General features: G+C 52.7%; 1 protein-coding gene and 3 non-coding genes across 4 annotated transcripts; 3 read left to right on the top strand and 1 right to left on the bottom strand.

Annotated features, from left to right (window-relative positions):
• The first annotated feature begins 49,727 nt into the window (after positions 1 to 49,727).
• Positions 49,728 to 98,335, top strand: foxp3b (forkhead box P3b). The gene is made up of 12 exons (XM_059957624.1): positions 49,728 to 49,746; positions 56,108 to 56,244; positions 56,687 to 56,792; positions 57,694 to 57,889; positions 64,345 to 64,436; positions 66,247 to 66,334; positions 75,376 to 75,459; positions 78,486 to 78,582; positions 85,027 to 85,103; positions 91,413 to 91,514; positions 93,307 to 93,428; positions 98,125 to 98,335. The coding sequence occupies exons 7-12, from the start codon at positions 75,406 to 75,408 to the stop codon at positions 98,165 to 98,167; spliced, it is 495 nt and encodes a 164-aa protein (XP_059813607.1). The 5' UTR covers positions 49,728 to 49,746; positions 56,108 to 56,244; positions 56,687 to 56,792; positions 57,694 to 57,889; positions 64,345 to 64,436; positions 66,247 to 66,334; positions 75,376 to 75,405; the 3' UTR covers positions 98,168 to 98,335.
• A 16,136-nt stretch (positions 98,336 to 114,471) lies between these two features.
• On the bottom strand, positions 114,472 to 114,542 carry trnag-gcc (transfer RNA glycine (anticodon GCC)). The gene has a single exon. It is a non-coding gene; the product is annotated as a tRNA-Gly (tRNA).
• A 7,968-nt stretch (positions 114,543 to 122,510) lies between these two features.
• Positions 122,511 to 122,581, top strand: trnag-gcc (transfer RNA glycine (anticodon GCC)). Its single transcript has one exon. It is a non-coding gene; the product is annotated as a tRNA-Gly (tRNA).
• An 18,180-nt stretch (positions 122,582 to 140,761) lies between these two features.
• trnag-gcc (transfer RNA glycine (anticodon GCC)) lies at positions 140,762 to 140,832 on the top strand. Its single transcript has one exon. It is a non-coding gene; the product is annotated as a tRNA-Gly (tRNA).
• The last annotated feature ends 3,347 nt before the right edge of the window (positions 140,833 to 144,179 follow it).

Genomic DNA, 144,179 nt, shown 5'->3' with positions numbered 1-144,179 from the left:
TGGACCGAGGGAGAAAGGGAAGGAGAGGTGGGTGCTGGGCTGATAGGTGATTGGCGGAAGAGGTAAAGGACTGACGACGGAGAGACTGGACCGAGGGAGAAAGGGAAGGAGAGAGGGGTGCTGCGCTTAGAGGTGATTGGTGGAAGAGATAAAGGACTGAAGACGGAGAGACTGGTCCGAGGGAGAAAGGGAAGGAGAGGGGGCTGATGGGCTGAGAGGTGATAGGTAGAAGAGATAAAGGACTGAATACGGGGAGACTGGACAGAGGGAGGAAGGGAAGGAGAGGGGGGCGATGGGCGGAGGTGAGATTGGTGGAAGAGATAAAGAACTGATGATGGAGAGACTGGACCGAGAGAGAAAGGGAAGGAGCGGGGGTTGAGGGGCTTAGAGGTTATCGGTGGAAGAGACAAAGGACTGACGACGGAGAGACTGGACAGAGGGAGGAAGGGAAGGAGAGGGGGTGATGTGCTGAGGGGCGATAGGTGAAAAAGATAAAGGACTGAAGACAGAGAGACTGGACCAAGTGAGATATGGAAGGAGAGTGGGGTGATGGGATGGGAGGTGACAGGTGGAAGTGATAAAGGACTGAAGAAGGAGAGACTGGACCGAGGGAGCAAGGGAAGGAGAGCGCGGTGATGGGATGAGAGGTGATTGGTGGGAGAGATAAAGGACAGTAGACGGAGAGACTGGTCCGAAGGAGAAACGGAAGGAGAGGGGGTGATGGGTTGAGAGGTGATAGGTGGAAGAGACAAAGGACTGACGATGGAGAGACTGGACCGAGGGAGCAAGGGAAGGAGAGGGGGGGTGCTGGCCTGAGAGGTGATAGGTGGAAGAGATAAAGGACTGAAGACGGGGAGACTGGACCGAGGGAGAAAGGGAAGGAGAGGGGGGGTGCTGGCCTGAGAGGTGATAGGTGGAAGAGATAAAAGACTGAGAACGGGGAGACTGGACCGAGGGAGAAAGGGAAGGAGAGTGGCTGATGGGCTGAGAGGTGAATGTTGGAAGAGATAAAGGACTGAAGAAGGAGAGACTGGTCCGAGGGAGGAAGGGAAGGAGAGGGGGCTGATGGGCTCAGAGGTGATAGGTAGAAGAGATAAAGGACTGAAGACGGGGAGACTGGACCGAGGGAGAAAGGGAAGGAGAGGGGGTGATGGGCGGAGGGGTAATTGGTGGAAGAGATAAAGGACTGAAGACAGAGAGACTGGACCAAGTGAGATATGGAAGGAGAGTGGGGTGATGGGATGGGAGGTGATAGGTGGAAAGGACGGAAGAAGGAGAGACTGGACCGAGGGAGCAAGAGAAGGAGAGTGGGTGATGGGATGAGAGGTGATTGGCGGAAGAGATAAAGGACAGTAGACGGAGAGACTGGTCGGAAGGAGAAAGGGAAGGAGAGGGGGTGATGGGTTGAGAGGTGATAGGTGGAAGAGATAAAGGACTGAAAACGGAGAGACTGCACCGAGGGAGAATGGGAAGGAGAGGTGGGTGCTGGGCTGATAGGTGATTGGTGGAAGAGATAAAGGACTGAAGACGGTGAGACTGCACCGAGGGAGAAAGGGAAGGAGAGGGGGTGATGGTCTGAGAGGTGATTGGTGGAAAAGATAAAAGATTGAAGAAGTAGAGACTGGACCGAGGGAGAAAGGGAAGGAGAGTGGGGTGATGGGCTGAGAGGCGACAGTTGGAAGAGATAAAGGACTGAAGAAGGAGCGACTGGACCGAGGGAGAAAGGAAAGGAGAGTGGGTGATGGGCTGAGAGGTGATAGGTAGAAAAGATAAAAGATTGAAGAAGGAGAGACTGGATCGAGGGAGAAAGGGAAGGAGAGGGGGTGCTGGGCTGAGAGGTGATAGGTGGAAGAGATAAAGGACTGAAGAAGGAGAGACTGGACCGAGGGAGAAATGGAAGGAGTGGGGGGTGATGAGCTGAGAGGTGATTGGTGGAAGAGATAAAGGACTGAAGACGGAGAGACTGGACTGAGGGAGAAAGGGAAGGAGAGGGGGGTGATGGGCTGCGAGGTGATAGGTGGAAGAGATAAAGGACTGAAGACGGAGAGACTGGACTGAGGGAGAAAGGGAAGGAGATGGGGGTGATGGGCTGTGATAGGTAGAAGAGATAAAGGACTGAAGACGGGGAGACTGGACCGAGGGAGAAAGGGAAGGAGAGGGGGTGATGGGCGGAGGGGTAATTGGTGGAAGAGATAAAGGACTGAAGACAGAGAGACTGGATCAAGTGAAATATGGAAGTAGAGTGGGGTGATGGGATGGGAGGTGATTGGCGGAAGAGATAAAGGACAGTAGACGGAGAGACTGGTCGGAAGGAGAAAGGGAAGGAGAGGGGGTGATGGGCTGGGAGGTGATAGGTGGAAGATATAAAGGACTGAAGAAGGAGAGACTGGACCGAGGGAGCAAGGGAAGGAGAGCGCGGTGATGGGATGAGAGGTGATTGGTAGAAGAGATAAAGGACTGACGACGGAGAGACTGGACAGAGGGAGGAAGGGAAGGAGAGGGGGTGATGGGATGAGAGGTGATAGGCAGAAAAGATAAAGGTCTGAAGAAGGGGAGACTGGACAGAGGCAGGAAGGGAAGGAGAGGGGGGCGATGGGCGGAGGTGTGACAGCTGGAAGAGATAAAGAACTGATAATGGAGAGACTGGACCGAGGGAGAAAGGGAAGGAGAGGGGGTGCTGGGCTGAGAGGTGATAGGTGGAAGAGATAAAGAACTAATGATGGTGAGACTGGACCGAGGGAGAAAGGGAAGGAGAGGGGGGTGATGGGATGGGAGGTGATAGGTGGAAGAGATAAAGAACTAACGATGGTGAGACTGGACCGAGGGAGAAAGGGAAGGAGAGGTGGGTGGCAGGCTGAAAGATGATAGGTGGAAGAGATAATGGACTGAAGGAGGGGAGACTGGACCGAGGCAGAAAGGGAAGGAGAGGGGGGTGATGGGCTGAGAGGTGAAAGGTGGAAAAGATAAAAGATTGAAGAAGGAGAGTCTGGACCGAGGGAGAAAGGAAAGGAGAGTGGGGTGATGGGCTGAGAGGCGAGAGGTGGAAGAGATAAAGGACTGAAGACGGAGAGACTGGTCCGAAGGAGAAAGGGAAGGAGAGGGGGTGATGGGTTGAGAGATGATAGGTGGAAGAGATAAAGGACTGAAGACGGAGAGACTGGACCGAGGGAGAAAGGGTAGGAGAGGGGGTGATGGGCTGAGAGGTGACAGGTGGAAGAGATACAGGACAGTAGACGGGAAGACTGGACCGAGGGAGAAAGGGAAGGAGAGGGGGTGCTGGGCTGAGAGGTGATAGGTGGAAGAGATAAAGGACTGAAGAAGGAGAGACTGGACCGAGGGAGAAATGGAGGGAGAGGGTCGTGATGGGCTGAGAGGTGATAGGTGGAAGAGACAAAGGACTGACGACGGAGAGACTGGACCGAGGGAGAAAGGGAAGGAGAGGTGGGTGCTGGGCTGATAGGTGATTGGTGGAAGAGGTAAAGGACTGACGACGGAGAGACTGGACCGAGGGAGAAAGGGAAGGAGAGGGGGTGCTGGGCTGAGAGGTGATAGGTGGAAGAGATAAAGGACTGAAGAAGGAGAGACTGGACCGAGGGAGAAAGGGAAGGAGAGGTGGGTGCTGGGCTGATAGGTGATAGGTGGAAGAGATAAAGGACTGAAGAAGGAGAGACTGGACCGAGGGAGAAAGGGAGGGAGAGGGTCGTGATGGGCTGAGAGGTGATAGGTGGAAGAGACAAAGGACTGACGACGGAGAGACTGGACCGAGGGAGAAAGGGAAGGAGAGGTGGGTGCTGGGCTGATAGGTGATTGGTGGAAGAGGTAAAGGACTGACGACGGAGAGACTGGACCGAGGGAGAAAGGGAAGGAGAGGGGGTGCTGGGCTGAGAGGTGATAGGTGGAAGAGATAAAGGACTGAAGAAGGAGAGACTGGACCGAGGGAGAAAGGGAAGGAGAGGTGGGTGCTGGGCTGATAGGTGATAGGTGGAAGAGATAAAGGACTGAAGAAGGAGAGACTGGACCGAGGGAGAAAGGGAGGGAGAGGGTCGTGATGGGCTGAGAGGTGATAGGTGGAAGAGACAAAGGACTGACGACGGAGAGACTGGACCGAGGGAGAAAGGGAAGGAGAGGGGGCTGATGGGCTGAGAGGTGATAGGTAGAAGAGATAAAGGACTGAAGACGGGGAGACTGGACAGAGGGAGGAAGGGAAGGAGAGGGGGGCGATGGGCGGAGGTGAGATTGGTGGAAGAGATAAAGAACTGATGATGGAGAGACTGGACCGAGAGAGAAAGGGAAGGAGCTGGGGTTGAGGGGCTTAGAGGTTATCGGTGGAAGAGACAAAGGACTGACGACGGAGAGACTGGACAGAGGGAGGAAGGGAAGGAGAGGGGGTGATGTGCTGAGGGGCGATAGGTGAAAAAGATAAAGGACTGAAGACAGAGAGACTGGACCAAGTGAGATATGGAAGGAGAGTGGGGTGATGGGATGGGAGGTGACAGGTGGAAGTGATAAAGGACTGAAGAAGGAGAGACTGGACCGAGGGAGCAAGGGAAGGAGAGCGCGGTGATGGGATGAGAGGTGATTGGTGGGAGAGATAAAGGACAGTAGACGGAGAGACTGGTCCGAAGGAGAAACGGAAGGAGAGGGGGTGATGGGTTGAGAGGTGATAGGTGGAAGTGATAAAGGACTGAAGAAGGAGAGACTGGATCGAGGGAGAAAGGGAAGGAGAGGTGGGTGCTGGGCTGATAGGTGATTGGTGGAAGAGGTAAAGGACTGACGACGGAGAGACTGGACCGAGGGAGAAAGGGAAGGAGAGGGGGTGCTGGGCTGAGAGGTGATAGGTGGAAGAGATAAAGGACTGAAGAAGGAGAGACTGGACCGAGGGAGAAATGGAGGGAGAGGGTCGTGATGGGCTGAGAGGTGATAGGTGGAAGAGACAAAGGACTGACGATGGAGAGACAGGACCGAGGGAGAAAGGGAAGGAGAGGTGGGTGCTGGGCTGATAGGTGATTGGCGGAAGAGGTAAAGGACTGACGACGGAGAGACTGGACCGAGGGAGAAAGGGAAGGAGAGAGGGGTGCTGCGCTTAGAGGTGATTGGTGGAAGAGATAAAGGACTGAAGACGGAGAGACTGGTCCGAGGGAGAAAGGGAAGGAGAGGGGGCTGATGGGCTGAGAGGTGATAGGTAGAAGAGATAAAGGACTGAAGACGGGGAGACTGGACAGAGGGAGGAAGGGAAGGAGAGGGGGGCGATGGGCGGAGGTGAGATTGGTGGAAGAGATAAAGAACTGATGATGGAGAGACTGGACCGAGGGAGAAAGGGAAGGAGCTGGGGTTGAGGGGCTTAGAGGTTATCGGTGGAAGAGACAAAGGACTGACGACGGAGAGACTGGACAGAGGGAGGAAGGGAAGGAGAGGGGGTGATGTGCTGAGGGGCGATAGGTGAAAAAGATAAAGGACTGAAGACAGAGAGACTGGACCAAGTGAGATATGGAAGGAGAGTGGGGTGATGGGATGGGAGGTGACAGGTGGAAGTGATAAAGGACTGAAGAAGGAGAGACTGGACCGAGGGAGCAAGGGAAGGAGAGCGCGGTGATGGGATGAGAGGTGATTGGTGGGAGAGATAAAGGACTGAAGAAGGAGAGACTGGATCGAGGGAGAAAGGGAAGGAGAGGGGGTGATGGGCTGCGAGGTGATAGGTGGACGAGACAAAGGACTGACGATGGAGAGACTGGACCGAGGGAGCAAGGGAAGGAGAGGGTGGGTGCTGGCCTGAGAGGTGATAGGTGGAAGAGATAAAGGACTGAAGACGGGGAGACTGGACCGAGGGAGAAAGGGAAGGAGAGCGGCTGATGGGCTGAGATGTGAATGGTAGAAGAGATAAAGGACTGAAGACGGGGAGACTGGACCGAGGGAGAAAGGGAAGGAGAGGGGGTGATGGGCTGAGAGGCGACAGTTGGAAGAGATAAAGGACTGAAGAAGGAGCGACTGGACCGAGGGAGAAAGGAAAGGAGAGTGGGTGATGGGCTGAGAGGTGATAGGTAGAAAAGATAAAAGATTGAAGAAGGAGAGACTGGATCGAGGGAGAAAGGGAAGGAGAGGGGGTGCTGGGCTGAGAGGTGATAGGTGGAAGAGATAAAGGACTGAAGAAGGAGAGACTGGACCGAGGGAGAAATGGAAGGAGTGGGGGGTGATGAGCTGAGAGGTGATTGGTGGAAGAGATAAAGGACTGAAGACGGAGAGACTGGACTGAGGGAGAAAGGGAAGGAGAGGGGGGTGATGGGCTGCGAGGTGATAGGTGGAAGAGATAAAGGACTGAAGACGGAGAGACTGGACTGAGGGAGAAAGGGAAGGAGATGGGGGTGATGGGCTGTGATAGGTAGAAGAGATAAAGGACTGAAGACGGGGAGACTGGACCGAGGGAGAAAGGGAAGGAGAGGGGGTGATGGGCGGAGGGGTAATTGGTGGAAGAGATAAAGGACTGAAGACAGAGAGACTGGATCAAGTGAAATATGGAAGTAGAGTGGGGTGATGGGATGGGAGGTGATTGGCGGAAGAGATAAAGGACAGTAGACGGAGAGACTGGTCGGAAGGAGAAAGGGAAGGAGAGGGGGTGATGGGCTGGGAGGTGATAGGTGGAAGATATAAAGGACTGAAGAAGGAGAGACTGGACCGAGGGAGCAAGGGAAGGAGAGCGCGGTGATGGGATGAGAGGTGATTGGTAGAAGAGATAAAGGACTGACGACGGAGAGACTGGACAGAGGGAGGAAGGGAAGGAGAGGGGGTGATGGGATGAGAGGTGATAGGCAGAAAAGATAAAGGTCTGAAGAAGGGGAGACTGGACAGAGGCAGGAAGGGAAGGAGAGGGGGGCGATGGGCGGAGGTGTGACAGCTGGAAGAGATAAAGAACTGATAATGGAGAGACTGGACCGAGGGAGAAAGGGAAGGAGAGGGGGTGCTGGGCTGAGAGGTGATAGGTGGAAGAGATAAAGAACTAATGATGGTGAGACTGGACCGAGGGAGAAAGGGAAGGAGAGGGGGGTGATGGGATGGGAGGTGATAGGTGGAAGAGATAAAGAACTAACGATGGTGAGACTGGACCGAGGGAGAAAGGGAAGGAGAGGTGGGTGGCAGGCTGAAAGATGATAGGTGGAAGAGATAATGGACTGAAGGAGGGGAGACTGGACCGAGGCAGAAAGGGAAGGAGAGGGGGGTGATGGGCTGAGAGGTGAAAGGTGGAAAAGATAAAAGATTGAAGAAGGAGAGTCTGGACCGAGGGAGAAAGGAAAGGAGAGTGGGGTGATGGGCTGAGAGGCGAGAGGTGGAAGAGATAAAGGACTGAAGACGGAGAGACTGGTCCGAAGGAGAAAGGGAAGGAGAGGGGGTGATGGGTTGAGAGATGATAGGTGGAAGAGATAAAGGACTGAAGACGGAGAGACTGGACCGAGGGAGAAAGGGTAGGAGAGGGGGTGATGGGCTGAGAGGTGACAGGTGGAAGAGATACAGGACAGTAGACGGGAAGACTGGACCGAGGGAGAAAGGGAAGGAGAGGGGGTGCTGGGCTGAGAGGTGATAGGTGGAAGAGATAAAGGACTGAAGAAGGAGAGACTGGACCGAGGGAGAAATGGAGGGAGAGGGTCGTGATGGGCTGAGAGGTGATAGGTGGAAGAGACAAAGGACTGACGACGGAGAGACTGGACCGAGGGAGAAAGGGAAGGAGAGGTGGGTGCTGGGCTGATAGGTGATTGGTGGAAGAGGTAAAGGACTGACGACGGAGAGACTGGACCGAGGGAGAAAGGGAAGGAGAGGGGGTGCTGGGCTGAGAGGTGATAGGTGGAAGAGATAAAGGACTGAAGAAGGAGAGACTGGACCGAGGGAGAAAGGGAAGGAGAGGTGGGTGCTGGGCTGATACGTGATAGGTGGAAGAGATAAAGGACTGAAGAAGGAGAGACTGGACCGAGGGAGAAAGGGAGGGAGAGGGTCGTGATGGGCTGAGAGGTGATAGGTGGAAGAGACAAAGGACTGACGACGGAGAGACTGGACCGAGGGAGAAAGGGAAGGAGAGGTGGGTGCTGGGCTGATAGGTGATTGGTGGAAGAGGTAAAGGACTGACGACGGAGAGACTGGACCGAGGGAGAAAGGGAAGGAGAGGGGGTGCTGGGCTGAGAGGTGATAGGTGGAAGAGATAAAGGACTGAAGAAGGAGAGACTGGACCGAGGGAGAAAGGGAAGGAGAGGTGGGTGCTGGGCTGATAGGTGATAGGTGGAAGAGATAAAGGACTGAAGAAGGAGAGACTGGACCGAGGGAGAAAGGGAGGGAGAGGGTCGTGATGGGCTGAGAGGTGATAGGTGGAAGAGACAAAGGACTGACGACGGAGAGACTGGACCGAGGGAGAAAGGGAAGGAGAGGGGGCTGATGGGCTGAGAGGTGATAGGTAGAAGAGATAAAGGACTGAAGACGGGGAGACTGGACAGAGGGAGGAAGGGAAGGAGAGGGGGGCGATGGGCGGAGGTGAGATTGGTGGAAGAGATAAAGAACTGATGATGGAGAGACTGGACCGAGAGAGAAAGGGAAGGAGCTGGGGTTGAGGGGCTTAGAGGTTATCGGTGGAAGAGACAAAGGACTGACGACGGAGAGACTGGACAGAGGGAGGAAGGGAAGGAGAGGGGGTGATGTGCTGAGGGGCGATAGGTGAAAAAGATAAAGGACTGAAGACAGAGAGACTGGACCAAGTGAGATATGGAAGGAGAGTGGGGTGATGGGATGGGAGGTGACAGGTGGAAGTGATAAAGGACTGAAGAAGGAGAGACTGGACCGAGGGAGCAAGGGAAGGAGAGCGCGGTGATGGGATGAGAGGTGATTGGTGGGAGAGATAAAGGACAGTAGACGGAGAGACTGGTCCGAAGGAGAAACGGAAGGAGAGGGGGTGATGGGTTGAGAGGTGATAGGTGGAAGTGATAAAGGACTGAAGAAGGAGAGACTGGATCGAGGGAGAAAGGGAAGGAGAGGTGGGTGCTGGGCTGATAGGTGATTGGTGGAAGAGGTAAAGGACTGACGACGGAGAGACTGGACCGAGGGAGAAAGGGAAGGAGAGGGGGTGCTGGGCTGAGAGGTGATAGGTGGAAGAGATAAAGGACTGAAGAAGGAGAGACTGGACCGAGGGAGAAATGGAGGGAGAGGGTCGTGATGGGCTGAGAGGTGATAGGTGGAAGAGACAAAGGACTGACGATGGAGAGACAGGACCGAGGGAGAAAGGGAAGGAGAGGTGGGTGCTGGGCTGATAGGTGATTGGCGGAAGAGGTAAAGGACTGACGACGGAGAGACTGGACCGAGGGAGAAAGGGAAGGAGAGAGGGGTGCTGCGCTTAGAGGTGATTGGTGGAAGAGATAAAGGACTGAAGACGGAGAGACTGGTCCGAGGGAGAAAGGGAAGGAGAGGGGGCTGATGGGCTGAGAGGTGATAGGTAGAAGAGATAAAGGACTGAAGACGGGGAGACTGGACAGAGGGAGGAAGGGAAGGAGAGGGGGGCGATGGGCGGAGGTGAGATTGGTGGAAGAGATAAAGAACTGATGATGGAGAGACTGGACCGAGGGAGAAAGGGAAGGAGCTGGGGTTGAGGGGCTTAGAGGTTATCGGTGGAAGAGACAAAGGACTGACGACGGAGAGACTGGACAGAGGGAGGAAGGGAAGGAGAGGGGGTGATGTGCTGAGGGGCGATAGGTGAAAAAGATAAAGGACTGAAGACAGAGAGACTGGACCAAGTGAGATATGGAAGGAGAGTGGGGTGATGGGATGGGAGGTGACAGGTGGAAGTGATAAAGGACTGAAGAAGGAGAGACTGGACCGAGGGAGCAAGGGAAGGAGAGCGCGGTGATGGGATGAGAGGTGATTGGTGGGAGAGATAAAGGACTGAAGAAGGAGAGACTGGATCGAGGGAGAAAGGGAAGGAGAGGGGGTGATGGGCTGCGAGGTGATAGGTGGACGAGACAAAGGACTGACGATGGAGAGACTGGACCGAGGGAGCAAGGGAAGGAGAGGGTGGGTGCTGGCCTGAGAGGTGATAGGTGGAAGAGATAAAGGACTGAAGACGGGGAGACTGGACCGAGGGAGAAAGGGAAGGAGAGCGGCTGATGGGCTGAGATGTGAATGGTAGAAGAGATAAAGGACTGAAGACGGGGAGACTGGACCGAGGGAGAAAGGGAAGGAGAGGGGGTGATGGGCTGAGAGGTGAATGTTGGAAGAGATAAAGTACTGAAGAAGGAGAGACTGGTCCGAGGGAGGAAGGGAAGGAGAGGGGGCTGATGGGCTCAGAGGTGATAGGTAGAAGAGATAAAGGACTGAAGACGGGGAGACTGGACCGAGGGAGAAAGGGAAGGAGAGGGGGTGATGGGCGGAGGGGTAATTGGTGGAAGAGATAAAGGACTGAAGACAGAGAGACTGGACCAAGTGAGATATGGAAGGAGAGTGGGGTGATGGGATGGGAGGTGATAGGTGGAAAGGACGGAAGAAGGAGAGACTGGACCGAGGGAGCAAGAGAAGGAGAGTGGGTGATGGGATGAGAGGTGATTGGCGGAAGAGATAAAGGACAGTAGACGGAGAGACTGGTCGGAAGGAGAAAGGGAAGGAGAGGGGGTGATGGGTTGAGAGGTGATAGGTGGAAGAGATAAAGGACTGAAAACAGAGAGACTGCACCGAGGGAGAATGGGAAGGAGAGGTGGGTGCTGGGCTGATAGGTGATTGGTGGAAGAGATAAAGGACTGAAGACGGTGAGACTGCACCGAGGGAGAAAGGGAAGGAGAGGGGGTGATGGTCTGAGAGGTGATTGGTGGAAAAGATAAAAGATTGAAGAAGTAGAGACTGGACCGAGGGAGAAAGGGAAGGAGAGGGGGTGATGGGCTGAGAGGTGATAGGTGGAAGAGATAAAGGACTGAAGAAGGGGAGACTGGACAGAGGCAGGAAGGGAAGGAGAGGGGGGCGATAGGCGGAGGTGTGATAGGTGGAAGAGATAAAGAACTGATGATGGAGAGACTGGACCGAGAGAGAAAGGGAAGCAGAGGGGGTTGAGGGGCTTAGAGGTGATCGGTTGAAGAGACAAAGGACTGATGACGGAGAGACTGGACAGAGGGAGGAAGGGAAGGAGAGGGGGGTGATGGGATGAGAGGTGATAGGTGGAAGAGATAAAGGACTGAAGACGGAGAGACTGGTCCGAAGGAGAAAGGGAAGGAGAGGGGGTGATGGGTTGACAGATGATAGGTGGAAGATATAAAGGACTGAAGACGGAGAGACTGGACCGAGGGAGAAAGGGAAGGAGAGCAGGTGATGAGCTGAGAGGTGATTGGTGGAAGAGATAATGGACTGAAGACGGAGAGACTGGACTGAGGGAGAAAGGGAAGGAGAGGGGGGTGATGGGCTGCGAGGTGATAGGTGGAAGAGACAAAGGACTGAAGAAGGGGAGACTGGACAGAGGGAGGAAGGGAAGGAGACGGGGGTGATGGGCTGAGAGGTGATAGGTAGAAGAGATAAAGGACTGAAGACGGGGAGACTGGACCGAAGGAGAGGGGGTGATGGGCGGAGGGGTAATTGGTGGAAGAGATAAAGGACTGAAGACAGAGAGACTGGACCAAGTGAGATATGGAAGTAGAGTGGGGTGATGGGATGGGAGGTGATTGGCGGAAGAGATAAAGGACAGTAGACGGGGAGACTGGACCGAGGGAGAAAGGGAAGGAGAGGGGGTGATGGGCGGAGGGGTAATTGGTGAAAGAGATAAAGGACTGAAGACAGAGAGACTGGACCAAGTGAGATATGGAAGGAAAGGGGGGCGATGTGCGGAGGTGTGATAGGTGGAAGAGATAAAGAACTGATGATGGAGAGACTGGACCGAGAGAGAAAGGGAAGGAGCTGGGGTTGAGGGGCTTAGAGGTGATCGGTGGAAGAGACAAAGGACTGACGACGGAGAGACTGGACAGAGGGAGGAAGGGAAGGAGAGGGGGTGATGTGCTGAGGGGCGATAGGTGAAAAAGATAAAGGACTGAAGACAGAGAGACTGGACCAAGTGAGATATGGAAGGAGAGTGGGGTGATGGGATGGGAGGTGATAGGTGGAAGTGATAAAGGACTGAAGAAGGAGAGACTGGACCGAGGGAGCAAGGGAAGGAGAGCGCGGTGATGGGATGAGAGGTGATTGGCGGGAGAGATAAAGGACAGTAGACAGAGAGACTGGTCCGAAGGAGAAAGGGAAGGAGAGGGGGTGATGGGTTGAGAGGTGATAGGTGGAAGAGATAAAGGACTGAAGAAGGAGAGACTGGACCAAGGGAGAAAGGGAAGGAGAGGGGGTGATGGGCTGCGAGGTGATAGGTGGAAGAGACAAAGGACTGACGACGGAGAGACTGGACCGAGGGAGCAAGGGAAGGAGAGGGGGGTGCTGGCCTGAGAGGTGATAGGTGGAAGAGATAAAGGACTGAAGACGGGGAGAATGGACCGAGGGAGATAGGGAAGGAGAGGGGGGGTGCTGGCCTGAGAGGTGATAGGTGGAAGAGATAAAGGACTGAAGACGGGGAGACTGGAGCGAGGGAGAAAGGGAAGGAGAGCGGCTGATGGGCTGAGAGGTGAATGGTGGAAGAGATAAAGGACTGAAGAAGGAGAGACTGGACCGAGGGAGAAAGGAAAGGAGGGGGGGGGTGATGGGATGAGAGGTGATAGGTGGAAGAGATAAAGGACTGAAGACGGAGAGACTGGTCCGAAGGAGAAAGGGAAGGAGAGGGGGTGATGTGTTGACAGATGATAGGTGGAAGATATAAAGGACTGAAGACGGAGAGACTGGACCGAGGGAGAAAGGGAAGGAGAGGGGGGTGATGGGCTGAGAGGTGATAGGTGGAAGAGATAAAGGTCTGAAGACGGGGAGACTGGACTGAGGGAGAAAGGGAAGGAGAGGGGGGTGCTGGGCTGAGAGGTGATAGGTAGAAGAGCTAAAGGACTGAAGACAGAGAGTCTGGACCAAGTGAGATATGGAAGGAGAGTGGGGTGATGGGATGGGAGGTGATAGGTGGAAGAAATAAAGGACTGAAGAAGGAGAGACTGGACCGAGGGAGCAAGGGAAGGAGAGCGCGGTGATGGGATGAGAGGTGATTGGCGGAAGAGATAAAGGACTGAAGAAGGAGAGACTGGACAGAGGGAGAAAGGAAAGGAGAGTGGGTGACGGGCTGAGAGGTGATAGGTGGAAAAGATAAAAGATTGAAGAAGTAGAGACTGGACCGAGGGAGAAAGGGAAGGAGAGGGGGTGATGGGCTGAGAGGTGATAGGTGGAAGAGATAAAGGACTGAAGACGGGGAGACTGCACAGAGGCAGGAAGGGAAGGAAAGGGGGGCGATGGGCGGAGGTGTGATAGGTGGAATAGATAAAGAACTGATGATGGAGAGACTGGACCGAGAGAGAAAGGGAAGGATCGGGGGTTGAGGGGCTTAGAGGTGATCGGTGGAAGAGACAAAGGACTGACGACGGAGAGACTGGACAGAGGGAGGAAGGGAAGGAGAGGGGGTGATGTGCTGAGGGGCGATAGGTGAAAAAGATAAAGGACTGAAGACAGAGACTGGACCGAGGCAGTCAGGGAAGGAGAGGTGGGTGCTGGGCTGATAGGTGATTGGTGGAAGAGATAAAGGACTGAAGAAGGGGAGACTGGACCGAGGCAGAAAGGGAAGGAGAGGGGTTGATGGGCTGAGAGGTGATAAGTGGAAGAGACAAAGGACTGACGACGGAGAGACTGGACCGAGGGAGAAAGGGAAGGAGAGGGGGGTGATGGGCTGAGAGGTGATAGGTGGAAGAGATAAAGGTCTGAAGACGGGGAGACTGCACTGAGGGAGAAAGGGAAGGAGAGGGGGGTGCTGGGCTGAGAGGTGATAGGTAGAAGAGCTAAAGGACTGAAGACGGGGAGACTGGACCGAGGGAGAAAGGGAAGGAGAGGGGTGTGCTGGGCTGAGAGGTGATAGGTAGAAGAGATAAAGGACTGAAGACGGGGAGACTGGACCGAGGGAGAATGGGAAGGAGAGGGGAGTGCTGGGCTGAGAGGTGATCGGTGGAAGAGATAAAGGACTGAAGAAGGAGAGACTGGACCGAGGGAGCAAGGGAAGGAGAGCAGGTGATGGGCTGAGAGGTGATTGGTGGAAGAGATAAAGGACTGAAGAAGGAGAGACTGGACCGAGGGAGAAAGGGAAGGAGTGGGGGTGATGGGCGGAGGTGTGATTGTTGGAAGAGATAAAGGACTGAAGACAGAGAGACTGGACTAAGTGAGATATTGAAGGAGAGGGGGGTGTTGGGATGGGAGGTGATAGGTGGAACAGATAAAGGATTGAAGAAGGAGAGACTGGACCGAGGGAGAAAGGGAAGGAGAGGGGGGTGCTGGGCTGAGAGGTGATAGGTGGAAGAGATAAAGGACTGAAGACGGAGAGACTGGACCGAGGGAGAAAGGGAAGGAGAGGGGGTGATGGACTGCGAGGTGATAGGTGGAAGAGATAAAGGACTGAAGACGGAGAGACTGGACCGAGGGAGAAAGGGAAGGAGAGGGGGTGATGGGCTGCGAGGTGATAGGTGGAAGAGACAAAGGACTGAAGACGGGGAGACTGGACCGAGGGAGAAAGGGAAGGAGAGCGGCTGATGGGCTGAGAGGTGAATGGTAGAAGAGATAAAGGACTGAAGACGGGGAGACTGGACCGAGGGAGAAAGGGAAGGAGAGGGGGTGATGGGCAGAGGAGTAATTGGTGGAAGAGATAAAGGACTGAAGACAGAGAGACTGGACTAAGTGAGATATTGAAGGAGAGGGGGGTGTTTGGATGGGAGGTGATAGGTGGAAGAAATAAAGGACTGAAGAAGGAGCGACTGGACCGAGGGAGCAAGGGAAGGATAGCGCGGTGATGGGATGAGAGGTGATTGGCGGAAGAGATAAAGGACTGAAGAAGGAGAGACTGGACCGAGGGAGAAAGGGAAGGAGAGGGGGGTGCTGGGCTGCGAGGTGATAGGTGGAAGAGATAAAGGACTGAAGACGGGGAGACTGGAGCGAGGGAGAAAGGGAAGGAGAGCGGCTGATGGGCTGAGAGGTGAATGGTGGAAGAGATAAAGGACTGAAGAAGGAGAGACTGGACCGAGGGAGAAAGGAAAGGAGGGGGGGGTGATGGGATGAGAGGTGATAGGTGGAAGAGATAAAGGACTGAAGACGGAGAGACTGGTCCGAAGGAGAAAGGGAAGGAGAGGGGGTGATGTGTTGACAGATGATAGGTGGAAGATATAAAGGACTGAAGACGGAGAGACTGGACCGAGGGAGAAAGGGAAGGAGAGGGGGGTGATGGGCTGAGAGGTGATAGGTGGAAGAGATAAAGGTCTGAAGACGGGGAGACTGGACTGAGGGAGAAAGGGAAGGAGAGGGGGGTGCTGGGCTGAGAGGTGATAGGTAGAAGAGCTAAAGGACTGAAGACAGAGAGTCTGGACCAAGTGAGATATGGAAGGAGAGTGGGGTGATGGGATGGGAGGTGATAGGTGGAAGAAATAAAGGACTGAAGAAGGAGAGACTGGACCGAGGGAGCAAGGGAAGGAGAGCGCGGTGATGGGATGAGAGGTGATTGGCGGAAGAGATAAAGGACTGAAGAAGGAGAGACTGGACAGAGGGAGAAAGGAAAGGAGAGTGGGTGACGGGCTGAGAGGTGATAGGTGGAAAAGATAAAAGATTGAAGAAGTAGAGACTGGACCGAGGGAGAAAGGGAAGGAGAGGGGGTGATGGGCTGAGAGGTGATAGGTGGAAGAGATAAAGGACTGAAGACGGGGAGACTGCACAGAGGCAGGAAGGGAAGGAAAGGGGGGCGATGGGCGGAGGTGTGATAGGTGGAATAGATAAAGAACTGATGATGGAGAGACTGGACCGAGAGAGAAAGGGAAGGATCGGGGGTTGAGGGGCTTAGAGGTGATCGGTGGAAGAGACAAAGGACTGACGACGGAGAGACTGGACAGAGGGAGGAAGGGAAGGAGAGGGGGTGATGTGCTGAGGGGCGATAGGTGAAAAAGATAAAGGACTGAAGACAGAGACTGGACCGAGGCAGTCAGGGAAGGAGAGGTGGGTGCTGGGCTGATAGGTGATTGGTGGAAGAGATAAAGGACTGAAGAAGGGGAGACTGGACCGAGGCAGAAAGGGAAGGAGAGGGGTTGATGGGCTGAGAGGTGATAAGTGGAAGAGACAAAGGACTGACGACGGAGAGACTGGACCGAGGGAGAAAGGGAAGGAGAGGGGGGTGATGGGCTGAGAGGTGATAGGTGGAAGAGATAAAGGTCTGAAGACGGGGAGACTGCACTGAGGGAGAAAGGGAAGGAGAGGGGGGTGCTGGGCTGAGAGGTGATAGGTAGAAGAGCTAAAGGACTGAAGACGGGGAGACTGCACTGAGGGAGAAAGGGAAGGAGAGGGGGGTGCTGGGCTGAGAGGTGATAGGTAGAAGAGCTAAAGGACTGAAGACGGGGAGACTGGACCGAGGGAGAAAGGGAAGGAGAGGGGTGTGCTGGGCTGAGAGGTGATAGGTAGAAGAGATAAAGGACTGAAGACGGGGAGACTGGACCGAGGGAGAATGGGAAGGAGAGGGGAGTGCTGGGCTGAGAGGTGATCGGTGGAAGAGATAAAGGACTGAAGAAGGAGAGACTGGACCGAGGGAGCAAGGGAAGGAGAGCAGGTGATGGGCTGAGAGGTGATTGGTGGAAGAGATAAAGGACTGAAGAAGGAGAGACAGGACCGAGGGAGAAAGGGAAGGAGTGGGGGTGATGGGCGGAGGTGTGATTGTTGGAAGAGATAAAGGACTGAAGACAGAGAGACTGGACTAAGTGAGATATTGAAGGAGAGGGGGGTGTTGGGATGGGAGGTGATAGGTGGAACAGATAAAGGATTGAAGAAGGAGAGACTGGACCGAGGGAGAAAGGGAAGGAGAGGGGGGTGCTGGGCTGAGAGGTGATAGGTGGAAGAGATAAAGGACTGAAGACGGAGAGACTGGACCGAGGGAGAAAGGGAAGGAGAGGGGGTGATGGACTGCGAGGTGATAGGTGGAAGAGATAAAGGACTGAAGACGGAGAGACTGGACCGAGGGAGAAAGGGAAGGAGAGGGGGTGATGGGCTGCGAGGTGATAGGTGGAAGAGACAAAGGACTGACGATGGAGAGACTGGACCGAGGGAGAAAGGGAAGGAGAGGGGTGGTGCTGGCCTGAGAGGTGATAGGTGGAAGAGATAAAGGACTGAAGACGGGGAGACTGGACCGAGGGAGAAAGGGAAGGAGAGCGGCTGATGGGCTGAGAGGTGAATGGTAGAAGAGATAAAGGACTGAAGACGGGGAGACTGGACCGAGGGAGAAAGGGAAGGAGAGGGGGTGATGGGCAGAGGGGTAATTGGTGGAAGAGATAAAGGACTGAAGACAGAGAGACTGGACTAAGTGAGATATTGAAGGAGAGGGGGGTGTTTGGATGGGAGGTGATAGGTGGAAGAAATAAAGGACTGAAGAAGGAGCGACTGGACCGAGGGAGCAAGGGAAGGATAGCGCGGTGATGGGATGAGAGGTGATTGGCGGAAGAGATAAAGGACTGAAGAAGGAGAGACTGGACCGAGGGAGAAAGGGAAGGAGAGGGGGTGATGGGCTGCGAGGTGATAGGTGGAAGAGACAAAGGACTGAAGACAGAGAGACTGGACTAAGTGAGATATTGAAGGAGAGGGGGGTGTTGGGATGGGAGGTGATAGGTGGAACAGATAAAGGATTGAAGAAGGAGAGACTGGACCGAGGGAGAAAGGGAAGGAGAGGGGGGTGCTGGGCTGAGAGGTGATAGGTGGAAGAGATAAAGGACTGAAGACGGAGAGACTGGACCGAGGGAGAAAGGGAAGGAGAGGGGGGTGATGGGCTGAGAGGTGATAGGTGGAAGAGATAAAGGTCTGAAGACGGGGAGACTGGACTGAGGGAGAAAGGGAAGGAGAGGGGGGTGCTGGGCTGAGAGGTGATAGGTAGAAGAGCTAAAGGACTGAAGACAGAGAGTCTGGACCAAGTGAGATATGGAAGGAGAGTGGGGTGATGGGATGGGAGGTGATAGGTGGAAGAAATAAAGGACTGAAGAAGGAGAGACTGGACCGAGGGAGCAAGGGAAGGAGAGCGCGGTGATGGGATGAGAGGTGATTGGCGGAAGAGATAAAGGACTGAAGAAGGAGAGACTGGACAGAGGGAGAAAGGAAAGGAGAGTGGGTGACGGGCTGAGAGGTGATAGGTGGAAAAGATAAAAGATTGAAGAAGTAGAGACTGGACCGAGGGAGAAAGGGAAGGAGAGGGGGTGATGGGCTGAGAGGTGATAGGTGGAAGAGATAAAGGACTGAAGACGGGGAGACTGCACAGAGGCAGGAAGGGAAGGAAAGGGGGGCGATGGGCGGAGGTGTGATAGGTGGAATAGATAAAGAACTGATGATGGAGAGACTGGACCGAGAGAGAAAGGGAAGGATCGGGGGTTGAGGGGCTTAGAGGTGATCGGTGGAAGAGACAAAGGACTGACGACGGAGAGACTGGACAGAGGGAGGAAGGGAAGGAGAGGGGGTGATGTGCTGAGGGGCGATAGGTGAAAAAGATAAAGGACTGAAGACAGAGACTGGACCGAGGCAGTCAGGGAAGGAGAGGTGGGTGCTGGGCTGATAGGTGATTGGTGGAAGAGATAAAGGACTGAAGAAGGGGAGACTGGACCGAGGCAGAAAGGGAAGGAGAGGGGTTGATGGGCTGAGAGGTGATAAGTGGAAGAGACAAAGGACTGACGACGGAGAGACTGGACCGAGGGAGAAAGGGAAGGAGAGGGGGGTGATGGGCTGAGAGGTGATAGGTGGAAGAGATAAAGGTCTGAAGACGGGGAGACTGCACTGAGGGAGAAAGGGAAGGAGAGGGGGGTGCTGGGCTGAGAGGTGATAGGTAGAAGAGCTAAAGGACTGAAGACGGGGAGACTGCACTGAGGGAGAAAGGGAAGGAGAGGGGGGTGCTGGGCTGAGAGGTGATAGGTAGAAGAGCTAAAGGACTGAAGACGGGGAGACTGGACCGAGGGAGAAAGGGAAGGAGAGGGGTGTGCTGGGCTGAGAGGTGATAGGTAGAAGAGATAAAGGACTGAAGACGGGGAGACTGGACCGAGGGAGAATGGGAAGGAGAGGGGAGTGCTGGGCTGAGAGGTGATCGGTGGAAGAGATAAAGGACTGAAGAAGGAGAGACTGGACCGAGGGAGCAAGGGAAGGAGAGCAGGTGATGGGCTGAGAGGTGATTGGTGGAAGAGATAAAGGACTGAAGAAGGAGAGACAGGACCGAGGGAGAAAGGGAAGGAGAGGGGGTGATGGGCGGAGGTGTGATTGTTGGAAGAGATAAAGGACTGAAGACAGAGAGACTGGACTAAGTGAGATATTGAAGGAGAGGGGGGTGTTGGGATGGGAGGTGATAGGTGGAACAGATAAAGGATTGAAGAAGGAGAGACTGGACCGAGGGAGAAAGGGAAGGAGAGGGGGGTGCTGGGCTGAGAGGTGATAGGTGGAAGAGATAAAGGACTGAAGACGGAGAGACTGGACCGAGGGAGAAAGGGAAGGAGAGGGGGTGATGGACTGCGAGGTGATAGGTGGAAGAGATAAAGGACTGAAGACGGAGAGACTGGACCGAGGGAGAAAGGGAAGGAGAGGGGGTGATGGGCTGCGAGGTGATAGGTGGAAGAGACAAAGGACTGACGATGGAGAGACTGGACCGAGGGAGAAAGGGAAGGAGAGGGGTGGTGCTGGCCTGAGAGGTGATAGGTGGAAGAGATAAAGGACTGAAGACGGGGAGACTGGACCGAGGGAGAAAGGGAAGGAGAGCGGCTGATGGGCTGAGAGGTGAATGGTAGAAGAGATAAAGGACTGAAGACGGGGAGACTGGACCGAGGGAGAAAGGGAAGGAGAGGGGGTGATGGACAGAGGGGTAATTGGTGGAAGAGATAAAGGACTGAAGACAGAGAGACTGGACTAAGTGAGATATTGAAGGAGAGGGGGGTGTTTGGATGGGAGGTGATAGGTGGAAGAAATAAAGGACTGAAGAAGGAGCGACTGGACCGAGGGAGCAAGGGAAGGATAGCGCGGTGATGGGATGAGAGGTGATTGGCGGAAGAGATAAAGGACTGAAGAAGGAGAGACTGGACCGAGGGAGAAAGGGAAGGAGAGGGGGTGATGGGCTGCGAGGTGATAGGTGGAAGAGACAAAGGACTGATGACGGAGAGACTGGACCGAGGGAGAAAGGGAAGGAGAGGGGGGGTGCTGGCCTGAGAGGTGATAGGTGGAAGAGATAAAGGACTGAAGACGGGGAGACTGGACCGAGGGAGAAAGGGAAGGAGAGCGGCTGATGGGCTGAGAGGTGAATGGTAGAAGAGATAAAGGACTGAAGACGGGGAGACTGGACCGAGGGAGAAAGGGAAGGAGAGGGGGTGATGGGCGGAGGGGTAATTGGTGGAAGAGATAAAGGTCTGAAGACAGAGAGACTGGACCGAGGGAGAAAGGGAAGGAGATGGGGTGATGGGCGGAGGGGTGATTGGTGGAAGAGATAATGGACTGAAGACAGAGAGACTGGACTAAGTGAGATATTGAAGGAGAGGGGTTGATGGGCTGAGAGGTGAATGGTGGAAGAAATAAAGGACTGAAGAAGGAGAGACTGGACCGAGGGAGCAAGGGAAGGAGAGCGCGGTGATGGGATGAGAGGTGATTGGCGGAAGAGATAAAGGACTGAAGAAGGAGAGACTGGACCGAGGGAGCAAGGGAAGGAAAGCGCGGTGATGGGATGAGAGGTGATTGGCGGGAGAGATAAAGGACAGTAGAAGGAGAGACTGGACCGAGGGAGAAAGGAAAGGAGAGTGGGTGATGGGCTGAGAGGTGATAGGTGGAAAAGATAAAAGATTGAAGAAGGAGAGACTGGACCGAGGGAGAAAGGGAAGGAGAGGGGTTGATGGGCTGAGAGGTGATAGGTGGAAGAGATAAAGGACTGAAGATGGAGAGACTGGACCGACGGAGAAAGGGAAGGAGAGGGGGGTGATGGGCTGAGAGGTGATTGGTAGAAGAGATAAAGGACTGGACGGAGAGACAGGACAGAGGGAGAAAGGGAAGGAGAGGGGGTGATGGGATGAGAGGTGATAGGTGGAAGAGATAAAGGACTGAAGACGGGGAGACTGGACCGAGGGAGAAAGGGAAGGAGAGCGGCTGATGGGCTGAGAGGTGAATGGTAGAAGAGATAAAGGACTGAAGACGGGGAGACTGGACCGAGGGAGAAAGGGAAGGAGAGGGGGTGATGGGCGGAGGGGTAATTGGTGGAAGAGATAAAGGACTGAAGACAGAGAGACTGGACTAAGTGTGATATTGAAGGAGAGGGGGGTGTTTGGATGGGAGGTGATAGGTGGAAGAAATAAAGGACTGAAGAAGGAGAGACTGGACGGAGGGAGCAAGGGAAGGAGAGCGCGGTGATGGGATGAGAGGTGATTGGCGGAAGAGATAAAGGACTGAAGACGGAGAGACTGGACCGAGGGAGAAAGGGAAGGAGAGCGGCTGATGGGCTGAGAGGTGAATGGTAGAAGAGATAAAGGACTGAAGACGGGGAGACTGGACCGAGGGAGAAAGGGAAGGAGAGGGGGTGATGGGTGGAGGGGTAATTGGTGGAAGAGATAAAGGACTGAAGACAGAGAGACTGGACTAAGTGAGATATTGAAGGAGAGGGTGGTGTTTGGATGGGAGGTGATAGGTGGAAGTGATAAAGGACTGAAGAAGGAGAGACTGGACCGAGGGAGCAAGGGAAGGAGAGCGCGGTGATGGGATGAGAGGTGATTGGCGGAAGAGATAAAGGACTGAAGACGGAGATACTGCACCGAGGGAGAAAGGGAAGGAGAGGTGGGTGCTGGGCTGAGAGGTGATTGGTGGAAGAGATAATGGACTGAAGAAGGAGAGACTGGACCGAGGGAGAAAGGGAAGGAGAGGGGGTGATGGGCGGAGGGGTGATTGGTGGAAGAGATAAAGGACGGAAGACAGAGAGACTGGACTAAGTGAGATATTGAAGGAGAGGGGGGTGTTGGGATGGGAGGTGATAGGTGGAACAGATAAAGGACTGAAGACGGAGAGACTGGACCGAGGGAGAAAGGGAAGGAGAGGGAGTGCTGGGCTGAGAGGTGATCGGTGGAAGAGATAAAGGACTGAAGAAGGAGAGACTGGACCGAGGGAGCAAGGGAAGGAGAGCAGGTGATGGGCTGAGAGGTGATTGGTGGAAGAGATAATGGATTGAAGAAGGAGAGACTGGACCGAGGGAGAAAGGGAAGGAGAGGGGGGTGCTGGGCTGCGAGGTGGTAGGTGGAAGAGATAAAGGACTGAAGAAGGGGAGACTGGACAGAGGGAGAAAGGGAAGGAGAGCAGCTGATGGGCTGAGAGGTGAATGGTAGAAGAGATAAAGGACTGAAGACGGGGAGACTGGACCGAGGGAGAAAGGGAAGGAGAGGGGTTGATGGGCGGAGGGGTAATTGGTGGAAGAGATAAAGGTCTGAAGACAGAGAGACTGGACCGAGGGAGAAAGGGAAGGAGAGGGGGTGATGGGCGGAGGGGTGATTGGTGGAAGAGATAATGGACTGAAGACAGAGAGACTGGACTAAGTGAGATATTGAAGGAGAGAGGGGTGATGGGCTGAGAGGTGAATGGTGGAAGATATAAAGGACTGAAGAAGGAGAGACTGGACCGAGGGAGCAAGGGAAGGAGAGCGCGGAGATGGGATGAGAGGTGATTGGCGGAAGAGATAAAGGACAGTAGACGGAGAGACTGGTCGGAAGGAGAAAGGGAAGGAGAGGGGGTGATGGGCTGGGATGTGATTGGTGGAAGAGATAAAGGACTGAAGAAGGGGAGACTGGACCGAGGCAGAAAGGGAAGGAGAGGGGGGTGATGGGCTGGGAGGTGATTGGTGGAAGAGATAAAGGACTGAAGAAGGGGAGACTGGACCGAGGCAGAAAGGGAAGGAGAGGGGGTGATGGGCTGAGAGGTGATAAGTGGAAGAGACAAAGGACTGACGACGGAGAGACTGGACCGAGGGAGAAAGGGAAGGAGAGGGGGTGATGGTCTGAGAGGTGATAGGTGGAAGAGATAAAGGACTGAAGAAGGAGAGACTGGACCGAGGGAGCAAGGGAAGGAGAGCGCGGTGATGGGATGAGAGGTGATTGGCGGTAGATATAAAGGACTGAAGAAGGAGAGACTGGACCGAGGGAGCAAGGGAAGGAGAGCAGGTGATGGGCTGAGAGGTGATTGGTGGAAGAGATAAAGGACTGAAGAAGGAGAGACAGGACCGAGGGAGAAAGGGAAGGAGTGGGGGTGATGGGCGGAGGTGTGATTGTTGGAAGAGATAAAGGACTGAAGACAGAGAGACTGGACTAAGTGAGATATTGAAGGAGAGGGGGGTGTTGGGATGGGAGGTGATAGGTGGAACAGATAAAGGATTGAAGAAGGAGAGACTGGACCGAGGGAGAAAGGGAAGGAGAGGGGGGTGCTGGGCTGAGAGGTGATAGGTGGAAGAGATAAAGGACTGAAGACGGAGAGACTGGACCGAGGGAGAAAGGGAAGGAGAGGGGGTGATGGACTGCGAGGTGATAGGTGGAAGAGATAAAGGACTGAAGACGGAGAGACTGGACCGAGGGAGAAAGGGAAGGAGAGGGGGTGATGGGCTGCGAGGTGATAGGTGGAAGAGACAAAGGACTGACGATGGAGAGACTGGACCGAGGGAGAAAGGGAAGGAGAGGGGTGGTGCTGGCCTGAGAGGTGATAGGTGGAAGAGATAAAGGACTGAAGACGGGGAGACTGGACCGAGGGAGAAAGGGAAGGAGAGCGGCTGATGGGCTGAGAGGTGAATGGTAGAAGAGATAAAGGACTGAAGACGGGGAGACTGGACCGAGGGAGAAAGGGAAGGAGAGGGGGTGATGGGCAGAGGGGTAATTGGTGGAAGAGATAAAGGACTGAAGACAGAGAGACTGGACTAAGTGAGATATTGAAGGAGAGGGGGGTGTTTGGATGGGAGGTGATAGGTGGAAGAAATAAAGGACTGAAGAAGGAGCGACTGGACCGAGGGAGCAAGGGAAGGATAGCGCGGTGATGGGATGAGAGGTGATTGGCGGAAGAGATAAAGGACTGAAGAAGGAGAGACTGGACCGAGGGAGAAAGGGAAGGAGAGGGGGTGATGGGCTGCGAGGTGATAGGTGGAAGAGACAAAGGACTGAAGACAGAGAGACTGGACTAAGTGAGATATTGAAGGAGAGGGGGGTGTTGGGATGGGAGGTGATAGGTGGAACAGATAAAGGATTGAAGAAGGAGAGACTGGACCGAGGGAGAAAGGGAAGGAGAGGGGGGTGCTGGGCTGAGAGGTGATAGGTGGAAGAGATAAAGGACTGAAGACGGAGAGACTGGACCGAGGGAGAAAGGGAAGGAGAGGGGGGTGATGGGCTGAGAGGTGATAGGTGGAAGAGATAAAGGTCTGAAGACGGGGAGACTGGACTGAGGGAGAAAGGGAAGGAGAGGGGGGTGCTGGGCTGAGAGGTGATAGGTAGAAGAGCTAAAGGACTGAAGACAGAGAGTCTGGACCAAGTGAGATATGGAAGGAGAGTGGGGTGATGGGATGGGAGGTGATAGGTGGAAGAAATAAAGGACTGAAGAAGGAGAGACTGGACCGAGGGAGCAAGGGAAGGAGAGCGCGGTGATGGGATGAGAGGTGATTGGCGGAAGAGATAAAGGACTGAAGAAGGAGAGACTGGACAGAGGGAGAAAGGAAAGGAGAGTGGGTGACGGGCTGAGAGGTGATAGGTGGAAAAGATAAAAGATTGAAGAAGTAGAGACTGGACCGAGGGAGAAAGGGAAGGAGAGGGGGTGATGGGCTGAGAGGTGATAGGTGGAAGAGATAAAGGACTGAAGACGGGGAGACTGCACAGAGGCAGGAAGGGAAGGAAAGGGGGGCGATGGGCGGAGGTGTGATAGGTGGAATAGATAAAGAACTGATGATGGAGAGACTGGACCGAGAGAGAAAGGGAAGGATCGGGGGTTGAGGGGCTTAGAGGTGATCGGTGGAAGAGACAAAGGACTGACGACGGAGAGACTGGACAGAGGGAGGAAGGGAAGGAGAGGGGGTGATGTGCTGAGGGGCGATAGGTGAAAAAGATAAAGGACTGAAGACAGAGACTGGACCGAGGCAGTCAGGGAAGGAGAGGTGGGTGCTGGGCTGATAGGTGATTGGTGGAAGAGATAAAGGACTGAAGAAGGGGAGACTGGACCGAGGCAGAAAGGGAAGGAGAGGGGTTGATGGGCTGAGAGGTGATAAGTGGAAGAGACAAAGGACTGACGACGGAGAGACTGGACCGAGGGAGAAAGGGAAGGAGAGGGGGGTGATGGGCTGAGAGGTGATAGGTGGAAGAGATAAAGGTCTGAAGACGGGGAGACTGCACTGAGGGAGAAAGGGAAGGAGAGGGGGGTGCTGGGCTGAGAGGTGATAGGTAGAAGAGCTAAAGGACTGAAGACGGGGAGACTGCACTGAGGGAGAAAGGGAAGGAGAGGGGGGTGCTGGGCTGAGAGGTGATAGGTAGAAGAGCTAAAGGACTGAAGACGGGGAGACTGGACCGAGGGAGAAAGGGAAGGAGAGGGGTGTGCTGGGCTGAGAGGTGATAGGTAGAAGAGATAAAGGACTGAAGACGGGGAGACTGGACCGAGGGAGAATGGGAAGGAGAGGGGAGTGCTGGGCTGAGAGGTGATCGGTGGAAGAGATAAAGGACTGAAGAAGGAGAGACTGGACCGAGGGAGCAAGGGAAGGAGAGCAGGTGATGGGCTGAGAGGTGATTGGTGGAAGAGATAAAGGACTGAAGAAGGAGAGACAGGACCGAGGGAGAAAGGGAAGGAGAGGGGGTGATGGGCGGAGGTGTGATTGTTGGAAGAGATAAAGGACTGAAGACAGAGAGACTGGACTAAGTGAGATATTGAAGGAGAGGGGGGTGTTGGGATGGGAGGTGATAGGTGGAACAGATAAAGGATTGAAGAAGGAGAGACTGGACCGAGGGAGAAAGGGAAGGAGAGGGGGGTGCTGGGCTGAGAGGTGATAGGTGGAAGAGATAAAGGACTGAAGACGGAGAGACTGGACCGAGGGAGAAAGGGAAGGAGAGGGGGTGATGGACTGCGAGGTGATAGGTGGAAGAGATAAAGGACTGAAGACGGAGAGACTGGACCGAGGGAGAAAGGGAAGGAGAGGGGGTGATGGGCTGCGAGGTGATAGGTGGAAGAGACAAAGGACTGACGATGGAGAGACTGGACCGAGGGAGAAAGGGAAGGAGAGGGGTGGTGCTGGCCTGAGAGGTGATAGGTGGAAGAGATAAAGGACTGAAGACGGGGAGACTGGACCGAGGGAGAAAGGGAAGGAGAGCGGCTGATGGGCTGAGAGGTGAATGGTAGAAGAGATAAAGGACTGAAGACGGGGAGACTGGACCGAGGGAGAAAGGGAAGGAGAGGGGGTGATGGACAGAGGGGTAATTGGTGGAAGAGATAAAGGACTGAAGACAGAGAGACTGGACTAAGTGAGATATTGAAGGAGAGGGGGGTGTTTGGATGGGAGGTGATAGGTGGAAGAAATAAAGGACTGAAGAAGGAGCGACTGGACCGAGGGAGCAAGGGAAGGATAGCGCGGTGATGGGATGAGAGGTGATTGGCGGAAGAGATAAAGGACTGAAGAAGGAGAGACTGGACCGAGGGAGAAAGGGAAGGAGAGGGGGTGATGGGCTGCGAGGTGATAGGTGGAAGAGACAAAGGACTGATGACGGAGAGACTGGACCGAGGGAGAAAGGGAAGGAGAGGGGGGGTGCTGGCCTGAGAGGTGATAGGTGGAAGAGATAAAGGACTGAAGACGGGGAGACTGGACCGAGGGAGAAAGGGAAGGAGAGCGGCTGATGGGCTGAGAGGTGAATGGTAGAAGAGATAAAGGACTGAAGACGGGGAGACTGGACCGAGGGAGAAAGGGAAGGAGAGGGGGTGATGGGCGGAGGGGTAATTGGTGGAAGAGATAAAGGTCTGAAGACAGAGAGACTGGACCGAGGGAGAAAGGGAAGGAGATGGGGTGATGGGCGGAGGGGTGATTGGTGGAAGAGATAATGGACTGAAGACAGAGAGACTGGACTAAGTGAGATATTGAAGGAGAGGGGTTGATGGGCTGAGAGGTGAATGGTGGAAGAAATAAAGGACTGAAGAAGGAGAGACTGGACCGAGGGAGCAAGGGAAGGAGAGCGCGGTGATGGGATGAGAGGTGATTGGCGGAAGAGATAAAGGACTGAAGAAGGAGAGACTGGACCGAGGGAGCAAGGGAAGGAAAGCGCGGTGATGGGATGAGAGGTGATTGGCGGGAGAGATAAAGGACAGTAGAAGGAGAGACTGGACCGAGGGAGAAAGGAAAGGAGAGTGGGTGATGGGCTGAGAGGTGATAGTTGGAAAAGATAAAAGATTGAAGAAGGAGAGACTGGACCGAGGGAGAAAGGGAAGGAGAGGGGTTGATGGGCTGAGAGGTGATAGGTGGAAGAGATAAAGGACTGAAGATGGAGAGACTGGACCGACGGAGAAAGGGAAGGAGAGGGGGGTGATGGGCTGAGAGGTGATTGGTAGAAGAGATAAAGGACAGCACACGGAGAGACTGGACCGAGGGAGAAAGGGAAGGAGAGGGGGGTGCTGGGCTGAGAGGTGATAGGTAGAAGAGATAAAGGACTGGACGGAGAGACAGGACAGAGGGAGAAAGGGAAGGAGAGGGGGTGATGGGATGAGAGGTGATAGGTGGAAGAGATAAAGGACTGAAGACGGGGAGACTGGACCGAGGGAGAAAGGGAAGGAGAGCGGCTGATGGGATGAGAGGTGATTGGCGGAAGAGATAAAGGACTGAAGACGGAGAGACTGGACCGAGGGAGAAAGGGAAGGAGAGCGGCTGATGGGCTGAGAGGTGAATGGTAGAAGAGATAAAGGACTGAAGACGGGGAGACTGGACCGAGGGAGAAAGGGAAGGAGAGGGGGTGATGGGTGGAGGGGTAATTGGTGGAAGAGATAAAGGACTGAAGACAGAGAGACTGGACTAAGTGAGATATTGAAGGAGAGGGTGGTGTTTGGATGGGAGGTGATAGGTGGAAGTGATAAAGGACTGAAGAAGGAGAGACTGGACCGAGGGAGCAAGGGAAGGAGAGCGCGGTGATGGGATGAGAGGTGATTGGCGGAAGAGATAAAGGACTGAAGACGGAGATACTGCACCGAGGGAGAAAGGGAAGGAGAGGTGGGTGCTGGGCTGAGAGGTGATTGGTGGAAGAGATAATGGACTGAAGAAGGAGAGACTGGACCGAGGGAGAAAGGGAAGGAGAGGGGGTGATGGGCGGAGGGGTGATTGGTGGAAGAGATAAAGGACGGAAGACAGAGAGACTGGACTAAGTGAGATATTGAAGGAGAGGGGGGTGTTGGGATGGGAGGTGATAGGTGGAACAGATAAAGGACTGAAGACGGAGAGACTGGACCGAGGGAGAAAGGGAAGGAGAGGGAGTGCTGGGCTGAGAGGTGATCGGTGGAAGAGATAAAGGACTGAAGAAGGAGAGACTGGACCGAGGGAGCAAGGGAAGGAGAGCAGGTGATGGGCTGAGAGGTGATTGGTGGAAGAGATAATGGATTGAAGAAGGAGAGACTGGACCGAGGGAGAAAGGGAAGGAGAGGGGGGTGCTGGGCTGCGAGGTGGTAGGTGGAAGAGATAAAGGACTGAAGAAGGGGAGACTGGACAGAGGGAGAAAGGGAAGGAGAGCAGCTGATGGGCTGAGAGGTGAATGGTAGAAGAGATAAAGGACTGAAGACGGGGAGACTGGACCGAGGGAGAAAGGGAAGGAGAGGGGTTGATGGGCGGAGGGGTAATTGGTGGAAGAGATAAAGGTCTGAAGACAGAGAGACTGGACCGAGGGAGAAAGGGAAGGAGAGGGGGTGATGGGCGGAGGGGTGATTGGTGGAAGAGATAATGGACTGAAGACAGAGAGACTGGACTAAGTGAGATATTGAAGGAGAGAGGGGTGATGGGCTGAGAGGTGAATGGTGGAAGATATAAAGGACTGAAGAAGGAGAGACTGGACCGAGGGAGCAAGGGAAGGAGAGCGCGGAGATGGGATGAGAGGTGATTGGCGGAAGAGATAAAGGACAGTAGACGGAGAGACTGGTCGGAAGGAGAAAGGGAAGGAGAGGGGGTGATGGGCTGGGATGTGATTGGTGGAAGAGATAAAGGACTGAAGAAGGGGAGACTGGACCGAGGCAGAAAGGGAAGGAGAGGGGGGTGATGGGCTGGGAGGTGATTGGTGGAAGAGATAAAGGACTGAAGAAGGGGAGACTGGACCGAGGCAGAAAGGGAAGGAGAGGGGGTGATGGGCTGAGAGGTGATAAGTGGAAGAGACAAAGGACTGACGACGGAGAGACTGGACCGAGGGAGAAAGGGAAGGAGAGGGGGTGATGGTCTGAGAGGTGATAGGTGGAAGAGATAAAGGACTGAAGAAGGAGAGACTGGACCGAGGGAGCAAGGGAAGGAGAGCGCGGTGATGGGATGAGAGGTGATTGGCGGTAGATATAAAGGACTGTAGAAGGAGAGACTGGACCGAGGGAGAAAGGAAAGGAGAGTGGGTGATGGGCTGAGAGGTGATTGGTGGAAAAGATAAAAGATTGAAGAAGGAGAGACTGGACCGAGGGAGAAAGGGAAGGAGAGGGGGTGATGGGCTGAGAGGTGATAGGTGGAAGAGATAAAGGACTGAAGACGGGGAGACTGGACCGAGGGAGAAAAGGAAGGAGAGGGGGGTGCTGGGCTGAGAGGTGATAGGTGGAAGAGATAAAGGACAGTACACGGAGAGACTGGACCGAGGGAGAAAGGGAAGGAGAGGGGGGTGCTGGGCTGAGAGGTGATAGGTAGAAGAGATAAAGGACTGGACGGAGAGACTGGACAGAGGGAGAAAGGGAAGGAGAGGGGGTGATGGGATGAGAGGTGATAGGTGGAAAAGATAAAGGTCTGAAGAAGGGGAGGCTGGACAGAGGCAGGAAGGGAAGGAAAGGGGGGCGATGGGCGGAGGTGTGATAGGTGGAAGAGATAAAGAACTGATGATGGAGAGACTGGACCGAGAGAGAAAGGGAAGGAGCGGGGGTTGAGGGGCTTAGAGGTGATCGGTGGAAGAGACAAAGGACTGACGACGGAGGCACTGGACAGAGGGAGGAAGGGAAGGAGAGGGGGTGATGTGCTGAGGGGCGATAGGTGAAGAAGATAAAGGACTGAAGACAGAGAGACTGGACCGAGGGAGCAAGGGAAGGAGAGCGCGGTGATGGGATGAGAGGTGATTGGCGGGAGAGATAAAGGACAGTAGACGGAGAGACTGGTCCGAAGGAGAAAGGGAAGGAGAGGGGCTGATGGGTTGAGAGGTGATAGGTGGAAGAGATAAAGGACTGAAGACGGAGAGTGTTGACCGAGGGAGAAAGGGAAGGAGAGGGGGTGCTGGGCTGAGAGGTGATAGGTGGAAGAGATAAAGGACAGAAGACGGAGAGTGTGGACCGAGGGAGAAAGGGAAGGAGAGGGGGTGCTGGGCTGAGAGGTGATAGGTGGAAGAGATTAAGGACTGAAGACGGAGAGACTGGACTGAGGGAGAAAGGGAAGGAGAGCGGGTGATGGGCTGAGAGGTGATAAGTGGAAGAGACAAAGGACTGACGACGGAGAGACTGGACCGAGGGAGAAAGGGAAGGAGAGGGGGTGATGGGCGGAGGGGTGATTGGTGGAAGAGATAAAGGACTGAAGACAGAGAGACTGGACCAAGTGAGATATTGAAGGAGAGGGGGGTGTTGGGATGGGAGGTGATAGTTGGAACAGATAAAGGACTGAAGAAGGAGAGACTGGACCGAGGGAGAAAGGGAAGGAGAGGGGGTGATGGGCTGAGAGGTGATAGGTCGAAGAGATTAAGGACTGAAGACGGAGAGACTGGACCGAGGGAGAAATGGAAGGAGAGGGGGTGATGGGCTGAGAGGTGATAGGTGGAAGAGATTAAGGACTGAAGACGGAGAGACTGGACCGAGGGAGAAAGGGAAGGAGAGGGGGTGCTGGGCTGAGAGGTGATAGGTGGAAGAGATTAAGGACTGAAGACGGAGAGACTGGACCGAGGGAGAAAGGGAAGGAGAGGGGGTGATGGGCTGAGAGGTGATAAGTGGAAGAGACAAAGGACTGACGACGGAGAGACTGGACCGAGGGAGAAAGAGAAGGAGAGGGAGGTGATGGGCTGAGAGGTGATTGGTGGAAGAGATAAAGGACTGAAGACGGGGAGACTGGACCGAGGGAGAAAGGGAAGGAGAGGGGGGTGCTGGGATGGCAGGTGATAGGCGGAAGAGATAAAGGACTGAAGACGGTGAGACTGGACCGAGGGAGAAAGTGAAGGAGAGGGGGGTGTTGGGATGGGAGGTGATAGGTGGAAGAGATAAACAACTAATGATGGAGAGACTGGACCGAGGGAGAAAGGGAAGGAGAGGTGGGTGATAGGCTGAAAGATGATAGGTGGAAGAGATAATGGACTGAAGAAGGGGAGACTGGACCGAGGCAGAAAGGGAAAGAGAGGGGGGTGATGGCCTGAGGGGTGATAGGTGGAAGAGATAAAGAACTGAAGATGGAGAGACTGGACCGAGAGAGGAAGGGAAGGAGAGTGGGGTGATGGGCTGAGAGGCGAGAGGTGGAAGAGATAAAGGACTGAAGACGGGGAGACTGGACCGAGGGAGAAAGGGAAGGAGAGGGGGGGTGCTGGCCTGAGAGGTGATAGGTGGAAGAGATAAAGGTCTGAAGAAGGAGAGACTGCACTGAGGGAGAACGGAAAGGAGAGGGGGGTGCTGGGCTGAGATGTGATAGGTGGAAGAGATAAAGGACTGAAGACGGAGAGACTGGACCGAGGGAGAAAGGGAAGGAGAGGGGGTGATGGGCTGAGAGGTGATAGGTGGAAGAGATAAAGGACTGAAGACGGGGAGACTGGACCGAGGGAGAAAAGGAAGGAGAGGGGGGTGCTGGGCTGAGAGGTGATAGGTGGAAGAGATAAAGGACAGTACACGGAGAGACTGGACCGAGGGAGAAAGGGAAGGAGAGGGGGGTGCTGGGCTGAGAGGTGATAGGTAGAAGAGATAAAGGACTGGACGGAGAGACTGGACAGAGGGAGAAAGGGAAGGAGAGGGGGTGATGGGATGAGAGGTGATAGGTGGAAAAGATAAAGGTCTGAAGAAGGGGAGGCTGGACAGAGGCAGGAAGGGAAGGAAAGGGGGGCGATGGGCGGAGGTGTGATAGGTGGAAGAGATAAAGAACTGATGATGGAGAGACTGGACCGAGAGAGAAAGGGAAGGAGCGGGGGTTGAGGGGCTTAGAGGTGATCGGTGGAAGAGACAAAGGACTGACGACGGAGGCACTGGACAGAGGGAGGAAGGGAAGGAGAGGGGGTGATGTGCTGAGGGGCGATAGGTGAAGAAGATAAAGGACTGAAGACAGAGAGACTGGACCGAGGGAGCAAGGGAAGGAGAGCGCGGTGATGGGATGAGAGGTGATTGGCGGGAGAGATAAAGGACAGTAGACGGAGAGACTGGTCCGAAGGAGAAAGGGAAGGAGAGGGGCTGATGGGTTGAGAGGTGATAGGTGGAAGAGATAAAGGACTGAAGACGGAGAGTGTTGACCGAGGGAGAAAGGGAAGGAGAGGGGGTGCTGGGCTGAGAGGTGATAGGTGGAAGAGATAAAGGACAGAAGACGGAGAGTGTGGACCGAGGGAGAAAGGGAAGGAGAGGGGGTGCTGGGCTGAGAGGTGATAGGTGGAAGAGATTAAGGACTGAAGACGGAGAGACTGGACTGAGGGAGAAAGGGAAGGAGAGCGGGTGATGGGCTGAGAGGTGATAAGTGGAAGAGACAAAGGACTGACGACGGAGAGACTGGACCGAGGGAGAAAGGGAAGGAGAGGGGGTGATGGGCGGAGGGGTGATTGGTGGAAGAGATAAAGGACTGAAGACAGAGAGACTGGACCAAGTGAGATATTGAAGGAGAGGGGGGTGTTGGGATGGGAGGTGATAGTTGGAACAGATAAAGGACTGAAGAAGGAGAGACTGGACCGAGGGAGAAAGGGAAGGAGAGGGGGTGATGGGCTGAGAGGTGATAGGTCGAAGAGATTAAGGACTGAAGACGGAGAGACTGGACCGAGGGAGAAATGGAAGGAGAGGGGGTGATGGGCTGAGAGGTGATAGGTGGAAGAGATTAAGGACTGAAGACGGAGAGACTGGACCGAGGGAGAAAGGGAAGGAGAGGGGGTGCTGGGCTGAGAGGTGATAGGTGGAAGAGATTAAGGACTGAAGACGGAGAGACTGGACCGAGGGAGAAAGGGAAGGAGAGGGGGTGATGGGCTGAGAGGTGATAAGTGGAAGAGACAAAGGACTGACGACGGAGAGACTGGACCGAGGGAGAAAGAGAAGGAGAGGGAGGTGATGGGCTGAGAGGTGATTGGTGGAAGAGATAAAGGACTGAAGACGGGGAGACTGGACCGAGGGAGAAAGGGAAGGAGAGGGGGGTGCTGGGATGGCAGGTGATAGGCGGAAGAGATAAAGGACTGAAGACGGTGAGACTGGACCGAGGGAGAAAGTGAAGGAGAGGGGGGTGTTGGGATGGGAGGTGATAGGTGGAAGAGATAAACAACTAATGATGGAGAGACTGGACCGAGGGAGAAAGGGAAGGAGAGGTGGGTGATAGGCTGAAAGATGATAGGTGGAAGAGATAATGGACTGAAGAAGGGGAGACTGGACCGAGGCAGAAAGGGAAAGAGAGGGGGGTGATGGCCTGAGGGGTGATAGGTGGAAGAGATAAAGAACTGAAGATGGAGAGACTGGACCGAGAGAGGAAGGGAAGGAGAGTGGGGTGATGGGCTGAGAGGCGAGAGGTGGAAGAGATAAAGGACTGAAGACGGGGAGACTGGACCGAGGGAGAAAGGGAAGGAGAGGGGGGGTGCTGGCCTGAGAGGTGATAGGTGGAAGAGATAAAGGTCTGAAGAAGGAGAGACTGCACTGAGGGAGAACGGAAAGGAGAGGGGGGTGCTGGGCTGAGATGTGATAGGTGGAAGAGATAAAGGACTGAAGACGGAGAGACTGGACCGAGGGAGAAAGTGAAGGAGAGGGGGTGATGGGCTGAGAGGTGATTGGTGGAAGAGATAAAGAACTGATGATGGAGAGACTGGACCGAGAGAGAAAGGGAAGGATCGGGGGTGATGGGCGGAGGGGTGGTTGGTGGAAGAGATACTGAAGACAGAGAGACTGGACTAAGTGAGATATTGAAGGAGAGGTGGGTGTTGGGATGGGAGGTGATAGGTGGAACAGATAAAGGATTGAAGAAGGAGAGACTGGACCGAGGGAGAAAGGGAAGGAGAGGGGGGTGCTGGGCTGAGTGGTGATAGGTGGAAGAGATAAAGGTCTGAAGACGGAGAGACTGGACCGAGGGAGAAAGGGAAGGATAGGGGGTGATGGGCTGAGAGGTGATAAGTGGAAGAGACAAAGGACTGACGACGGAGAGACTGGACCGAGGGAGTCAGGGAAGGAGAGGTGGGTGCTGGGCTGATAGGTGATTGGTGGAAGAGATAAAGGACTGAAGAAGGGGAGACTGGACCGAGGCAGAAAGGGAAGGAGAGGGCGTGATGGGCTGAGAGGTGATAAGTGGAAGAGACAAAGGACTGAAGACGGGGAGACTGGACCGAGGGAGAAAGGGAAGGAGAGGGGGTGATGGGCTGAGTGGTGATAGGTGGAAGAGATAAAGGACTGAAGACGGGGAGACTGGACTAAGTGAGATATGGAAGGAGAGTGGGGTGATGGGATGGGAGGTGACAGGTGGAAGAGATAAAGGACTGAAGACGGAGAGACTGGACCGAGGGAGAAAGGGAAGGAGAGGGGGGTGCTGGGATGAGAGGTGATCGGTGGAAGAGATAAAGGACTGAAGAAGGAGAGACTGGACCGAGGGAGCAAGGGAAGGAGAGCGGGTGATGGGCTGAGAGGTGATTGGTGGAAGAGATAAAGGACTGAAGAAGGAGAGACTGGACAGAGGGAGAAAGGGAAGGAGAGGGGTGTGATGTGCTGAGAGGTGATAGGTTGAAGAAATAAAGGACTGCAGACGGAGAGACTGGACCGAGGGAGAAAGGGATGGGGGTGATGCGATGAGAGGTGATAGGTAGAAGAGATAAAGGACTGAAGAAGGAGAGACTGGGAACAGAGGCTGGGAGGGGAAGGGTGGATCCAGGGGAGGGGAAGGGGAGTGGGAACAGAGGCTGGGTGGGGATGGGCGGATCCAGGGGAGGGGGAGAGGGAACAGAGGCTGGGAGGGGACGGGTGGATCCAGGGGAAGGGGAGAGGGAATCGAGACTGGGAGGGGATGGGTGGATCCTGGAGAGGGGGAGTGGGGAGTGAACAGAGGCTGGGAGGGGATGGGTGGATCCAGGGGAGGGGGAGAGGGAACAGAGGCTGGGAGGGGATGGGTGGATCCAGGGGAGGGGGAGAGGGAACCGAGGCTGGGAGGGGATGGGTGGATCCAGGAGAGGGGGAGTGGGGAGAGTGAACAGAGGCTGGGAGGGGACGGGTGGATCCAGGTGAGGGGGAGAGGGAACAGAGGCTGGCAGGGGATGGGTGGATCCAGGGGAGGGGGAGAGGGAACAGAGGCTGGGAGGAGATGGGTGGATCCAGGGGAGGGGGACGGGCAGGTGGATAGAGGAGGGTGAGGGTGTGAGAACAGAGGCTGAATGGTGAAGGGGGGGTGTCACGGTCCGGTAGGAGGGGAAGTTGGGCCAGGGAAATAAGGGAGGGAGGGAAGAGGAGATGTGTTTCCCCCCCCCCCACCACTGTGGGAGGAGTGGGTGTGCAGATGGAGGGGAGGAGGAAGGGTAGGAGGCATGTTACTCACCGAGTTTCTCTGACATGTCCTGTGATGCTCCATGCTGCGGTGGCTGAATTCTCCCACGTCTGCAGTCACTCCAACTACTGACTTCCAACCACTGCCTGTCGTGGAAGGTGTGGCACAGCAAGGGTTAAGATAACGTGCCCCCAGAATAATCTGCCCTCTTGTTCAAAATGAAACAAAAGACATGAGATAAAGATGCTAATGAAGGTTTGAGAAACACACATTGACTTAAGGTCCCGTTATTACTTTTAAACCAGCTTGGGTAACTTCACTAAGCTCAACTCTGAATTGACTCCACAACCTCTAGACTCACTCTCAACTGGTCTATAACTCATAAACACAAGAAATTCTGCCTCTGCTCCCCCACCCCCATGATCTTTTAACCTAGTCTAAGGTCAATGTCCCTTCCACATTGCTCACCAGTCCTTGTATCATCCATGTCCCTCTGTCTCTACCACCATCCCTGACAGCACTTTCCATAGACCCACCACTCCGTGTAAAAAACGTACCACAGGCTGTATGTCAATCTTTCTAAGTCCCCAGGTGCCAAGTTACTGCGGGAAGATCATCAGGTCTTTGCTGATGATCTTTGCATCGTCACTGATCACAGGAGGAGTAACAGATGATTGGATGATGGCAAATGTTATTACCTTGCCTGCTATGTCAGGGCTGGGTGTGTCTGCACCTGTCACCCCCTGCCCTGGCACACCTCTGCCACCTGTCCCACACTTGCCATTGGGCTAGCACGTCCTTCCTCAGGCAGGTGGCCCAAAAGCCCACGCTAATGATAGACAAGACCCCTCTGCCAATACCAAGTGCTGAAAGAAGCAGCATTGAATCCACGCGTCACAGAATCATAGAAAGTTCAGTACGGAACAGGCCCTTCAGCCCATCTAGTCCATGCCAAACCAATTAAACTGCTTACTTCCATTGATCTGCAACTCAGGCCAGAGCCCTCCATACCAATGTCAGAATCAGTTTTATCGGGGAGTAGGGATAACCCTGGGGAATATAGACTAGTGACTCTTGTTACTGGGCAAATTATTGAAGAATATTCTTGAGAATCAGGATTTATAAGCATTTGGAGAAGGGTAGTCAGTATGGCTATGTGAAGAGCAGGTCATGCCTCACGTGAATGATTACTTTGAGGATGTAACAAAGCACATTGATGAAGTTAGAGCAGTGCACTTGGCTATATGAATTTTAGTGAGGCATTTGATAAGATTCCCCGTGGCAGGCTCATACAAAAAATCCAGTGAAACTTGGATACAGAATCAGCTTTCCCCAAGAGGCAGAGGGTAGTAGGCCATAAACAGAGGAGCAGAATAGGCTACTTCACCCATCAAGTCTGCTCTGCCATTCCATAATAACTGGCTGAGTTATTATCCCTCTCAACCCCTTTCTCCTACCTTCTCCCTGTACCCTTTGACACGCTGACTAATCAAGAACCTATCAACTTCTGCTTTAAATATACCCAATGACTTGGCCTCCATGGCTGCCTGTGGCAATGAATTCCACAGATTCACCACCCTCTGGCTAAAGAAATCCCTCCTCATGTCTGTTCGAAAGGGACGACCGCAAGCTGTGCCATCTGGTCCTAGACTCACCCAGTTGGAGCAGAGATTTTAGAGCAGTTCAGTGATGGGAAATGGACTGCTCTCTGTGTCAAAGTAAATAAAGTGCAATTGGAAAATGAGTATCATCTGTCAGAGTCCAATTGATTGGTGTTGACACCTCTCAGACTCTATTCCCACTCCCCTTCATACAGCAACTTCAGATTCCATCTCCTCTTCCCAGAGGGTCCTGACCGGGTGACGCCAAGATTGGACAGCAAGGAAGAGCTTGCAGTGAGATCTGGACCAGCTGAAAAGTGGCAGATGAATTTAATGTAGACAAGTGTGAGGTGTCGGACCAAGCTAGATCTAACACAGTTGACAGGAGGGCACTGAGGAGTGCCGCACAACAAGAGGATCAGGGAAGACAGGTCCATAATTCATTGAAAGTGGTGGCACAAATAAAGAGAGCAGTCATAGATCACGGTACTGGGCACAGAAGTTGTACAAGATGTTGGTGAGGCCTAATTTGGAGTAATGTGTGCCGTTTTCATCACCTACCTACAGGAAAGATGTAAATAAGGTTGAAAGAGTAGAGAAAATTTACAAGGATATTGCCTGGACTGGAGGACCTGTTAATAAGGAAGGGTTGAATAGGATAGGACTTGAATGGAAGAGATTTGATTATAAAATTGATTCAAAATTATAAGGGGGAGAGATAGATAGATAGATAGATGCAAGCAGGAGGATGAGTGGAACTACAACTAGAGGATATGAGTTAAGGGTGCAAGTTGAAAGGTTTAAGGGGAACCTGAGAGGAAACTTCTTCACTCAGAGGGTCATCAGAGTGTGGAATGAGCTACCAGTGCAAGTGAACTCAATTTCAATGTTTAAGAAAAGTTTGGATAGGTACATTGATGGAGGGGTATGGAGGGCTCTGGCCTGAGTTGCAAATCGATGAAAGTAGGCAGTTTAATTGGTTTGGCATGGACTAGATGGGCTGAAGGGCCTGTTCTGTACTGTACTTTCTATGATTCTGTGACGCGTGGATTCAATGCTACTTCTTTCAGCACTTGGTATTGGCAGAGGGGTCTTGTCTATCATTAGCGTGGGCTTTTGGGCCACCTGCCTGAGGAAGGACGTGCTAGCCCAATGGCAAGTGTGGGATAGGTGGCAGAGGTGTGCCAGGGCAGACACTCCCAGCCCTGACATACCAGGCAAGGTAATCTGATTCCAAACAATTGGATTATTGATGTCTCTCTGATGCTTCCGACTCCTTCTCCTCTCCTGTCCTATTCCCACTCTCAGTCCACAATAGAGACCAATATCAGAATCAGTTTTATCATCACTCACATGTCATGAAAGTTGTCTTTTCTGTGGCAGTACAGTGCAATACATAAAATTACTACAGTGTTGTGCAAAAGTCATAAGCTTTACACTGTGCTGTATATAGTGTATCTGCCTCAGACGTTTGCACAATACTGTAACAATACTGTTCCTTTTCTTTCTGGCATACTCAACAAATCCATAAGAATAGAATAGAATGAAATGTTTAACTTAGGAGGGGGGGTTTGTTGTCTCTTGGCTTGTATTTGGAGAAGTTCAGAAAGATTGGGGAGGAGGATCTCAATTAAAACTTATGGAATCTGTAAGGCTGGGAAAGAGTGGATGTGGAGAGGATATTTACATCAGCAGAAGAGTCTACGATCTAAAGTCGCAGTCTCAGAATAACTTCAGTACCGAGATAGGGAGAAATTTCTTTAGCCAGAGTGTGATGAACTTGTGGAATTCGTTGTCACAGACAGCCGTGGAGCACAAGTCATTGGATATATCTAAGGCAGATATCATTAAGTTACAGCCCTGCCAGAAGGTTTTTAATTATAACTTGACATTTCTTCCTCAGACCAGCTGGGTATTTCCAGTGCCCTCAGATGTACAGAACATAGAACAGTCCCTTCAGCCCACAGTCTCGTCTGTCTGCTCTGATCCATATGTCTCCATTCCCTGCTCAATTAAGTGCCTAACAGCTTTTTAAACACCATAATCTCCCACACATCCCTTTTAAATTCTCCCCCCACCCCACTCTGATACTTGACATTTTCACACAGGGAAAAAGATACTCTATCCATGCTTCTCACAATTTATAAACTTCTATCAGATCTCCCCTCAGCCTCTGGTGATCCAGAGAAAACAACCAAAATTTGACCAATCTCTCTTTATAGCTCATAGCAGCATCCTGGTGAGCCTCTTCTGCACCCACTCCAAAGCCCCCACACTCTTCCTGTAATGGGGCGGCCAGAACTGCACTCAACGCTCTTAAGTGTGGTTGCAACATTACTTCCTGACTTTCATACTCTGTGCCACAACCAATGAAGATAAACACACTCACCACTGAGTAAAAAACTTACCCAACAACTCCACTGCACCTCAAACCTGTGTCCCTGATCAATGCCTCTCATCATCTTGTACACCTCTATCAGGTCACCTCTCATCCTCCGTCGCTCCAAGGAGAAAAGGCCGAGTTCACTCACCCTATTCTTATAAGGCATGCTCCCCAATCCAGGCAACTTCCTTGTAAATCTCCTCTGCACCCTTTCTATGGTTTCCACATCCTTCCTATAGTGAGGTGACCAGAACTGAGCACAGTACTCCAAGTGGGGTCTGACCAGGATCCTATGTAGCTGCAACATTACCTCTCGGCTCCTAAATTCAATTCCACGATTGATGAAGGCCAATACACCTTCTTAACCACAGAGTGAACCTGCGCAGCTGCTTTGAGCATCCTATGGACTCGGACCCCAAGATCCTTCTGATCCTCCACACTGCCAAGAGTTTTACCATTAATGCTATATTCTGCCATCATATTTAACCTACCAAAATGAACCACCTCACACTTACCTGGGTTGAATTCCATCTGCTACTTTTCAGCCCAGTTTTGCATCCTATCGATGTCCCGCTGTAACCTCCGACAGCCCTCCACACTATCCACAACACCTCCAACCTTTGTGTCATCAGCAAATTTACTAACCCATCCCTCCACTTCCTCATCCAGGTCATTTATAAATATCACAAACAGTAGGGGACCCAGAACAGATCCCTGAGGCACTCCACTGGTCACTGACCTCCATGCAGAATACGACCCGTCTACAACCAATCTTTGCCTTCTGTGGGCAAGCCAGTTCTGGATCCACAAAGCAATGTCCCCTTGGATCCCATGCCTTCTTACTTTCTCAATAAGCCTTGCATGGGGTACCTTATCAAATGCCTTGCTGAAATCCATATACACTACATAGAACACTACAACACAGTACAGTACAGGCCCTTCAGCCCTCCATTATGTGCCGACCCATATAATCCTTAAAAAAAGTACTGAGCCCACACTACCCCATAACCGTCCATTTTTCTTTCATCCATGTGCCTGTCCAAGAAGCTCTTAAATACCCCTAATGTTTTAGCCTCCTACTACATCTACTGGTCTTCCTTTATCAATGTGTTTAGTCACATCCTCAAAAATGTCCAGCTCCAAAATTTACCTCAGGGTTTATTCCTGAAGCCTTCCCCATGAGAAGGTACAGCCAAAAGGCAGCAGAAGTTCGAGATCAGAGTTTTCCTTCTCCAAGATGAGCTGCCAACCACAGAGACGAGCCCCATCTATCTGAAGCAACTGGCTTTAAGGTGCCAGTAACCCATCCTTGTCCCTTCTCTTGATAGTAGAAATGGTCACACAGCCTTAGTAGCTAGGCCAAGCATGAAGGCTAGGAGCTGGACTTGGTTGTCAGAGTCTATTTGAGACACATGTCATTGGGAGTATTTCATAGGTAATGGGGCTTATCCTCAGTACCCGCAGCTCTGCCCCCAAGCTGTAAACGACCTAGAACTTTCAAACTGAATTGCAAAACTCCAGGGTGTGGTGTTGTAGAATAGACCTTGGAGTACAAATGGAGTCACAGATAGACAGGGTAGTGAAGAAGGCTTTTGGAATGCAGGGCAATGAGTATGTTAAAAGATGGGAGGTCTTGGTATAGGATGCTGGTGAGGCCACATGTGTTCAGTTATGGTCGCCCCGATATAGAAAAGATGTAATTAAACTGGAAAGAGTGCAGAGGAGAGTTACAACAAATTTGTCAGGACTTGAGGGATTGAGTTAAACAGAGACGCTATTCCCTGGATGTTACAGAGGTGTATAAAATCACGATGGCTGACATTACAGGGGTTGAGTCAGATACAATAGCAACTCTGAAATGACATCTAAATGTGCACGTGGATAGGGAAGGTTTAGATAGATATGAGCCAACCCCTGCCAAAGAGGACAAGCATGGATGGGGCACCATGGACCAGCTGGGCTGAAGGGCCATCTTCTGAGCTGTATCTCTCTATGACTTTTCCCCCTCCCGCAGCACATCCCTCCCTTTTCACCATCCCACCTGCACTGTAGCTCCTTTCTCACTGCCCATTCCACAGCATGGAGCTCCCTCATCACAAGCCCTCCTACAGCATGATGCTTCCTCATTGCCCCTCCTGCAGAGTGGTGCCCCCTCCTCACAGCCCCTCCCAGTGCGGTGGGTGTTCCCTCCTCACCGCCCCTCCCAGTGCGGTGGGTGCCCCCTCCTCACCGCCCCTCCCCCAGTGTGGTGGGTGCCCCCTCCTCACCGCCCCTCCCCCAGTGTGGTGGGTGTTCCCTCCTCACCGCCCCTCCCCCAGTGTGGTGGGTGTTCCCTCCTCACCGCCCCTCCCCCAGTGTGGTGGGTGTTCCCTCCTCACCGCCCCTCCCCCAGTGTGGTGGGTGCCCCCCCTCCTCACCGCCCCTCCCAGTGTGGTGGGTGCCCCCTCCTCACCGCCCCTCCCCCAGTGTGGTGGGTGCCCCCTCCTCACCGCCCCTCCCACAGTGCGGTGGGTGCCCCCCTCCTCACCGCCCCTCCCACAGTGTGGTGGGTGTTCCCTCCTCACCGCCCCTCCCACAGTGTGGTGGGTGCCCCCTCCTCACCGCCCCTCCCACAGTGTGGTGGGTGCCCCCCTCCTCACCGCACCTCCCACAGTGTGGTGGGTGTTCCCTCCTCACCGCCCCTCCCCCAGTGCGGTGGGTGCTCCCCTCCTCACCGCCCCTCCCCCAGTGTGGTGGGTGTTCCCTCCTCACCACCCCTCCCCCAGTGTGGTGGGTGTTCCCTCCTCACCGCCCCTCCCACAGTGCGGTGGGTGCCCCCCTCCTCACCGCCCCTCCCAGTGTGGTGGGTGTTCCCTCCTCACCGCCCCTCCCAGTGTGGTGGGTGCTCCCTCCTCACCGCCCCTCCCACAGTGTGGTGGGTGCCCCCTCCTCACAGCCCCTCCCACAGTGTGGTGGGTGCCCCCTCCTCACAGCCCCTCCCACAGTGTGGTGGGTGCTCCCTCCTCACCGCCCCTCCCACAGTGTGGTGGGTGCCCCCTCCTCACCGCCCCTCCCCCAGTGTGGTGGGTGTTCCCTCCTCACCGCCCCTCCCACAGTGTGGTGGGTGCCCCCTCCTCACCGCCCCTCCCCCAGTGTGGTGGGTGCCCCCTCCTCACCGCCCCTCCCCCAGTGTGGTGGGTGTTCCCTCCTCACCGCCCCTCCCACAGTGTGGTGGGTGCCCCCTCCTCACCGCCCCTCCCAGTGTGGTGGGTGTTCCCTCCTCACCGCCCCTCCCCCAGTGTGGTGGGTGTTCCCTCCTCACCGCCCCTCCCAGTGTGGTGGGTGTTCCCTCCTCACCGCCCCTCCCCCAGTGTGGTGGGTGTTCCCTCCTCACCGCCCCTCCCCCAGTGTGGTGGGTGCCCCCTCCTCACCGCCCCTCCCACAGTGTGGTGGGTGTTCCCTCCTCACCGCCCCTCCCCCAGTGTGGTGGGTGTTCCCTCCTCACCGCCCCTCCCCCAGTGTGGTGGGTGTTCCCTCCTCACCGCCCCTCCCCCAGTGTGGTGGGTGTTCCCTCCTCACCACCCCTCCCCCAGTGTGGTGGGTGCCCCCTCCTCACCGCCCCTCCCACAGTGTGGTGGGTGTTGCCTCCTCACCGCCCCTCCCCCAGTGTGGTGGGTGCCCCCCTCCTCACCGCCCCTCCCCCAGTGTGGTGGGTGTTCCCTCCTCACCGCCCCTCCCCCAGTGTGGTGGGTGTTCCCTCCTCACCGCCCCTCCCCCAGTGTGGTGGGTGTTCCCTCCTCACCACCCCTCCCCCAGTGTGGTGGGTGTTCCCTCCTCACCGCCCCTCCCCCAGTGTGGTGGGTGTCCCCTCCTCACCGCCCCTCCCACAGTGTGGTGGGTGCCCCCTCCTCACCGCCCCTCCCCCAGTGTGGTGGGTGCCCCCTCCTCACCGCCCCTCCCACAGTGTGGTGGGTGTTCCCTCCTCACCGCCCCTCCCACAGTGTGGTGGGTGCTCCCTCCTCACCGCCCCTCCCCCAGTGTGGTGGGTGCCCCCTCCTCACCGCCCCTCCCCCAGTGTGGTGGGTGCTCCCTCCTCACCGCCCCTCCCCCAGTGTGGTGGGTGCCCCCTCCTCACCGCCCCTCCCACAGTGTGGTGGGTGTTCCCTCCTCACCGCCCCTCCCAGTGTGGTGGGTGCCCCCCTCCTCACCGCCCCTCCCCCAGTGTGGTGGGTGTCCCCTCCTCACCGCCCCTCCCACAGTGCGGTGGGTGTTCCCTCCTCACCGCCCCTCCCACAGTGTGGTGGGTGTTCCCTCCTCACCGCCCCTCCCCCAGTGTGGTGGGTGCCCCCTCCTCACCGCCCCTCCCCCAGTGTGGTGGGTGCCCCCTCCTCACCGCCCCTCCCCCAGTGTGGTGGGTGTCCCCTCCTCACCGCCCCTCCCACAGTGCGGTGGGTGTTCCCTCCTCACCGCCCCTCCCACAGTGTGGTGGGTGTTCCCTCCTCACCACCCCTCCCCCAGTGTGGTGGGTGTTCCCTCCTCACCGCCCCTCCCACAGTGTGGTGGGTGCCCCCTCCTCACCGCCCCCTCCCACAGTGTGGTGGGTGTTCCCTCCTCACCGCCCCTCCCCCAGTGTGGTGGGTGTTCCCTCCTCACCACCCCTCCCAGTGTGGTGGGTGTTCCCTCCTCACAGCCCCTCCCCCAGTGTGGTGGGTGTTCCCTCCTCACCGCCCCTCCCCCAGTGTGGTGGGTGTTCCCTCCTCACCGCCCCTCCCACAGTGTGGTGGGTGTTCCCTCCTCACCGCCCCTCCCCCAGTGTGGTGGGTGTTCCCTCCTCACCGCCCCTCCCCCAGTGTGGTGGGTGTTCCCTCCTCACCGCCCCTCCCACAGTGCGGTGGGTGCCCCCCTCCTCACAGCCCCTCCAATAGTGCGGTGGGTGTTCCCTCCTCACCGCCCCTCCCCCAGTGTGGTGGGTGCCCCCTCCTCACCGCCCCTCCCCCAGTGTGGTGGGTGTTCCCTCCTCACCGCCCCTCCCACAGTGTGGTGGGTGTTCCCTCCTCACCGCCCCTCCCACAGTGTGGTGGGTGTTCCCTCCTCACCGCCCCTCCCAGTGTGGTGGGTGCTCCTTCCTCACCGCCCCTCCCACAGTGTGGTGGGTGCCCCCTCCTCACCGCCCCTCCCCCAGTGTGGTGGGTGTTCCCTCCTCACCGCCCCTCCCCCAGTGTGGTGGGTGCCCCCTCCTCACCGCCCCTCCCCCAGTGTGGTGGGTGTTCCCTCCTCACCGCCCCTCCCCCAGTGTGGTGGGTGCCCCCCTCCTCACCGCCCCTCCCACAGTGCGGTGGGTGCCCCCCTCCTCACCGCCCCTCCCCCAGTGTGGTGGGTGTTCCCTCCTCACCGCCCCTCCCAGTGCGGTGGGTGCCCCCCTCCTCACCGCCCCTCCCCCAGTGTGGTGGGTGTTCCCTCCTCACCGCCCCTCCCACAGTGTGGTGGGTGTTCCCTCCTCACCGCCCCTCCCCCAGTGTGGTGGGTGCTCCCTCCTCACCGCCCCCCCCCCCCAGTGTGGTGGGTGCTCCTTCCTCACCGCCCCTCCCAGTGCGGTGGGTGCCCCCCTCCTCACCGCCCCTCCCACAGTGCGGTGGGTGCCCCCTCCTCACCGCCCCTACCGGTGCAGTGGGTGCCCCCTCCTCACTGCCCCTCTCACAGCACTCCCTCCTCCTGCAGCAGATGCTCCCTCCTCAGTGCCTCCCCCGCTGTACACGGGGTACAGTGCGGCCTGCTCAGTTACTGCACAACAAGCAGATTTCTCAGAAGTTCTGGGGGGTGTCCTTTTTTGTGAAAATGTCGGGCGAATTCTCGTTGTGCAGTCAGCCAGGAAACCAACCAGCTCTGCTCTGACCTTTTACCTTGCAAATACCAGTCACATTTCACATGTACAACTCTGACTTGTATGTCAACCTATTTGTTTTTCTTCTTCATTTCAACTGCCGTTTCTTGGTGGAGCAATGCAGGCAGATTCTCTTGGGGCAAGTTGGGCAGCTGGAGCTCTCAGGCCTGAGGCCTACCTGAGCCATTTAAGGGATTGGACCTTTCATGGCTCATTGTGGCCTCCCTCCCCTCACTGTCCTGTTGCCCCATTTGTTCCCGTGACTCCACAACCTTTCCAAGTTTGGTCACATAAAACATGCAGAACAGGGACATGTCCATCAGCCCAAAATAATTTGACTAGTCGTTAAATGTCTGACTAAACTAATCCCTTCTGCCCACGTAATGTCCATACCCCTCCATTCTCTGTATATCCATCTTAAACATCTGTCTTATCTGCCTGCACCACCAGCCTTGGCATCACCATTCTCTGAGTAAAAAAAATCATTTCACGCAACTCTTTTCAACTTATCCCCTTAAATGCATGCCCTCTGGTACTAGACAATTTGAGTCTGATGGAAAAAATTATGCCTCTCTGCCATCAGACTTCTGAATGGTCCATGAAACTTTCAACACTATTATTCCTTTTTAACACTTTATTTATTAGTAATTTTTATGTATCACACTGTGTTGCAAAACAATAAATCATGATAATCATCCTGATTCTGATAATGTTTTTAAAAAATTCCTTCGGGTCTCCCCTCAGCCTCCCCTGCTCCAGGGAAAACAACACCTGTGTTTTCTCTTTTAGCTCATGCCCTCTAATCCAGAGGGGTGGCAAGATGGAGACACATCTCTGCCAAAGGAGCTGTAAAGTGCTCCTTCCCTCAGCTAGCCTGCAGCTCACTCTTAGACAAGGTTAGCCCCCGATCTGGGTCACAAGAGGCTGTGGGTGCAGGCAGTGGATGGTCGGATGAGCAGCTAGTGCAGATCACAAGTCCTGGTTATGTGACCACTGACAATCTCTGAAGAGTATTGATAATGACTTGGGTAAAAACTCTGCCCAGAAGAAGGCAAAGGCAAACTACTTCTGTTAAAAAATTGGCCAAGAACAATCATGGTCATGGCCATGTCATAAGGCATAACACTTAATGAACAAACCCTCTCCAAAGTCTCTTCACCCTTCCTGTAATGGGCTGAATGCAATACACTCAGCCTAACCTGAGTGTTATCTGCAGTCCCCCCTGATCCCTGTACCAACTCTCTGTATCAGCGGGTTCCTGGTCTCCTCACCCCTGACATTTGATGGGGCCCCGGGCACGCAGGATGAGAAAGGTTTGAGGATGCAGATGGAACCTTGGCCTAAGTGATTGGTAGGGATAGTCTAAGGGTTTCATGGAGCTGGGTCCCTTATTTTACAGCAGCAGGTGGTGAAGCCTCTCGGGGAGGTGGAGGTGACACTTGCCCTCTCAGAGGATGAACAAACCCTTGAGGGTTAGAAGGTGAGAGTGAGGCAGATTCTTTTAGATGGGAGGTGGACTGGAAGGGTTGGGCCATGAACTGTCCAGCTCACCTCCCCACTTGCTGGGTGAGTGTGGCAGCCAGTCCATCACCTCACAGCTCCTGTCATAGTGGCTGCAGTGTGCCCCCACCACAGCCACTCATCTCAAAGGTGTGTGAGAGAGAAAGAATTTGTGTGATTGAGTGTACATGAGTTAATCAGTGAGCGTTTGTACGAGTTCATGAGTACAAGTGGTGAGAAACGGCCTGAGCAATGTGTGTGTGTGCATGGGTTAATATGGGAATTAGTGTACACGCGCGTGGGGAATGTGTGTGAATTCACCGGATCATGCATTCATGTACGTGTGAGCACATGGATCTGTGTGTGAGAATAAACTCGTAGGTAAATGGGTGTGTGTGTAAGCACTAGCATCTCAGTGTTTGTACACGTGCATTTTGTGTGAATGAGTGTGAGAGCAACACACACAAAAAGCTGGAGCAGGTCAGGCAGCATCCATGGAATCAAGTAAATAGACTACATTTCTGGCATAGACCCTTCTTCGGCACTGGAAAGGAAAGGGGAAGATGCCAGAATAAAAATAATGAGGAGAAGGGAAGCAGGATAGCTGGAAGGTGATAGGTGAAGCCAGGTGGGTGGGAAAGGTAAAGGGCTGCAGAGGGAGGAATCTGATAGGCGAGGAGAGTGGACAATGGGAGAAAGGGATGGAAAAGGGGACCCGGGGTGAGGTGTAGCCAGGTGAGAAAAGGTAAGAGACCAGAGTGGGTAATAGAAAAAGATGTGAGGGGGAGGGGATACTTTTTTAACAGGACGAAGAAACCAATATCCATGGGTTTGTAGCTACCCAGATAAGGAGTGGCCTTATCTTATGTGAGAGCTTTCAAAGCACATTGACAAAAGCAACAAGTTCTAAAACAATTCAATCCGCCAAAAACCCACAAAGTTCTCTACAGAGAACTGTTTTTTTACCTCACAGAAATGTTAGAATGAAAGGTCATCTGCGGTTGGGGACTTTATGTCTTGTTTCATAAATTCACTATATAAAGGGTTTTAAAGAAACCTCTCTGATATTCGAGGGGGACACAAGGTGTTGAGCAGGAGACTGGAGAGATCCCAGGTACTGGTCGATTACTTGCCTGAGCTGAGCTTGAGGACCCAATGTTCAGACTTTGGTGATTGGGGACAATCAGCAGAAGGCTGAATTTATTGATTAGCAATTGGCTGAAGATGTGGGGTGAATCCTGGACAGCAAATACTGATCAGGGTAACAGCGGCTGCAGAAGGTGGGTTGATATCGAGGGCTTCGAGCTGCTAACCGGATCTCATGGTTCTGTCCGAGTTTAATAATTACTCAGCAGAGTTTCAATGTGTTCTGGGAGCAGGGTGCAGTGGAATGAGGTGCCACTCTGAGAAGGGCTAGCCTTGATTTTCCTGTCAGCTGGAGATGCTGAGTGGCGGCTGCCTCTGCGTGGTAGGGATGGAACTTCTCTCGTTAGTACTGGAGGGGTCATTGAGGTGGTTCACAGAGATGGGACACGCTAAGGGCAGCCAGCAATTTAGGGGTAAGTGGGACATTTGGGAGGTGGTGAATTGTGAGGGGAGGGGTCAAAGAAACTAGAACACAAGAGAGGGGTATTGAGGCTGGGATTGATCAGGATGTTGAGAAACCACAATGGGTGCACTGTGCACAATTCTGGCTCGTGTGCGTAAGCGCAAGTGAGTGTGAGAGCGTGTGTGACAGTGAATGTGTGTGTGCACGCGTATGGTGGTAATCAGATGCTTGGAAACGGAAGGTAGAAACTTAGTGGCTCCATTCTAGGGTCGAGAGGGAGAATTCCATGGGAGGAGAGCAAGGGGAACTTGCCTCATCCTCACCCTGAGTTCGAACACTCTCACTGTGAGAGGATGGCAAAGCCTTGGATCACGTTGGCTATCATTGGACTCGGTGATGATTGTGCCATTCCTATGTTAATAGAGGGTGCAGTGGACTGTGGTTGCTCAGGGTGAAGTGACAAAATACGCTGCACCCCCAGCACAAATCCCCCCCATAACTCTTGCTGGATCACGGAAGCACGGCACGCCCTCCCAGTGGAGCGGGAACTTCCCAGCAGTGGAGGGGTGGGAGTTTCCTCCGATGGCGCGGAAATCCCCAGCGGTGTACCTGCGGTGGGGGCGAAGCCGTAGAACGCTTTTACGTGGCTCCCCCCCCCCCCACAACCCCCAACAGCAGCGGCTCGTCATGGAACGATGGGTGACGTCGTTGCTGGCTGTACCTCTAGCATGGCCGGGCTGCTGACGTGGAGGGAGGGAGGTAGTGGGAAATTTCGCTCTCCGCCCTGTGTTCTGAGAAGGTGACGGTGATGGTGGGGGGGGGGGAATGCGTCAGTCATCAGGGCACCGCCTCCCTTTCTCAGCTGTCTTAAGGGCCGATAGGCCCCTGCTCTGCCTGAGTCCCAGCTGCGGAGAGCAAGACGTGAGTACCCAATGATCTAATGATCCTGAAGAGAGGGGAGGGGGAACCTGGCTCCTCAGCAAAGAGGTGCTGACTAATTCTTAGGGGTGAGGACATTTTATTTCCCCTTTGAGCACACCCTTAATCTTCTGAAGGAGGGTGTTTTTGCTCCCTGTGGCTGGAAGGGCTAATCAATTCCCAAGGTGGTCCCTGGGAATCAGAATTCAGCTTCTGAGAGGGGATGGGGAGACCTCTGTACACACAAGGAAGGGACTGGGTGGTCTTCCTCTGACTCCCCATCAGGTTTCTGTCCCCAATGTATCTCAAGAGACTGGAGAGGAATTTGTGTTTTTTCTCACCTTCGCCCGCATCACAGAAGCCCACGGTCTGCAGCAATGGGTGAGCAGTGGTCAAAATATAGACAGTTCACACCCCCCCCCCCCGCCACTGATTCCCTGTGGGAGAGGGCACAGTCACTCCAGGTTCCGGTGCCTGCAGTCAGGATGGGGACTGTGGGCTGCAGCTGCAGGAAGGGACCTGATGGACATCTGATCCCCCACCTACCCGATGGAGTGTGAGGGTTCTTAAAGAGTATGGAGTATCTGCCTCAGAGAGGTGGAGGCAGGGAGGGAGGCCATCTGAGGCACACTGAAGTGGGGGTTGCAACTCTGCGGCAGGAGCAGCTTCAGCTATGTCAATGTCAGCAACCCGAGGGCACTGAACAGGCTCGTACTCCTCCCACACCTCTGAACAAAAACACCAGACATAGGAGAAACGCCACACAAAATGCAACATACAACTGAGTGATGGAATGGTTTAGAGGGAACTGCTCTCTCTGTCTGATTCCGGAGTGTGTGATGGGACGGTGTGGAGGGAGATTCACTCTGTGAAAACCCTTGGCATGTGTGATGGGACAGTGTGGAGGGAGTTTCACTCTGTGTCTGACCCCGGGAGTGTGTGATGGGACGGTGTGGAGGGAGTTCCACCCTGTGTCTGACCCCGGGAGTGTGTGATGGGACGGTGTGGAGGGAGATTCACTCTGTTCTGACCCCGGGAGTGTGTGATGGGACGGTGTGGAGGGAGATTCACTCTGTGTCTGACCCCGGGAGTGTGTGATGGGACGGTGTGGAGGGAGTTTCACTCTGTGTCTGACCCCGGGAGTGTGTCATGGGACAGTGTGGAGGGAGATTCACTCTGTGTCTGACCCCGGGAGTGTGTGATGGGACGGTGTGGAGGGAGATTCACTCTGTGAAAACCCTTGGCATGTGTGATGGGACAGTGTGGAGGGAGTTTCACTCTGTGTCTGACCCCGGGAGTGTGTGATGGGACGGTGTGGAGGGAGATTCACTCTGTGTCTGACCCCGGGAGTGTGTGATGGGACGGTGTGGAGGGAGATTCACTCTGTGTCTGACCCCGGGAGTGTGTGATGGGACGGTGTGGAGGGAGATTCACTCTGTGTCTGATTCTGGGAGTTGTGTGATGGGGCCATGCAGAGGGAGCTTCACGCTATGTGTAATGAGATGGCGCAAAAGTAGCTTCACTCCCTGTGGGACGATGCAAGGGAGCTTCTCTCTGTACCTGACCCTGTTTAATTGCTGCCCCACTGGCGAGTGTGGTTGAAAGTGATGTGTGTGTGCTGACTGCCTGTGCCTTAGCCATGTGTGTGATGGACTCCTGAACCCCTGCGGAGAATCTGGGTCAGGGTCAGGGTCAGGGTCCAGGGTCTTGGGTCTCTGTTCCTGCAGGCAAGAGGCAGAACATTCCACTCTCTCTGTGAATGGGTTTGTGTGGGCTATGCCAGTCCTATAGGGCGAGCGGCACACCTGAAAGCTGGGGCATTCCCCATCAGCCCAGTGGAAATCACCTCCCTCTACCACGGCATCAGGGAGTCACAATGTGACACCCACTCCCTCGCCTGCAACAATGGCCCCCACTCTTCCTTCCACCACCACACGCACCAGACTCCAGAAACAGTGAAACTCTCACCTAAATGATATCAGTCCAAACAGGCTCCTCATAGGTCCATTCACCACTCGGCTTCAATGGAATCTGCTATTGTTCGGCTCCACTCCAGTGGGTATTGGCTATTTCTCCCGTCAGCCGAGAACCAAAAAAAATCTACTGTTTGCTCTTCAGTTCTAATCTGCATTCATATTTAAACCCCTTGTGTGCTTCATAGGACTGATTAGAGAGAGCTTCTAACCTACGGTCCCTCTAAGCTGTGCACGTGCACACACGTTTTTCAACCAGCACAAAGGAAATTAACGTGTGCACAAAAGGTTACCTAAAATAATGTAGTAATTAATAATGATAGTTATTGAAAATAGTCTTTTAGCTAAATGTTTCTGTTAACTAGTTAGTGGGTTTTTCAAATACCACAATGCACGTCACTAATTTACGTCACCTTGCCTTTCCTGTGGCAGCCATCTTTGGCGGGCAGTCTTCATATCATAAAGATTACAAAGATCTGTTTCAAATCCTGTAGGTAGCTTACTAAGTTTTTATTGAAAAAGATCAGTCAAATCAAGTCAAGTCACTTTTTACTGTCATTTTGGCCATAACTGCTGGTACAGTACATTGTAAAAATGAGACGTCTTTCAGGACCATGGTGTTACATGACACAGTACAAAAACTAGACTGAGCTATGTAAAAAACACAAAAAAAAAACTTCACTAGACTACAGACCTACCCAGGACTGCATAAAGTCCACAAAACTGTGCAGGCATTACAATAAATAATAAACAAGACAATAGGGCAGTAAGGTGTCAGTCCAGGCTCTGGGTATTGAGGAGTCTGATGGCTTGGGGGAAGAAACCGTTATATAGTCTGGTCGTGAGAGCCCGAATGCTTCGGTGCCTTTTCCCAGACGGCAGGAAGGAGATGAGTTTGTATGAGGGGTGCGTGGGGTCCTTCGTAATGCTGTTTGCTCTGCGGATGCAGCGTGTAGTGTAAATGTCCGTGATAGCAGGAAGAGAAACCCCGATGATCTTCTCAGCTGACCTCACTATCCGCTGCAGGGTCTTGCGATCCGAGACGGTACAATTTCCGAACCAGGCAGTGATGCAGCTGCTCAGGATGCTCTCTATACAACCCCTGTAGAATGTGATGAGGATGGGGGATGGGAGATGGATTTTCCTCAGCTAAATACAGTCACAAGAAATTGATAAACATCACATACAAAGTAGCTTTACAGGTTTTAAGTAATGTCTTTGATGAACTGGGGTGCACTGTGCAAGATTCAGCAAAAGAGTGGCCTGACACCGATTGATTCATTTCCTTTTGCGCGAGGGAAAATTAACAAGAAAGCAGTATCTGGGAGACAGTGTTTCGAGGAGTGACAAAGTTAAAGTTCTGCTACGCCAACAACATGAAGAAAACATCACAGCAGATATAAGTTGGCTGTTGACTTTTATCGTCTTTGTGTTCATTTAGAAGAAAGGTATCCTGAAGATGAGGTACAAGAATGGTCAGCTTTTGATTTCTCCGCAATTGCAGATTGTGAATTCACATTTGGCAATAAACAAGCCTTATGTCTAAAATATGATTATCTAACTGAAAATACTGTAATATTTTGACAGTTTAATGATTTAAAATTTTCCGTGCAAGAAAAAATTAAATCCAAACTGATTTCAAACTTTGCTCAAATGGTGGCATTTGTACTTCAAGACAAACAGTTTTGCGACCTTGCACAGTTGCGTCTAGTGCAGACTGTGAGCGAGGTTTTAGCCTAATGAATCAACTCAAAAACAACCTGAGAAACCATTTAGGTGAATGTCATTTGGATATGTTAATGAGAATCAAAAGCTGTCAATTGAATGGAAATTCTATTAGTCTAGATAGAGTTTAAAAAGAATGGGTAAATGCCAAAAACAGGAGAGAGAGAAAAATAACTGTGACTTAAATATGTAAGTTATTTTGTTGTTATCTGTACAGTTTTATGTCAAATATTTTGTAAACCTACAGAAACTGTGCCATGTGTGCAATCAGAGAGTACATACTTTTGTCACAGGAAAAACATTTGCACAAAAGATTTTTGTGCACATTGACTACTAAAACTTAGAGGGAACATTGCTTCGAACTAACCCTAGGAGTGTGTGATGGGACGGTGTGGAGGGAGATTCACTCTGTGTCTGACCCCGGGAGTGTGTGATGGGACGGTGTGGGTGGAGATTCACTCTGTGTCTGACCCCGGGAGTGTGTGATGGGACGGTGTGGGTGGAGATTCACTCTGTGTCTGACCACAGGAGTGTGTGATGGGACGGTGTGGGTGGAGATTCACTCTGTGTCTGACCCCGGGAGTGTGTGATGGGACAGTATGGAGGGAGTTTCACTCTGTGTCTGACCCCGGGAGTGTGTGATGGGACTGTATGGAGGGAGATTCACTCTGTGTCTGACCCCGGGAGTGTGTGATGGGACGGTGTGGGTGGAGATTCACTCTGTGTCTGACCCCGGGAGTGTGTGATGGGACAGTATGGAGGGAGTTTCACTCTGTGTCTGACCCCGGGAGTGTGTGATGGGACTGTGTGGAGGGAGCTTCACTCTGTATCTGACCCCGGGAGTGTGTGATGGGACGGTGTGGAGGGAGCTTCACTCTGTGTCTGACCCCGGGAGTGTGTGATGGGACAGTGTGGAGGGAGATTCACTCTGTGTCTGACCCCGGGAGTGTGTGATGGGACAGTGTGGAGGGAGTTTCACTCTGTGTCTGACCCCGGGAGTGTGTGATGGGACGGTGTGGAGGGAGATTCACTCTGTGTCTGACCCCGGGAGTGAGTGATGGGACAGTGTGGGGGGAGATTCACTCTGTGTCTGACCCCGGGAGTGTGTGAAGGGACGGTGTGGAGGGAGCTTCACTCTGTATCTGACCCCGGGAGTGTGTGATGGGACGGTGTGGAGGGAGATTCACTCTGCGTCTGACCCCGGGAGTGAGTGATGGGACGGTGTGGAGGGAGAGTCACTCTGTGTCTGACCCCGGGAGTGTGTGATGGGACGGTGTGGAGGGAGCTTCACTCTGCGTCTGACCCCGGGAGTGTGTGATGGGACAGTACGGAAGGAGCTTCAATTTGTGTCCAACACTTGCAGGGTGTTTTTGTGGGTTCTTTGTTGGCAGCCCAATTTCCTGTTTTTGGGAAGTTCAAATACGCTGCATTTCTGAATAATAATCCATGGCTTCAGGGCCGGAGTAGGTCAAAGAGATTGAGAGGGGTGATCACAGAGATGGTGAGGGATGTAGGAGGCAAGGGGGAGTTTACAGAAGAGGGATGATCTGTATAGGCCAGAGGGGGATCACAGAAACGGGATGGTGTGTCGGGGCCATAGGGAGTTACAGCGACGAGGGATGCAGTGGCTGGAGAGACTTATAGAGATGGGAAGGGGTGTGTGGCTGGAGGCAGCTACAGGGACAGGGAGTGGTGTAGCAGCCAGAGGGGGTTACAGAGATGGATTGGGATGTTGTGGAGGGAGGGTGTCACAGAAATGGGAAGTTGTGTAGCAACCAGATGGGGTTACAACGACATGGAGGGGTCTAGTGGACGGAGGAGGTTACAGAGACACATCAAGATGTTGTGAAGGGAGGGATGTAGAGACAAGATTAGGTTACGGGAATGGATTGGGATGTTCTGTAGTGAAGGTGTCACAGAGATGGGGAGGGGTTTACAAAATCAGGGAGAACTGTTATGAGTTACAGAGGATTACAGAGGAGGAGGAGGGCTGGAGGAGGGCTCAGTGAGTGCCAGTAAAAAAGGTGAAGTAGGGAGAGTGTAGGTAATGGGTATGGAAATTAGTGTTTTGGGTCAGGTCTGATGGAGAGTGGATTCAGAACTGGCTCTGATTTCAGAGAACAGGAAACACTTTGTAAATCGCAATTTCCCACCCAGCCACAAGATGACTTGATGTGTCCTAGCTTTGCTTGCCTGCTCTGATTACTATCCTCAGAGCTTCACCTTCAATGCTGGTCACCTTGGGTTATAGGGAAGTGAAAAGGGAGAGGAGTGCACACATGCGAAGGTGCAAGCCTGCGTGGCTTGTCCGGGGGTGGGGGGGGCAGCCTGACTTCTCTGGTTGTGTGAGGGGAGCAGAGGGAGAGAAAGCTGTGTGCGTGCACACACACGCGAACTTACATACGTGCAAAAACACAGATGCGCACACAGGCGTGACACTGAGATCCGTACATAGTGAATCAGACACACACATCCACCCAAGCAAATGCACAACAACACATGCAGGTATGCACACAATCCTGGTCAGCCAGACACTGACACACACAGTCAACCACACATACACATATGACAGAAAAATGCTCTAACACCCACGAGCAGTTAGTGTGATGGGTATACTGTGGTATTGGGGTCCTCGTTATCCACGTCACCTGGTTTGTGTTCCTCAGTCCGCAGTGTCTCTGGCCCCAGGACTGTTATAGACACCATGACAGGATCAGAGGAGCGGAGCACAGCAGTGGAGAGCGAGATCCAATCCCACACCCTCAGGGATACCACAGCCTCGCTGCCTCCCACACAGATACAGGTAGGTGGGTACCCCAACCCCGCCCTGGATTGGATGACAGACTGGGGAGGGATGCATTCAGTGATCCAAGGTCTTGTTTAATATTTGAAGAGAAATTAAAAGGATTTATTCCACTCACTGCGTTCACAGCCACAGACATCCTCCCCATACCCCAAATTCCTCCACCCTTCCCAATTCTTGTCCCACTCCCCTCCCTCCCCAATCTCATTCTTGCCTTACCCTTCCTCCACCCTTTCACCCCACGGGCATCCTTCCCTTTGCCTGCCCTCTCCCCTCACACTCAGGGCAATGGGTGGGGGGAAGGAATTGTGCCCAAGGACAGTTAGGGGTTATGGGTGAAGGTGAGTGAGGGTATGCGGGAGGAATGGGAGTGGGATATGAGAGTGAGAGAATGGGTGTAGGATGACAGGGGCAGACACTATCTTTAATCCTCTCTCTGCAGGAGTCAGCTTCCTCGGCTCCTCTGCCCCAGCACAGCCCCCTACAACGAGGTCTACTCGTACTGAAGACCACGCCCTTGGCCCTCACACACCACCTGATGCCCCCAGGTAGGTAGAGTAAAGGGGAGGGTGAGGGGTCTTCACCATCACTGCCCCTTGCTCATGGGGGAGGGGGCTCAGCGAATTGATCCTTCCTCCCCCCATTCACCCTCCCCTCCAACTTCAATCCCTCTCTTCTTGCCCCTCGTCTTTCTGAACCTCCCTCCCCAATGCTCCTCCTATATCTCTCTGCTTGCCTCCCTGTCTCCTTTGCTCCCTCGCTCCTGAACTCGCGACCTTCCAATAATCTCTCCCCTCCTTCTCAGTATTTTCTACTCTCCCCCACCCCTCCTTCACTGTATCTTCTAGTCTCCCCCTCCCCTCCTCCTCTATTGAGTCTCCCCCTCACAACCCTCATTTCCCCCCCTCTGTATCTTCTAGCCCTCCCTCCCCGCCCATCTCTCCCTTCCACTCCCTCTCCGTACCACCGATACTTCTTGCCTTCTGTACATTCCCTCTTCCCTCACCACCCTCTCTCCCCTCACCACCCTCTCTCCCCTCACCACCCTCTCTCCCCTCACCACCCTCTCTCTACTCCCCTCTCCCTCTTCTCACTGCCTCACCAACTCACTTTCTTCTCCAATGCTCCCTCATTCTCGTTTTCCTTCCTCTTCCTCTCTACCCCGTTCCCTCCTCACTCTCTCCCCACCCATCAATGCCTCCTTTCCTCTCACCCTTCCGTACATTCCCTCCCAATCTCTCCCCTTTACTCCTTTCCTCTCCAGACATCTCATACCCTCCTTCCCCTCTTCTTCACATTCTCTCACCACCCCCTCCCTCTCTCCCTTCTTCCCTATTTCCCTCTCTGTCTCTCCCCCTTCCACCCACACCCCTCTACCCCCTGCAACTCCCCGTGTGCTCTTGCACCGCTTCCCCACGCCAGAGCTGACTACTGTCTGTGTAACTACAGGAGCTGCCTTCCCCGGTACAGCGTGGTTTCCCCAAGAGATGGAATCCCTGAGCTCTGAGCCGGCCACCTACCCATCAGGGCACCTCCTCGGTGGCTCAGCAGCACCAGCTGCCCCCTCTACCCAGGCACCCGCCCTTGTTTTCTGCTGTAGCTCTGTGCCTACCAGTGGGTCCAGCCCAAACTCTGTCATAGAACGGTGAGTGTGTGTAGATGCTGAGGTTGGGTGGGGGGGGGGGGGGGGGCAATGTGTTGGAACAGTGACAGAGGGGGAGCTCGGGGTGTGACATGAGCAAAGGCGTGTACAGTCATGTGGGCAATAGAGGGGGGCATATCGTTGGCTGGACGGGGAGGCACATACCGCACATGGGCGGGTGGGAGCATACTGTCACGCGGACAGGGGGTGCGTATACCCTCTCACAGAAGAAAGGTGTACCAAAAGGAGGTGGGGAGTCATATAGTCACACAGACGGAGGGTTGTACGGTCCCACGGGCAGAGGGATTTACGCTCCCACTTATGTATGGGGGCATACCATCACACGGACCGGGGGGAAGGGGGAGGTGTATGGGAGAGTTGTACTGTCACACGGCCGTGTGGGGGGTGTGCACCTAACACAGACAGAGGGGCGTACAGTCACACCGACGGGGGGAAGGAAGGGGCGTACAGTCACACCGACGGGGGGAGGGGCACACAGTCACAACGACGGGGGGGGGAAGGGGCGCACAGTCACACCGACGGGGGGAGGGGCACACAGTCACACCGACGGGGGGAGGGAAGGGGCACACAGTCACAACGACGGGAGGGGGAAGGGGCGTACAGTCACACCGACGGGGGGAAGGAAGGGGCGTACAGTCACACCGACGGGGGGAGGGGCACACAGTCACAACGACGGGAGGGGGAAGGGGCGTACAGTCACACCGACGGGGGGAGGGGCACACAGTCACACCGACGGGGGGAGGGGCACACAGTCACACCGACGGGGGGAGGGGCACACAGTCACAACGACGGGAGGGGGAAGGGGCGTACAGTCACACCGACGGGGGGAGGGAAGGGGCGTACAGTCACACCGACGGGGGGAGGGGCGCACAGTCACACCGACGGGGGGAGGGAAGGGGCACACAGTCACACCGACGGGGGGAGGGAAGGGGTGCACAGTCACACCGACGGGGGGAGGGAAGGGGTGCACAGTCACACCGACGGGGGGAGGAAGGGGTGCACAGTCACACCGACGGGGGGAGGGAAGGGGCGCACAGTCACACTGACGGGGGGAGGGAAGGGGCGCACAGTCACACCGACGGGGGGAGGAAGGGGCGCACAGTCACACCGACGGGGGGAGGGGGAGGGGCACACAGTCACACCGACGGGGGAAGGGGCACACAGTCACACCGACGGGGGGAAGGAAGGGGCACACAGTCACACCGACGGGGGGAGGGAAGGGGCGTACAGTCACACCGACGGGGGGGGGAAGGGACACACAGTCACACCGACGGGGGGAGGGAAGGGGCACACAGTCACACCGACGGGGGGAGGGAAGGGGCGCACAGTCACACCGACGGGGGAAGGGGTGCACAGTCACACCGACGGGGGGAGGGAAGGGGCGCACAGTCACACTGACGGGGGGAGGGAAGGGGCGCACAGTCACACTGACGGGGGGAGGGAAGGGGCGCACAGTCACACCGACGGGGGGAGGAAGGGGCGCACAGTCACACCGACGGGGGGAGGGGGAGGGGCACACAGTCACACCGACGGGGGAAGGGGCACACAGTCACACCGACGGGGGGAAGGAAGGGGCACACAGTCACACCGACGGGGGGAGGGAAGGGGCGTACAGTCACACTGACAGGGGGAGGGAAGGGGCACACAGTCACACCGACGGGGAAGGGGCACACAGTCACACCGACGGGGGGAAGGAAGGGGCACACAGTCACACCGACGGGGGGAGGGAAGGGGCGTACAGTCACACTGACAGGGGGAGGGAAGGGGCACACAGTCACACCGACGGGGAAGGAAGGGGCACACAGTCACACCGACGGGGGGAGGGAAGGGGCACACAGTCACACCGACGGGGGAAGGGAAGGGGCGTACAGTCACACCGACGGGGGGAGGGAAGGGGCGTACAGTCACACCGACGGGGGGAGGGAAGGGGCGTACAGTCACACCGACGGGGGGAGGGAAGGGGCGTACAGTCACACCGACGGGGGGGGGAAGGGGCACACAGTCACACCGACAGGGGGAGGGAAGGGGCACACAGTCACACCGACGGGGGGGGGAAGGGGCACACAGTCACACCGACAGGGGGAGGGAAGGGGCACACAGTCACACCGACGGGGGGAGGAAAGGAGCACACAGTCACACCGACAGGGGAAGGAAGGGGTGCACAGTCACACCGACGGGGGAAGGAAGGGGCACACAGTCACACCGACGGGGAAGGAAGGGGCGCACAGTCACACCGACAGGGGGAGGGAAGGGGCACACAGTCACACCGACGGGGGGAAGGGGCACACAGTCACACCGACAGGGGAAGGAAGGGGCGCACAGTCACACCGACGGGGGGAAGGGGCACACAGTCACACCGACAGGGGAAGGAAGGTGTGCACACAGTCACACCGACGGGGGGAGGGAAGGGGCGCACAGTCACACCGACAGGGGGAGGGAAGGGGTGCACAGTCACACCGACAGGGGGAGGGAAGGGGTGCACAGTCACACCGACAGGGGGAGGGAAGGGGCACACAGTCACACCGACGGGGGGAGGGAAGGGGCACACAGTCACACCGACGGGGGGAGGGAAGGGGCGCACAGTCACACCGACGGGGGGAGGAAGGGGCGCACAGTCACACCGACGGGGGGAGGGGGAGGGGCACACAGTCACACCGACGGGGGAAGGGGCACACAGTCACACCGACGGGGGGAAGGAAGGGGCACACAGTCACACCGACGGGGGGAGGGAAGGGGCGTACAGTCACACTGACAGGGGGAGGGAAGGGGCACACAGTCACACCGACGGGGAAGGAAGGGGCGTACAGTCACACCGACGGGGGGAGGGGCGCACAGTCACACCGACGGGGGGAGGGAAGGGGCACACAGTCACACCGACGGGGGGAAGGAAGGGGCACACAGTCACACCGACGGGGGGAGGGAAGGGGCGCACAGTCACACCGACGGGGGGAGGGAAGGGGCGTACAGTCACACCGACGGGGGGAGGAAGGGGCACACAGTCACACCGACAGGGGAAGGAAGGGGCGCACAGTCACACCGACGGGGGGAAGGGGCACACAGTCACACCGACAGGGGAAGGAAGGTGTGCACACAGTCACACCGACGGGGGGAGGGAAGGGGCGCACAGTCACACCGACAGGGGGAGGGAAGGGGCACACAGTCACACCGACGGGGGGGGGAAGGGGCACACAGTCACACCGACAGGGGGAGGGAAGGGGCACACAGTCACACCGACGGGGGGAAGGGGCGCACAGTCACACCGACAGGGGGAGGGAAGGGGCACACAGTCACACCGACGGGGGGAGGGAAGGGGCACACAGTCACACCGACAGGGGGAGGGAAGGGGCACACAGTCACACCGACAGGGGGAGGGAAGGGGCACACAGTCACACCGACGGGGGGAGGGAAGGGGCGCACAGTCACACCGACGGGGGGAGGGAAGGGGCGCACAGTCACACCGACGGGGGGAGGGAAGGGGCACACAGTCACACCGACGGGGGGAGGGAAGGGGCACACAGTCACACCGACGGGGGGAGGGAAGGGGCGTACAGTCACACTGACAGGGGGAGGGAAGGGGCACACAGTCACACCGACAGGGGGAGGGAAGGGGCACACAGTCACACCGACGGGGGGAGGGAAGGGGCACACAGTCACACCGACGGGGGGAGGGAAGGGGCACACAGTCACACCGACGGGGGGAGGGAAGGGGCACACAGTCACACCGACGGGGGGAGGGAAGGGGCGTACAGTCACACTGACAGGGGGAGGGAAGGGGCACACAGTCACACCGACGGGGAAGGAAGGGGCACACAGTCACACCGACGGGGGGAGGGAAGGGGCACACAGTCACACCGACGGGGGAAGGGAAGGGGCACACAGTCACACCGACGGGGGGAGGGAAGGGGCGTACAGTCACACCGACGGGGGGGGGAAGGGGCACACAGTCACACCGACGGGGGGAGGGAAGGGGCACACAGTCACACCGACAGGGGGAGGGAAGGGGCACACAGTCACACCGACGGGGGGGGGGAAGGGGCACACAGTCACACCGACAGGGGGAGGGAAGGGGCACACAGTCACACCGACGGGGGGAGGAAAGGAGCACACAGTCACACCGACAGGGGAAGGAAGGGGTGCACAGTCACACCGACGGGGGAAGGAAGGGGCACACAGTCACACCGACGGGGAAGGAAGGGGCGCACAGTCACACCGACAGGGGGAGGGAAGGGGCACACAGTCACACCGACGGGGGGAGGGAAGGGGCACACAGTCACACTGACGGGGAAGGAAGGGGCGCACAGTCACACCGACGGGGAAGGAAGGGGCACACAGTCACACCGACAGGGGGAGGGAAGGGGCACACAGTCACACCGACGGGGAAGGAAGGGGCACACAGTCACACCGACGGGGGGAAGGAAGGGGCACACAGTCACAGCGACGGGGGGAGGGAAGGGGCACACAGTCACACTGACAGGGGAAGGAAGGGGCACACAGTCACACCGACGGGGGGAAGGAAGGGGCACACAGTCACACCGACGGGGGGAGGGAAGGGGCACACAGTCACACCGACGGGGGGAAGGAAGGGGCGTACAGTCACACTGACAGGGGGAGGGAAGGGGCACACAGTCACACCGACAGGGGGAGGGAAGGGGCGCACAGTCACACCGACAGGGGGAGGGAAGGGGCACACAGTCACACCGACGGGGAAGGAAGGGGCACACAATCACACCGACGGGGGGAGGGAAGGGGCACACAATCACACCGACGGGGGGAGGAAGGGGCGTACAGTCACACCGATGGGGGGGGGGGAAGGGGCGCACAGTCACACCGACAGGGGAAGGAAGGGGCACACAGTCACACCGACAGGGGAAGGAAGGGGCACACAATCACACCGACGGGGGGAAGGAAGGGGCACACAGTCACACCGACGGGGGGAGGGAAGGGGCACACAGTCACACCGACGGGGGGAAGGAAGGGGCGTACAGTCACACCGACGGGGGGAGGGAAGGGGCACACAGTCACACCGACGGGGGGAGGGAAGGGGCACACAGTCACACCGACGGGGGGGAGGGGCGCACAGTCACACCGACGGGGGGAAGGAAGGGGCGCACAGTCACACCGACGGGGGGAGGGAAGGGGCACACAGTCACACCGACGGGGGGAAGGAAGGGGCGTACAGTCACACCGACGGGGGGAGGGAAGGGGCACACAGTCACACCGACGGGGGGAGGGAAGGGGCACACAGTCACACCGACGGGGGGGAGGGGCGCACAGTCACACCGACAGGGGAAGGAAGGGGCACACAATCACACCGACGGGGAAGGAAGGGGCACACAGTCACACCGACGGGGGGAAGGAAGGGGCGCACAGTCACACCGACGGGGGGAGGGAAGGGGCACACAGTCACACCGACGGGGGGGGGAAGGGACACACAGTCACACCGACGGGGGGAGGGAAGGGGCACACAGTCACACCGACGGGGGGAAGGAAGGGGCGTACAGTCACACCGACGGGGGGAGGGAAGGGGCACACAGTCACACCGACGGGGGGAGGGAAGGGGCACACAGTCACACCGACGGGGGGGAGGGGCGTACAGTCACACCGTCGGGGCGAGGGAAGGGGCACACTGTCACACCGACGGGGCAGGGAAGGGGCGTACAGTCACACCGACGGGGGGGGGAAGGGGCACACAGTCACACCGACGGGTGGGAGGGGCACACAGTCACACCGACGGGGGGAGGGAAGGGGCACACAGTCACACCGACGGGGGGGAGGGGCGTACAGTCACACCGACGGGGCGGGGAAGGGGCGTACAGTCACACCAATGGGGGGGGCGCAGTCACACTGACGGGGGGAGGAAAGGGGTGCACAGTCACACCGACGGGGGGGGAGCGGTGCACAGTCACATTGATGGGGTGGTGTACTGTTACACTGGCAGGGGGGCACACAGTCACTCCTGCAGGGGAGGCGTATAGTCACATCAGTGGGGGTGTACAGTCACATTGATTGGGGGGGGTGGAGCGTACAGTCACACCGAAGAGGGAGGGGGCATATAGTCACACTGAGGGGTGGGCACACAGTCACACCGACAGGGAGGCATACACCAATGGTGGGGTGTACAGGCACACAGGCGCGGGTGCGTACAGTCACACTGATGGGTGGTATAGTCACATTGAGGGGGGTCATACAGTCACATTGACGGGGGACGCAGAGTCACACCAGTGGGGAGGAGGCATAGTCACACTGGTTGGGGGGGAGCGTACAGTCACACTGACCGGGGGGGGGGGGGGAGGGGTGATGCATACAGTCACATGGACAGAAGTTTTTGTAGGCTGACACAGACGGAGGTGGGAGGGGTTTTGGACAGAGCACAGAAGAGAGGCTTGAGGAGACTGCAGCCGCCTTGCCCATTAACAGCTCCTTCTACAACTCCCCAGGGACGCCAGGCTGCCGAACCCCTTGTTTGCCATGGTTTCTGCAAGTGGCCGGGATGTGAACAGGTCTTCAAGCAGTATGAACTCTTCCTGAAGTAAGCTACCACTGCCTTCCCCTACTTTGTCACTCGGCTCTGCTGTCCGGGGACGGGGGTGATGAGGGGAGGGGATCAGCAGTGGCAACTCTCCCGAAGTAAGCTACCACAGCCTTCTCCTCCGTCTCTCATGTTCTGCTGTCCTGAGACAGGGGCTGAACCAAGAAGGGTGAAGGGAGCAGTACAATTTCTACTGTAGTAATTTCCCGCCATCTTGCACTCCATCGTCCCTCAGGCCCTGCTGTCCTGGGACAGGGGCCTTACCCAGTGGTGGGGACAAACTCTTCCTTCCACTCCATCGTCCCTCGGGCCCTGCTGTCCTGGGACAGGGGCTTACCCAGTGGTGGGGACAAACTCTTCCTTGCACTCCATCGTCCCTCGGGCCCTGCTGTCCTGGGACAGGGGCTGACCCAGTGGTGGGGACAAACTCTTCCTTCCAACTCCATCGTCCCTCGGGCCCTGCTGTCCTGGGACAGGGGCTTACCCAGTGGTGGGGACAAACTCTCCTTGCACTCCATCGTCCCTCGGGCCCTGCTGTCCTGGGACAGGGGCTTACCCAGTGGTGGGGACAAACTCTTCCTTCCACTCCATCGTCCCTCGGGCCCTGCTGTCCTGGGACAGGGGCTTACCCAGTGGTGGGGACAAACTCTTCCTTGCACTCCATCGTCCCTCGGGCCCTGCTGTCCTGGGACAGGGGCTTACCCAGTGGGGGGACAAACGCTTCCTTGCACTCCATCGTCCCTCGGGCCCTGCTGTCCTGGGACAGGGGCTTACCCAGTGGTGGGGACAAACTCTTCCTTCCACTCCATCGTCCCTCGGGCCCTGCTGTCCTGGGACAGGGGCTTACACAGTGGTGGGGACAAACTCTTCCTTGCACTCCATCGTCCCTCGGGCCCTGCTGTCCTGGGACAGGGGCTTACCCAGTGGGGGGACAAACGCTTCCTTGCACTCCATCGTCCCTCGGGCCCTGCTGTCCTGGGACAGGGGCTTACCCAGTGGTGGGGACAAACGCTTCCTTGCACTCCATCGTCCCTCGGGCCCTGCTGTCCTGGGACAGGGGCTTACCCAGTGGGGGGACAAACGCTTCCTTGCACTCCATCGTCCCTCGGGCCCTGCTGTCCTGGGACAGGGGCTTACCCAGTGGGGGGACAAACGCTTCCTTGCACTCCATCGTCCCTCGGGCCCTGCTGTCCTGGGACAGGGGCTTACACAGTGGTGGGGACAAACTCTTCCTTGCACTCCATCGTCCCTCGGGCCCTGCTGTCCTGGGACAGGGGCTTACCCAGTGGTGGGGACAAACTCTTCCTTGCACTCCATCGTCCCTCGGGTTCTGCAGTACTAGAATGGTGGGGAGGGGGGAACCTGTCCCAGGAGTGGGGAGCAGTCAGATATGACAGGCCATATCTTAAAGCCACTAGGTTGGGACAGGGGAGTGTGGGATGGGTGAGGGGCATATGTGCAGCAGAACACTAAGATACAGGGTTTGATGGGGTGGTGGGAGAAGGGAGGATTTGGGGCTGTTCCCCCTCACCTTGCTCCTCACACCAGCCCCAGCCCGTCTCATCTCTCCATGTTGCTCTCCTCGTGCTCCACCCCTCCATCTCTCACCTTCCCTAAAGACTCATCACTCCATCCATCACCCTCCCCACCCACTCATCCCTTTCTCTCCCCTCATCTCTCAAACTCCCCCCATCCCTTCAGTCCCTCTTCTCCCTCACCTTCCCCTTACATATCTTTCTTTTCATCATCCCTTGCCCAGGCACAGATGGGCTCCTGGTCTGATGACACCCGGTCTTTACTCTTCCTTCAGGCACCTTGATGACGTACACAGTTTGGGCGACAGGAGTACGGCGCAGTGTCTGATCCAGAGGGAGAGGGTGGATCAACTTCAGCGAGAGGTGTGTGCACCAGGACAAGGGTGGTGGCAGGGCGCAGACAGTGAGTGGCTGGCCAAGAGGATTGGTGGAGCAAATTCCTTTGTAGTGCAGTGATCAAAGTATTTTGACTTATAAAGGCCTATGTGCCAAAAGCTTCCTTTACGACCTATCTGTGACAACACTTCCAATGAGTTATGGACCTGTATTTTCAGATCCCTCTGTTCTTCCACACTCCTCAGTGTCCTACTGTCCAACTACCCTAGTTAGTCCTCCCAAAGAGCAACACCTCACACTTAATTATATTAAACCCCATCTGGCAAATTTTCAGCCCATTTTCCAGCTTTGATAGTCTTCCTGATCCAGTTTATGACATTATCATCCAGACAGTTGATATCGATGACAAACAAGAACAGGCTCGGCCCTGATTCATGCAGCACACAGGCCTCCAGTCAGAGAGGCAACCATCTACTACCAATCACTAGCTTCAACCGTGAAGCCAAAGTCTAATCCAATTCACCTCATCTTGAATATCAAGTGAATGAACCTTCTTGACCATGCAGGACCTTGTCAAAGTCCACGCTAATGTCCATGTAGACAACATCTCCTGCCTTGCCTTTGTCAGCTTTCCAGGTAACTTCCTCAAAAAATTCTGCAAGACTGGTTAGACACAATTTACCACAGACATTACTGAGGTGGCTGCAGGATGGGCTGGACTGGCAGTTCAGTATCCCAGGGTTTAAGAGTTCAGTATCCCAGGGTTTAAGAGTGGGAGGGATTAAAGGGGAAGGGGTGGCATTACTAGTCAGGGAAAATGTCACAGCAGTGCTCAGTCAGGACAGATTGGAGAATTCGACTACTGGAACTGAGAAATAAGAAAGGTATGACCACATTAATAGGGCTATTAAACCCAAATGTCCTAGGGATTTAGAGGAACAAATTTGTAAATAGATCACAGACTGCTGCAAGAAACATAACATTGTTAAAGTAGGTGATTTTAACTTTCCACATATTGACTGGGACTCCTGCACTGTAAAAGAACTAGATAGGATAGAGTTTGTCAAACGTGTTCAGGTAAGTTTCTTTCATCAGTACGTAGAAGTTCCAATGAAAGAGTGTGCGATACTTGATCTACTGTTAGGGAATGAAACAGGGCAGGTGACAGAAGTTTGTGTAGGGGATCACTTTGCATCCAGTGACCACAATGCCATTTGTTTCAAAGTAAATATGCAAAGAGGTAGTTCTGGTCCGCGGGTTGAGATTCTACATTGGTGAAAAGTGTGGATTGAGACAGTCTGTTTTCTGGCAAAGGTGTACTTGAAAAGTGGGAGGCCCTCAGCTTGAAAGTACAAAGCTAGTGTGGGCCCGTCAGAATAAAAGGTAAAGGTAACAAGAGTAGGGAACTTCGGTTTTCGAGAAATATTGAGCCCCTAGTTAAGTGAAAAAAAGTGCATAGCAGGTACAGGAAAGAAGGAATAAATGAAATGCTTATTGAGTACAAAAAATGCAAGAGAACCTTTAAAAAAGAAATTAGGAAGACTAAAAGAAGGCATGAAGTTCTCTAGCAGACAAAGTGAAAGAGAATCCACAGTCATGCTAAAAGCTAAAGGATTGCTAGGGACAAAATTGGTCCTCTAGAAGATCAGAATGGTATTCCATGTGTGGAGCCAAAAGAGATGGGGGAGATCTTAAATGCATCCTTTACATCTGTATTTACTCGGGAGATGGATACAGAGTCTATAAAAGGGAGGCGAAGCAGTATCAATTTCATCGACCTTCTACAGATTACAGAGGAAGAGGTGTTTTCTACCTTGAGGCAAATCAGGATGGACAAATCCCCCAGGGTCTAAGAAGGTGTTCCCTCACACCCTCTGGGAGGCAAGTGCAGAAATTGCTGGGACCATAGCAGAGATATTTAGAACATCCTTAGCGACAGGAGAGGTACCAAAGGATTGGAGGATAGCCAATGTTGTTCCACTGTTTAAGAAAGGCTTAAACAGAAACCAGGAAATTATAGGCCAGTGAGCCTGACATCAGTGTGGGAAAGTTATTGGAAGGTATTCTAAGGGACCAAATTTATAAGTATTTGAGTAAATATGGACTGATTAAGGATAGTCAGCATGGCTTTGTGCATGATAGGTCACATCTAACCAATCTTTTTTGAGGAAGTTACCAGGAAAGTGGATATGGCAAGGCACGGTATGTTGTCTACATGGACCCTAAGAAGGCATTTGATGAGGTCCCGCGTGGCAGGCTGATCAAAAAGGTTCATTTGCTTGCCATTCAGGATCAGGCATTGGCTTTGTGGAAAAAGCCAGAGAGCGGTAGCAGAGGGTTGCCTCTCTGATAGTGATGTGCTGAAGGGATCAGTGCTGAGTCCTCTATTGTTTGCCATCTATATCAATGATCCGGATGATAATGCGGTTAAGTGGATCAGCAAATTTTCAGATGACACCAAGATTGGGGGTTGCAGTAGAGAGTGAGGAAGGCTTGCAGAGGGATCTGTATCAGATGAAAAAATGGGCTGAAAAATGGAAGATGGAATATTGTAGGTTTTGCACTTCGGTAGGACCAACCAGGGTAGGTCTTACACAGTGAACAGTCTAAGCAGTGTGGTAGAACAAAGGGATCTGAGAACAGAGGTACGTAATTCGCTGAAAGAGGCGTCACACGTTGATACATTTATAAAGAAAACTTTTAGCACATTGGCCTTCATAATTCAATATATCGAGTACAGGAGATGGGATGTTACGTTGATGTTGTACAAGACATTGGTCAGCCTAATTTGGAGCAGTTTTAGTCACCTACCTACAGGAAAGATGTAAATAATGTTGAAAGAGTGCAGAGAAAATTTACAAGGATGTTGCTGGGTTTGGAGGACCTGTGTTATACGGAAAGATTTAACAGATTACGACTGTATTCTTTAGAATATAGATGAGATTTGATAGAGGTATACAAAACTATAGGGGTATAGATACACACTTTTTCTACTGAGGTTGGGTGGGACTACAACCAGAGATCATGGCTTAAGGGTGAAAGATGAAATGTTTGAGGGGAACATGAGGGGAAATTTCTTAAGAGTGTTGAGAGTGTGGGAAATGAGCTGCCAGCATAAGTGGTCCATAGGAGTGTGATTAAGAAAAGTTTGGATAGGTACCTGGATAGTAGGGATATGGAAGGCTATAGTGCAGGTGCAGGTCATTGGGAGTAGGCAAGTTAAATGGTTTTGGCATGGACAAGATGGGCCAAAGGGCCTATTTCTGTGCTGTATTTCTCTAGGACATATAGCCATATAGATTAGCCTTAATCAGTCCCTGTCTATCCATATACAGTGGCATGCAAAAGTTTGGGCACCCCAGTCAAAATTTCTGTTACTGTGAATAGTTAAATGAGTAGAAGATGAACTGATCTCCAAAAGTCATAAAGTTAAAGATGAAACACTCTTTTCAATATTTTAAGCAAGATTAGTGTATTATTTTTATTTTGTACAATTTTAGAGTTTAAAAAAAGGAAAGGAGCACCATGCAAAAGTTTGGGCACCCCAAGAGATTTGAGTTCTCAGATAACTTTTACCAAGATCTCAGAGCTTAATTAGCTTGTTAGGGCAATGGTTTGTTCACAGTCATCATTAGGAAAGGTCAGTTGATGCAAATTTCAAACTCTGACTCCTCAAACCTTATCCCAACAATCAGCAGCCATAGGTTCCTCTAAGCAGCTGCCTAGAACTCTGAAAATTAAAATAAATGATGCCCACAAAGCAGGAGAAGGCTGTAAGAAGATATCAAAGCGTTTTCTGGTAGCCGTTTCCTCGGTTTGTAATGGAATTAAGAAATGGCAGTTAACAGGAACGGTGGAGGTCAAGTTGAGGTCTGGAAGACCAAGCAAACTTTTCAAGAGAACTGCTCGTAGGATTGCTAGAAAGGCAAATCAAAATCCCCATTTGACTGCAAAAGACCTTCAGGAAGATTTAGCAGACTCTGGAGTGGTGGTGCACTGTTCCACTGTGCAGTGACACCTTCATGGAAGAGTCATCAGAAGAAAACCTTTTCTGTGTGCTCACCACAAAATTCAGCGTCAGAAGTTTGCAAAGGAACATCTAAACAAGCCTGATGCATTTTGGAAACAAGTCCTTTGGACTGATGAAGTTAAAATAGAACTTTTTGGCTGCAATGAGCAAAGGTATGTTTGGAAATAAAAAGGGTGAAGAATTTCATGAAAAATACACCTCTCCATCTGTTAAGCACAGGGGATGGATCGATCATGCTCTGTTGCAGCCAGTGGCATGGGGAACATTTCACAGGTAGAAGGAAGAATGAATTCAATTAAATACCAGCAAATTCTGGAAGCAAACATCACACCGTCTGTAAAAAAGCTGAAGATGGAAAGAGGATGGCTTCCACAATGGGATAATGATCCTAAACACTCCTCAAAATCCACAATGGACTACCTCAAGAGGCACAAGCTGAAGGTTTTGCCATGGCCCTCACAGTCCCCTAACCTAAACATCATCAAAAATCTGTAGATAGACCTCAAGAGAGCAGTGTATGCAAGACAGCCCAAGAATCTCACAGAACTAGAAGCCTTTTACAAGGAAGAGTGGGCAAAAATCCCCCAAATAAGAACTTAAAGACTCTTAGCTGGCTACAGAAAGCGTTTACAAGCTGTGATACTTGCCAAAGGGGATGTTACTAAGTACTGACCATGCAGGGTGCCCAAACTTTTGCTTCGGGCCCTTTAACTTTTTTGTTATTTTGAAACTGTAAAAGATAGAAATAAAAAAGTAATCTTGCTTAAAATATTACATAAATGTGTTATCTTTAACTTTATGCCTTTTGCAAAACAGGTCATCTTTTACTCACGTAGCTAATCACAGTAACAGAAATTTTGACCAGCGGTGCCCAAACTTTTGCATGTCATGGAATATCTGGTCCCTCAGAATTGCCTTCCAAAACCTTTCCCACTACCGATGTCAGACTCACCAGCCTACAATTTGCTGGCTAATACTTAGAGCCTTTCTTAAACGATGGAAAACCTTAGGTAACCCCCAATCATCTGGCAGCTCACCCATGGCTAAGGATGCTTTAAATATCTCTGCTTGGGCCCCAGCAATTTCTGCATTAGCCTCCCACAGGGTCCAAGGAAACACATTGCTAGGGTCTGGGGATTTATCCACCCTAATTTGCCTCAAGACAGCAAACACCTCCTCCTCTGTAATCTGTGTAGGGTCCCTGAACTTACTGCTGCATTGCCTCACATCTATAGACTGTGTGTCCGTCTCCGGAGTAATCACAGATGTAAAAATACCATTTACGATCTCTCCCAACTCTTTTAGCTCCACAAAAGATAACCACTCTGATCTTCCAGCGGACCAATTTTGTCCCTTGCTCTCGATGTATCTGTAGAATTGCTTCACCTTGTCTGCTAAGGCAACCTCATGCCCTCCTGATTTCTTTCTTAAGTATTTTCTTGCATTTCCTACACTCAAGTACCTCATTTGTTTCTACCTGCCTTTACCTGCTATGCACCTCCTTCTGTTTCTTAACCAAAGCCTCAATATCTCTCAAAAACAAAACAGATTTCCTAAGCCTGTTATGCTTGCCTTTTATTCTGACAGGAACACAGAAACTCTGTGCTCCCAAAATTTCATTTTTGAAAGCCTCCCACTTACCAAATCAACTTGCTCCAGCCCACACTTGCTGGGACCTTTCTGCTACCATCAAAATTACCCTTTCTCCAATCTTAAGGACAGAACTACCCTTTTCCATAATGAACTTGGAACTAATGGTATTATTATCTTGTCTGTTATTCTCTCAAAGAATTCCAATCGATTTGACAAGCAAGATTTCCCCTTAAGGAAACCACAGTGACTTTGGCTTATTTCATCAAGTGCCTCCAAGTATTCCAGAACCTCATCCTTGATAACGAACTCCACCATCTTAACAGCCACTGAAGTCAGGCTACCTGAACTATAATTTCCCATCTTTTGCCTCCCTCCTATCTTAAAGATTGGAGTGACATTTCCTAGTCTTCCACAGCCTTTCCAGAGTCTAGTAATACTTGAAAGATCACCACCCATGCCCCACAATCTCTTAAGCTACCTCTTTCAGAACCCTGGTTCACGAGATTTATCGACAAATCTTCAGGCATTTCAGCTTCTCAAGCACTTCTACCTGATAATAGCAAATACTCTAATTTCTGCAAAAACATTCTTGAATTTTTGGCATACTGCTGATGTCCTCTACAGTTAAAAATTACATATTGCTTATTAAATTCATCCACATTTCTTTGTCCTCCTTCATTACCTTTCCAGCCTCATTTTCCAGCAGTCTGATATCCACTCGTCTCTTTTGCTCTTTATATATCTGAAAAAAACCTCTTTTATATTAGTTACTAGCTTCCCTTCATAGTTCATCTTTTCTCTCCTTCATACTTTTTCAGTTGACTTCTGTTGGTTTTTAAAAGCTACCCAATCCTCAAAATTCCCACTAATTTTTGCTATATTATATGCCCTCTCTTTTTTACGCTGGCTTCAACTTTCACTGTCAGCCACAGTTGCCTCATTTTCTCTTTGGAATACTACTTATTTGGGATGAATCTATCCTGCGCCTTCCAAATTACTTCCAGAATCTCCAGCCATTGTTATTCTGCCGTCAGCCCTATTAGTGGCCCTTTCCAATCAACTTCGGCCATTTCCTCTCTCATGCCTCTGCAATTCCCTTTACTCCACTGTAATACTGATACATCTGACTTTATCTTTTCCCTCTCAAACTGTAAGGTGAATTCTATCACATTATGATCACTGCCTCCTAAGGTTCCTTTACCTTCAGCTCCCTAACTGCAAAACACCTAATCCTTTTCCCTTCTGGGCTCAAATGCAAGTTGCTCTAAAAAGTCATTTCATAGGCATTCTTCTCTTGGAATCCAACACCAATCTGCTTTTCCCAATCTACCTGCATACTGCAATCCCCCAAGACTATCATAATATTGCCTATCTATTTCCCGTTGTAATGTGTAGCCCACATCCTGGCCACTGTTTGCAGGCTTGTCAATTACCACCCATCAAGGTCTTTTTACCCTTGCAGTTTAACTCTACCCCCAAGGACTCTATAAATTCCAATCCTACGTAACCTCTTTCTAAAGAGGGAGTGGTGGGATGGGAGAGGAATGAGGGAAGGATGGGAGAGGGAGGACGGAAGGATGGGAGAGGAAGGAGGGAAGGATGGGAGAGGGAGGATGGAAGGATGGGAGAGGGAGGAGGGAAGGATGGGAGAGGGAGGAGGGAAGGATGGGAGAGGGAGGATGGGAGAGGGAGGATGGAAGGATGGGAGAGGGAGGAGGGAAGGATGGGAGAGGAAGGAGGGAAGGATGGGAGGATGGAAGGATGGGAGAGGGAGGAGGGAAGGATGGGAGAGGGAGGATGGAAGGATGGGAGAGGGAGGAGGGAAGGATGGGAGAGGGAGGATGGAAGGATGGGAGAGGGAGGAGGGAAGGATGGGAGAGGGAGGATGGAAGGATGGGAGAGGGAGGAGGGAAGGATGGGAGAGGGAGGATGGAAGGATGGGAGAGGGAGGATGGGAGAGGGAGGATGGAAGGATGGGAGAGGGAGGAGGGAAGGATGGGAGAGGGAGGAGGGAAGGATGGGAGAGGGAGGATGGGAGAGGGAGGAGGGAAGGATGGGAGAGGGAGGAGGGAAGGATGGGAGAGGGAGGAGGGAAGGATGGGAGAGGGAGGATGGAAGGATGGGAGAGGGAGGATGGAAGGATGGGAGAGGGAGGATGGAAGGATGGGAGAGGGAGGAGGGAAGGATGGGAGAGGGAGGATGGAAGGATGGGAGAGGGAGGAGGGAAGGATGGGAGAGGGAGGACGGAAGGATGGGAGAGGGAGGACGGAAGGATGGGAGAGGAAGGAGGGAAGGATGGGAGAGGGAGGATGGAAGGATGGGAGAGGGAGGATGGAAGGATGGGAGAGGGAGGAGGGAAGGATGGGAGAGGGAGGAGGGAAGGATGGGAGAGGGAGGATGGAAGGATGGGAGAGGGAGGAGAGAAGGATGGGAGAGGGAGGAGGGAAGGATGGGAGAGGGAGGATGGAAGGATGGGAGAGGGAGGATGGAAGGATGGGAGAGGGAGGATGGGAGAGGGAGGATGGAAGGATGGGAGAGGAGGGAAGGATGGGAGAGGGAGGATGGAAGGATGGGAGAGGGAGGAGGGAAGGATGGGAGAGGGAGGAGGGAAGGATGGGAGAGGGAGGAGGGAAGGATGGGAGAGGGAGGAGGGAAGGATGGGAGAGGGAGGATGGGAGAGGGAGGATGGAAGGATGGGAGAGGGAGGAGGGAAGGATGGGAGAGGGAGGATGGAAGGATGGGAGAGGGAGGAGGGAAGGATGGGAGAGGGAGGAGGGAAGGATGGGAGAGGGAGGATGGAAGGATGGGAGAGGGAGGAGGGAAGGATGGGAGAGGGAGGATGGAAGGATGGGAGAGGGAGGAGGGAAGGATGGGAGAGGGAGGATGGATGGGAGAGGAAGGATGGGAGAGGGAGGAGGGAAGGATGGGAGAGGGAGGAGGGAAGGATGGGAGAGGGAGGATGGAAGGATGGGAGAGGGAGGATGGAAGGATGGGAGAGGGAGGAGGGAAGGATGGGAGAGGGGGGATGGAAGGATGGGAGAGGGAGGAGAGAAGGATGGAAGTAGGGGAAGACTGAGATTATAAGGCAGGAAAGGAGGGGAGTGGAGGAGTGATGGAGGACTAGAGAGAAGGAAGATAAGGGCTGGGAGGAGAAGAGTGACTGAGGGGTGTAAAGGAAGACAGGAAGGGTGGGAAAGATAGAAAGCAAGGAAGTGGCCAGGACTGTGGCTGGGCAGGGGGTTTTGAGATATGAAGGCATCAGAGAGAGCCTGCCACACACCCCCAAATAGTCGAGCTCCCCCTGTACAGTGTGGGAATGCAATGATGCTCTTCGGCCGCTGGAGTGGCTGGGGGTTAGCTGCACACAGACCACGATGATCCTCCACTTGGTCAGGAGTGACTGGAAACCCAGCCCATAACAGGCGTCCTTTTCTGTCCTCCACAGCTGCTGTTCGAAAGGGAACGCTTGGCAGCTATGCAGACACAACTCAGAGCAACCCCGTCAAAAGAAACTCCGCGATGCAACCCGGTGAGTGGAGAGGTCAGGGGAACCATGAGACCCCATATGGTATGTCGGCCATGGGGGCGGTAATTGGTGGGAGACAGCAAAGAGCAGGAACAACAGTAATGGATAAACACCACACTGTGACATTCAGATATACCACACACCAGGACACTCAGTTACAGCCCACAACCCACAGCGTAACACTCGGATACACCCCTCCCCATGACACTGATACACCCCACAACCCACATCGTGACAATGACACACCCCACAACCCACCCCACGACACTGACACACCCCGCAACCCACATCGTGACACTCTGACACACCCCACCCCACGACACTGACACACCCCGCAACCCACATCGTGACACTCTGATACACCACATCCCATGACACTGATACACCCCACAACCCACACCGTGACACTGATACACCCCACAACCCACATTGTGACACTGACACACCACATCCCATGACACTGATACACCCCACAACCCACATTGTGACACTGACACACCCCACAACCCACCCCATGACACTGATACACCCCACAACCCACACCGTGACACTCTGATACACCACATCCCATGACACTGATACACCCCACAACCCACACCGTGACACTGATACACCCCACAACCCACACCGTGACACTGATACACCACATCCCATGACACTGATACACCCCACAACCCACATTGTGACACTGACACACCCCACAACCCACCCCATGACACTGATACACCCCACAACCCACACCGTGACACTGATACACCACATCCCATGACACTGATACACCCCACAACCCACACAGTGACACTCTGATACACCCCACAACCCACATTGTGACACTGACACACCCCACAACACACCCCGTGACACTGACACACCCCACAACCCACATTGTGACACTGATACACCCCACAACCAACACAGTGACACTCTGATACACCCCACAACACACCCCGTGACACTGACACACCCCACAACCCACATCGTGACAATGACACACCCCACAACCAACCCCGACACTGATACTCCCAGAACCCACCCCATGACACTGACACACCCCACAACCCACCCCATGACACTGATACACCCCACAACCCACATCGTGACACTCTGATACACCCCACCCCACGACACTGAATCACCCCACAACCCACACCGTGACACTCTGATACACCCCACAACCCACACCGTGACACTCTGATACACCCCACAACACACCCCGTGACACTGACACACCCCACAACCCACATCGTGACAATGACACACCCCACAACCAACCCCGACACTGATACTCCCAGAACCCACCCCATGACACTGACACACCCCACAACCCACCCCATGACACTGATACACCCCACAACCCACATCGTGACACTCTGATACACCCCACCCCACGACACTGATACACCCCACAACCCACACCGTGACACTCTGATACACCCCACAACCCACACCGTGACACTGATACACCACATCCCATGACACTGATACACCCCACAACCCACATTGTGACACTGATACACCCCACAACCCACACCGTGACACTGATACACCACATCCCATGACACTGATACACCCCACAACCCACATTGTGACACTGATACACCCCACAACCCACATTGTGACACTGACACACCCCACAACCCACCCCATGACACTGATACACCCCACAACCCACACCGTGACACTGATACACCACATCCCATGACACTGATACACCCCACAACCCACACAGTGACACTGACACACCCCACAACCCACACCGTGACACTCTGATACACCACATCCCATGACACTGATACACCCCACAACCCACACAGTAACACTCTGATACACCCCACAACCCACATTGTGACACTGACACACCCCACAACACACCCCATGACACTGATACACCCCACAACCCACACCGTGACACTGATACACCCCACAACCCACACCGTGACACTGATACACCACACCCCATGACACTGATACACCCCACAACCCACACCGTGACACTGATACACCACATCCCATGACACTGATACACCCCACAACCCACACAGTGACACTCTGATACACCCCACAACACACCCCGTGACACTGACACACCCCACAACCCACATCGTGACAATGACACACCCCACAACCAACCCCGACACTGATACACCCAGAACCCACCCCATGACACTGACACACCCCACAACCCACATCGTGATACTCTGATACACCCCACCCCATGACACTCTGATACACCCCACAACCCACACCGTGACACTCTGACACACCCCACACCGTGACACTCTGACACACCCCACATCCCACACCGTGACACTCTGATACACCCCACATCCCACACCGTGACACTCTGACACACCCCACATCCCACACCGTGACACTCTGATACACCCCACACTGTGACACTCTGATACACCCCACAACCCACACCGTGACACTCTGATACACCCCACACTGTGACACTCTGACACACCCCACATCCCACCCCATGACACTCTGACACACCCCACATCCCACACCGTGACACTCTGATACACCCCACACCGTGACACTCTGATACACCCCACACTGTGACACTCTGACACACCCCACATCCCACACCGTGACACTCTGATACACCCCACAACCCACACCGTGACTCTCTGATACACCCCACCCCATGACACTGACACCCCATAACCCACACCGTGACACTTTGATACACCCCACACTGTGACACTCTGATACACCCCACAACCCACACCGTGACACTGACACACCCCACAACCCACACCGTGACACTCTGATACACACTGCACCGTCACACACTCCACAACGTGACAGTCTGTTACAACCCTCACCATAACACTCTAATACACCTCACAATGCTCACTCTGACACTGACACACCCCACACCCCTCACTGTAACACAGACACATCCCATACTATGACGATAACACACCCCTCACTGTATCACCAATACATTCCATACTGTGACAATAACACACCCTATAACATAACCTACCCCCTTCACTGTGTCTATCCCTGCTGTCCAGGTTTCTGACTGGTTGAGGATTTGTGCAGTTCCTCTGGTATCAGTGAACTCCAGTGAAAGTCAACAGTGGGACAAGGACAGCTTAAGGCAACTCACAGGTAACACATATTTGTCTTAATGGATTTAAAACCATAAGACCATATGGCATAATTGCAGAATTAGGCCATTGGCCCATCAAGTCCCACTGTTCCAACTTGGCTGATTATTATCTCTCTGATCCTTATTCTCCTGCCTTTTCCAGACATTCTTTGACATCCTGACTAAACAAGAACTATCAACCCCCACCTTAAATATATTCAATGACTTGGGTTCCACAGCTGCCTGTAGCAATGAATGCCACAGATTCACCACCCTCTGGCTAAAGAAATTCCTCCTCATCACTGGTCTAAATGGATGTCCATCTATTCTGTGGCTGTACCCTCTGATCCTAGACACCCACACCATAGGGTGTCTCCCTGTCTACTCTATCTCAGCCTTTCAATATTCAATATTTTTCAATGAGATCCCCTCCGTTCATTCTTCTAAACTCCAGCAAGTACTCCACCTATATTAACCCTTTCGTTCCCAGAATCATTCTTGTGAACATCCTCTGGACTCTTGTCAAATGCAGCACATCTTTTTTTACACAAGAGGCTTTTATATTCTGCTTTTATATTCTGGTCCTCTCAAAATGAATGCAAATACTGCACTTGCCTTTCTTACCACCAGCTCAACCTGCAAGTTAACATTTAGGGAATTCTGCACAAAGATTTCCAAGTACATTTTCTCCGTTTATAAAACATTCTGTGCCTTTATTTCTTCTACCAAAGTGCATGACCGTACGCTTCTGTACATTATATTCCATATGCCACTTCTTTGCCTGTTCTCCCAAACTAAGTCCTTCAGCAGGCTTCCTAGTTCCTCAACACTAACTGCCCTCCAGCTACCTTCGTGTTGTTTGAAAACTTGCCACAAAGCCATCAATTCCATCATCCAAGTCATTGACATATAATGTGAAATGAAGCAGTCCCTGTGGAACACCACTAGTCAACGTCAGCCAAGCACAATAGGCCCCTTTTATTTGCACTCTGTGTCTCCTGCCAGTCGGCCAGTCTTCTATCTATGCTAGTAACTTTCCTGTAGTACCCTGGGCTTGTCTTGTTAAACAGCCTCACCTTCTCAAAGGCCTTCTGAAAATCCAACTAAACAACATTCACTGACTCTCCTTTGTCTATCCTGCTTGCTACTTTTTCAAAGAATTCCAACAGATGTGTCTGACAAGATTTCCCCTTGAGGAGACCACGCTGACTTTGGTATATTTGGTCAGGAGCCTCCAAGTACCCCAAACCCTGATATTTAATAATGGACTCCAATATCTTCCCAACCACTGAAGTCAGTGTAATACATACCAGGGTGAAGGTGTTTCACTGTGAATAGATTCAATGGAAACCATTGAGAGTTGCCATTGATGGAATAGCAGAATAGATGTGATGGTCTAATTCTGCTTCAGAGGTCATATTACTCTCCAAGTACGCTGCCCTCGGGGCATCCACCTCTTTGTAGACTGGGGATTTGCTAAGAGGATGTAGAGACGATTGCAAGGGTCAGTGTCCTGATTCATCTGCATCAGCTAAGTAACAGAGGACTCTCTAATCCAAGGGTTCTCAGAGACACACAGGGAAACAGACATCAAGTGCTGCTGGAAGATCACCAGCTTGGTGAAAGCCCACCCTCTGGTCTTCCAGCACAGTGATACGTCAGTAAGGGAATGCTGCCAACTGGCTGCAGGAATATGTGCTGAGAGACACGCTGAAGCTCAGTGCAACCAACATGGGGGAAGGACCACAACCTTGGCTCCTTCTGCATACAGAGGGGCTGAGTCGGGCAGGAAAGGCTGTTGATCAAGGGGGAGCATGTAACAGACGATGGTGCTTTGTGTGTACAGTATGTCTTTTTACATTGAATCAGAATGAGAATCAGGTTTAATATCACTGACGTGTATAATGAAATTTGTTGTTAAGTAGAAACAGGCCATTGCAATACATGATGATTAAAAACTATATAATATAATAATAATATATATTAAATGAGTTCTGCAAAACGTGAGAAAAAATAGTGAGGTGGTATTCATGGACTTGATGTCCATTCAGAAACCTGATGGCAGAGGGGAGAAGTTGTCCTTAAATCACTGAGTGTGTGCCTTTAGGTTCCTGTACCTCCTCCCTGACAAGAGCATGTCCTGAGTGATGGGAGTCCTTAATGGTGGACGCTGCCTTTTTGAGGCATTGCTCCTTTAAGATGTCCTGATGCTGGGGAGGCCGGTGCCCACGACAGAGCTGACAGAGTTTATAACTTCCTGCAGCTTATTTCAATCCTGTGCAATGCTCCACCCCCATACCGGTCAGCGATGCAGCCAGTTAGAATGTCCTCCACAGTACATCTGTAGAAATTTGCGAGTATCTTTGGTGACATACCAAATCTCCTCAAACTCCTAATGAAATATAGCCGCCTGTCATGCCTTCTTCATAACTGCATCGATATGTTGATAGATTCTCGGAGACGTTAACACCTACGAACTTGTGATCATGAATGATTAGGTTCTGTTTTGTAACATTTCTTCATTTGTATATATTTGATATCGTAAATAAAGCCAATTTTAAAAATTATAAGTAATTTCAGTCTGAAGAGGTTTCACTGTACCAGGCATTGTTGTGAAAAATATGTTATTTTAATATGCTTTTACAGCAGACTTCAATCATCGCAAGCAGTTGCTCATTTTGGAGAGGCAGTGGGAGGTTTAAAAAGAGCTCAGGGCTTTTTGTGAATTTTCGACAGGCTTCAATCATAGTGATCTATTAAGTACTTGGAAAGGCCAATTAAAAATAAAGTTAGGTTTAAGCGGAGCAGCCACTATTGGAGTGGGATACTTTTAGAATTGCTCCTTTCAGCTTTTGGCACAGAAGGCTTCAACAACAAGAACGCTCCTCCTGTGAGATGTGGGATTGCAGGGTACCAAACAGTCTCCTAATGAGAATATCTGCAGCAAGTCCAACCAACTTCAGGTCCTGACTGGCAACTGGAGCTGGAGCCAGATGTACTCAAGGCCATCCACGTGGCTGAAAAGCTCACAAATGAAACTTTTTCTGAAGTGGTCACATCCAGACTGCAGGCTTCAGATTGTAGATGGGTGCCCACCAGGAGAAGTAAGGGCAATTAGTGCTGGGTTCCCTTGTGGCCATTCCCCTCAGCAACAAACATACCCCTTTGGATATTGCTGGGGGGCTAAGGGTAGGGGGGACATGGATCTAGGAACAGCAGCAGCCTGGCATTTGGCCGGCTCTGAGGCTCAGCAGGGAAGGGTGAAGTCAGGCAGAATGATGATGATAGGAGACTTAATTGTTAGGGGAACGGGCAGTAGATTCTGTGGCTGTGAAAGAGAAGCTAGGACAGTGGTTGCCTTCTAGGTGCACGGGTCCAGGACGGTTCAGAGAAACTGCTGTAAATTCTCAAGAGTAGCCAGAGACCATGATGCACATTGTGATCAATGACATAGGTAGAACAAGGGAAGAGGTTCGATGCAATGAGTATAAAGAGTTAGGGAAGAGGCAGAAGTGCAGTGCCTCCAAGGTAGTAATCTCTGGATTACCTCCAGTGGAACATGCTGGTCAGGGCAGGAACAAGATAAAAGTACAGACGAATGAGTGGCCGAGGACCTGATAGTCCAACAAGAAGAGTTCTTAGGTAACTGGAACTTTTTCTGGGACAAGGGTGACCTGGACAAGAAGGACAGGCTGTACCTAAGTTGGAGAAGAACCAATACTGAGAGGGTTTAAACTAGTTTGGCAGGGGAATAGAAACCAGAGCACCAGATCAGAAAGTGTAAGGATGGAGAGGAAGGTAGATTTTCAGGCCAGTTAAACCAGGCAAAATATAGGATATGATAGGAAGTGTGTGTATTTTAATGCTAGAATGGATCAATGATGTTGTGGCCATTACAGAGACTTGGTTGACAGAGGGACAGGAATATCCCAGGGTTTCAATGTTTTAGAAGAGATACAGAGGGAGGTGGAGAGGGGGAGTCAGGGACTCAGCTGCATGGAGGGGACAGAAAAGAGTCCACTGGATAGGTCCATTGGACAGGTATATGGACAGGAAAGGAATGGAGGATTATGGGCTGAGCGCAGGTCGGTGGGACTAGGTGAGAGTAAGCATTCGGCACGGACTAGAAGGGCCGAGATGGCCTGTTTCTGTGCTATAATTGTCGTATGGTTATAGGGGTAGAACTCAAAACAGGAAGGGTACAATCACTCTGACAAATTTCCAATAGCCACCGGGACCTTGAGAAACAGATATCCAGGCAGATTAAGGTAAAGAGTAAGAACAATAGGGCTGCTGTTATAAGGGATCTCAGCTTCCCTTATATAAAGTGGGATCTTCTGAGTGCAAAAGGTTTAGAGGAGGCAGAATTTGTTAGGTGCGTCCAGCGGATTTTCATAAATGAATATGTAGATAGTCCATCAAGAAGAGGGGCTGTATTGGATCTGGTGTTGGGTAATGAGCCTGGCCAGGTGACTGAGCTGACAGTGAGTGAACAGCTAGGGAACAATGGCCACAACTCCTTGCTTTTCAAGGCAGCTGCAGATAAGGTTAAGCATGGACCTTGTGGGAGAGTATTAAATTGAAGCTGGGCAAATTACGAGAGTATAAGGCAGGAACTAGGGAGAGTTAATCGGGAACAGCTGTGTTTGGACAAGTTTACGTCCAACACGTGGAGGGTGTTTATAGACCAACTGCACAGAGTACAGGACAGGTATGTTCCAGTCAGAAGGAAGGACAAGGCTGGCAAGGTAAGAGAACCCCGGATGTTAAGGGATTTAGTCAAGAAGAAAAAGGAAACATTTGTAAAGCTTAGGAAGCTAGAATCAAATAAAACCCTTGAGAATTATAAAGAAGCCAGAAAAGAGCTCCGGAAGGGAATTAGAAAGCCAGGAGGGGACATGAAAAGTCCTTGGAGAGTAGGAATAAAGAAAATCAAAAGTCAAGGCATTCTATACATACATCAGCAGCAAGAGGATAACCAAGGAGAGGGTAGGACCATTGAGGGATAAAGGGAGAACATTTGCTTGGATATGGAGGATGTGGGTAAGGTCCTTTAATGAGTACTTTACATTGGTTTTTACCAAGGAGGATAAAGAGATCAGTGTTGAGCATGTTGATGTCCTAGGTCACTTTGAGATAAAGGAGGAGGTAGTATTGGATTTCTTAAAGAGTATAAACCTTAACACCCTTAGACAGAGGAGAAGAATTGGGCCATTCAGCCCATCAAGTCTGCCCTGCCATTCAATCATGAAATCACTCTCAACCCCATTCTGCTGGATTCTCCCTGTAATCTTTGATGCCCTGGTTAATTAAGAAGCTATCAACATTAAACTTAAATATACTCAATGACTTGGCATCCATAGCCACAATTACAGAGATCTAGTACCCTCTGGCTAAAGCATAATGGTCACCACAATGCTTTACGGTACCAGTGGCCCAGGTTTAATTCTCACCACTACCTGTAAGGAGTTTGTATGTTCTCCCTGTAACCACGTTCCTCTCCTTTCTCTATCCTGCCTGTTTTTTTCCCTCTTAATTCCAACAGATTTTCCCTTAAGGAAATAATACTGACTTTGGCCTATTTTGGCCCAAAACCACATCGACTCAAACATCTTCCCAGCCACTGAGGACAGATTAATTTCCTTTTTTCCACCTCTCTCCCTTATAAAAGAGTGCAGTGACATTTGCAATTTTCTGGAACTCCAGAACCATTCCAGCATCTAGTGATATATTTTTTTAAAGATCACTACTAATGCCTCCACAATCTCATCAGCCACCTCCTTCAGACCCTGGATGTAGTCCAACCGCCTTCAGATCTTTGAACATCCCAAGAACCTTATCCTTAGTACAGCAACAACACTCACTTCTGTCCCGTCAATCCCAAAATTCTGCTTGTGCCTTCCACAGTGACGACTGATACAAGATGAGTAAATCCGCCGTTTATTTGTCTCCCATTACCAGCTCACCAGCATTATTTTCCAGTGGTCTAATATCCACTCTCAACACTATTTTACACTTTGTTGATAAAACTCTTTAATATTATTGGCTAGCTTCCCTTCATGTTTCATCTTTTCTCTCATAATGGCTTTTTTGTTGACTTCCACTGGTTTTTAAAAGCTTCCCAGACTTTCCTCGATTTTGCGACACTGTATGCCCTCTCTTTCACTTTTATGCTGTCTTTGACATCCCTTGTTGCCACAGTTATATCATCCTGCCTTTAGAATATGGAGAGAAGGCTGGAGGGTGGGGTTGAGAGGGACAATCACTCAGCCAGGATGGCATATCAAAGTGAACCAAATTCTGAAAAGCCTAATTCCGCTCCTACTAAATGCCTTAAGGGAAATTGTATTGCGGGTATTTGCTGCAACACACATCAGTGTGGGGGGGGGGGGGGGTCAAAGCAGAAAATTTAAATCCGGGTAATATATCAATGATTAAAGCTACCGGATAAAATTTCATTTCAGGAACCAACACTGCCTTGGAATACTATAAAGTGTGCAACATCCGGCCACCACTAACGTATGCTGCACTCATCCGATGGGTGAGTGACTTCAGAGAAAACTTGCTGCAGAACTAATAATACTAGATTATATCAGCCTGCAGTAAATCACACTCCAACTTTAACATCAGCAAACCACTCAACCCACACTGCAATACTGCCACACCCCTCACTGTGACACCGACACACCCCACATCCCTCACTGTAACACCGACACACACCATACCCCTCACTGTGACACCGACACTCCCCACATCCCTCACTGTAACACCGACACACACCATACCCCTCACTGTAACACCAACAGACCGCTTATTCCTCACCCTTAACACTGACACACCCGACACTCCTCACAGTATCACCGACACACCCCAACGTTGTCACATCTCACACCTTGCACTGTGATACCGGCACACCCCTCACCCCTCACAGTAACACCGACACTCCCCACATCCCTCACTGTAACACCGACACACACCATACCCCTCACTGTGACACCGACACTCCCCACATCCCTCACTGTAACACCGACACACACCATACCCCTCACTGTGACACCGACACTCCCCACATCCCTCACTGTAACACCGACACACACCATACCCCTCACTGTAACACTAACATACCACTCAGCCCTCACTACAACAGACACACCCCACATCCCTCACTGTAACACCAACAGACCGCTTATTCCTCACCCTTAACACTGACACACCCGACACTCCTCACAGTATCACCGACACACCCCAACGTTGTCACATCTCACACCTTGCACTGTGATACCGGCACACCCCTCACCCCTCACAGTAACACCGACTCTCTCCACACCCCTCACTGTAACACCGACACACCCCACACCCCTCACAGTAACACCGACACACCCCACACCCCTCACTGTAACACCGACACACCCCACACCCCTCACTGTAACACCGACTCTCTCCACACCCCTCACTCTGATACCGACACACCCCACACCCCTCACAGTAACACCGACACACCCCACACCCCTCACTGTAACACCGACACTCCCCACACCCCTCACTGTAACACCGACACACCCCTCACCTCACAGTAACACCGACTCTCTCCACACCCCTCACTCTGATACCGACACACCCCACATCCCTCACTGTAACACCGACACACCCCACACCCCTCACAGTAACACCGACACACCCCACACCCCTCACTGTAACACCGACACACCCCACACCCCTCACTGTAACACCGACACTCCCCACACCCCTCACTGTAACACCGACACACCCCTCACCTCACAGTAACACCGACTCTCTCCACACCCCTCACTCTGATACCGACACACCCCACACCCCTCACTGTGACACCGACACACCCCACACCCCTCACAGTAACACCGACACACCCCACACCCCTCACTGTAACACCGACACTCCCCACACCCCTCACTGTAACACCGACACACCCCACACCCCTCACTGTAACACCGACTCTCTCCACACCCCTCACTCTGATACTGACACACCCCACACCCCTCACTGTGACACCGACACACCCCACACCCCTCACTGTGACACCGACACACCCCACGCTCCTCACAGTAACACCGACACTCACCACATCCCTCACTGTGACACCGACACACCCCACGCTCCTCACAGTAACACCGACACTCACCACATCCCTCACTGTAACACGGACACACCCCACGCTCCTCACAGTAACACCGACACTCACCACACCCCTCACTGTGACACCGACACACCCCACACCCCTCACTGTGACACCGACACACACCACATCCCTCACTGTGACACCGACACACCCCACACCCCTCACTGTGACACCGACACACCCCACACCCCTCACAGTAACACCGACACACCCCACACCCCTCACTGTGACACCGACACACCCCACACCCCTCACTGTGACACCGACACACCCCACATCCCTCACTCTGATACCGACACACCCCACACCCCTCACAGTAACACCGACACACTCCACACCCCTCACTGTGACACCGACACACCCCACACCCCTCACAGTAACACCGACACACCCCACACCCCTCACTGTAACACCGACACACCCCACATCCCTCACTGTAACACCGACACACACCACATCCCTCACTGTGACACCGACACTCCCCACACCCTTCACTGTGACACCGACACACCCCACACCCCTCACTGTGACACCGACACACCCCACATCCCTCACTGTAACACTGACACACCCCTCACACCTCACTGTGACACCGACACACCCCACATCCCTCACTGTAACACTGACACACCCCACATCCCTCACTCTGATACCGACACACCCCACACCCCTCACAGTAACACCGACACACTCCACACCCCTCACTGTGACACCGACACACCCCACACCCCTCACAGTAACACCGACACACCCCACACCCCTCACTGTAACACCGACACACCCCACATCCCTCACTGTAACACCGACACACACCACATCCCTCACTGTGACACCGACACTCCCCACACCCTTCACTGTGACACCGACACACCCCACACCCCTCACTGTGACACCGACACACCCCACATCCCTCACTGTAACACTGACACACCCCTCACACCTCACTGTGACACCGACACACACCACATCCCTCACTGTGACACCGACACTCCCCATACCCCTCACTGTAACACCGACACACCCCTCACACCTCACGGTGACACCGACACACCCCTCACCCCAACGTTGTCACCTCTCACACCACTCACAGTAACACCGACACACCCCACACCCCTCACAGTAATACCGACACACCCCACACCCTTCACTGTGACACCGACACACACCACATCCCTCACTGTGACACCGACACTCCCCACACCCCTCACTATGACACCGACACACCCCACACCCCTCACTGTGACACCGACACACCCCACACCCCTCACTGTGACACCGACACACACCATACCCCTCACTGTAACACCGACACACCCCTCACACCTCACGGTGACACCGACACACCCCACACCCCTCACTGTAACACCGACACTCCCCACAACCCTCACTGTGACACCGACACTCCCCACATCCCTGACAGTGCCACCGACACACCCCACATCCCTACACTGACACTCCCCACACCCCTCACTGTGACACCGACACCCCCACACCTCACAGTAACACCGACACACCCCACACCCTTCACTGTGACACCGACACCCCCACACCCCTCACAGTAACACCGACACACCCCACACCCCTCACTGTGACACCGACACCCCCACACCCCTCACTGTGACACCGACACTCCCCACAACCCACACGGTGACACCGACACTCCCCACACCCCTCACTGTGACACCGACACACCCCACACTCCACACTGTGACACTGACACACCCCACACCCCTCACTGTGACACCGACACTCCCCTCACCCCAACGTTGTCACCTCTCACATCACTCACAGTAACACCGACACACCCCACACCCCTCACAGTAATACCGACACTCCACACCCCTCACAGTAACACCGACACACCCCATGTTCCTCACTGTGACACCGACACCCCACATCCCTCACTGTGACACCGACACACCCCACATCCCTCACTGTAACACCGACACTCCCCACATCCCTCACTGTAACACCGACACACCCCACATCCCTCACTGTAACACCGACACTCCCCACATCCCTCACTGTAACACCGACACTCCCCACATCCCTCACTGTAACACCGACACACACCACACCCCTCACTGTAACACCGACACACCCCACATCCCTCACTGTAACACTTACACACCCCACGCTCCTCACTGAGACACCGACACTCCCCACACCCCTCACAGTAACACCGACACACCCCACATCCCTCACTGTAACACGGACACACCCCACACCCTTCACTGTGACACCTACACACACCACATCCCTCACTGTGACACCGACACACCCCACACCCCTCACTGTAACACCGACACACCCCACACCCCTCACTGTAACACGGACACACCCCACGCTCCTCACTGAGACACCGACACTCCCCACACCCCTCACAGTAACACCAACACTCCCCACACCCCTCACTGTAACACGGACACACCCCACGCTCCTCACTGTGACACCGACACTCCCCACATCCCTCACTGTGACACTGACACACCCCACACCCTTCACTGTGACACCGACACACTCCACATCCCTCACTGTGACACCGACACACACCATACCCCTCACTGTAACACCGACACACCCCACACCCCTCACTGTAACACGGACACACCCCACGCTCCTCACTGTAACACCGACACTCCCCACACCCTTCACTGTGACACCGACACACACCACATCCCTCACTGTGACACCGACACACCCCACACCCTTCACTGTGACACCTACACACACCACATCCCTCACTGTAACACCGACACACCCCTCACACCTCACTGTGACACCGACACACCCCTCACCCCTCACTGTAACACCGACACACCCCTCACACCTCACTGTGACACCGACACACCCCACGCTCCTCACTGTGACACAGACACACACCACACCCCTCACTGTAACACCGACACACCCCACACCACTCACTGTGACACCGACACACCCCACACCCCTCACTGTAACACCGACACACACCACACCCTTCACTGTGACACCGACACACACCACATCCCTCACTGTAACACCGACACACCCCACACCCTTCACTGTGACACCGACACACACCACATCCCTCACTGTAACACCGACACACCCCACACCCCTCACTGTAACACCGACACACCCCACACCACTCACTGTGACACCGACACACCCCACACCCCTCACTGTAACACCGACACACACCACACCCTTCACTGTGACACCGACACACACCACATCCCTCACTGTAACACCGACACACACCACATCCCTCACTGTGACACCGACACTCCCCACACCCCTCACTGTAACACCGACACACCCCACTCTCCTCACTGTGACACCGACACACACCACATCCTTCACTGTGACACTGACACACCCCTCACTATGACACCGACACACCCCACGCTCCTCACAGTAACACCGACACACCTCTCACACCTCACGGTGACACCGACACACCCCACACCCCTCACTGTAACACTGACACACCCCACGCTCCTCACTGAGACACCGACACTCCCCACACCCCTCACAGTAACACCGACACTCCCCACATCCCTCACTGTGACACCGACACACTCCACACCCCTCACAGTAACACCGACACACCCCACACCCCTCACAGTAACACCGACACTCCCCACGACCCTCACTGTGACACCGACACTCCCCACATCCCTGACAGTGCCACCGACACACCCCACATCCCTACACTGACACTCCCCACACCCCTCACTGTGACACCGACACCCCCACACCTCACAGTAACACCGACACACCCCACACCCCTCACTGTGACACCGACACCCCCACACCCCTCACAGTAACACCGACACTCCCCACAACCCACACGGTGACACCGACACTCCCCACACCCCTCACTGTGACACCGACACACCCCACACTCCACACTGTGACACTGACACACCCCACACCCCTCACTGTGACACCGACACACCCCACACCCCTCACTGTGACACCGACACCCCCACACCCCTCACTGTAACACCGACACTCCCCACACCCCTCACTGTGACACCGACACACCCCACACCCCTCACTGTAACACCGACACTCCCCACAACCCCTCACTGTAACACCGACACACCCCTCACCCCAACATTGTCAACTCTCACAGTAACACCGACACACCCCACACCCCTCACTGTGACACCGACACACCCCACACCCCTCACTGTGACACCGACACACCCCACACCCCTCACAGTAACACCGACACTCCCCACACCCCTCACTGTGACACCGACACTCCCCACACCCCTCACTGTAACACCGACACACCCCACACCCCTCACTGTAACACCGACACTCCCCACACCCCTCACTGTGACACCGACACACCCCACACCCCTCACTGTAACACCGACACTCCCCACACCCCTCACTGTAACACCGACACTCCCCACAACCCACACGGTGACACCGACACTCCCCACACCCCTCACTGTGACACCGACACCCCCACACCCCTCACTGTAACACCGACACCCCCACACCCCTCACTGTAACACTGATATACTGCTCATCCCTCACTGTAACAGAGACACACCCCACACTCCTCATTGTGACACTGACACATCCATAGCTCAACCTTGCCAGATCTCAGTTTGGGTTTATGCTTGCATTCAGTTGACGGAGAGCTGTATCGGAAACAATATCCAGCACAGTAACTGTGTCCCTGCCCCCTAGGCCATCCTGGAGTCACCAAATCGGCAGCTTGCTCTCAACGATATCTACCGCTGGTTCACCCGCCGCTTTGCCTATTTCCGCTACAACACTGCCACCTGGAAGGTGAGGGAACTGCTGATGGCACATGGCTCCCAGACCAGGTTCTCCGCAGTATAAGGGGTGGAATTGGGAGGGTTGATAGGGGTAGGGAGAGAATTGTAAGGTTTGTGGGTGAAGGGTGAGCATTGATTCAACAGTCAGAATGGGGGGGTTGGTGCAGGTTTTAAATGATGAGGGTTGGGTGGAGTGTTTGGTGGGCTGGGACTGGGACAGGAGGTGAGGAGTGGGTGGGATCGGGTTGGCAAGGTAGACGGAGGCTGGTGGATAGATGAAGTTGCGTCAGCAGGGACTGAAACCTGGCACTCACACAGATGCCAGAGAGTTGGAATAATTAGGTCCTACAGGTTGGAAGAATAACTGGGGGAGGGCAACCCCAGGGATTATTTTTTCACCCTGGTACAGGAAACAAGAGTGAAGGATTCAGAGTTCGCTGATGATATCAAAAGAGGTGAAAGTGTGGGTTGAGATCATTACGTGCTGTGTCATATGATGTGGGCGATCATAGTCTATCCGTGACCATGATAGTTCTTGGAAAATTTTTCTACAGAAGTGGTTTGCTATTGCCTTCCTCTGGGCAGTGTCTTTACAAGACGGGCGAGCCCAGTCATTATCAATACTCTTCAGACACTGTCTGCCTGCCGTCAGTGGTACTTCTGATATGTACCAGCTGCTCATACGACCATCCACCTGCTCCCATGTCTACTGACCCTTTTCGTGGGTGGGGAAGCTAAACAGGTGCCACACCTTGCAGGCTAGTGGAGGGAAGGAGCACCTTCCACTCCCTTTGGTGAAGACCTACCTCCACTCCAGCACCCGGTATTGTGATAAGGGCTGGAAAAAAATGGCAGATGAATTTAATACAAACAAGTGTGAGGTGTTACACCCTGAGAGGCTTTTTCCACTGAGGTTGGGTGAGATTAGAACTAGAGGTCATGGATTTAGGGTGAGAGGTGAAATGTTTAAGGCAGGGGTTCCCAACCTGGGGTACATAGAGGGGAGGATTAGAGGTGTGTTTTGTGTAGGGATCTCTCACAGGGTTATGGATTGTCTTACTGGACAGAGTGAGAGTGAGTGAAGTTCAGGGGGATTGTGTAGAGATCATGCACAGAGTTAGCTGGCGAGTCCAACAGGTTGGGAAGAAAACAAGCAACATGTTGGCCGTTATTGACCAGGCTTTGGAGATTAAGATTTGTGCAGTCTTGTTTCAGTTGGACAGGGTGTTGTTAAGACCACCCGTGGAGAACCACACACAGTTCTGGTCCCCGTATCGAAAGCAAGACACAGTAAAAGTGCAAGGAGACTGAAGGAAATACATCGGGGTAACTCCTGGGATAGACTGGACAGGTAGCTGTTCCTTGGAGTTCAGAATGAGGAGCAGCCTTATTCAGAGCTCCCGATGCACAGGGGATGGCAGTTAGTGATGGATGGGGTGGGAAGATTTGGTTAAGAGACAGTGTGATGGGTGGGGCAGGTGGGATGGGTTTGATGGAGGGATGCCAAGCACGTTTGCGACCTGGAGGGGTGACGGGTGGTTTGACGACATAAGGGGTAGGGTGATAGGTAGCTTGACAACGGAGGTGGTGTGACCAGGGAGGGGGTGGTGGGTGGAGGATGGACAGGGTGACGGGTGGTTTGATGATGGAGAGAGCAGTGCGTTTGAAAATCTCAGGTGGTGATGGATGGGTTTGATGACAGAGTGAGTGATTGGTCGGGTGAGATGGGGGCAGACTGGGAGGTCAGTGCCAATGCGGTAGGGTCTCCTGGCCCTATCCTCACCCTCTCCCTATCCCCACAGAATGCTGTACGCCACAACCTGAGTCTGCACAAGTGCTTCGTGCGGCTGGAGGACGTGAAGGGGGCCGTTTGGACCGTGGACGAGCTGGAGTACCAGAGACGGCAGGGACGCAGGGCGAGCAGGTAGGCCCTGGGGAGTACACTGCCTCGCAGAGTCCAGACCCCTCCCTGTTCCTCAGCTGCATGTGTGGGGATTAAGACAATGGGGGTAGCTGAGTGGGGAGCACCACCTCTCGCCTCCTCTATGTCCTTTTCCTTTCCAGTCCTGATGAAATATTTCTGCCAAAACATTATGTTGCCCGAAGTGCTGGGTCACTCCACCATTTTGTATGTGCATGCTCAGGATTTCCAGCATCTGCAGAGTCTCTTCACGACCCAGCCAGCCTCAGGGAGTGTAAGGAAAATTGCAAAGATTCCAATGAAGACATTCCTCCCCCAGCCTGGACCAGAATTCTCTGTTCTGGGGAAATGGTCTCACGGACTCTTTCCCTTTCCCAATCTGGTGTCCCATCCTCTTTCTTCATTGGACACCCTCGTCTCCCGTGAGTCTGCAGCTCACCAACTCAAAGCTGGGGCGTACTGATGTAGATACAGAAACCAGTAGTGCATGCAGAGCTCAGAGGGACTCTGCACCATCCCAACTAGGCTGATTACTCCTGCACTAAATCCACCCCTGAACAGGCGAGGGCAATCCTTCCTCCCCAGAGCAACACAGCACAGGAACAGGCACTTGTGTTGTGCCAAATGCGGTCAACAGCGCATGACATTCATGACTTACATCAAAGGATGGACAGGCAAATGTTTTGAATAGCTTATTAGAACTTGTCAGATTAGAGACAGATGGAAGACCATTGTCAGCCACTTCACGGAATAGACCAATGAATCTTACTTCAGTGGGGGGCAAATTATTGGAGAAGATTCTTAGAGATGGGATGGTAGAAATCTGGAAGGCTATGCAGGAAGGAAGGGTTCGATTGAGCTCAGAATAGGTTAAAAGGTCAGCACAACATTGTGGGCCAAAGGGTCTTTATTGTACCTTTCTATGTTCTAAATAACCCCATATTTAAGGAGAGAGAGGATATTTAAGGTGAAAATTGACCCTACTAATATGTATTTAAGGTGAACAAGGGTATTAAAAGTGAGAATATGTGCTGGTAGATTACAAAAATCATGTTGGTGCTGGATTTCAAGAGGGGGAATTTGCTAGAATGCCTACGTGAATGCTCTTTAGAGCAGCCCAAGGTTGAGCCCACTGGAGAATCAGCTATTCTGGATGGGATGTTGTGCAATGAACCAGAATTGATTAGAGAGCTTCAGGTAAAATAATTCTTAGGGGGAAGTGATCATAATACAATCAAATTCACCCTAAACTTTGAAGAGAAGCTAAAGTATCGGTATTACAGTGGAGTAAAGGGAACTACAGAGGCAAGAGAGAGGAGTTGGCCAGAATTGATTGGAAAAGAACACTGGCAGGGATGACAGCACAGCAGCAATGGCTGGAATTTCTGGAAGCAATTCGGAAGGCACAAGATATATACACCCCAAGGAGGAAGTATTCTAAAGGCAAGGTGACACAACAGTGGCTAACAAGAAGTCAAAGCCAACACAACAACCAAAGAAAGGACATATAATGAGAGCAAAAATTAAAGGGAAGTTAGAGGATTGGGAAGCTTTCAAATACCAACAGAAAATAACTTTAAAAAAAAGTAATTGAAAAGGTAAAGATGGTATACCGAAGTAAGCTAGCCAATAATATTAAAGAGCATACCAAAAGTTTCCTCAGATACGTAAAGTGAAAAAGAAAGTCGAGATTGGATATCAGACTGCTGGAAAATGAAGCTGGAGAGGTAGTAATGGCAGACGAACTGAATAAGTATTTTGCAAGTCTTCACTGTGGAAGACACTGGCAGTATGGTGGTAGCTCCAAGTGTCAAGGGCATGGAGTGTGTGAAGTTACCATGAATAGGGAGAAGGTTCTTGGGAAACTGAAAGGTCTGAAGGTAGATTAGTCCCCTGGATCAGATGGTGTACACCCCAGGGTTCGGAAAGAGGTGGCTGAAGAGATTCTAGAGGCATTAGTAATAATCTTTCAAGAATCACTAGATTCCGGAAGATTGGAATATTGTAGTTGTCACTCTACTCTTCAAGAAGGGAGAGAGGGAGAAGAAAAGAAATTATAGGTTAGATAGTCTAACCTGAGTGGTTGGCAAAACGTTGGAGTCAATTGTTAAGAATGTGGTTTTCGGGTTCTTGGGGAGGCACATGATAAAACAGGCAGTAGTCAGCATGGTATCCTTAAGGGAAAATCCTGACAAATCTGTTGGACTTCTTTGAAGAAATAACAGGCAGGGTAGACAAAGAAGAATTGGTTAATATTGTGTATTTGGATTTTCAGAAAGCTTTTGACAAAGTGTGCACACATGAAGCTGCTTAAGAAACTACAAATCCATGGTATTACAGGGAAGATCCTAACATGGATAAAACACTGGCAGGAGTGGGAATAAAGGGGGACTTTTCTGGTTGGCTGCTAGTGACTAGTGGTTTGCCAGGGGTCTGTTTTGGGACCGATTCTTTTTAGGGTGTATGTTAATGATTTGGATGACAGAATTGATGACTTTGCAGACAATACGAAGATAGGTGGAGTGTCAGGTAGTTTTCAGGAACGAGTGGGGCTAGAGAGGGACTTAGTTTAGGAGATTGAGCAAAGAAGTAGCAGATGGAATAATGACTTAAATATTAAAGTAAGGATGTAATGTTGAGACTTTAGAGAGCACTGCTGAGCAGTTTTGGGCCCCTTATTTTAGAAATGAGGTGCTGAAACTAGAGAAGGTTCAAAGGATGCTCAAGAAAATGATTCCAGGTTTGAAATGCTTGTCATATGAAGAATGTCGGCTCTGGACCTGTATTCACTGGAATTCAGAAGAATGAGGGGTGACCTCTGAAATCTATCGAATAATTAGAGACCTTGTTAGAGTGGATGTGGAGGAAATGTTTCCTATGGTGAGAGACCAGAGGACCCAGCCTCAGAATAGAGGACATCCTTTTAGAACAGAGATGAGGAGGAAGTTCTTTAGCCAGAGTCATGAATCTGGGGAATTTGTTGCCATGGGCATCTGTGGAGAGCACATCTATATGTATATTTAAAGCAGAGGTTGGTAGATTCTTATTTGGTCAGGGTATGAAGGGATATAAGGGGAAGGCAGGAGATTGGGGCTGAGAGGAAAAATGGATCAGCCATGATGAAATGGTGGAGCAGATTCAATGGACCAAATGGCCTAATTCTGCTCCTCTATGTCTTATGGTCTAATATGTAGTTAAGGTGAGAGAGGGTATTTAAAGTGAGAATATTCTCACTAAGATGAGAGAGGGTACACTTTCTATTGCCAGCTGTCTAGAGGGGTTTTATACGTTCCCTCTGGGTGCTGCAGTTTCCTCACACGTTCCAAAGAACGGTTAGTCAGTTGTGGGCATTCTACGTTGACATGGTGACACCTGTGAGCAGCCTCGGTTGTGTTGGTCATTGATTCAAACAACACATTTCACTGTATGTTTTGACGTTTCAACGTGCATGTGACAAATAAAGCTAATGCTTCTGTAAAAAAAACTTGCCCCACACGTCTTTGAACTTGTCCTCTCATCCTCTTTACCTTCTCTACTCATAAATGCTTGTGAACAAGGGCATTTCATGCCAGAGGGAAGAGATTCCTTCATGACTGTGGATTCAGAATTTAGGGGAGCATGGGATTGTTTACTGAATGAGCTACAAATTCCAGGCACTGCTGCCCACCCCCAAATGCCCTTCAGTGGGAGGGGCTGAGTGGCCTTGTGGTAAAGGCACTCTCACACTGCTGTTATGAGAGAGAGTTTAGACCCAGCAATGATATACTTTCAAATCTCAGGACCCTAAGCAAACAAGTTCATTGAGTTTATGCCAACCATCAAGCCCCTATCCTCAGCCTTATCACTGATTCTCCCACACCCCCAGCAACTCCCCCAGAATTCAGTTCAGTTTCATCGGAAAGATGTGGAAGCTTTAGAGAGGGTACATAGGAGATTTACCTGGATGCTGCCTGGATGAGAGAGCATGTCTTATGACAATTGGTTGAGGAAACAAGGGCCTTTCTCTTTGGACCAAAGGAGAATGAGAGTTGACTTGATAGAGATGCACAGGATGACAAGAAGCATAGGTCAAGCAGACAGCCAGAGCGGAGAGTGAGGAGGGAGAAGGGATCACCACCCTCAACCAAGAAATTTCCCCTCACCTCTGTTCTAAAGAGGCCTTTCTATTCTGAGGCCTTGCTCTCTGGTACCAGAATTCTCCAAATACTCTATTTAGACCTTTCAATAATCAGTAGGTTTCAATGAGATCCCCATCATTCTTCTAAACTCAATGAGTACAGGCCAAGAGCCATCAAAGGCTCCTCACACATTGACCCTATCGTTGTCACGAACCTTCTCCAGACCCTCTCCTATGCTTTTCTTCGATAAGAGCCTCAAAACTGCTCACAGTACTCCAACTGTGATCTGACCAAAGACCAATAAAACCTCAAACCTTCAATTCCTGAAACCAAGGAACACAAAGCATGGATGTGGGTGGTTCAGAGGGAGGGACTATTTATTGTGGGGAGAGGGGTCATTGAACAGGCTGCTCTATCCTGGGTGGCATTGACCTTCAGTGACAAACGTAGGCTGTTCCACAACACCCATGACATCTGCTTTGGACAGTGGGAGGGTCTTATAGGACAATGGGAGTGAGTTTTGTGGGAAACAGCAATCTCTCGTGTCCAGGGGCACACTCACTGCTGCTGGTTTCTTTCAGAGGGCAGGAGACACGATGGAGCCCACAGGCAGAGCAGAGGTGAACGTCACTGGAGAGCGAGGCTTCAAGTTGCTCCAGCGAGTGAGAGGAGACCGACTGCCTGCCTTTTTGCCACAGCCCCGACTGAGCTCACTGCCCCAACCCCCTCCTCCCGAACTGTGCACCCTGTTCAGCGCTGGGCCAGATACTACCTTTGCAATAAATAAACTGACACCTGGGAGTATTCTACTGCGTGTTTGTCTGGGCACACCAAATCCCGACCACAAACATGTTGGCATCACCCACACCCTCCTCCTGCCACTCTTCTGGGTAGAGCTTCGGTAAGAATACCACCCAGTGGTTTTACCCTTACCCAGGAACAGGTGGGGGAGGGTGTTCAGTAATGTCAAGTTTCTGTCTCACAGAACAGTGCAGCACAATACAGGCTCTTTTGGCCCACCACGTTGTGTCGATCCTTTAACCTACTCTGAGATCAATCTAACCCTCCCCTTGCACATAACTTTCAAATTTTTCTATCATCCATGTGTCTAACTCTCTTAAATGTCCCTAATGTATCTGTATCTACCATGCACTCACCATTCCCCGTGTATAAAACCTACCTCTGACATCCCTCCTAAACTTTCCTCCCACCTTCAAATTATGACCCTGTAGCGATGTGCTACACACAGCGCTGAAATAATGACACGCAGTCGGTAAGTCGTTTCGAGACTAGTTTATTCAAACTTCGCGGTGCTGACATTTAAATCCCTAGCGCCCGCCCTCTCCAGGCGGAACCGGCGATATACCCCCCAATGTCCACAGTGTGGATCAGCCCCTATCTGGGAGGTCTGCCTCTGCGCCACAGTGCCTGAACCACGAACGGCTGCGCCGTCCACATGGGCTGGTTTGAGTCGGTCCACCATGAAAACCTCCTCTCTCCCCCCAATGTCCAGAACTTACGTGGACCCGTTGTTGCTGATCACCTTGAATGGCCCCTCGTACGGCTGCTGTAGCAGTGTCCGGTGTCCGCCCCTTCATACAAACACAAACTTACAATTCTGCAGGTCTTTGGGTACATGGGTCGGGGTCTGTCCGTGCTCTGAAGTTGGTATAGGGGCCAGGTTGTCGAGCCTTTCACGTAGCCTGTCCAGGACAGCTGCGGGTTCTTCCTCTTGCCCCCTTGGGGCTGGTATGAACTCTCCTGGGATGGCCAGGGGTCCGCCATACACCAACTCGGCCGACGAGGCGTGCAAATCCTCTTTGGGCACTGTGCGAATTCCAAGCAGGACCCAGGGAAGTTCCTCTCTTAGATCCTCTCAGGCAGGTCATGAGAGCCGACTTCAAGTGACAGTAGAAGCGTTCCACTAGTCCGTTCAACTGTGGGTGGTAGGCAGTAGTGTGGTGTAGCTGCGTTCCCAACAGGCTGGCCACAGCCGACCACAGGCTGGAGGTGAACTGGGCACCTCTGTCGGAGGTAATGTAGGCCGGTACCCCAAAGTGTGCTACCCAAGTTGCAATCAGTGCTCGGGTGCAGGAATCGGCAGATGTGTCAGTGAGTGGGACTGCCTCTGGCCACCTCGTGAACCGGTCTACCATAGTTAGGAGGTACCGCACTCCTTGGGACACTGGTAGGGTGCCCACATCATCCACATGAATGTGGTCGAACCTCCGGTGAATGGGTTCGAACTGCTGCGGCGGGGCTTTAGTGTGCCGCTGCACCTTGGCTGTTTGGCACTGCGCACGTTCTGGCCCATTCACTGATCTACTTGCGAAGTCCGTGCCATGCGAACTTGCTGGAGACCAGCCAGAGTTGTCCTGATAGATGGGTGCGCCAAACATATGGAGTCGAAAACTTGCCGCCTCCAGGCTGCCGGAACAATGGGGCAAGGTTGGCCACGTCGCACAAGAGGGTCCTCTCACCTGGGCCTACGAGAAAGTCTTGCAGCTGCAAACCCGAGACTGCAGTCCTGTAGCTGGGCATCTCGTCGTCTGCCTGCTGCGCCTCCGCCAGTGCTGCACAGTCCACCCCCAGGGACAGGGCCTGGACAGCTGGTCTGGAGAGTGCGTCCACCACGACATTGTCCTTTCCCGAGACATGCTGGATGTCCGTCGTGTTCTCTCGGAGATATAGGACAGATGTCGCTGCTGGCGAGCCGACCAGGGATCGGACACCTTCGTGAACATGAAGGTCAACGGTTTGTGGTCCGTGAACGTGGTGAACGGCCTGCCTTCTAAGAAGTACCTGAAATGCCGGATTGCCAGATACAGTGCCAACAGCTCCCAGTCAAAAGCACTGTACTTGAGTTTGGGTGGTCGTAGGTGCTTGCTGAAGAATGCCGGGGGTTGCCAGCGCCCCTCGATGAGCTGCTCCAGCACCCCACCAACTGCTGTGTCGGATGCGTCCTCCGTGGGGGCAGTCGGAACTTCCGTTCTGGGGTGCACCAGCATCGCGGCATCTGCCAAGGCTTCCTTGGCTTTAACGAAAGCGGCCACGGCCTCCTCATCCCAAGTAATGTCCTTGCCTTTACCTGACATCAGGGTGTACAAAGGGCGCATGATACGGGCTGCTGAGGGGAGGAAACGGTGGTAGAAGTTCACCATACCAATGAACTCCTGCAGGCCTTTGACCATGTTGGGCTGGGCAGAGTGGCAGATCGCATCTACCTTGGCGGGCAGAGGTGTTGCCCCGTTTTTGGTAATCCTGTGGCCCAGGAAGTCGATGGTATCGAGACCGAACTGGCATTTGGCCGGGTTGATTGTAAGGCCGAAATCACTCAGGCGGGAGTAGAGCTGGTGGAGGTGGGACAGATGCTCCTGAGGACTACTGCTGGCTATAAGGGATGTCGTCCAAATAGATGAACGCAAAGTCCAGGTCGCGTCCCACCGCGTCCATTAGCCGCTGGAATGTCTGTGCAGCATTCTTCAGGCCGAACGGCATTCGGAGGAATTCGAACAGGCCGAACTGGGTGATGAGTGCTGTTTTGGGGATGTCTTCAGGGTGCACTGGGATTTGATGGTGTCTCCGGACAAGGTCTACTTTGGATAAGATTCTTGCCCCATGCAGGTTTGCTGCAAAGTCCTGTATGTGCGGCACGGGGTAGCGGTCTGGAGTTGTAGCCTCGTCCAGTCTGCGGTAGTCGCCGCATGGACTCCAACCCCCGGCTGCTTTGGGCACCATATGCAGGGGGGAGGCCCATGGGCTGTCAGACCTCCGTACGATCCCCAATTTCTCCATCCTCTTGAACTCCTCCTTAGCCAGGCAGAGCCTTCGTGTGCGGGCGTGGAGGGGTTGTCCCTGGGTCGGGATGTGGTGCTGTACCCCAAGTCTGGGCATGGCTGCCGTGAACTGCGGTGCCAGAATCGATGGAAAGTCCACCAGGATTCTGGTGAATTCGTTGTCCGACAGCATGATGGAGTCCAGGTGTGGGGCCAGCAACTTGGCTTCACCCAGGGAGAACGTATGGAAAGTCTCGGCATGTACCAGTCTTTTCTCTTGCAAGTCAACCAGCAGGCTGTGAGCTCACAAGAAGTCCGCCCCCAGGAGTAGTTGGGCCACGGCGGCCAGTGTGAAGTCTCACATGAACCGGCTGGCGCCGAACTGCAGCTGCACTGTGCGGGTGCCGTAGGTCCATAACGTGCTGCCGTTTGCGGCCCTCAGGGTGGGTCCTGGCTTCCTGTTGCGTGTGTCATACCCCGTCGGGGGCAAGACACTGATTTCCGCATCGATGTTGACCAAGAAGCGGCGTCCCAACTGTTTGTCCCAGACGTACAAGAGGCGGTCCTTGTAGCCAGCCACCTGGCAGGGCGGGCAACAACGGTGGGCTTTTGTGCCCCACCGCTGGTGGTAGAAACACCACTGTTCACTGGCCTCCTCACTCCTGCCTCTGTGCTGTGTGCGCCCCCCTGCCGGGCCTGGTCTGGTCTGCTGTTGGGCGCGTGGCCTAGTAATCTGACTGATGGACGTCACGCTCTCCCTCTTGGCTTTCCACAGCAGATCTGCACAGCCACCACCCTCCGGGGGTCGCTGAAATCTGCGTCGGCCAGCAGCAGATGTATGTCCTCGGGCAATCGCTCTAGGAATGCTTGTTCGAACATGAGGCAGGGCTTGTGTCCGTCAGCAAGGGACAGCATCTCATTCATCAGTGCTGATGGCAGCCTGTCTCCCAAACCGTCCAGGTGAAGCAGGCAGGCACCTCGCTCACGCCTGAGAGGCCAAAGGTCCCAATGAGCAGTGCTTTGAATGCTTCATATTTGCCTTCTTCCGACTGTATGAAATCCACAACCTGGGTGGCCGTCTCCTGGTCAATGGCGCTCACCATGTGGTAGTAACGCGTGGAATCAGAGGATATCTGCCAAATCTGGAACTGGGCTTCTGCTTGGCTAAACCACACGCGTGGTCGCAGTGTCCAGAAAGTCGGCAGTTTTAGCGAAACTGCGTGAACAGATGAAGAGTCGGTCATTTGGTCCAAATCCCGTTTGGACCATCAGGGTCACCAATGTAGCGATGTGCTACATACAGCGCTGAAATAACAACACATAGTCGGTAAGTCGTTTCGAGACTAGTTTATTCAAACTTCACGGTGCTGGCATTTAATCCCTAGCACCCGCCCTCTCCGGGCGGAAATGACATCAGAGGGGCATTACCAAAGTCTCTCCCCGCATTCTGGCTGTTTGTGAGCCGGTTCACCTGCGCAGAAGTGGGTCACCACAACCATTTCTGCCTGGGAATAAAAGGCTATCCACTCAAAACTCTGCCTCTTATCATCTTATACACCACTATCAAGTCACCACTCATCCTCCTTCGCTCCAAAGAGACATGCCTTTGCTCGTCCAACCTATCCTCATTAGACATGTTCTCTAATCCAGGCAGCATCCTGTAATTCTCCTCAACACCCTCTCTAAAGCTTCCACATCTTTCTTATAATGAGGTGGCCAGAACTGAACTCAGTATTCTAACCAGGGCTTTATAGAGCTGCAACAATTATCTCATGGTTCTGGAAATAAATCTCCCAGTAATGAAGGCCAACATGCCTTCTAAACCACCCTATCAACTTGCGCAACAACTTAGAGGTATCTATGGATACAGACCCCAAGATCCCTCTATTCCTATGCTCTGCTAAGGATGCTGCTATGAACTCTGTATTCACTTATGAATCTGCTGGGTTTGTCCATTGTGGCCAGTGATCCTTTAGATCGGTGAGGCCTGTTGTAAACTGGGGGACCACCTCATCATGCACCTCCTCTCCATCTGCCAAAAGCAGAACTTCCCTGGGGCCCAACATTCCCATTCCAGCATGTCGGTCCGTGGCCTCCTCTCCATCTGCCAAAAGCAGAACTTCCCTGGGGCCCAACATTCCCATTCCAGCATGTCGGTCCGTGGCCTCCTCTCCATCTGCCAAAAGCAGAACTTCCCTGGGCCCAACATTCCCATTCCAGCATGTCGGTCCGTGGCCTCCTCTCCATCTGCCAAAAGCAGAACTTCCCTGGGGCCCAACATTCCCATTCCAGCATGTCGGTCCGTGGCCTCCTCTCCATCTGCCAAAAGCAGAACTTCCCTGGGGCCCAACATTCCCATTCCAGCATGTCGGTCCGTGGCCTCCTCTCCATCTGCCAAAAGCAGAACTTCCCTGGGCCCAACATTCCCATTCCAGCATGTCGGTCTGTGGCCTCCTCTCCATCTGCCAAAAGCAGAACTTCCCTGTGCCCAACATTCCCATTCCAGCATGTTGGTCTGTGGCCTCCTCTCCATCTGCCAAAAGCAGAACTTCCCTGGGCCCAACATTCCCATTCCAGCATGTTGGTCCGTAGCCTCCTCTCGTGCCATGATGAGGTCACCCTCAGGGTGGAGCAGCAACACTTTGAGTTCCATCTGGGCAGCCTCCAACCTGAGAGCACGAAGATCAATTTCTCCTTTCAGTATAAACTTTGCTCTCCCCCTTTCCCTCTTCTTCTAATCCCCACTCCAGTCTCTTACCTTTCCTCAATTGTCTATCACTTTCCCCCAGTGTTTCTCCTCCTTCCCTTTCTCCTGTGGTCCACTCTCCTCTCCTATTTGATTCATTCCTCTCCAGCCCTTTGCCTTTCCACCCACCCGGCTTCACCTATCACCTTCCAGCTGTCCTCCTTCCCCTCTCCCCCATTTTATTCTAGAGCCTTCTATTTTATTTTATTCATTTTACTCTTCCTTCTCAGTCCTGATGAAGGGTCTCAGCCTGAAATGTCAAACTGTTTGTTCATTACCATGGATGCTGCTGAGCATTTTGTGCATTCCCTGTACTCTGCCTTCAAAGTTTGAATTAGGGACTGAAGAAGACTCTGTGTCTGACATTAACCATATATAACCATATACATTAGGAAAAGGAGGTGGCCTTTCAGCCCCTTGCCCCCCCACTCAACATAATTCAATCTGGTTTGGATCATCCCTCATCCAGGAGATTTTCAAATACTCCAGGCAGTGGCCAGGGAAGTGGAAATGGTTCAGAACATCCCAGCTGGAGTAGGGTGCCAGAGAAACGTGTCCTGAAGTTTCCAACGGGACTTGGCATTTCAACCTGTGGTGATGTAAAGGTCTCTCCCCCACCCCCCCACCCATCCCTCTCCCCTTCTCTGTCCTCAGTTCTATCACCTGATCTTCGTAAACCCGCCCCACTCCCTTTGGATCAACAGCTGGCCTCCAGTAAGGACTATGAGGAAAAGGCAGATAGGTGGAGCTGAGCCCACAGCCAGATCACCCATAATCTTATTGAATACAGGATTGATGGCCAGATTGTTGACTCCTGCTCCTCATTCTTAAGCTTCTTATGAGGCCACAGTTCACCACCCTCACTTCTGTCTTAAGTGGTTGATCTCTTATTCTGAAACTAGATTCCCCACCCCCGTCATTGCCCCTCAGAAAATCTTGCTCTGGTGAAGTCATGGCCACAACCCTTTGGCCCAGCTGAGAATTGATTACAGCATGAAATAGGACCTTCTGGCCCTTCAAGCCATACCTCCCAGCATTCCCTGATTTAATCCGAGCCTGAACGCGGTAACCTACCAACTGGTACATCTTTGGAACATGGGAGGAAGCAGGGGCTCCTGGAAGAAACTGGTGTGGTAACAGGAAGAACAAACTAACTCCTTATAGCAGCGATGGGAATTGAACGCAGGTCACTGGTACTAAAACATAGAACGGTACAGCAGAGGAACAGGCCATTCGGCCCACAATGTTGAGCTAAACCAGCTAAAAAGCAAATCAAAGACACCAAACCATTAATCCCTCCTACCTACACCACGTCCATATCCCTCCATCTTCCCCACATCCAAATGTCTCTTAAAAGCCTTTGATGTAGTTGCCTCTACTACCAGACCATGGGGGATGGGGACAGTTTCCGACGACCATGGGGGGGGCACCGGCTCCCGACGACCATGTGGGGGGTGGGGGCACCGGCTCCCGATGACCATTGGGGGGGGCACCGGCTCCCGATGACCATGGGGGGGGTGGGGGCACCGGCTCCCGATGACCATGGGGGGGGGGTGGGGGCACCGGCTCCCGATGACCATGGGGGGTGGGGGCACCGGCTCCCGATGACCATGGGGGGGTGGGGGCACCGGCTCCCGACGACCATGGGGGGGGTGGGGGCACCGGCTCCCGATGACCATGGGGGGGGGTGGGGGCACCGGCTCCCGATGACCATGGGGGGGGGTGGGGGCACCGGCTCCCGATGACCATGGGGGGTGGGGGCACCGGCTCCCGATGACCATGGGGGGGGGGTGGGGGCACCGGTTCCTGATGACCATGGGGGGGGGGGGGGTTCAGTCAGAACACTCATCCTCACTGGTTTGTCAGCCTGACATCTGGCATTTACAGTTCTTGCCTTCACTTCCTGGACTCCAGGCTGAGCTTTAACTCCAGCACATCCCTGTCCATAAACCCTGACCTGACCCCTAACCCCTAGCATGGTGTCCAAGACCATCCTTACGGGCTAAACAAAATAACCAAGCCTGAGAGCCACGATCTTGACAGGGAACAGACACAGCTCATCGCCATCTGGATTGAATTTGCTGCATGCACAGTGCTTGCCGTTGAGCGTGGTCCAGAGGTCCAGTCTTCACCCTGAATTTTAACTCCCACTTATCCCTGTCACTAAACCACGAGCTGACCTGTCTCCAAAACCAACTCTACAAGCCTAAAATGGAACCAGGTTTCAGTGGAGAATGGATGCAGCTGGGCACCATCTTGACTGGATTGGCCCACAAGACATAGGAGCAGAATTAGGCCACTCAGCCCATCGAGTCTGCTCTGCTATTATGTCCAAAGACATAGGGTTTGTAGGTTAATTTGTCATTGTAAATTGTTCCATGATTTGACTCAGGTCACGTCAGGTTTGCTGGGTAGCGCAGCCATTCTTTAGCCTTCTCCTACCTTTTCCCCATAATATTTGATGCCCTGACTAATCAAGAACCAATCAACTTCCCCTTTAAATATACTCAATGACAGGGCCTCCACAGCCGTCTGTGACAATGACCCACTGGCTAAAGAAATTCCTCCTCATCTCCATTCTAAATGAATGTCCCTCTATTCCGAGGCTGTGCCCTCTGGTCCTGGAATCCCCCACTATAGTAAACATCCTCTCCACATCCACTCTATCGAGGCCAGTGAGATCACCTCCTTTAGTTCCTCATTCCATTTATAACCCCCTCCCCCATGAGTGAAGATATTGCCCCTCAAGGTCCATTTTAAATCTTTCCCCTCCCCTCTGACACATATGCTCTTCAGTTATTAGTGCCCCTTCCCTGGAGAAACGGAATGCATTCACCCTATCTACACACCTACAGGGTTGGTGGGCTAATTGTCCACTGGATAAACTGTACCCCAGTGTGAGGGTGAGGATTCAAATCCAGCAGGAGTCAAAGTGGAGTTTATTGTCATGCACAGGTGTAATGAAAAACTTGCCTCCAGCTGCATCGCAAGCAGAGATAATCAAAGAGTTGACATATAAAGGATGCCAGTGAGTGCAGGATATAAACAAGAGTGAACTGAAGATCAAAGAGAGATTATCTTATTTTATCACGCGTAGTGGCCGATTCTAACCAAACCACTGCTGGTGACTGCCACATATCTGTTACACAGTACTTCCTTGTACGACGCACTTTCAGCTTGCTCCAAGAGCAGAAGATTTGTATTCTTTCTTTCATTAGCAATGAGCAAATATACAATCCTGAAGTGATGAAACTTCAGTGTCCCCAAGTGTTAAGGGTGATTGAGCAGTCAACAAAAGCTATGACAAACAGCCAAGAACAAAACAAGAATACGTAACTTACTCGCTTCGTTTTTACCATGCCCTCCACTGTGTGACTATAATAACCGCGCAACACACACAATGCAGAGACCAGTCGCAGGACACGTGCATGCAGACAGTGAAATGGCCGAGGACGTGCTGGGAGCGGCCCGCGAGGGCCCGCAACGCACTAACAAGAGCACCCAGAGGAAAGAGGGAGAACTTACCGATTGGCCAGGTTGTTGGCACTAGAAAGCAACATGCGCTACAGAGGATTACCTCTGGCGACAGGCGGGATGCACTCTCGGACGGGGCAGCAACAGAAGGGCAGCTGGGCTGCGCAGTCCCGATCGGAGGACTCTGCGGAGAGAAGGCGGAGGGGTCGGCGCTGTGTAGCTGCGGTGGGAGTCCTGCGCACCAAACTCTCGCTACCTTTCCCACAACACTGGGGGAGCCCCTTCACCAGTGGGTAACTGTGCCTCGCCCTCAGGGGCAATGAAACCCCAGTCACGCAGTGTGAGGGGAGCCCACACCCGCAGAGTCCAATCCAATGGAATCCTCTCCCGGAGAGAATCCCAACCCCAGGAGGAACGTCGATCCCTGTCCCTCCCCCCGGCTGGGACAAAACCACGGGAACAGAGGGATCACCCTTTGCGGCGGGTAGCCTGCACGATCAGGCCAGCAAAACCTCTCCGTTCCCAGGAGCACTGGCCAGCCCAGTGAACGTTCCCATCCCTCACCTCCGAAACACAGGCGGGGTTAACTTTGATAATACAGGGGCCCCGTTGCCCCAACCATTCCCCTGAGCAGTGGTGGGCCCACTGAGTGCACTGACAGGAGGTGATCCCTTTTAGGGCACAGAGGGCAGACATCCCCTTTAAAGGGGCAGCCAGTCTCTTTGAGGAGGCAGGGGAAGATAGTCCTCTAAGGGGGTAGGGATAGTCCCTTTGAGGGGGCAGAGGAGAGATGATTCTCTAAGGGGGTAGGGATAGTCCCTTTGAGGGGGCAGAGGAGAGATGATTCTCAGGGGGTATAGTCCCTTTGAGGGGGCAGAGGAGAGATGATTCTCTAAGGGGGTAGGGATAGTCCCTTTGAGGGGGCAGATGATTCTCTAAAGGGGTAGGGATAGTCCCTTTGAGGGGGCAGAGGAGAGATGATTCTCTAAGGGGGTAGGGATAGTCCCTTTGAGGGGGCAGAGGAGAGATGATTCTCTAAGGGGGTAGGGATAGTCCCTTTGAGGGGGCAGAGGAGAGATGATTCTCTAAGGGGTAGGGATAGTCCCTTTGAGGGGGCAGAGGAGAGATGATTCTCTAAGGGGGTAGGGATAGTCCCTTTGAGGGGGCAGAGGAGAGATGATTCTCTAAAGGGGTAGGGATAGTCCCTTTGAGGGGGCAGAGGAGAGATGATTCTAAGGGGGTATAGTCCCTTTGAGGGGGCAGAGGAGAGATGATTCTCTAAGAGGGTAGGGATAGTCCCTTTGAGGGGGCAGAGGAGAGATGATTCTCTAAAGGGGTAGGGATAGTCCCTTTGAGGGGGCAGAGGAGAGATGATTCTAAGGGGGTATAGTCCCTTTGAGGGGGCAGAGGAGAGATGATTCTCTAAGAGGGTAGGGATAGTCCCTTTGAGGGGGCAGAGGAGAGATGATTCTCTAAGGGGGTAGGGATAGTCCCTTTGAGGGGGCAGAGGAGAGATGATTCTCAGGGGGTATAGTCCCTTTGAGGGGGCAGAGGAGAGATGATTCTCAGGGGGTATAGTCCCTTTGAGGGGGCAGAGGAGATATGATTCTCTAAGGGGGTAGGGATAGTCCCTTTGAGGGGGCAGAGGAGAGATGATTCTCTAAGGGGGTAGGGATAGTCCCTTTGAGGGGGCAGAGGAGAGATGATTCTCTAAGGGGGTAGGGATAGTCCCTTTGAGGGGGCAGAGGAGAGATGATTCTCTAAGGGGGTAGGGATAGTCCCTTTGAGGGGGCAGAGGAGAGATGATTCTCTAAAGGGGTAGGGATAGTCCCTTTGAGGGGGCAGAGGAGAGATGATTCTCTGAGGGGGTAGGGCTAGTCCCTTTGAGGGGGCAGAGGAGAGATGATTCTCTAAGGGGGTAGGGATAGTCCCTTTGAGGGGGCAGAGGAGAGACGATTCTCTAAGGGGGTAGGGATAGTCCCTTTGAGGGGGCAGAGGAGAGATGATTCTCTAAGGGGGTAGGGATAGTCCCTTTGAGGGGGCAGAGGAGAGATGATTCTCTAAGGGGGTAGAGACAGTCTCTTTAAAGAGGAGACCTCGTTGGAACCCAACAAATGTTACAAGGCCTCGATGGACTGGATGTGGAGAGGATGTTTCCTATATGGTCGAGTCTAGGACCAGAGGGCACAGTCTCAGAATATGGGGACATCCTTTTAGAACCGAGAGGTGTGATTTCTGTAACCAGAGGTTGGTGGATCTGTGCAATTCATTACCAGAGAAAGCTGTGGGCCAAGTCATTGAGTACTGTATACTTCAGGCAGAGGTCGACAGCTTCTGGATTTGTCAGGGATGAAGGGGGAAATGGACAATCAATCCCCTTGGACGATCCCGTGAAGGGGAGCTGGAAGCGGACTTGGGAGGTTCTTAGGTTCAACTCTCGTTCGCTCTTTGGGGTACATCTCTGTTTTAGTGGCATTCAATTGGAGCTTTGAAGAGGTCCCGCTGGGCCTCCGTGAGGGCCCGGGGACAAGGATGGGGAACAAGCCAAGATGGCGACGACCTTTACCGACCACCGGAGGGAGAAAAGTCAGCCGCCTTCCCGCCAACTCCACCGGCCAATGGTAACCCGGCACGGCAGAGCCGCGCGGTCATTGTTGCTTAGCCGGACCAGGGCAATGACGTGTTATTGCCAAGCCAATAAGAGAGCGCTCGTCGTGGCTGAGGAACCAATGAAAGAGCGCGCTTCGTTGTCGGCAGGTCACGTGCTCTATATTCGATGAGCCGATGGAATGGATGCGTCATTATCCGACCAATGAGGAGTCGCTGATGGTTAAAACTAAGCCAATCAGAATATTTTTTTAATCAGGTTGGTTTGGGAGGGAGTTTATTGACCGACGCGTCTTCGCAGCCGTTCCGTTATCGAGCTGAAGGCACGTTCTTCGTGCGGCCAATGAGAGCGCACAAGCCCTTGCAATCAGACCAATGAGAATGCAGTCTTCGTTGTTCCACCCCCATTTTTATTGGCCAGTGGGAAGGGATAGTTTTTTTGTTCAGCCAATGACAGCGCACATGGTAGTAGAACCAATGAAAGCGCACGTTTCTTTGTCCTAGTTACAGAGTCTGACCAATGAGAGCTTTGGCAATTGGACTTCCTGTGCTCTGTGCAGCGAGTGAGAGCGGGGATTCCCTGATGGGTAAATTGAAATTGGTCTGTTGCTGTCAGTGACAGAAGAAGCTGAAACAATAGCAGAGCGCTGAATAAGCGCAGTGCACTGGGCTGGCAGACTAGCCAGATGGTGAGGGCAAATTCCCCTACCCGTAGGGAGCCGCGTGATAATCGTTTAACAGCGAGGTACAAGCTGTCCTTTGCTAATGGATGATGGAAAGGGAGGGATGTCTACGTGCTATTAGCCCTTTCTAGTGGATGATGGAAAGGGAGGGATGTCTACGTGCTATTAGCCCTTTCTAGTGGATGATGGAAAGGGAGGGATGTCTACGTGCTATTTAGCCCTTTCTAGTGGATGATGGAAAGGGAGGGATGTCTACGTGCTATTAGCCCTTTCTAGTGGATGATGGAAAGGGACGGATGTCTACGTGCTATTAGCCCTTTCTAGTGGATGATGGAAAGGGAGGGATGTCTACGTGCTATTAGCCCTTTCTAGTGGATGATGGAAAGGGAGGGATGTCTACGTGCTATTTAGCCCTTTCTAGTGGATGATGGAAAGGGAGGGATGTCTACGTGTTATTTAGCCCTTTCTAGTGGATGATGGAAAGGGAGGGATGTCTACGTGCTATTTAGCCCTTTCTAGTGGATGATGGAAAGGGAGGGATGTCTACGTGTTATTTAGCCCTTTGCTAATGGATGATGGAAAGGGAGGGATGTCTACGTGCTATTAGCCCTTTCTAGTGGATGATGGAAAGGGAGGGATGTCTACGTGCTATTAGCCCTTTCTAGTGGATGATGGAAAGGGACGGATGTCTACGTGCTATTAGCCCTTTCTAGTGGATGATGGAAAGGGAGGGATGTCTACGTGCTATTAGCCCTTTCTAGTGGATGATGGAAAGGGAGGGATGTCTACGTGCTATTTAGCCCTTTCTAGTGGATGATGGAAAGGGAGGGATGTCTACGTGTTATTTAGCCCTTTCTAGTGGATGATGGAAAGGGAGGGATGTCTACGTGCTATTTAGCCCTTTCTAGTGGATGATGGAAAGGGACGGATGTCTACGTGCTATTAGCCCTTTCTAGTGGATGATGGAAAGGGAGGGGTGTCTACGTGCTATTAGCCCTTTCTAGTGGATGATGGAAAGGGAGGGGTGTCTACGTGCTATTAGCCCTTTCTAGTGGATGATGGAAAGGGAGGGATGTCTACGTGCTATTAGCCCTTTCTAGTGGATGATGGAAAGGGAGGGATGTCTACGTGCTATTAGCCCTTTCTAGTGGATGATGGAAAGGGAGGGATGTCTACGTGCTATTAGCCCTTTCTAGTGGATGATGGAAAGGGAGGGATGTCTACGTGCTATTAGCCCTTTCTAGTGGATGATGGAAAGGGAGGGATGTCTACGTGCTATTAGCCCTTTCTAATGGATGATGGAAAGGGAGGGATGTCTACGTGCTATTTAGCCCTTTTAAGTGGATGATGGAAAGGGAGGGATGTCTACGTGCTATTAGCCCTTTCTAGTGGATGATGGAAAGGGAGGGATGTCTACGTGCTATTTAGCCCTTTCTAATGGATGATGGAAAGGGAGGGATGTGTGTCTAATAGTTTACGTGCTATTTAGCCCTTTCTAGTGGATGATGGAAAGGGAGGGGTGTCTACGTGCTATTAGCCCTTTCTAGTGGATGATGGAAAGGGAGGGGTGTCTACGTGCTATTAGCCCTTTCTAGTGGATGATGGAAAGGGAGGGATGTCTACGTGCTATTTAGCCCTTTCTAGTGGATGATGGAAAGGGAGGGATGTCTACGTGCTATTAGCCCTTTCTAATGGATGATGGAAAGGGAGGGATGTCTACGTGCTATTTAGCCCTTTTAAGTGGATGATGGAAAGGGAGGGATGTCTACGTGCTATTAGCCCTTTCTAGTGGATGATGGAAAGGGAGGGATGTCTACGTGCTATTTAGCCCTTTCTAATGGATGATGGAAAGGGAGGGATGTGTGTCTAATAGTTTACGTGCTATTTAGCCCTTTCTAGTGGATGATGGAAAGGGAGGGGTGTCTACGTGCTATTAGCCCTTTCTAGTGGATGATGGAAAGGGAGGGGTGTCTACGTGCTATTAGCCCTTTCTAGTGGATGATGGAAAGGGAGGGATGTCTACGTGCTATTTAGCCCTTTCTAGTGGATGATGGAAAGGGAGGGATGTCTACGTGCTATTAGCCCTTTCTAGTGGATGATGGAAAGGGAGGGATGTCTACGTGCTATTAGCCCTTTCTAGTGGATGATGGAAAGGGAGGGATGTCTACGTGCTATTAGCCCTTTCTAGTGGATGATGGAAAGGGAGGGGTGTCTACGTGCTATTAGCCCTTTCTAGTGGATGATGGAAAGGGAGGGGTGTCTACGTGCTATTAGCCCTTTCTAGTGGATGATGGAAAGGGAGGGATGTCTACGTGCTATTAGCCCTTTCTAGTGGATGATGGAAAGGGAGGGATGTGTGTCTAATAGTCTACGTGCTATTAGCCCTTTCTAGTGGATGGTGGAAAGGGAGGGATGTACAGGAGTCTCAGGGTGCACACCACCGTGCTTGGGAACAGTTATTACCCCACAACCAATAAGCTCACTTCCAAGGACACTAGTGATATTTACTGTGCATTTTGCTGCCATCCGCTCAGGCATTCTCTTTCATTAATTCTATTGTGTTCCTTTGTTGTACTATGAATGCCCACAAGAAAATGTATATGGTGACAGGTAAGTACTTTGATAATAAGTTTACTTTGAATGTAAACATGAAAAGAAGTGGTCCCTATACCAAGCCCTGTGGAACACCACCAGTAACCAGCTGCCAACCGGAAAAGGCCCTCATTATTCCTGCTACATCTGCCAGTTCTCCTATATCTACTGTCACCTCATTTTTAATCTTTATATAACTTCATATTGCGTCTTTTCTCCATTTATTGCCTTCTATTGGTTTTCAAAAGCTTCCCAGTCCTCTAACTTCCCATTAATTTTTGCAATATTATGTGCCCTCATTTCTGCTTTCATGGGGGCCCTTTTTTAAAACCTGTCTTTGTAAACGTCCTGAATAGTGGGAAGTTCACATCTACAGATGCGCAGAGTCCTGCGATCGAGGGAAGTACAGTTCCCATTGCAGGCAGTGATGCAGCCAGTCAGAATGCTCTCAAATGTGTCCCTGTAGACTGTTCTTAAGATTTGGGGGCCCACACCACATTTTCTTCAACCGTCTGCAATGAAAGAGGCAATGTTGTGCCTTTTTCACCACACAGACGGTATGTACAGACCACGTGAGATCCTCGGTGATATCTATGCCAGGAACTTAAAGCTGTTTACCCTCTCAACCCCAGATCCATTGCTGTCAATAGGGGTTAGCCTCCCTCCATTCCTCCTGTTGTCCACAACCAGCTCCTTTGTTTCTGTGACATGCAGGGAGAGGTTGACTTCCTAACACCACTGTGTCAGAGAGATGACTTCTTCCCTGTAGGCCCCCTCATTGTTTGAGATTAGGCTAATCAGTATAGTGTCATCAGACACAGCCCTGAGGGGCTTCAGTGTGAAGGGTCAGAGGAAGAGGAGAGCCCACTCTTACCACCTGTCGGTGGTCTGACAGTAAGTCCAGGATTAGTTTGGTCACTGGCCCTGTTACCAGGCTATAAGTAGTTGTTAAGAAAAGATATTGTATTTCCAAGAAATTCTAAAGATTCGGGAAGAACACTGGCATTGTAAAGAGATGCACATTGCACTGTCACACCCTCAGCATTGAACTGCATTGGCTGGGAATCGAACCCAGGTCTCCCGCGTGGCAGGCGAGAATTCTACCACTGAACCACCAATGCAACTGTTAACAAACCAACCGTCAGAGGACAGACCACACCAGACACAACTTCGCCCATTCCAGTCTTCCTGTTCGATCAAACATCTCCAAAGATCACTGTGTTCTCCCATAACCAACATCATTAACTCTTTGGTTACACAACTCCTTCAGCAGTTTCACAACTTCCAAAACTCACTGTCTGTTCCGACATTCCCCACTCCCACAACAGGGCGAGATCCTCTCAAGTACAAGTTCAAGTTGCGTTTATTGTCATTTGGACCATAAACTGCTGGTACACTACGCAGTAAAAACGAAACAACGTTCCCCCAGGACCCTGGTGCTACATGAAACAACACAAAACTACACCAGACTATGTGAGACAACTCAAGGCTACACTAGACTACGTAAAACAACATAAGATGTCAGTGACACAGTCCTGTCTCCAGTTCACAGACCTATCTCCGTCTCACAGTCCTGTCTCCGTCTCACAGTCCTGTCTCCGTCTCACAGACCTGTCTCCGTCTCACAGTCCAGTCTCCGTCTCACAGACCTGTCTCCGGCTCACAGACCTGTCTCCCCTCACAGTCCTGTCTCCGGCTCAGAGTCCTGTCTCCGGCTCACAGTCCTCTCTCCGTCTCACAGACCTGTCTCCGGCTCACAGACCTGTCTCCGGCTCACAGACCTGTCTCCGTCTCACAGACCTGTCTCCGGCTCACAGACCTGTCTCCCCTCACAGTCCTGTCTCCGGCTCAGAGTCCTGTCTCCGGCTCACAGTCCTCTCTCCGTCTCACAGACCTGTCTCCGGCTCAGAGTCCTGTCTCCGGCTCACAGTCCTCTCTCCGTCTCACAGACCTGTCTCCGGCTCACAGACCTGCCTCCGTCTCACAGTCCTGTCTCCGTCTCACAGTCCTGTCTCCGTCTCACAGACCTGTCTCCGTCTCACAGTCCAGTCTCCGTCTCACAGTCCAGTCTCCGGCTCACAGTCCAGTCTCCGGCTCACAGACCTGTCTCCGTCTCACAGTCCAGTCTCCGTCTCACAGTCCAGTCTCCGGCTCACAGACCTGTCTCCGGCTCACAGTCCTGTCTCCATCTCACAGTCCTGTCTCCGGCTCACAGTCCTGTCTCCGTCTCACAGTCCTGTCTCCGGCTCACGGACCTGTCTCCGGCTCACAGTCCTGTCTCCGGCTCACGGACCTGTCTCCGTCTCACGGACCTGTCTCCGTCTCACAGACCTGTCTCCGGCTCACAGACCTGTCTCCGTCTCACAGACCTGTCTCCGGCTCACAGACCTGTCTCCGGCTCACAGTCCTGTCTCCGGCTCACAGACCTGTCTCCGGCTCATGGACCTGTCTCCGGCTCACGGACCTGTCTCCGTCTCACAGTCCTGTCTCCATCTCACTGTCCTGTCTCCGGCTCACAGACCTGTCTCCGGCTCACAGACCTGTCTCCCCTCACAGTCCTGTCTCCGTCTCACAGTCCAGTCTCCGGCTCACAGACCTGTCTCCGGCTCACAGACCTGTCTCCGGCTCACAGTCCTGTCTCCATCTCACAGTCCTGTCTCCGGCTCACAGACCTGTCTCCGGCTCACAGACCTGTCTCCGGCTCACAGACCTGTCTCCGGCTCACAGTCCTGTCTCCGGCTCACAGACCTGTCTCCGGCTCATGGACCTGTCTCCGGCTCACGGACCTGTCTCCGTCTCACAGTCCTGTCTCCATCTCACTGTCCTGTCTCCGGCTCACAGACCTGTCTCCGGCTCACAGACCTGTCTCCCCTCACAGTCCTGTCTCCGTCTCACAGTCCTGTCTCCGGCTCACAGACCTGTCTCCGGCTCACAGTCCTGTCTCCGTCTCACAGTCCTGTCTCCGGCTCACAGACCTGTCTCCCCTCACAGTCCTGTCTCCGGCTCACAGACCTGTCTCCGGCTCACAGACCTGTCTCCGGCTCACAGTCCTCTCTCCGTCTCACAGACCTGTCTCCGGCTCACAGACCTGTCTCCGGCTCACAGACCTGTCTCCCCTCACAGTCCTGTCTCCGGCTCACAGTCCTGTCTCCGGCTCACAGACCTGTCTCCCCTCACAGTCCTGTCTCCGTCTCACAGACCTGTCTCCGGCTCACAGTCCTGTCTCCGGCTCACAGACCTGTCTCCGGCTCACAGTCCTCTCTCCGTCTCACAGACCTGACTCCGGCTCACAGATCTGTCTCCGTCTCACAGACCTGTCTCCGGCTCACAGACCTGTCTCCGGCTCACAGACCTGTCTCCGTCTCACAGTCCTGTCGTTCTTGCTCGTCACTCATCTGTGAGGCATCATTTCACACATTTCTCTGGAACATTTTCACACTCACTTTCAGTTCATAGCCCATTATCAACGTCGAGTTTATTGTCATATCCACAAATACAATGAAAGAATCTCTTGCAGGTGCATAACATCAACGAGGTAGGATTCACAAGAGAAACATTTATATTTCGCATCAATTGCAAGTTCAAAATCATTTAAGGTAATTTCCAGTACACAAGTGGAAAGGTGAACAAAGTAGTTGTTTCTCTGGACCTGATGCACAAAAAACAAATATGGTAAAGGTTTTTTTATGTACAAAATATCTTTATTACAAATTCTGTGCTATATATACAAACCAATGACTAACACAATTACTTCACTACAAATAGACAATACACATTAAAAATGAAATGTTTCCATCTCTGTCAATGATGGGTGGCAAATTGGATTAGTAAGTCTGCAGAGGATACTAAGATAGGTGAGTTGTGGATAATGAAGTAGGTTTTCAAAGTTTGCAGAGAGATTTAGGCCAGTTAGAAGAGTGGGCTGAGCGATGGCAGATGGAGTTTAATGCTGATAAGTGTGAGGTGCTACATTTTGGTAGGAATAATCAAAATAGAACATACATGGTAAATGGTAGGGCATTGAAGAATGCAGTAGAACAGAATGATCTCTGTGGTTGCTGTGGACTGCGCGTGTTCCTTCTCAATGTTTACCCAGGCACGAACGTACCCCCTAAACGTGGCCAGGCAGTCTGCCTGGGCAGATCCTCCTGCCAGCCGTTTCTAAGACTCACGGATGGGTAATTTCGCCAACCCCAGGAGAAGGTTGGCAAGGACATCCTCATCCCTCCATACCCCCTCCTGTATGTAAATAGGGTGGAGCTAAGATGCAACCAGAAGCAGCCCATGCAGACATGCAAAGAGAGGCTGCAGCCTCACACACTCCATGTACATGTGGTACACGGTCTCCTCCAGCCCCCAGAAGTGACATGCGGCTGGGAGATCCGTGTACAAACTGAAGAACTTGTTGCAGGGCACCGCTCTCTGCAGCAGCCTCCACCCCAGATCCCCCGTAAAGGGGCTTCCATTGGGGACACCCTCACCTCCAGCCCGCCAGGGCGTGTCTGGACGAATATGATAAAGGCTGAGGGTGACAGACGACAAACCAGTGTTCAGCTCCCTTCTCCGTGGGGTTGGCACTGAACTGACCACAGCTGTGGCCGGCAAGTCTCGGCACTTGCCTCAGCACTGATCTGGCAAGTGACACTCGGTACAGGAGTGTCTGCACGTGAGGTACACAGTTTTTACAGCTGGTGAATATCTATCACAGCAATGGCGTCTGTATCCTGGAATGATGAGATGCCAGTCCAGATTTTTATTTGGTAAAAAGTCAACTCCTTTTCCCACAGTGACGAATGGGCGCTCAGGAGGGAGATTGAAAATCTGGCTGAATGGGGCCACAACAACAACCTCTCACTCAACGTCAGCAAAACCAAAGAGCTGATGATTGACTGCACGAGATGGAAGCTGGGGGTCGTCGTTGGGAGATCAGAGTTGGGGAGGGTCAGGAACTTTAAATTTCTTTGCGTTATCACATCAGAGGATCTGCCCTGGGACCAGTACGTAAGACTGGGCACTAAGAAGGCACAATGGCATCTCTGCTTGATTGAAGCAATCTTGTTTGAAGTTACAGGAAGACTGGAATGGGCAAAGTTGTGTCTGGTGCGGTCTGACCTCTGATGTACTTAATTTGGTTGGTTTCAAAGGAAAAAGTTTCAAAAGTTGAGGCAAGTATTGGGTGGGTCATGGCAGCTGAGATCGGCCCCGTGGTTTGTTCTTTCTGCAGCATGTGGGAAATCAGGGATACTTCCAGTGTCCCTGATGACTGTGTGCAGGAAGTGTGTCCAGCTGCAACTTCTGGCAGACCGCATTGATCGATGCTGAGCACTGAGCATGAATAGCAAGTTCAGTGAGTTGGCCACACCGCAGGTAAAGTCTACACAGGCAGAAAGGGAAGGGGTGGCCACTAGACAGCGTAGCAGTAGGCAGGTAGTGCAGGAGTCCCCTGAGGTCATCTCCCTCCTAAACAGATATACTGTTTTGGATACTGTTGGGGGAGATGTCTCAACAGGGGAAGGCAGCAGCAGCCGAGTTCATTGCACCATGGGTCGCTCTGCAGCACAGGAGGGAAGGAAAAGGAATGGGAGAGCTATAGTGATAGGGGATTCGATTGTAAGGGGAATAGATAGGCGTTCCTGCAGCCGCAAATGAGACTCCAGGATGGTATGTAGCCTCCCTGGTGCAAGGGTCAAGGATGTCTCTGAGCAGCTGCAGGACATTCTGGAATGGGAGGGTGAACAGCCAGTGGTCGTGGTGCACATAGGTACCAACGATATAGGTAAAAAACGGGATGAGGTCCTACAAGGTGAATTTAGGGAGTTGGGAGATAAACTAAAAAGTAGGACCACAAAGGTAATAATCTCTGGATTACTACCAGTGCCATGTGCTAGTCAGAGTAGAAATAGGAGGATATTTCAGATGAATACGTGGCTTGAAAACTGGTGCAAGGGGGAGGGATTAAAATTTCTGGGGCATTGGAACCAGTTCTGGGGCAGGTGGGACTGGTATAAGCAGGACGGTCTGCAGCTGGGCTGGGCCGGAACCAATGTCCTAGGGGGAGCATTTGCTACTGCTGTTCAGGAGGCTTTAAACTAATGTGGCAGGGGGATGGGAAGAAGTGCAGAGAGACAGAGGGGTGTAAAATGAGGGCAGAAGCAAAAAGTAGTAAAAGTGGCAGGCAGGCAAATCCAGGGCAAAAAGCAAAGAGAGCCACTTCTCAAACAAGCCTGAAGCTTTATGTGTCAATGCGAGTAGCATTCGTAACAAGGTGGATGAATTGAATGTGCAGATAGTTATTAATGAATATGATATAGTTGGGATCACAGAGACATGGCTCCAGGGTGATCAAGGATGGGAGTTCAACATCCAGGGATATTCAATATTCAGGAGGGATAGACAGGAAAGAAAAGGAGGTGGGGTAGCATTGCTGGTTAGAGAGGAGATTAACGCAATAGAAAGGAAGGACATTAGCCTGGAGGATGTGGAATGGATATGGGTAGAGCTGCATAACACTAAGGGGCAGAAAACACTGGTGGGAATTGTGTACAGGCCACCTAACAGTAGTAGTGAAGTTGGGGATGGCATTAAACAGGAAATTAGTAATGTGTACAACAAAGGAACAGTAGTTATAATGGGTGACTTCAATCTACATAAGAGACTGGGTGAACCAAATTGGTAAGGGTGCTGAGGAAGAGGATTTCCTGGAATGTATGCGGGATGGTTTTCTGAACCAACATGTCGAGGAACCAACTAGCGAGCAGGACATTCTAGATTGGGTATTGAGCAATGAGGAAGGGTTAGTTAGCAATCTTGTCGTGCGAGGCCCCTTGGGTAAGAGAGACCATAATATGGTGGAATTCTTCATTAAGATGGAGAGTGACATAGTTAATTCAGAAACAAAGGTTCTGAACTTAAAGAAGGGTTACTTTGAAGGTATGAGACGTGAATTAGCTAAGGTAGACTGGCAAATGATACTTAAAGGGTTGATGGTGACTACAACAATTGTTCATCACAGTTTGGCAAAAGAATAAACCAGGGAAGGTAGTGCACCCGTGATTGACAAGGGAAATTAGGAATAGTATCAAGTCCAAAGAAAAAACATATAAATTAGCAAAAAAAAAGCGGCACACCTGAGGACTGGGAGAAATTCAGAGACCAGCAGAGGAGGACAAAGGGCTGAATTAGGAAAGGGAAAAAAGATTATGAGAGAAAGCTGGCAGGGAACATAAAAACTGACTGTAAAAGCTTTTATAGATATGTGAAAAGAAAAAGATTGGTCAAGACAAATGTAGGTCCCTTACAGTCAGATACAGGTGAATTGATCATAGGGAACAAAGACATGGCAGACCAATTGAATAACTATTTTGGTTCTGTCTTCCCTAAGGAGGACATAAATAATCTTCTGGAAATAGTAAGGGACCGAGGGTCTAGTGAGATGGAGGAATTGAGGGAAATACATGTTAGTAGGGAAGTGGTGTTAGGTAAATTGAAGGGATTAAAGGCAGATAAATCCCCAGGGTCTGATGGTCTGCATCCCAGTGCTTAAGGAAGTAGCCAAGAAATAGTGGATGCATCAGTGATAATTTTTCAAAACTCCTTAGATTCTGGATTAGTTCCTGAGGATTGGAGGGTGGCTAATGTAACCCCACTTTATAAAAAAGGAGGGAGAGAAAAACCGGGGAATTATAGACTGGTTAGTCTGACATCGGTGGTGGGGAAAATGCTAGAGTCGGTTATCAAAGATGTGATGACAGCACATTTGGAAAGAGGTGAAATCATCAGACAAAGTCTGCATGGATTTGTGAAAGGAAAATCATGTCTGACAAATCTTATAGAATTTTTTGAAGATGTAACTAGTAGAGTGGATAGGGGAGAGCCAGTGGATGTGGTATATTTAGATTTTCAAAAGGCTTTTGACAAGATCCCACACAGGAGATTAGTGTGCAAACTTAAAGCACACGGTATTGGGGGTATGGTATTGATGTGGATAGAGAATTGGTTGGCAGACAGGAAGCAAAGAGTGGGAGTAAACGAGACCTTTTCAAAATGGCAGGCAGTGACTAGTGGGGTACCGCAAGGCTCAGTGCTGGGACCCCAGTTGTTTACAATATATATTAATGATTTAGACGAGGGAATTAAATGCAGCATCTCCAAGTTTAAGGATGACAGGAAGCTGGGCAGCGGTGTTAGCTGTGAGGAGGATGCTAAGAGGATGAGGGTGACTTGGATAGGTTAGGTGAGTGGGCAAATTCATGGCAGATGCAATTTAATGTGGATAAATGTGAGGTTATCCACTTTGGTTGCAAGAACAGGATAACAGATTATTATCTGAATGGTGGCCGATTAGGAAAAGGGGAGATGCAACGAGACCTGGGTGTCATTGTACACCAGTCATTGAAGGTGGGTATGCAGGTACATCAGGCGGTGAAAAAGGCAAATGGTATGTTGGCATTCATAGCAAAAGGATTTGAGTACAGGAGTACAGGTTTTATTGCAGTTGTCCAAGGCCTTGATGAGACCACACCTAGAATATTGTGTGCAGTTTTGGTCCCCTAATCTGAGGAAAGACATTCTTGCCATAGAGGGAATACAGAGAAGGTTCACCAGATTGATTCCTGGGATGGCAGGACTTTCATATGAAGAAAGACTGGATCGACTAGGCTTATACTCACTGGAATTTAGAAGATTGAGGGGGGATCTTATTGAAACGTATAAAATTCCAAAGGGTTTGGACAGGCTAGATACAAGAAGATTGTTTCCGATGTTGGGGAAGTCCAGAATGAGGGGTCACAGTTTAAGGATAAAAGGGAAGCTTTTTAGGACCGAGATGAGGAAAAACTTCTTCACACAGAGAGTGGTGAATCTGTGGAATTCTCTGCCACAGGAAACAGTTGAGGCCGGTTCATTGACTATATTTAAGAGGAAGTTAGATTTGGTGCTTGTGGCTAAAGGGATCGGGGGTATGGAGAGAAAGCAGGTACAGGGTTCTGAGTTGGATGATCAGCATGATCATACTGAATGGCGGTGCAGGCTCGAAGGGCCAAATAGCCTACTCCTGCACCTATTTTCTATGTTTCGATTTGTTAACAGTTGCATTGGTGGTTCAGTGGTAGAATTCTCGCCTGCCACGCGGGAGACCTGGGTTCGATTCCCAGCCAATGCAGTTCAATGCTGAGGGTGTGACAGTGCAATGTGCATCTCTTTAGCGTTCGGTGTACATCTCTTTACAGAGCCGGTGACCCGGGTTCACTTCGTAGAATGTCTTTGCACCTTTTGGGGGTTCGGGTGAGTGAGAGTGGGCCTGGTGGTGTGAGCACTGCAGGCTGCCCCCATTGTGTCGCTAGGTGAATCCTAGGGGTCCAGTGTGGGTGGCAGCAAGCTGCAGATGTTGTCCTCGACCAGCCTCTCAAAGCATTTGCTTATTATTGAGGTGAGTGCAACAGGATGCCAGTCGTTCAGACGTTACCTTGGGCGTTTTAGGTACAGGGACAATGGTGGATGTTGTGAAGGAGAGGGAGAGATTAAAAATGTCTGCAAGCACACCAGCCGTTGTGCCATGCACTCTCTGAGTCCCTGCCCTGGGATGCCGTCCAGTCCCACAGCCCTGCGGCTGTCCACTCATCGGAAACACTTGCACACTGCAGCCTCAGAGGTGACCAAGGTGCAGGTCGCATTGGCGCCTCCCCTCGGGGGCTCAGTGTTGGCGACATTGAACCGAGCGTAAAAAGATCCAGCTCATCTGGGAGAGAGGCAGCGATGTTGGCAGCCCCACTGTGTTTAGCTTTGAAGTCTGCGATGGTGCGCAGATCTTGCCATTAGCTGTGTGTGTTGTGGGTCTTGTCCCTGTGTTGTCGTTTCGCTGCCTCGATGATTTTGCGTAGACCGTGGCTGCATTTCTTGAGTTCCTGGTGGTTGCCGGCAACACAAGCTCTGTCTGGTGCGGTAAGTGCTGCTCACATGGACCTGTTGATCCGGGATTCCGGTTTGGATAGACCCTGACTGATTTTCGGAGGACAACATCCTCAATGCACTTCCAGATGAAGTTCGTGTCTCCTTCCATGGGGGAGTTCCATGGGGGATGGGACCCGGAGCGATAGAGCAGTGGAAAAAGTTCATGGAGTAAAGCCAGATCTAACACATAGAGAGACTTTGAGGAAAGAGAAGCAGAATAAAGGGTGTAAAGGTAGTAAGGTAGAAGGGCTAAAGTGTGTGTACTTCAATGCTAGAAGCATCAGGAACAAAGGTGATGAACTGAGAGCTTGGATACATACATGGAATTATGATGTAGTGGCCATTACAGAGACTTGGCTGGCACCAGGGCAGGAACTGATTCTCAATATTCCTGGATTTCAGTGTTTTAAAAGGGATAGAGAGGGGGGAAAAGGGGAGGAGGGGTGGCATTACTGGTCAGGGATACTATTACAGCTACACAAAGGGTGGGTAATGTAGCAGGATCCTCTTTTGAGTCAGTATGGGTGAAAGTCAGGAATAGGAAGGGAGCAGTTACTCTACTGGGGGTATTCTATAGGCCCCCTGGTAGCAGCAGAGATACCAAGGAGCAGATTTTGGAAAGGTGCAAAATAACAGGGTTGTTATCATGGGTGACTTTAACTTCCCTAATATTGATCGGCACCTGATTAGTTCCAAGGGTTTAGATGGGGCAGAGTTTGTTAAGTGTATCCAGGATGGATTCCTGTCACAGTATGTTGTCAGGCAGATGAGGGGGAATGCCATACTAGATCTAGTATTAGGTAACGAACCGGGTCAGGTCACAGATCTCTCAGTGGGTGAGCATCTGGGGGACAGTGATCACCGCTCCCTGGCCTTTAGTATAATCATGGAAAAGGATAGAATCTGAGAGGACAGGAAAATTTTTAATTGGGGAAGGGCAAATATTGAGGCTATAAGGCTGGAACTTGCGGGTGTGAATTGGGATGATGTTTTGCAGGGAAATGTACTATGGACATGTGGTCGATGTTTAGGGATCTCTTGCAGGATGTTAGGGATAAATTTGTCCCAGTGAGGAAGATAAAGAATGGTAGGGTGAAGGAACCATGGGTGACAAGTGAGGTAGAAAATCCAGTCAGGTGGAAGAAGGCAGCCTACATGAGGTTTAGGAAGCAAGGATCAGATGAGTCTATTGAGGAATATAGGGTAGCAAGAAAGGAGCTTAAGAAGGGGCTGAGAAGAGCAAGAAGGGGGCATGAGAAGGCCTTGGCGGGTAGGGTAAAGGAAAATCTCACAGCATTTTTAAATTATGTGAAGAACAAAAGGATGACAGGAGTGAAGGTAGGACCGATTAGAGATAAAAGTGGGAAAATGTGCCTGGGGGCTGTGGAAGTGAGTGAAGTCCTCAATGAATACTTCTCTTTGGTATTCACCGCTGGGAGGGAACTTGATGGTGGTGAGGACAATATGAGTGAGGTTGACGTTCTGGAGCGTGTTGATATTAAGGGAGAGGAGGTGTTGGAGTTGTTAAAATACATTAGGATAGATAAGTCCCCGGGGCCTGATGGAATATTCCCCAGGCTGCTCCATGAGGCGAGGGAAGAGATTGCTGAGCCTCTGGCTGGTATCTTTATGTCCTCGTTGTCCACAGGAATGGTACTGGAGGATTGGAGGGAGACGACTGTTGTCTCCATGTTCAAAAAAGGTAGTAGGGATAGTCTGGGTAATTATAGACCAGTGAGCCTTAAGTCTGTGGTGGGAAAGCTGTTGGAAAAGATTCTTAGAATATGGGCATTTAGAGAATCATGGTCTGATCAGTGACAGTCAGCATGGCTTTGTGAAGGACAGATCGTGTCTAACAAGCCTGATAGAGTTCTTTGAGGAGGTGACCAGGCATATAGATAAGGGTAGTGCAGTGGATGTGATCTACATGGATTATAGTAAGGCATGTTACGAACCCCGTAACTGGGTCACTTACCAGCAGAGATAGAGAGGTCCGTTGAAGTCTGATGATACTATTTTAACAGTATTTATTAGTAAAAATACACAAAAATAATATCAATGCAAATATACAGATAATATACGTCATCAATACTAAATCTAAAAGTGCGGGTATAATAATAATCAATAAGAAATAAGCTCTATCGTTGTCTAGGGGATAATGTATTGTCCGATGGAAATATAAAAGTCACTCAGTTCATGCAGGCTGCAGCCTTTGGTTGGGGAGAGAGAGAGAGATCTTTGGGAGAAAAACTTGCCAGCTTTTCCTTTTATGATTTCGATCCGTCGGGAGTACTGTTGGTGTGGCCGTTCACTTGTGGCCTCTCCTTTAGCTAAAGCCGTTCTTCCGTAGTGAGCCCGCCAATCCCAGGCAAGGGAAGGACGCACACGAGCCCCCACTGGCTGTTGCTATTAAACGCTGTCACGGGATTTCTAGCATTTCTCCTGGTGCGTCTAAAAGGGTTGTTCCCCAGACCCTCTTTTATCCTTACTCACGGGGTCTCAGATGTCGATCAGGTTGGGATGATGCAATCCCTCAACCAGCCCACTCCGGTCGTCCCCTGAGGGGTTTCAATGAATAGTACAGTACTCAATACACAATTCCATCTCCCAGAGACAATGGCCATTATCAGTGGTTTTGTTTCGCTGAGGCCAGGACACATTCCAAACCTTGTGGATTCTCTTTCATTTCCTGGGTCCCAGACTCGAATTAATAGCGATCTTGTGATTCTCAAAAAGGAGGGGGTGACTTTGTACCCTTCAGAGTTGGAGACAGAGACAGAGACAGGTCTGTGAGCCGGAGACAGGTCTAAGAGCCGAAGTCAGGTCTGCGAGCTGGAGACAGGACTGTGAAACGGAGACAGGACAGTGAGCCGGAGACAGGACTGTGAGCCGGAGACTGGACTGTGAGCCGGAGACAGGTCTGCGAGCTGGAGACAGGACTGTGAGACGGAGACAGGACAGTGAGCCGGAGACAGGTCTGTGAGACGGAGACAGGTCTGTGAGACGGAGACAGGACTGTGAGCCGGAGACTGGACTGTGAGCCGGAGACAGGTCAGTGAGACAGAGACAGGACTGTGAGCCGGAGACAGGACAGTAAGCCGGAGACAGGTCTAAGAGCCGAAGTCTGGTCTGTGAGCTGGAGACAGGACTGTGAGACGGAGACAGGACAGTGAGCCGGAGACAGGACTGTGAGCCGGAGACTGGACTGTGAGCCGGAGACAGGTCTGCGAGCCGGAGACAGGACTGTGAGCCGGAGACTGGACTGTGAGCCGGAGACAGGTCTGCGAGCTGGAGACAGGACTGTGAGACGGAGACAGGACAGTGAGCCGGAGACAGGTCTGTGAGCCGGAGACAGGACTGTGAGACGGAGACAGGACAGTGAGCCGGAGACAGGTCTGTGAGCCGGAGGCAGGACTGTGAGCCGGACACAGGTCTGTGAGACGGAGACAGGACTGTGAGACGGAGACAGGACAGTGAGCCGGAGACAGGTCTGTGAGACGGAGACAGGTCTGTGAGACGGAGACAGGACTGTGAGCCGGAGACTGGACTGTGAGCCGGAGACAGGTCAGTGAGACAGAGACAGGACTGTGAGCCGGAGGCAGGACTGTGAGCCGGACACAGGTCTGCGAGCTGGAGACAGGACTGTGAAACGGAGACAGGACAGTGAGCCGGAGACAGGACTGTGAGCCGGAGACTGGACTGTGAGCCGGAGACAGGTCTGCGAGCTGGAGACAGGACTGTGAGACGGAGACAGGACAGTGAGCCGGAGACAGGTCTGTGAGACGGAGACAGGTCTGTGAGACGGAGACAGGACTGTGAGCCGGAGACTGGACTGTGAGCCGGAGACAGGTCAGTGAGACAGAGACAGGACTGTGAGCCGGAGACAGGACAGTAAGCCGGAGACAGGTCTAAGAGCCGAAGTCTGGTCTGTGAGCTGGAGACAGGACTGTGAGACGGAGACAGGACAGTGAGCCGGAGACAGGACTGTGAGCCGGAGACTGGACTGTGAGCCGGAGACAGGTCTGCGAGCCGGAGACAGGTCTGCGAGCCGGAGACTGGACTGTGAGCCGGAGACTGGACTGTGAGCCGGAGACAGGACTGTGAGCCGGAGACAGGACTGTGAGACGGAGACAGGACTGTGAGCCGGAGACAGGACTGTGAGACGGAGACAGGACAGTGAGACGGAGACAGGACAGTGAGCCGGAGACAGGACAGTGAGCCGGAGACAGGTCCGTGAGCCGGAGGCAGGACTGTGAGCCGGACACAGGTCCGTGAGACGGAGACAGGTCCGTGAGACGGAGACAGGTCAGTGAGACGGAGACAGGTCTGTGAGCCGGAGACAGGTCAGTGAGATGGAGACAGGTCTGTGAGCCGGAGACAGGTCCGTGAGACGGAGACAGGTCAGTGAGACGGAGACAGGTCTGTGAGACGGAGACAGGTCCGTGAGACGGAGACAGGTCAGTGAGACGGAGACAGGTCTGTGAGCCTAGGCCAGGTCTGTGAGACAGAGACAGGTCTGTGAGAGGGAGACAGGTCTGTGAGCCGGGGACTGGTCGGTGAGACGGAGACAAGACTGTGAGCCGGAGAATGGTCTGAGAGCCGGGGACAGGTCTGAGAGCTGGAGACAGGTCTGAGAGCCGGAGACAGGACTGTGAGCCGGAGACAGGACTGTGAGACGTAGACAGGACTGTGAGACGCAGACAGGTCTGTGAGACGGAGACAGGTCTGTGAGACAGGGACAGGTCTGTGAGACAGAGACGGCAATGTGCGACGGAGACAGGATTGTGAGCTGGAGACAAGTCTGTGAGCCGGGGAGAGAAATGTGAGACGGAGACAGGTCAGTGAGACGGTGACAGGTCTGTGAGCCTAGGCCAGGTCTGTGAGACGGAGACAGGTCTGTGAGAGGGAGACAGGTCTGTGAGCCGGAGACAGGACTGTGAGACGTAGACAGGACTGTGAGACGTAGACAGGTCTGTGAGACGGAGACAGGTCTGTGAGACAGGGACAGGTCTGTGAGCCGGAGACAGCAATGTGCGACGGAGACAGGATTGTGAGCTGGAGACAAGTCTGTGAGCCGGGGAGAGAACTGTGTGAAGGAGACAGGACTGTGAGCTGGAGACAGGACTGTGAGCCGGAGAGAAGACTGTGGGCCGGAGACAGGTCTGTGAGACGGAGACAGGACTGTGAGCCGGAGACAGGACTGTGAGACGGAGACAGGTCTGTCAGGAGGAGACAGGTCTGTGAGCCAGAGACAGGTCCGTGAAACGGAGACAGGTCTGTGAGACGGAGACAGGTCTGTTAGCCGGAGACAGGTCTGTGAGCCGGGGAGAGAACTGTGTGACGGAGACAGGACTGTGAGCTGGAGACAGGACTGTGAGCCGGAGAGAAGACTGTGGGCCGGAGACAGGACTGTGAGCCGGAGACAGGATTGTGAGCTGGAGACAAGTCTGTGAGCCGGGGAGAGAACTGTGTGACGGAGACAGGACTGTGAGCTGGAGACAGGACTGTGAGCCGGAGAGAAGACTGTGGGCCGGAGACAGGACTGTGAGCCGGAGACAGGACTGTGAGACGTAGACAGGACTGTGAAACGTAGACAGGTCTGTGAGACGGAGACAGGTCTGTGAGACAGGGACAGGTCTGTGAGCCTAGGCCAGGTCTGTGAGACGGAGACAGGTCTGTGAGCCGGGGACTGGTCGGTGAGACGGAGACAAGACTGTGAGCCGGAGAATGGTCTGAGAGCCGGGGACAGGTCTGAGAGCCGGAGACAGGTCTGAGAGCCGGAGACAGGACTGTGAGACAGGGACAGGTCTGTGAGACGGAGATGGCAATGTGCGACGGAGACAGGATTGTGAGCTGGAGACAAGTCTGTGAGCCGGGGAGAGAACTGTGAGACGGAGACAGGTCCGTGAGACGGAGACAGGTCAGTGAGACGGAGACAGGTCTGTGAGCCTAGGCCAGGTCTGTGAGACGGAGACAGGTCTGTGAGAGGGAGACAGGTCTGTGAGCCGGGGACTGGTCGGTGAGACGGAGACAAGACTGTGAGCCGCAGAATGGTCTGAGAGCCGGGGACAGGTCTGAGAGCCGGAGACAGGACTGTGAGCCGCAGACAGGACTGTGAGACGTAGACAGGACTGTGAGACATAGACAGGTCTGTGAGACGGAGACAGGTCTGTGAGACAGGGACAGGTCTGTGAGCCGGAGACAGCAATGTGCGACGGAGACAGGATTGTGAGCTGGAGACAGGACTGTGAGCCGGAGAGAAGACTGTGGGCCGGAGACAGGACTGTGAGCCGGAGACAGGACTGTGAGCCATAGACAGGACTGTGAAACGTAGACAGGTCTGTGAGACGGAGACAGGTCTGTGAGACAGGGACAGGTCTGTGAGCCGGGGAGAGAACTGTGAGACGGAGACAGGACTGTGAGCTGGAGACAGGACTGTGAGCCGGAGACAGGACTGTGAGCCGGAGAGAAGACTGTGGGCCGGAGACAGGACTGTGAGCCGGAGACAAGACTGTGAGACGTAGACAGGACTGTGAAACGTAGACAGGTCTGTGAGACGGAGACAGGTCTGTGAGACAGGGACAGGTCTGTGAGCCGGGGAGAGAACTGTGGGACAGAGACAGGACTGTGAGCTGGAGACAGGACTGTGAGCCGGAGAGAAGACTGTGGGCCGGAGACAGGTCTGTGAGACGGAGACAGGACTGTGAGCCGGAGACAGGACTGTGAGACGGAGACAGGTCTGTCAGGAGGAGACAGGTCTGTGAGCCGGAGACAGGTCCGTGAAACGGAGACAGGTCTGTGAGACGGAGACAGGTCTGTTAGCCGGAGACAGGTCTGTGAGGCGGGGACAGGTCTGTGAGCCGGAGACAGGACTGTGAGACGGAGACAGGTCTGTGAGCAAGAGCGGGTCTGTGAGCCGGAGACAGGACTGTGAGACGGAGACAGGTCTGTGAGCAAGAGCGGGTCTGTGAGCCGGAGACAGGACTGTGAGACGGAGACAGGTCTGTTAGCCGGAGACAGGTCTGTGAGCCGGAGACAGGACTGTGAGACGGAGACAGGTCTGTGAGCCGGAGACAGGTCTCAGAGCCGGAGTCAGGTCTGTGAGCCGGAGACCGGACTGTGAGACGGAGACAGGACAGTGAGCCGGAGACAGGACTGTGAACCGGAGGCAGGACTGTGAGCCGGAGACAGGTCTGTGAGATGGAGACAGGTCCGTGAGACGGAGACAGGTCCGTAGAGGGAGACAGGTCAGTGGACCGAGACAGGTCTGTGAGCCTAGGACAGGTCTTAGAGCCGGAGACAGGTCTGTGAGACGGAGACAGGTCTGTGAGCCGGGGACAGGTCTTAGAGCCGGAGACAGGTCTGTGAGACGGAGACAGGACTGTGAGCCGGAGAGGGGACTGAGAGACGGAGACAGGTCAGTGAGAGGGAGACAGGTCAGTGGACCGAGACAGGTCTGTGAGCCTAGGACAGGTCTGTGAGACGGAGACAGGTCTGTGTGACCGAGACAGGTCTGTGTGAGGGAGACAGGTCTGTGAGCCGGGGACAGGTCTTAGACCCGGAGACAGGTCTGTGAGACGGAGACAGGACTGTGAGCCGGAGAGGGGACTGAGAGACGGAGACAGGTCAGTGAGCAAGAGCGGGTCTGTGAGCCGGAGACAGGACTGTGAGACAGAGACAGGTCTGTGAGCCGGAGACAGGACTGTGAGACGGAGACAGGTCTGTGAGCAAGAGCGGGTCTGTGAGCCGGAGACAGGACTGTGAGACAGAGACAGGTCTGTGAGCCGGAGAGAGGTCTAAGAGCCGCAGTCAGGTCTGCGAGCTGGAGACAGGACTGTGAGACGGAGACAGGACAGTGAGCCGGAGCCAGGTCTGTGAGACAGAGACAGGTCTGTGAGCCGGAGACAGGACTGTGAGACAGAGACAGGTCTGTGAGCCGGAGACAGGTCTGTGAGCCGGAGACAGGTCTGTGAGACAGAAACAAGACTGTGAGCCAGAGAATGGTCTGAGAGCCGGGGACCGGTCTGAGAGCCGGAGACAGGTCTGAGAGCCGGAGACAGGTCTGTGAGCCGGAGACAGGACTGTGAGCCGGAGACAGGACTGTGAGCCGGAGACAGGACTGTGAGACGTAGACAGGACTGTGAGACGTAGACAGGTCTGTGAGACGGAGACAGGTCTGTGAGACAGGGACAGGTCTGTGAGACGGAGACGGCAATGTGCGACGGAGACAGGATTGTGAGCTGGAGACAAGTCTGTGAGCCGGAGACAGGACTGTGAGACGTAGACAGGACTGTGAGACGTAGACAGGTCTGTGAGACGGAGACAGGTCTGTGAGACAGGGACAGGTCTGTGAGACGGAGAAGGTACTGTGAGACAGAGAGAGGTCTGTGAGCCGGAGACAGGTCTAAGAGCCGAAGTCAGGTCTGCAAGCTGGAGACAGGACTGTGAGACGGAGACAGGACAGTGAACCGGAGACAGGACTGTGAGCCGGAGACTGGACTGTAAGCCGGAGTCAGGTCTGTGAGCCGGAGACAGGACTGTGAGACAGAGACGGGACAGTGAGCTGGAGACAGGTCTAAGAGCCGAAGTCTGGTCTGCGAGCTGGAGACAGGACTGTGAGACGGAGACAGGACAGTGAGCCGGAGACAGGTCTGTGAGCCGGAGACAGGTCTGTGAGCCGGAGGCAGGACTGTGAGCCGGACGCAGGTCTGTGAGACGGAGACAGGTCCGTGAGACGGAGACAGGTCAGTGAGACGGAGACAGGTCTGTGAGCCTAGGCCAGGTCTGTGAGACGGAGACAGGTCCGTGAGACGGAGACAGGTCTGTGAGCCTAGGCCAGGTCTGTGAGAGGGAGACAGGTCTGTGAGAGGGAGACAGGTCTGTGAGCCGGGGACTGGTCGGTGAGACGGAGACAAGACTGTGAGCCGGAGAATGGTCTGAGAGCCGGGGACAGGTCTGAGAGCCGGAGACAGGTCTGAGAGCCGGAGACAGGACTGTGAGCCGGAGACAGGACTGTGAGACGTAGACAGGACTGTGAGACGCAGACAGGTCTGTGAGACGGAGACAGGTCTGTGAGACAGGGACAGGTCTGTGAGACAGAGACGGCAATGTGCGACGGAGACAGGATTGTGAGCTGGAGACAAGTCTGTGAGCCGGGGAGAGAAATGTGAGACGGAGACAGGTCCGTGAGACAGAGACAGGTCAGTGAGACGGAGACAGGTCTGTGAGCCTAGGCCAGGTCTGTGAGACGGAGACAGGTCTGTGAGAGGGAGACAGGTCTGTGAGCCGGAGACAGGACTGTGAGACGTAGACAGGACTGTGAGACGTAGACAGGTCTGTGAGACGGAGACAGGTCTGTGAGACAGGGACAGGTCTGTGAGCCGGAGACAGCAATGAGCGACGGAGACAGGATTGTGAGCTGGAGACAAGTCTGTGAGCCGGGGAGAGAACTGTGAGACGGAGACAGGACTGTGAGCTGGAGACAGGACTGTGAGCCGGAGAGAAGACTGTGGGCCGGAGACAGGACTGTGAGCCGGAGACAGGACTGTGAGACGTAGACAGGACTGTGAAACGTAGACAGGTCTGTGAGACGGAGACAAGACTGTGAGCCGGAGAATGGTCTGAGAGCCGGGGACAGGTCTGAGAGCCGGGGACAGGTCTGAGAGCCGGAGACAGGACTGTGAGCCGGAGACAGGACTGTGAGACGTAGACAGGACTGTGAGACACAGACAGGTCTGTGAGACGGAGACAGGTCTGTGAGACAGGGACAGGTCTGTGAGACGGAGATGGCAATGTGCGACGGAGACAGGATTGTGAGCTGGAGACAAGTCTGTGAGCCGGGGAGAGAACTGTGAGACGGAGACAGGTCCGTGAGACGGAGACAGGTCCGTGAGACGGAGACAGGTCAGTGAGACGGAGACAGGTCTGTGAGCCTAGGCCAGGTCTGTGAGACGGAGACAGGTCTGTGAGAGGGAGACAGGTCTGTGAGCCGGGGACTGGTCGGTGAGACGGAGACAAGACTGTGAGCCGCAGAATGGTCTGAGAGCCGGGGACAGGTCTGAGAGCCGGAGACAGGACTGTGAGCCGCAGACAGGACTGTGAGACGTAGACAGGACTGTGAGACATAGACAGGTCTGTGAGACGGAGACAGGTCTGTGAGACAGGGACAGGTCTGTGAGCCGGAGACAGCAATGTGCGACGGAGACAGGATTGTGAGCCGGAGACAGGACTGTGAGCCGGAGAGAAGACTGTGGGCCGGAGACAGGACTGTGAGCCGGAGACAGGACTGTGAGACATAGACAGGACTGTGAAACGTAGACAGGTCTGTGAGACGGAGACAGGTCTGTGAGACAGGGACAGGTCTGTGAGCCGGGGAGAGAACTGTGAGACGGAGACAGGACTGTGAGCTGGAGACAGGACTGTGAGCCGGAGACAGGACTGTGAGCCGGAGACAGGACTGTGAGCCGGAGAGAAGACTGTGGGCCGGAGACAGGACTGTGAGCCGGAGACAGGACTGTGAGACGTAGACAGGACTGTGAAACGTAGACAGGTCTGTGAGACGGAGACAGGTCTGTGAGACAGGGACAGGTCTGTGAGCCGGGGAGAGAACTGTGGGACGGAGACAGGACTGTGAGCCGGAGACAGGACTGTGAGCCGGAGAGAAGACTGTGGGCCGGAGACAGGTCTGTGAGACGGAGACAGGACTGTGAGCCGGAGACAGGACTGTGAGACGGAGACAGGTCTGTCAGGAGGAGACAGGTCTGTGAGCCGGAGACAGGTCCGTGAGACGGAGACAGGTCTGTTAGCCGGAGACAGGTCTGTGAGGCGGGGACAGGTCTGTGAGCCGGAGACAGGACTGTGAGACGGAGACAGGTCTGTGAGCCGGAGACAGGACTGTGAGCCGGAGACAGGACTGTCAGACGTAGACAGGACTGTGAGACGTAGACAGGTCTGTGAGACGGAGACAGGTCTGTGAGACAGGGACAGGTCTGTGAGACGGAGACGGCAATGTGCGACGGAGACAGGATTGTGAGCTGGAGACAAGTCTGTGAGCCGGAGACAGGACTGTGAGCCGGAGACAGGACTGTGAGACGTAGACAGGACTGTGAGACGTAGACAGGTCTGTGAGACGGAGACAGGTCTGTGAGACAGGGACAGGTCTGTGAGACGGAGACGGTACTGTGAGCTGGAGACAGGACTGTGAGACATAGACAGCACTGTGCGACGGAGAGAGGATTGTGAGCTGGAGACAGGTCTGTGAGCCGGGGAGAGAACTGTGAGACGGAGACAGGACTGTGAGCTGGAGACAGGACTGTGAGCCGGAGAGAAGACTGTGGGCCGGAGACAGGTCTGTGAGACGGAGACAGGACTGTGAGACGTAGACAGGACTGTGAGACACAGACAGGTCTGTGAGACGGAGACAGGTCTGTGAGACAGGGACAGGTCTGTGAGACGGAGATGGCAATGTGCGACGGAGACAGGATTGTGAGCTGGAGACAAGTCTGTGAGCCGGGGAGAGAACTGTGAGACGGAGACAGGTCCGTGAGACGGAGACAGGTCCGTGAGACGGAGACAGGTCTGTGAGCCTAGGCCAGGTCTGTGAGACGGAGACAGGTCTGTGAGAGGGAGACAGGTCTGTGAGCCGGGGACTGGTCGGTGAGACGGAGACAAGACTGTGAGCCGCAGAATGGTCTGAGAGCCGGGGACAGGTCTGAGAGCCGGAGACAGGACTGTGAGCCGCAGACAGGACTGTGAGACGTAGACAGGACTGTGAGACATAGACAGGTCTGTGAGACGGAGACAGGTCTGTGAGACAGGGACAGGTCTGTGAGCCGGAGACAGCAATGTGCGACGGAGACAGGATTGTGAGCCGGAGACAGGACTGTGAGCCGGAGAGAAGACTGTGGGCCGGAGACAGGACTGTGAGCCGGAGACAGGACTGTGAGACATAGACAGGACTGTGAAACGTAGACAGGTCTGTGAGACGGAGACAGGTCTGTGAGACAGGGACAGGTCTGTGAGCCGGGGAGAGAACTGTGAGACGGAGACAGGACTGTGAGCTGGAGACAGGACTGTGAGCCGGAGACAGGACTGTGAGCCGGAGACAGGACTGTGAGCCGGAGAGAAGACTGTGGGCCGGAGACAGGACTGTGAGCCGGAGACAGGACTGTGAGACGTAGACAGGACTGTGAAACGTAGACAGGTCTGTGAGACGGAGACAGGTCTGTGAGACAGGGACAGGTCTGTGAGCCGGGGAGAGAACTGTGGGACGGAGACAGGACTGTGAGCCGGAGACAGGACTGTGAGCCGGAGAGAAGACTGTGGGCCGGAGACAGGTCTGTGAGACGGAGACAGGACTGTGAGCCGGAGACAGGACTGTGAGACGGAGACAGGTCTGTCAGGAGGAGACAGGTCTGTGAGCCGGAGACAGGTCCGTGAGACGGAGACAGGTCTGTTAGCCGGAGACAGGTCTGTGAGGCGGGGACAGGTCTGTGAGCCGGAGACAGGACTGTGAGACGGAGACAGGTCTGTGAGCCGGAGACAGGACTGTGAGCCGGAGACAGGACTGTCAGACGTAGACAGGACTGTGAGACGTAGACAGGTCTGTGAGACGGAGACAGGTCTGTGAGACAGGGACAGGTCTGTGAGACGGAGACGGCAATGTGCGACGGAGACAGGATTGTGAGCTGGAGACAAGTCTGTGAGCCGGAGACAGGACTGTGAGCCGGAGACAGGACTGTGAGACGTAGACAGGACTGTGAGACGTAGACAGGTCTGTGAGACGGAGACAGGTCTGTGTGACAGGGACAGGTCTGTGAGACGGAGACGGTACTGTGAGCTGGAGACAGGACTGTGAGACATAGACAGCACTGTGCGACGGAGAGAGGATTGTGAGCTGGAGACAGGTCTGTGAGCCGGGGAGAGAACTGTGAGACGGAGACAGGACTGTGAGCTGGAGACAGGACTGTGAGCCGGAGAGAAGACTGTGGGCCGGAGACAGGTCTGTGAGACGGAGACAGGACTGTGAGACGGAGACAGGTCTGTCAGAAGGAGAGAGGTCGGTGAGCCGGAGACAGGTCCGTGAAACGGAGACAGGTCTGTGAGACGGAGACAGGTCTGTTAGCCGGAGACAGGTCTGTGAGCCGGGGACAGGTCTGTGAGCCGGAGACAGGTCTGTGAGCCAGAGACAGGACTGTGAGACGGAGACAGGTCTGTGAGCAAGAGCGGGTCTGTGAGCCAGAGACAGGACTGTGAGACGGAGACAGGACTGTGAGCCGGAGACCGGACTGTGAGACAGAGACAGGACAGTGAGCCGGAGACAGGACTGTGAGCCGGAGAGGGGACTGAGAGACGGAGACAGGTCAGTGAGCAAGAGCGGGTCTGTGAGCCGGAGACAGGACTGTGAGACAGAGACAGGTCTGTGAGCCGGAGAGAGGTCTAAGAGCCGGAGTCAGGTCTGCAAGCTGGAGACAGGACTGTGAGACGGAGACAGGACAGTGAGCCGGAGACAGGTCTGTGAGCCGGAGGCAGGTCTGAGAGCCGGAGACAGGTCTGAGAGCCGGAGACAGGTCTGTGAGACGGAGACAGGTCTGTGAGACAGGGACAGGTCTGTGAGACGGAGACGGCAATGTGCAACGGAGACAGGATTGTGAGCTGGAGACAAGTCTGTGAGCCGGGGAGAGAACTGTGAGACGGAGACAGGTCCGTGAGACGGAGACAGGTCAGTGAGACGGAGACAGGTCTGTGAGCCTAGGCCAGGTCTGTGAGACGGAGACAGGTCTGTGAGAGGGAGACAGGTCTGTGAGCCTGGGACTGGTCGGTGAGACGGAGACAAGACTGTGTGCCGCAGAATGGTCTGAGAGCCGGGGACAGGTCTGAGAGCCGGAGACAGGACTGTGAGCCGCAGACAGGACTGTGAGACGTAGACAGGACTGTGAGACATAGACAGGTCTGTGAGACGGAGACAGGTCTGTGAGACAGGGACAGGTCTATGAGCCGGGGAGAGAACTGTGAGACGGAGACAGGACTGTGAGCTGGAGACAGGACTGTGAGCCGGAGACAGGACTGTGAGCCGGAGACAGGACTGTGAGCCGGAGAGAAGACTGTGGGCCGGAGACAGGACTGTGAGCCGGAGACAGGACTGTGAGCCGGAGACAGGACTGTGAGACGTAGACAGGACTGTGAAACGTAGACAGGTCTGTGAGACAGAGACAGATCTGTGAGACAGGGACAGGTCTGTGAGCCGGGGAGAGAACTGTGGGACGGAGACAGGACTGTGAGCTGGAGACAGGACTGTGAGCCGGAGAGAAGACTGTGGGCCGGAGACAGGTCTGTGAGACGGAGACAGGACTGTGAGCCGGAGACAGGACTGTGAGACGGAGACAGGTCTGTCAGGAGGAGACAGGTCTGTCAGGAGGAGACAGGTCTGTGAGCCGGAGACAGGTCCGTGAAACGGAGACAGGTCTGTGAGACGGAGACAGGTCTGTTAGCCGGAGACAGGTCTGTGAGGCGGGGACAGGTCTGTGAGCCGGAGACAGGTCTGTGAGCCGGAGACAGGACTGTGAGACGGAGACAGGTCTGTGAGCAAGAGCGGGTCTGTGAGCCGGAGACAGGACTGTGAGACGGAGACAGGTCTGTGAGCCGGAGACAGGTCTAAGAGCCGCAGTCAGGTCTGCGAGCTGGAGACAGGACTGTGAGACGGAGACAGGACTGTGACAGGGCAGTGGAACTGTTTCAACACGTGCGGCCGCCCCCGGCACGTCCTCAGACCGTGTTGCTCATTGCTGCCAACGATGCTTTTCACTGTACATTTCGACGTACGTGTGACAAATAAAGCTCATATTTAATCTGTAGGGTTTTATTTAGAGTTACGGCATGGTAACATGGAAAGATTAAGGTCAGAACGAGACCACTTGTCTACCCAGATTTCCTGCTGGTGGCTGATGGAGTAACATCAATCTGCCATTGCTCCAACTCTAATTGTCTTACTATTTCCAACCTGTCTTGAAACTTCTTTTTTTAAGTGTGATATTTTCTCATTATGTCTACAAGGGGTGACAGAGGTACTAATAAGGAGGATCCCCTGTGTCTTCAGATTCTATTGTGGATTTGCTGCAAAGTCAGACACGAGAAGCCTCTGAGAAGTTTCAACAATTCAGCTCTGAATTTAAACAAATAGAGGGTAAATTGCATTCTATTCTGCAAACCCTCAATGAACACGATAAACATATTAAAAAAAATGAAGCAATGTTGTTGTCTCTGGAAACGGAAGTGGATGAATTGCAAAAGCGTTGTGAAAAGCATTCGAAATCCAATGAATGAAAGATCAACGATCTGAGTCTTTATTCTTTGGTGATGGGAGGAGATATTTACTGTTGGCTAGACCCAATTTTAGACTGATCATCTTCTAAACCAGCGTCTCTTAATAAATCAGCTTTGTTTATTCAATCTTTTTTATTGAAATGTGGTATTGTTGATATTTGGCATTTCTTACATCCTTTAGATATGGAGGACTCATTTTTTCCCATGTTCATCATACACATTCCAGGATTGATTACTTTTTTATTGATAGTCAAATGATTTCATCAGTTCGTTCCTGTGAATATAAAGAGATCGCTGTTTCAGATCATGCTCCTGCATTTCTATCTTTAAATCTCCCTGGTCTTCCTCAAACAAACAGATTTTAGCGTTTTAATACAACTTTGTTATCTGATAAGGAATTCTAAAAAATTCTAGAGAGGCATATTATTTTGATTTTTGAAGAGAATAAAAAGGAAGAGACTTCTAATCTTATTGTATAGGATACTTTCAAGGCCTATATTAGAGGACAAAATATTTCTTTGTTAATAAAGAAAGAATTGAATTAGCCAATCAATTGAAACAATTAGATCAAAAATATGCTATAGCTCCAGATCCAGTTTTATATAAAAAACATGTTGAAGTTAAAACTAAATATGATCTTCTGTTAACATATCCAATTGAAACTCAACTTTTTAAAGATAAAACTCACTTTTACATTCACAGAGATAAATCAGGTGAAGTATTGGCCAACCAGTTAAAAACTTCTGTAGTTATATGACAAATTAGTGAAATTTTCAAAACTAATGGTGATAGGACAACTGATCACTCTGAAATAAATGATACCTTTAGAGAATTCTATTCCATACTGTAATGAATAATTTTTTAGATCAATTAAATGTCCCTGCACTTTCTTCAGATAATTGCAAACAGATGGACCAACTCATTTCTTATGAGGAAATTGCCGAGACTATACGTTCATTACACTCAGGGTTGGCTCTGGGTCCAGATGGATTTATTGGAGAATTTTATAAGGCTCTTTCTTCATTAATTATACCGCAGTTACACTGAGTCTTTTTGGATTCTTTCCAATTTGGGTAGCTTGCCTCAATCTTTCTATGAAGCCTCTATTTCGCCTATCCTAAAGAAGATCAAGGACCCAACTGAAGGCTCTTCATATAGGCCAATTTCATTACTCAATGTTGGTACTAAAATCCTTTCTAAAGTTCTGGCTCGTAGGTTTGAAAATGTTTTATATTCTATTACTTCTGTTGATCAGTCTGGATATATTAAAAACTGACATTCCAATTTTAATATACGCCATGTATTAAATGTTATATACTCTCCCTCCCAGGAGATATTGGAATGTGTGATATCCTTAGATGCTGAGAAGGCCTTCGATCGGGTTGAATGGAACTATTTATTTAAAACCTTAGAAAAATTTAATTTTGTACCAGATTTTATTCAATGGATTAAATCCTAATTTCATTCTTAAACTCCTTCCTGCTAGCCTTATAATTGTCTGTACCTCAATCATTACCTAGTTTTTTGAACCTTTCATAAGCTTTTCTTCTTGACTAGATTTATAACAGCCTTTGTACACCATGGTTCCTGTAGCCTACCATCCTTTCCGTCTCATTGGAACGTACCTATTCAGAACTCCATGCAAATATCCCCTGAACATTGGCCACATTTTTTCTGTATATTTCCCTGAGAACATCTATTCCCAATTCATGCTTCAAAGTTCCTGCCCGATAGCCTCATATTTCCCCTTACTCCAATTAAACATCTTCCTAACTTGTCTGTTCCCATCTCTGTCCAATGCTATGGTAAAGGAGATAGAATTGTGATCACTATCTCCAAAATGCTCTCCCACTGAGAGACCTGACACCTGACCAGGTTCATTTCCCAATACCAGATCAAGTACAGCCTCTCCTCTTGTAGGCTTGTCCACATATTGTGTCAATGATGTTTAATGATGGTTGTTATGGGAGAATGCAGTTATTTGATTGAACAGGAACACTGGAATGGGCAAAGATGTGTCTGGTGTGGTCTGCCCTCTGATGTACTTAATTTGGTCGATTTGTTAACAGTTGCATTGGTGGTTCAGTGGTAGAATTCTCGCCTGCCACGCGGGAGACCTGGGTTCGATTCCCAGCCAATGCAGTTCAATGCTTAGGATGTGCCTCTCTTTACAGTCCCAATGTCCAATGTTCACTCAGTGCCTTTGTACAGTGCCAGTGTGCAGTCATTTAGGGAAAATGGTGGCTCTTTTGAAAGAGGAGAGGGAAAGATTAAAAACACTCTGTGAGTCCGTCCAGTCCCACAGCCCTGCGGCTGTCACATCATCGGAAACACTTGCACACTGCAGCCTCAGAGGTGACCGAGGCTCAGTGTTGGCGACATTGAACCGAGCGTAAAAAGATCCAGCTCATCTGGGAGAGAGGCAGCGATGTTGTCAGCACCACTGTGTTTAGCTTTGAAGTCTGCGATGGTGCGCAGATCTTGCCATTAGCTGTGTGTGTTGTGGGTCTTGTCCCTGTGTTGTCGTTTCGCTGCCTCGATGATTTTGCGTAGACCGTGGCTGCATTTCTTGAGTTCCTGGTGGTTGCCGGCAACACAAGCTCTGTCTGGTGCGGTAAGTGCTGCTCACACGGACCTGTTGATCCGGGATTCCGGTTTGGATAGACCCTGACTGATTTTCGGAGGACAATGGACAATAGGTGCAGGAATAGGCCATTCGGCCCTTTGAGCCAAAATCGTTGTTCAGTGTGATCATGGCTGATCATCCACAATCAGTAACCCATTCCTGCCTTCTCCCCATATCCCTTGACTCCGCTATCTTTAAAAGTTCTATCTAACTCTTTCTTGAAAGCATCCAGAGAATTGGCCTCCATTGCCTTCTGAGGCAGAGCGTTCCGTAGATCCCCAACTCTCTGGGTGAAAAAGTTTTTCCTGAACTCCGTTCTAAATGGCCTACCCCTTATTCTTATCCAACATCGGGAACATGTTTCCTGCCTCTAGTGTGTCCAATCCCTTAATAATCTTATATGTTTCAATCAGATCCCCTCTCATCCTTCTAAATTCCAGTGTATACAAGCCCAGTCGCTCCAATCTTTCAACATATGACAGTCCCGCCATCCCGGGAATCAACCTTGTGAACCTACGCTGCACTCCCTCAATAGCAAGAATGTCATTCCTCAAATTTGGAGACCAAAACTGCACACAACACTCCAGGTAGGGTCTCACCAGGGCCCTGTACAGCTGCAGAAGGACCTCTTTACTCCTATACTCCAACTCCCCTTGTTATGAAGGCCAACATGCCATTAGCTTTCTTCACTGCCTGCTGTACCTGCATGCTTGCTTTCAGTGACTGATGTACAAGAACACCTAGATTTCATTTTACTTCCCCTTTTCCTAACTTGACACTATTCAGAGAGTAATCTGCCTTCCTGTTCTTGCCACCAAAGTGGACAACCTCACATTTATCCACATTAAACTGCATCTGCCTACTCACCCAACCTGTCCAAGTCACCCTGCATTCTCATAACATCCTCCTGACATTTCACACTGCCACCCAGCTTTGTGTCATCTGCAAATTTGCTAATGTTACTTTTAATCCATTCATCTAAATCATTAATGTATATTGTAAATAGCTGTGGTCCTGACACCGAGCCTTGTGGTACCCCACTAGTCACTGCCTGCCATTCTGAAAAGGACCCGTTAATCCCTACTCTTTGTTTTGTTACGAACCCAGTAACTGGGTGTCTTACCAGCAAAGATAGGAGTATCCGTTGAAGTCTGATGATACTATTTTTAACAGTATTTATTAGTAAAAATACACAAAAATAATATCAATGCAAATATACAGATAATATACGTCATCAATACTAAAGTGCGGGTATAATAATCATCAATAAGAAATAAGCTCTATCGTTGTCTAGGGGATAATGAATTGTCTGATGGAAATATAAAGTTCAGTTCATACAGGCTGCAGTCGTTGTTGATCACTGTGTTGCAAATGTTGGAGAGAGAGAGAGAGAGAGAGAGAGAGAGAAAATAACTTGCCGACTTTCCTTTTACGATCTTGATCCGTATCCGTCCTTTAGCTAGACCGTTCCGTGGAGGACTCGTCACCCAGGCAAGGGTGGACACACACACAAGCCCCCACCGGTCTCGTAGTGTCTCTCCTGGTGTGTCTGAGGGGTGTTTCCTCAGACCCTACTTTTACAGACCCTACTGAGACGGGGTCTCAGGTGTCAATCAGGTTGGAATGATGCAACACATCAACCAGACCACTCTGATTGCCCCCGAGGGGTTTCAATGAATAGAACAGTACTCAATACACAATTCCTTCTCCAAGAGACAATAGCAGTAATCTCTCTCTTTGTCAATAGGAGACATTCCACCTTTGTGTATCCCGGCGTTGTCTATAACAACTGCCTTTTCTGTTATCCTGTGTCCCTCTCATTACTGACATGAGCTGTTTATCTCTCTCATTTCCTGGGTATCAGACCCGAAATAATAGCGATTTTGCAATCCTCAAAGGGGGGGGCGACTTTGCAATTCTGTACCCTTCTGCCCATCAGAATTGCTCCTCATTCGTAACAGTTTCCTGTCTGCCAACCAATTTTCTATCCACGTCAGTACCCTACCCCCCAATACCATGTGCCCTAATTTTGCCCACTAATCTCCTATGTGGGACTTTATCAAAGTCTTTCTGAAAGTCCAGTTACATTACATCCACTGGCTCTCCCTTGTCCATTTTCATAGTTACATCTTCAAAAAATTCCAGAAGATTAGTCAAGCATGATTTCCCCTTCGTAAATCCATGCTGACTCGGACCGATCCTGTTACTGCTATCCAAATGTGCCAATATTTCATCCTTTATAATTGACTCCAGCATCTTCCCCACCACTGATGTCAGGCTAACTGGTCTATAATTCCCTGTTTTCTCTCTCCCTCCTTTCATAAAAAGTGGGATAATATTAGCCATTCTCCAATCCTCAGGAACTGATCCTGAATCTATAGAACATTGGAAAATGATTACCAATGTGTCCACGATTTCTAGAGCCACCTCCTTAAGCACCCTGGGATGCAGACCATCAGGCCCTGGGGACTTACCAGCCTTCAGCCCCATCAGTCTACCCAACACCATTTTCTGCCTAATGTGAATTTCCTTCATTTCCTCCATTACCCTAGTTCCTTTGGCCACTATTACATCTGGGAGATTGTTTGTGTCCTCCCTAGTGAAGACAGATCCAAAGTACTGTTCAACTCATCTGCCATTTCCTTGTTCCCCATAATAAGTTCACCCGTTTCTGCCTTCAAGGGCACAACTTTGGTCTTAACTAATTTTTTCCTTCACATACCTAAAGAAGCTTTTACTATCCTCCTTTATATTCTTGGCTAGCTTACCTTCGTACCTCATCTTTTCTCCCCATATTGACTTTTTAGTAATCTTCAGTTGCTCTTTAAAAGTTTCCCAATCCTCTGGCTTCCTGCTCATGTGT

The sequence above is a fragment of the Hypanus sabinus genome (assembly GCF_030144855.1).
Source record: "Hypanus sabinus isolate sHypSab1 chromosome 24 unlocalized genomic scaffold, sHypSab1.hap1 SUPER_24_unloc_4, whole genome shotgun sequence".
Lineage (NCBI taxonomy): Eukaryota > Metazoa > Chordata > Chondrichthyes > Myliobatiformes > Dasyatidae > Hypanus > Hypanus sabinus.
The sequence above is the reverse complement of the archived record's forward strand: the minus strand, read 5'-3'. Positions and strand labels throughout refer to the sequence as shown.

What these genes read in the sequence shown, in the direction of transcription:
- foxp3b (XM_059957624.1), top strand. Translation starts at nt 75,406, where the DNA reads ATGCAGACACAACTCAGAGCAACCCCGTCAAAAGAAACTCCGCGATGC. An exon ending in ACAACACTGCCACCTGGAAG is followed by an intron (nt 91,515 to 93,306) that starts GTGAGGGAACTG and finishes CTATCCCCACAG; the next exon opens with AATGCTGTACGCCACAACCT. An exon ending in CAGGGACGCAGGGCGAGCAG is followed by an intron (nt 93,429 to 98,124) that starts GTAGGCCCTGGG and finishes GGTTTCTTTCAG; the next exon opens with AGGGCAGGAGACACGATGGA.